Raw genomic sequence first — 104,467 nt, 5'->3', positions numbered from 1 at the left:
AATCCACACAGAGGGAAAAAGGGAGACAACCACGGATCAATCTAAGATTATCTTATACATTTTTAGGATTTTGATGGAGAGATTATGTAGTTAGGTGGTTAGATAGAAAGTTCAGATGAAGAATGTAACTTGATAAAGTATCTGGTTGAAAATAGAATATTAAGCATTATCTCCACAACTAAATCAGTATCAACTTTTATTCAAGGGAAATCTGGGACACAAAGAAAATTGTTCAGAAGGCTGATTTGTTGATAAACGAATGCTGTATTCTGTCGAAAAATGAATGCTGTATTGTCGATAAACGAATGCTATATAATTGTAAGCAATGGTTATATATACCTTTCATTTTCATGAGTATGTGGGTGTTGCTTTAAGAAAAGACAAAAAGGAATGTAAGCAAAAAAAGAAAAGGACAAAGAAAAACAAAAAGAGAAAGAAAGGCAGTGGCTTAATATACTAGTAATTTATTTTATCAGTGAAAAGTCTACTTGATGACTTCCGTCTCTGAAATCGGAAATTGACAAGCAGTGTTTATCAAAAAGCAGTTACCCATTATATTTTAGCTGGGATGTTTTTTTGTTTTTTTTTTTAGAGGAGAGGGCAATTAATAATTTGCTTTCATCATTTTTTTTTTAATTATAAGAAAGTGTTTTTTATAATTGGAAATTTTAATTTATTTAACAACATATAATCAAATAAAACTTTTTGTTAAGAGAGTTGTTTTACTTTTTTAGGTCGTTATGAGTGGTTTTACGATGCTGTAAATCAAACTTGGTAAAAATGTGGCTAATTCTCTTAGAATTTAAGGAGTATAAAATTACTAGGGACTGCTTTTTGATAAACCCTGTTTGTTAATTTCCAATTTCAAAATCAAGAGCCATCATCAAGTAAACTTTTCCACTTTAACTCATTTCTTTTACTCTACAGAAGGAAACCAGGTAATGACTGTGGCTATCAGTAAAGAATTTGTAGCATGCTAACATAACCAGCTACTGTCTGACGATCCTGCACCACCTGGAGCTCCATCATCCTTCTGCAAGAAAAGACACTCCATACCATTAGGAACTCTCCACCACTATGATGTGTGGAGAAAATTTTAGGAGGCATGTTTTCATTATGCCAATAGTGTTAGAAGCCATCAGGACCATCTAGATCAATTTTTTTCTCATCAGAAAACAGAACTTTCTTCCACTTCTCAATGTCTTATGTTTGGTATTCACAACCAAACCATATGCAGTCCACCTTGTGACATGGAAGCAGGTGAGGAATTTATTTATGCTTTTTATTTACCTTGCCTTTTTGTTGTAAGTGTCATCTGAGGATTACTGGTCTGCAATTAACATCTGTAACTGCCTTAATTTGACTAGAAGAAAGTCCCCTGTCTTTCACAACAATCCCTCTTATTCTCCTACTCAATGCCAGAGAAATTTTTGGGAACCTACCAGTGGAGTTTGCTTTTTCATAATTCTCACTGTTCTTTAGAAAGTTTCAAATCACAGTTTTACTGATATTTACCTAAGCTGCAATCGCCCACTGATGGAAATATAGAATTCGAGCACGCCCAACTTCAGTAAGTTTGTTGCTTCAGGCATGGTGACACTTTTACACAGTGATTGCTAATCTGTAGTTGAACTAAAAAATAATTTATACCTCTGGTCTTATAATTTTGATCATTTTATGCTTCATTTTATAAAAATGTAAACTTCTGAATTAAATGTTTTGAATGTGGCTTTTTTTCATAACCTTTTAGGTTGTAGTTGGTAACCTAAAGTGGGAGGAGTTTAAAATCTATCCTAAAAAAAGAGTTTCTTTTTAAAGATTTTAAAGTGGTCTTAAATTTTTGATCAGAAGTGTAAGTGTGGACTGAATGTTTTTGAACTGTTAAAAATGATTACTGTTTTAAATGATATGGATATGCAAACTCATATTTTTCAATCTGTGAAAACAGTTCCTGTTTATTTTAAATCCCAAAAGTAACAAGTTTATGCCAAATTAACAAACCTTATAAAAACTGACCTGGTCAATGAAATCAGAGTTCTTCTTGGTAACAATAATAGTGTGTGTCAATTTTATTTTTTCAGATCATCTAGAGTAACCCTTCCAAGGTCATCATGAGTCGTTACACTACCGAGGAGTGGATATTTATCGTAGAGTTCGGTTGAATGAGTCTATATTATAAACTCAAAAATTTTGACGAAACTTCAACACAAGAAATTCCCCTACTCCCAATACAATAAAAGCTATGGTGGCTCGATTTTATGAGCAAAGGTCTGTATGTGACCTCCCTAAATCTGGTAGACGGTAAGAAGTGATGAGAATTGTCATATATTAGCAGAGAGTGTGGCCGAGGATCCATCCACATCAGTAAGAAGGAGATCAAGTCAAATTGGGGTCTCTCGATCAATGTGGTTCCAGCAGGACAGTGCAACGGCGCATATGGCATGAAAAACATTAAAACTGCCCCAGGACATATTCGGCAACTGAATAATTTCTCGTGGCTGTGAGATAAATTGGCCACCTTGCTCGCCAGATCTCACATGATCAGATTTCTTCCTTTGGAGTTACCTCAAAGAGCGTGGTATATGCAAACAAACCAGCCACAACAAATGCCCTTAAAAACAATATAGAGAAGGAAATTAGAGCCATAAGGCTTGGAACATTAAGTGATGTGCTGGACAATGCCCTGCAGAGAGCACAAGAGTGTGAAAATGAAAATGGTGGACATTTGAGTAACATCATTTTTCATAACTAAAATTAGACCGCGTGAAAAACATACTCTAGATTAATTGTGTAAATAAAAGTAGAAATAAGTAGACTATGATATCTTGCTATATCTCAAAAAAAAAAAATCACGGAGAGGTTCATCTACCTACATATGAGAATTGGTAAGCATAACTTTAATATTGTGGCAGTTAATCAAATTTAAAATCCGTCAGCTTCTTTTGGGATACCCTGTACGCTGGGCATTTTTCTCCACGTGCATTTCAACCAAGGTCATAATTAGCTTTACACTAATTTTGCACAAAATTGGTATAAATAAATGTTACCAAAGACAAGTTACTCTTCTACCAAACTTGGTGGGTTTTTAGTGCTTTTATGAAAATGTAAAATGCTTATTTGGCTCGAAAAACAAGCAAAGTCAAAGGTTACACGCCCACAAGAAAAAATGGCCACAATGTATTTGTTATGTGGCCATTTTTTCCTTGTGGTCACATACCATTTGAACTTGTTTGTTTTTCTAGCTGAATAAACATTTTACATTAAGTAAAATCACTTAAAACCCGTTAGTTAAAAGAGTAACTTATCTTGCTTTTGGTAACATTTATTTATTGATTTTTAAACCACTTTTTCCAAGGATTGTGAACAGTAAAACATACCTGAATTTTGCCATTTCAAATTGCTGTATTAAAATGGCATGTTTGGTCGTATTTTTATTTATTTCTTGTTTGTGTAAAAAAGGATTAAGAGCGATCCGAAGGCTCTCTTTTCATTAGTTACAACATGGAGGTGTAAGGGAAGGTGCAACTCCTTTTCCAAGATTACTCCACTTACTCTTGATCCTCATATTATAATGCTGAGTGTTTAGCAAGGGGAATATAAGCTTCCATTTTTTGAGTCATTTGTATGAATCGACTGAGAATTGAACCTCAATCTCCTGACCCATTAACAAACACCCTAACGAACTGATATTTGTGTAATCTACATAATTTATGGAAATTAGGACCCTGTGCAATATTGGATAATGGTCTTGATTTTACTACCTCAACTGTTTTATATTTACTAACCCAAGAACTCTCAACCATTTTTTTCAATGTGGCCATACCATTAAAGTCTCCTGTTCTGCACGTGTTGACTTATGCTGTCCAGATTAATCCTGTTTTGAGTTCATCAGAACTAAGTCTGTCTTTAAGATTCAAGACTAAAATATTGACAGTTAGTGAAAGAAAATTATACCAACTCTAAAAAGTGTGCATTTTTTGCATTATCTCCTGAAGAAAAAAAAAGGAAAGAAAATTAATAACTAAAAATCCAAATAATTCCAGACAAGACATGAAGCCACTTGATATAAGGAGTTAACAAGAACAAAAGATAATTAACATAAAAACAGGAGATTCCTATTGGCCTTAGTCGTGAAAGAATATAGAGTTCCACAAGCTTACAGTTCTTAGAAGGAAGCTACTGGAATATAAAGATGTATTACAATGAGGTAATTGAACAGTGAGTTGATGAAGACCACTATATCAACAATTAGAAAATTCACTTTGTGAATAAGAAAACATTGCTTCATATGACGGAGGTTAGGGTTAGAGTTAATTTTAATGTCTTTTTTTTTTTTTAGCTTGGTAAGCAGAAACGTGTTTTCTCTTTTAAAAGTAGAATATTGAATTTTTTATTCAATTTTTAGTATTAATCTAACTGTTGGACTCTTTATTATGATTGCTTTTTGGGACTTATGACTGAAATTATTGTTGGCATACATATTTTTACTTGTAGTAATATGGTGTAAGATGTGTTAGTTTAAGAAGAAAGGAAATTTCCATTAGAAGTTAAGATGACATGAAGTTTTCCATTTAAAATTTAGGAATTTAATTAACATCACAAACAGGAAGTTAGGAGTAGTATATGGCAAATAAACTAGTCAAATCTTTTGCTTGGCTTATGCCATTTTCTTTTAGTAATGATCATTATTTATTAAGTCCTGGAGGCTACTTGAGGATGAGTTAAAGAGATCGACATTGGACGATGATTGCCACTAATGAGAGGATCGGAAACAATGAGTGGAAAGAACATAAGATTACTTATAAGGAATTAATTATCCAAGAGGACTGTGCATTAAGTATTTATTTACATTAGACTTGAAGATGAACATGCTGTAGTCAGTTGGAAGCAGACTCGTGATATCATATTTGCCACATGGAATGCTTTAGGAAAGAAACTTTGTGCATGGAAATTCCATTTGATTTTTGCTAAAGAGAGACAGACAGACAGTGTTTTGCTGTGGTTGTAGCTAGACGAATTTTTTCTATTATTACTATTATTACAAGAGAGGGGGAACTAGGGATTGGAACTCAGTCAAGCATTTACCACAAACATAGCAGCACAGTAGAGAGTGGCTAGCAACATTTCGTATGTGTAAAAGAAGCTGAAGAACAGAAGAGATCATTTCCCCCTGGATTGTAAAGTCAATTTTGTAATCTGTCAAGACAAGGAAGAGTGTTCCAAGTGCCACCTCCCCAGAGATTCTAGCAGTACTTCATCAAGTAACTGATATATTTCAGAAATGCAATGTAATATTACTGTAAGTTAGGAGCTATTAAAAACAAAAGAAAATTTTAAAAAAAGAGAAAAATATTAAAATATTGATTATCAGTTGTTTTATCAACCTGTAACAACTACAGAGTGGAACGATAAAATTGTCGCCCTAAAGAAAACAACGCTGCAGCTTTATTTTAAAACTTTTATTGAAAAAAATAAACTCAGGTAACTTGATTATGTAGTAGAGTTGACATCTATTCAATGTAGCTGCCTTCAGCCTCAATCACCGCTTCGATACAGGTCCGGAATTAAGAGTATGCCTATTCCACAAGCATCTGCAAGAGATCGGTGAATACTTGGTGGATAGCGGCGATCAGGCTGGTTTTGGTGTTGTGGGAGGTCATGTTGGTGATGTTCTCGATGTATGACCAAATGAAGTAGTCCAGTGGGTTGAGGTCGGGTGAGGTCGGGTGAGGAGAGGGACCAGTAAGAGAAGGGTACAAAGTTGTAGTACTCCGTCTGAAGCCAAGCCTAGGTCTCTTTTAACGTGGGTTAGCACAGAGTCCTGCTGCCACACCCAGCGTCTGCCAGCGGCCACCTAAATGAACACTCTTCAACACAAAATGAGGTTGGAGGCTTTTCATTGGTTGATTGTCCTAACTGTAGCTATAAATAAGATCGTCCAAATGTTGGCAGTCATACCCTCCATTATAATCAAAAGCATTTTAACACCCCACTCTTTTTTGATATAATGAAAAAGTCCTTTTGGACTCAATTTGGTTTCATAGTATAAAAATAAAAAATATTTATTTATTTAAAAAAAAATTTTTTTCGTTTTATTTTGTTTTGAAATTTATCTTTATTCTCATTGGTCAAAAAATATGAATATATTGGTATAATGTGTATAAAAAGAAGCCACTTTTAATCCAATTGTTTAAGATATTTTATATATATATATATATATATATATATATATATATATATATATATATATATATATATATATATATACATATATATATATATATATAAATACACACAGATATATATACTTTTCAAATATACATACAAATACATGCAGATATATATAAACATTTTTCAAATATACATACAATTTTGTTTTAAAAGAAAATGTTTTCTGAAAAAGGAAGAAAAAAATCATTTTTTTTTTAACAAAAACTGGAAACATTCTGCTAGATATTTTTATTTGTTAATTTGGTTAGGAAGACAAAAAATAATCATAGTTTAGCATCGGACCCAGGACAATTTACAATTTTTTTTTTAGTCTCGACTTCTCATTTTAGGTTTCTGAAAATAGATTTATTCAAGATTAAATTCCAAAAAGTTCAGCGATCAAATATTTTAATCCTATCTTTATTACAGGTTTAGTAAAAATGTCGGCTATATTATTTTCAGATTCTACATAATTAAGAGTAATAGATTTTTTTACTGATTTTATTTCTTATGAAATGATATTTGATATCGATAGGCTTCGACCTTTGATGAATCATAGAGTTATTTGCTAACAAGATACTACTCTGGTTGTCACAATATGTTACTACTGGTTTTTTTATTTTTATTTTATTTAGATCTGGTTTTAAAATAGACTTTAGAAGGATGTTTAGAAAAATTGCTTCTTGCTCTAAGTGTGAAAGTACAATAAACTCTGCTTCACAGGTAGAATCCGTTGTTTTTGTAGTTTTTTAGGCGATCATAGGTCCAGTCTTTGACAGTCTAAAACAGTATTCCGTTATACATTTTTGATTCTCAGAGTTACCCCAATCTGAATCTGAATCTAAATTTAGGGGATATGTGGACTTTTTAAATAGTAAAGATTGTTCGTTGGTTCCTAAAAGGAAGGACTTTTTTACATGATTAATTGTCGGTTTTGATAAGTTTTGTGATAGCTTTGTTACAGTGTAACATATATCAGGCCTGGTGGTGGTCATCAAATAGATTAGGCTTCCAATAATTTCTATGTATAATTGAACAGTTAGAGATTGATTTTCAATTTAAACATACTAAGTGTTTGAACCGGTCAATTATCTGTGTCGCCCAACATTCAATACCATATTCCTACGTATCAAATGTCAGCCCATTCAACTTTCTCTTATTGTTTCCTCAATCCTATTTTTAGCTATGGGTTTCTGTTTAAAACTTTGACCTTTTTTTGTTTATCTCTTACTTTCAAAAAAATGTAATTCAAAGCTCTCTTATTTATTTTATGGATTAAGCATCAGTAATTCTAAAACCCACTAGCCAGATTCAATTTCTCGTTCCGCATTTTGCTGATATTCCATCTCAGATGCTTCACAGTATTACACCAGCAAGAAGAAATTATATTCTTATCCTCTAGTTTCGGTACCATTTTATATGTATTATTTTTAGATAGTTTCCAATTTGGATTTTATATGCCTCAATATAAAACATTTTAAATGAGGAATAAGGCGCTGATTTCTCGCTTAATACAATGGTTAATTAATAGAAGTTCAAAGTCTTTACTAGTAAATTCAGTTCCATTGACTAAACAAATACATTTTTTGAACCGTACAGGACAATGTCAGCTAAATATTTCTTAGTGGCGAGGATAGTGTCGGATTTGAATTTAAAAAAATAAACCATAATTAAACCTGAATAATCATCAACAAAATTTAATGCATACCTGAAATTATCTCTTCCCATCAGGCTTATCGAGCCTGTCAAGTAACAGTGCACATGTATGAGAATTTTATGGGCTTTTTTGTCTGGTGTTTTGCTTATATATTTCATCATTTTCCCTCTGCACAAACATTACGATTTGATCATTTTTTTAATATCAGCAGTATTGCAGTGTTTGAGAATTTTATGCCAGGCTTCCAAGTGGTAACAGGTGGTTTTTGAGGGAACCATACTTTTTAAATAATATAGTTGCCCATTTTCTCTAATGTCAAATAGTTCCATTTGGGTATATCAGTTTTGACTTGTTATAGCCAAACTTTATATTCGTGCCTTGTTTGATGGCTGCCTATACGAAAAATATGTCTTGCTTAACTGTAGGTTTGAAATGAACATTTTTAAGAATACAGTTACAAAGTTCGCCTTTATCACTTTTTAGTGATATTTTAGCATCGCCTCTTTTCAAGACTATATTTGACTATTGTTGATCAGTTTAACAAAATGACTGTGGATTAAAATTCGAATCAAAATTAATAAAATCAGATTCCTTGGTGATAACGTGTGCTGTAGTGCCACAGTCTACAAGAACATTCTTACCATTTGTCGTATTGCCAAAGTTACATGTGAATAGAAATGTATGTTTTCCATGAAAGTTCTCAACATTTTTGATGGAGTCCATTTTTGAACTTTTATATCGACATTGGAAACTTTTGTGGTTGGGTTGTCCACAATTATAACAGATAATATTATTCTTTTTCTTGAGAAAATTATTTTGGGGGAAAACATTGCGGTGAGATATGTAATTTAGTTGTGTCAGCTTTCGAGAAGCATTTTTGAACTTCATGATATTGTTAGTTATTATTGTCCACAAGCATCTGATTCATCTCTTCACAACTACGCAATGCCACTTTAAATTGACTGAAATTTATGGGTTTGTCTTTTTGCATTATAACAGTTGTAAATGGTTTAAAATCCCTTGAGTGTCATTAAGATTAACAAGCTATCACTTATGATTAACAAGCTATGCATTAAAACTCTCAGGTGAAATATCACCTGAGAGTTTTAATGCATTTGCTGTTGTTTCTGCCCTTATAACATAGTCAGTAATAGTCTCGTCTTCGTTACGTTTTAGAGACATTAGTTCTGTATATAGAGATATAATTTTCAGTTTCCCTTTTGATTAATAATGTTCTCTTAATGCGTTAAGTCCATCATTCAAGGCATCTCTTATAATCAGAGACAGACTTCTGTCGTCTAAACATTGAATCAGTTCTGCAAAAACAGCCGTGTTCTTTTCGATAAATTCGGGGTCATTAGGATTCTCTGGTGGAAATTGAATAACTTTGTTTAGTTTTTATATCCTTAAATACCCCAGAAATTCCACCTGCTAACATTCGAATTTAGATTCCAATGTTGTATAGTAGAGGTATATATTTAAGAGATGGCGAGGGAGTTCATATTGTACCGATACATATAACGGATATAGTGATGATGATGAGACGGGGACATTTATACATATTACGATAGTGATGATAGGGAGAGAAACATTTATATATCAGTTCTTATATTTCTTGTAACACATATAGAGAGGAGGAGAGATACATATTCTTGGAAGGGGGTTATGAAATGTTCATTACAGATAACGATAATAATAATTACCTTTTCTGTGTTGAAAGATGACACATAACAACAGTTACAAAAACATAATGATGATAATAATTACCTTTTCTGTGTTGAAAGATGACACATAACAACAGTTACAAAAACATAATGATGATAATAATTACCTTTTCTGTGTTGAAAGATGACACATAACAACAGTTACAAAAACATAATGATGATAATAATTACCTTTTCTGTGTTGAAAGATGACACATAACAACAGTTACAAAAACATAATGATGATAATAATTACCTTTTCTGTGTTGAAAGATGACACATAACAACAGTTACAAAAACATAATGATAATTCTTTATTCATTGGACCGGTCGAATGCTGATGATGTCAGGAATTCACATTTGTTCTACATGGTGAATCTTCTACTCCTTCGCCTCTAAGGGGACCCTCCTCTGACCATCTCAACTCTTGGCCGATCAACTCTCTCCGACCGACTCTGCTGACTGTTCTAATTCTTAGCTCCTATATTGAGAATCCCCCTTTTGCTATGACGTCAGAAATGTGTTTCCCAAACGTGACCAATTCACGTGGCTATGCATGTTTGTCCAAAACACACTTCTGCAAACAAAGAATCCTCTCCTAACCTATTTTTTAACCTAAGCTATTTTTTTTAACAATATATTTTTAATTTGTATTGTTCATTCTTTTTAGCTAACATTTTTAATATTCAGCTTTATAAAAGAATAAACAATCAATTCTTTTTACAATATAAACAATATCTAACTATTTGTAATAGAATTTAACAATAGACCTTTTTAACATTCCGATTTCTAACATTCTATTTCTTGACTTTGCTTACAAGGTTCGAATCTCGGCTTATCCTAATCTCATTTTCACTTATCTAATGTTCTTCTTATTTATATCGAAAGGACAGCCCTTTTTCCTGTAACAATATATTATTAAGTTGAGTATTTTTTTTTAATTTAGTGCAGTATATTATTAATTCACGTGGCTATACACGTTTTTCCAAACACGCTTCTGAGAAAAAAAGAAAAAAAAAAGAAAAAAAAAAAAGAATCCTCTAACTTATTTTTTAACCCAACCTATTTTTTAATATTTTTAAATTTTCATTATTCATTCTTTTACTAACATTTAATATTCAGTTTTAGAAAAGGATGGACAGTCAATTCTTTTTATGATATAAACAATAACTATTTATAATAGAATTTAACAACAGACTTTTTAACATTCTGATTTCTAACATTCTATTTCTTGACCTTGCTTACAAGGTTTGAATCTCGGCTTATCCTAATCTCATTTTCACTTATCTAATGTTTTTCTTATTTACATGGAAAGGGGACAGTCTTTTTTCCTGTACCACCAATCCATCAAAGCAAAGTCGATGTCTGGGCCCATAGCCTGTTAAGTGCTGAGACATTATGTTGAACAAAGATGGCAGTAGTAAATCAAATCGGTGAATCAATGCAGTCTTGATCTCGAATGTTGAGTAATTCTTAAGAACAAAGATGGCGGTGAAGAATCAATGTAGTTTGGTTCAGTCTTTTTAAGATGGAGACTGGCAGCGAACTGACTTGCATCCGAAATTCAATATTTTTATAATGAGGTCGGAGGCTTCTCATTGGTTAATTGTTTTAACCGTAGTTATAAATAAGATTGTCCAAATGTTGATAGTCATACCCTCCATTATAATCAAAAACATTTTAACAGTTCAGCTCATCAGGTTGTTAATCTATTCCAAAACAAGTGTATTTGAATCCATACAATATTCGAATATCTTATGAAATGCTTTGCAATGATGCTAGCTAAAAGTAGGATAGACAGAGGATGACCAGTGACTCAAATTTCCTCACATATTTAGTGGCCTTGTGCCTAAATTCTTACATTGCATAGATTATATATATATATATATATATATATATATATATATATATATATATATATATATATATATATATATAAATTCATAAATAAATAATTCAAAGTGTAGTATCTGTTCTGATAAACTTTATTTGTTCTGTCCTCGATTTATGTAGAAATTTTTTAAGACAATTTTTTTATAATGTTGTCTGAATCCAGAGTGCCCCCTTTTGGATACTGGACTCCCCCCCCCCCACCGCCCTTAAAAAAAAAAAAAACGTACTTCTATCTCTGCCCTCGAGAGGAGCGAAACAACTAGGGGCTTTAAAGCATTATTTATTTTCGTTCGAATCCACCGCTACCCCTACTCCCCTTCAGCCTAAAGAAAGTGGAACAAGTCGCGAAAAAAAAAAATTCCGAGTATAATTGTGATATTCGAAAAGCACTAACAAGAACTCTCAGAGGAACTGGACCGGATTTATGTAATCGCACACCCCTTTAAAAATTGGGTACAGTTTGGAAAAAATATTTAAAACTTTACTTTCAGATTATTATTTTTTTAATCTTTAATCCATATTTACTTGTTTATTCTTATAGAAATCTTAATTAAAATATATTTTCTCTTCTTTTGAGTCTGTAGGGGACTAGGTCATATATAAATACCCCAATCCCGTTACAAGAGAATAATGAAACGAATGAGGAATTGAAGGAAACAAAGGCTCAGTTAATGGATAAGATAAACGTTGTTTATTTGCTATTGAAAGAAATGAACGTTTTAGTTACAATATGTCCGCGCGTATGTGGCCAATGTTCGTTGCAGGACTGGTGTTGTTGCAAGAAAGGAAATGTATTTTCATCTCAAGTTCGGGTCACTATTGTTTGTTCGCGCGTGGGAAGAGAAATAATTGTTGTAGGAAAATTGAGAATAGTAGTCCAGCGTGTGTATGCATTGATAAGGAATTCTTCTGTGGGGGTAGTATAATTAAACAAAGCGTACTTATCTTTTCAGACGACGGGGGTGGTAAGTGGCGGCCAGTCGTGCTACTTCGGTGATATGTGTCAGGCTTTTAACTGGAGAGCGACGACTACATTTATCAACCTAGCGGCGCGGCGTTTTTTTGCCTCCTGTGTTTTTCTTCTTTTTCTTCTTTGGTTTGTGTAAGATAGGCATTGTTAGAATTGAAGGCGTCTCGGCTCATAACGTGAGAGCGGAGTTGGCTTCAGTTCACTGGTGCCTTATTTCTTCTTCTTCTTCATCTCTTTAGGTCGGGTGGAAGAATGTCTGCGCGTTCACTGACGCAGCTGGGCGAATCTCTTTTTCTTTTCTTTTTCTTCTTCATTTCTTTAGGTCGGGTGGAAGACTGTCCGTGCGTTCACTGACGCAGCTAGGCGAATCTCTCCTCTCTTTCTTTCTGGTCCCCTCCTTTTATAGTCGTAAACCGGCTTCCAGCGGCTGTGATAATTTAGGCCTTTATTTTCGGCGGGGAGCTCTGCCATTGGTTCATAATTCTTTTTATGGTTTCTTATTTTTCTTTTTCCAAACGGAAGCGATGCGTGGAGCCATGTGCAAACGACGATTTTTTATTTTGTCTCTTATGCTGGAGACGTTAGCATCCGGTTGGCATGTTCCCACACACATCGCCACCCGAAATAGCGGAGCTATTCCGAGAGTGCCCGTGAGGATTTTAGTGGATTGGTTGGTTGGTTGGTTGGTTGGTTGGTTGGTTGGTTCGTTGGTGGGTTGGTTCGTTGGTGGGTTGGTTCGTTGGTTGGTTCGTTGGTGGGTTGGTTCGTTGGTTGGTTGGGTTGGTTTGTTGGTTGGTTCGTTGGTGGGTTGGTTCGTTGGTGGGTTGGTTCGTTGGTTGGTTGGGTTGGTTTGTTGGTTGGTTCGTTGGTGGGTTGGTTCGTTGGTTGGTTCGTTGGTGGGTTGGTTCATTGGTTGGTTGGGTTGGTTTGTTGGTTGGTTCGTTGGTTTGTTGGTTGGTTCGTTGGTTGGTTCGCCATTTATGGCTCAGAGGTTTTTTTTTTTTTTTTTGGAGGTTGAGGAGTTTTTTTTTTTTTTTTTTTTTTGGATAGTTTCATTTAGAAGAGGTAAAGTGTTCCTAGAATGTTTGTAGGTGTGTATGCATGCTTCGTTCAACCGCATCCATTTCATTTAAATAAAGGGGCGGGGTCACCATTTTTGTAGGGGACTAGGATATATAAATACCCCAATCCCGTTACAAGAGAATAATGAAACGAATGAGGAATTGAAGGAAACAAAGGCTCAGTTAATGGATAAGATAAACGTTGTTTATTTGCTATTGAAAGAAATGAACGTTTTAGTTACAATATGTCCGCGCGTATGTGGCCAATGTTCGTTGCAGGACTGGTGTTGTTGCAAGAAAGGAAATGTATTTTCATCTCAAGTTCGGGTCACTATTGTTTGTTCGCGCGTGGGAAGAGAAATAATTGTTGTAGGAAAATTGAGAATAGTAGTCCAGCGTGTGTATGCATTGATAAGGAATTCTTCTGTGGGGGTAGTATAATTAAACAAAGCGTACTTATCTTTTCAGACGACGGGGGTGGTAAGTGGCGGCCAGTCGTGCTACTTCGGTGATATGTGTCAGGCTTTTAACTGGAGAGCGACGACTACATTTATCAACCTAGCGGCGCGGCGTTTTTTTGCCTCCTGTGTTTTTCTTCTTTTTCTTCTTTGGTTTGTGTAAGATAGGCATTGTTAGAATTGAAGGCGTCTCGGCTCATAACGTGAGAGCGGAGTTGGCTTCAGTTCACTGGTGCCTTATTTCTTCTTCTTCTTCATCTCTTTAGGTCGGGTGGAAGAATGTCTGCGCGTTCACTGACGCAGCTGGGCGAATCTCTTTTTCTTTTCTTTTTCTTCTTCATTTCTTTAGGTCGGGTGGAAGACTGTCCGTGCGTTCACTGACGCAGCTAGGCGAATCTCTCCTCTCTTTCTTTCTGGTCCCCTCCTTTTATAGTCGTAAACCGGCTTCCAGCGGCTGTGATAATTTAGGCCTTTATTTTCGGCGGGGAGCTCTGCCATTGGTTCATAATTCTTTTTATGGTTTCTTATTTTTCTTTTTCCAAACGGAAGCGATGCGTGGAGCCATGTGCAAACGACGATTTTTTATTTTGTCTCTTATGCTGGAGACGTTAGCATCCGGTTGGCATGTTCCCACAAGTCGAAGTTGATTGAAAAGCAAAACTTTTTGCAACTTCTTTATGTCAATTATTTTCTGTGTTAAGGACACTTCCGACACTACTGTCAAACAAAATTTCCCGCGCATGTTTTTCACGTAACTTTGATAAATGCACATTGAATTATAATGTTTTTATTCACTAATAACTGAATATTTATTGAAATCGAAAATAAGAAAAAAGTATAACGAGTTTTTAAAAATCTATTTAAAAAATGTAAATATGACTAATTCCTTGGCTTTTTATCTCCGAGCAACGTGTAGTATCTGTGTTACTGTTACTGTTCTGATACTACACGTCCCCTTTTCTATCCTCGGTCAGTGAAAGAGAAATCCTTCTAGACTAAGGCAAGCGTTTTGTTTGTTTGTTCGTTTATTTGTTTGTTTGTTTGTTTTACCCCAGGGTGTCTTTTTATAAGGAAATGGATTTTCACCACGTTAAAACTGACTTTGTGTTTAACTCTGTCCTTGTGGGGAGGAAAGTAGGGACCAGTTTCTTATTACGTAAAACTGAACGCCTCGCTTTTTTTCATTTCGGTTTCACTGTTAAACGCGATTTCATAATCTCTGTGTTAAATTAATGCTTCTCTCTCTCTCTCTCTCTCTCTCTCTCTCTCTCTCTCGCACGCGCGTGTGTGTCTGTGTTTCTCGCATATGTGTGACGGAATCATTTTACAATTTCGTAATTTTTAGATATAATCATCTTTTTGGTCAAGATCAAAGTGTAGTATCTGTTCTTCAGATGCTGCACTTTCATTTCTTGTTCTCTTTCGGTGGAGGAGAAATCCTTCACGACTGAGACAATTTTTATTTTTGTACCTTTTCTCCACGTTAAAAAACGGCCCTGGTGTCTAACTCTGTCCCGTGGGGAGGCATAGTAAATAGGTATAATCATCTTAAAAATACGAGGAATACGTAGATACCATTGTTTTCGTGTGAAATTCAGTTTTACGATTTCCGAAATTTCATCCTAGTGTAGAAACGCTAAAAATACTATTAAAATAAAAATAAATTTGCGTATGGCTTCACTAAACCCTCCTTTCAAACAACGCTGATCAAATACAAGTATTTATTAATGATGTTAAAATGTTCCATTTTATAATCAATATTCTATTAAAAATTGTGTGATTCATTTTCTTTTTTAACGAATAGTCCTAGTTTTGTCATGATTTCCTTTCCCTTTCTTCCTTCTTTCACTTCTCGAGTTTTTATTTTTATTTTTCCTGTTTACACACACACACACACACACACACACACACATATATATAGCAAAAAGTTACAAACTTCAAACTATTGTGGACGAATTTAGGAAAACTCGTCCCGGGAAAACTCGTCTCGGGAAAACTCGTCTCGGGAAAACTCGTCCCCTTTCGCTAGGTAGGAAAACTGGTCCCTTATTGAATAAATATCGATTGAAAACACATTTTATGATCGTTCTTGAAGGAGATATTGTTTTTTAAAATAAACTATAGCCCCCCCCATAATATATTTTTAAAAATATTTTTACTTGTTTAATGTTTTTTTTGTTTGTTTTTTTTTTTTTTTAAATAAAATCGATTTTCTAAGTGTCCGTTTTCTACCTAACTGGCTAAGTTCTTAGTGATTTAACTTATTTTAAAGCGTTTATTATGTTCCTACAAAGTTAATTATAAATTTTTTTTTTGTTCTTATTTTAACGATGTTTTTTGGAGTCATAAAAACAATAAAAAAAACAAAACCCAAAAATTAAAAACAGGGAGCGATTCGATTCTTCGTTACGCTTTTGGTTTTGTTTTTTAATTATGATAGTTTTTTGTTGTTATGTTTTTGTTTTCTGTCATACCAAATGCACTCATGCGTTATTTAAAATTATGTTTTTATCAATTATCAACAGTTATTGTCGTCCTGTCAAATTTTGCAAAAATTAACTAATAAATTAAAAGCGAAATATTTTTTTGGCGCGAGAGATGCCATATGTGCTAACAATCTCTCGTTAACTCATTTTTAATTTTTTTAATTTTTACTTCAAAATTCTAAAATCAATCATTAAGAGAGAAAGTAATCACTAAATAAATTTATTAATCAATTTTATTGAAAACTCCGCTATCGTTTATCAAGAATCTTTTTAATTTCATTTTTTGTTGGTTGCTTTTCGAAGGGAGATATAGGTTTTATCCCCCCCCCTCTCTCTCTAAATTATATTTTAAAAAATATTAAAATTTATTATTTTCTTTTTAAAACCAAATCTCCCTCAGTAATTTCTTTAATTTTCTATTTTTTAGCGATTATCAAGACCCCCTAAGATACCGGGCATTATTTCTCGTTCTCCCGTAACACTCGACCGACATGTTTTTTGTTTGTTTTCTGGGTTTTTTTTTCTTTACCAAATAAACGATTCCAAATAAATTAAATAAACAACATAGTCGGCGAGGTAGAAAAATCGATTTTACCCTTTTATAAACAACAGTATATAAGTAAATTCTTTTAATATTAATATAAAAAAATGCGGTCTCGTTTATGAACATAATAAACGCTTTTATTAAAAACACAAAAAAAACATTAAACAAGTAAAAATATTTTTTTAATTTTTTATAGTTTATTTTAAAAAACAATATCTCCTTCAAGAACGATCATAAAATGTGTTTTCAATCGATATTTATTCAATAAGGGACCAGTTTTCCTACCTAGTGAAAGGGGACGAGTTTTCCCGAGACGAGTTTTCCCGAGACGAGTTTTCCCGAGACGAGTTTTCCCGGGACGAGTTTTCCCGGCACCATTGTGGACTGTAACCGAATTTTTACACCATTAAAATGAGAATGACATTATTGTAGACAGATTAAATCACCCCACAAAACAAACACACGTATAAAATGAGATTCTACTTTTTTTCAGCGATTACGTGTAAACACCCTAAAAACTTGGCAAAAGAAAAAAACAAAACAATTATTTTAGAATTGAAAATGGGGGATCAGTTTTGCATATAAATTGAACGTAAAATAATGGCCCCATTTTTTTTTTTTTTTAGCTATTCTAGTATTTTAGGGCAGTTAATTGTTTTTACTATAGACTCTAAATTCTTGCATTTTGGAATGGGTGGGTGGGGCTTTTTACGACCTTGCCATTTAGACTTAGGGTTAGTGTTAAAACATTTGGTTAATTGCTAATTAATGATTTCTAACTGAAACCACTGTCAATAATTTTCCCCACTCTTTATCTGTGCCTAAACCAAAACGTAGATTCCATGAACAAAGCTTCTTTCTTAGAACTGCACGCATGTGGAACTCTCTTCTGTTTTTCAGCTGACTACAATTTGGTAGTCTTCAAGTCCAACGTAAACAAATTCTTGATGCGCCGTCCCCTTAAGTAATACAATTTACCAAATTTCCACTACTAACGATTACTACGATATTATCCCATTGATTATGGTACACTCAATAACCCTTATCCTCGTGTGGCCTCCGGGCCTTGATAAGTGGCGACTTCTATGTAAAAAAAAAAAAAAGAAATTGCTTTAAAAAGTTAGAATGACCCAGAAATGGGATATTACTTTATGTTAAACATTATGCAAAACTGATCGTCCACTTTAAATTCTAAAATAACAGTGTTTCTTAAAATTTTCTTCTTTTCATCAAGTTTGTCACACACACACACACACACACACACACACACACACACACACACACACACACACACACACACACAGATAATTACAAAGATAAATATTATCTTTATATAGTTTGGTTTGGTTGTTGTTTTATGGCATATCAACCCTTTTCGGGTTATTTAATGCAAAATCCAGTGATTTTGAAGAAACATTTTTTAATAGAATATATTCGTTTTTTTTTTTTTTTTCAAGTCTGTTTCTATTTAACCCATATTGAGACCCTAACAGGTACTACCACTCTGGGTCAGAGTGCACCTTAGAGCAATGGCAATTAAGGGATTGCACCACACTCCCAAAGTCCGCAAGCTGGGGCCTCACCATTGGATATAGTTTAAGGTCATATCCAGAACCATCTTTATATAAAAACGTATTGAGATAATAGAAAAATCAAGATAGAACAATTAAAGAATGATAAAAATAAAAAACTGAATAAATTATAATATTTATTAATCCGTCAAATATTCAAATAAAGAATTCAAATAAAGAGGAAAAATTCTTAATCGTTAACCAATGGATTTTCAAACATATGCTATTTTATCCAGAAGATAAAAATTAGCATAAAATGTATTACTGGTTAGCATTAATTCGGAAATATATTTTTTGTGACGTCATGCTCTCAAAAGTCCAGAAAAAGAATCTGCAATTCGAGGTGTGAATAGATAAGAGTGAAGTTCCAAAAGACTCCTTAAGTTTCCAAAATAAAAATGATTTTGAAAATGCTTTGTCTGATGTAAAATAATTAGATTCAAGAAATAAGATAACTTCTCTAGCTCAATTGTAAAGAAAATTAACAACTTTGCTAAAAACGTAAATGTTCTGCTTGAAATTATTGTCCCAGATGACAAAACTAAAAAATTCTGGAAATTAGATTATCATACTTATAGAAATTTATTATACAAAAAACTTAATAAATCTTATAAATTTAACAGTATACACAATGAAGCAAAATATTTACTAAGATCTATAGATATTCTTAATTATACAAAAATAGTTATTGCAGCAACTCCAAAGTTTTCTCTGAAAAGCCACAAAATAATTTCCACAATAAACTTGCAATTAGATTAATTTACCATCTAAATCTGATTTAGGAATCATTAGTAAGAAAATTTTAGATAGAACTATTTCTAAGATAAAAGAAAAAATATTCTTCTCTCTCCGACAATTCCCTGATAATTTAATAAATTCATTCTTAAACTTTAAAGAAAAATTTCGTTTAAAATTCATTTACCTTTGATACAAATAATTATTACCAATCGATAACCAATCGATACAATATTTCCAATCCTCCTTAATAAAGCACTAATAATAACTCGAATCTAATTGACTTGGATTATTAAATTAATTTTATTAGCTTGAAGATCCATCTTAGAATTTGACAATAAACCTTTGACGAAAAAAGACATCCCTAATAATTACGGCATTATTATGGGCGAATTGAACAATTTAATAAAAAATGATATTGTGAAAATAGCATGGTAATATAAGTGTATAAGCACCTTTTTTTTTAATTAAGAAAAATAATATACGCATATAATCTCGTTGTTGACGACCGAGTGTTGTCTGTTTTTGTGTTTTGTTTTAAATAAACATGGTTTGGAGTTTTTAATTTTTATATCAATTTAACTGTTTTTAAGGAAAAAAAATCATGTTTTTGCAAAACTCTTTTTGATTAATTATTTTATAATTAATTTTTTAAGGAGTGAAAATTAAAAAATATTTTAAAGTTTGAAATTCTGAAAATACAATCTCATTTTTCACGAGTGTGTTTTGTTTGTTTATGTGTTGTGTTTTACACAAACATTTAAGTCCTTTTTTTTTTAAATGAAATTAAATTTTTTCTTTTAATAATTTTTATTTCAATTTTATTCAAAGAAATAGTCTTTGTGTACTGAATTAATTTTAAAAATATAAAAAAAAAACTTTGACTATAACGATAAAGTGCTAATTTTATTAGAATTGTATCTACACCGAATTGACTATGCCAGATCGACCAAGCCTAAATGGTGACACCGAAACGTACCAAACCCACTGATTGCCCATTATTTACTGCACTGTTATAAAATTTCCAGAAATCGCAAGTTCCTAATTTCTTTGGCTCAATGAATTTGCTGGTGATTTCAGCAATCCTTCTCTTGGCTGCAGCTATTTCACTCTTACAATTATTTCTACCTTCTTTGTGTCTTTGTCTATTTATATTGAATTTATGTTGGATAAATCTGCAGAATGCATGCTGCCTTTGAGTGTGAATCACTGTGGAGAGTGCAGTTTACTATTAAACTTCTGCGTGGGAACATGTGCTTCAGTTGCTGCTTTGAACGATTCAGTAGCCTCATTTGCACACTGTTCAGCACAAAGAGAAAAGACACTACTCTATTGGCCATCCCTGATGTGATTCCTGATGGCTTCCCAGTCAGTACCTTGTCGTTTTAAGCAATGGCTCCTCATCTTGGAGTCGAGAGTTTGGGGTGATGTCTATTAATATCACAATGTGATCAGCATTCCCGAGTGGGTTCTAGGTATTTGTTACAGGAACTGTAGTCAGACATAGGTTTAGAAGTGAGGCTTGCTGATCCTAACGATCTGGGAGGTGGGTCAGGGAATGGGATATAGAAAAACTGTGATACTCTCAGTTGTGCCTATGTAACTAAAGAAACAAAGCAAATTACTGTGGTGAATGACGTAAACTGAAAACCTGGGTGTGCCAAGTTCAAATCCAGTTTGTTCCACAGGAATACTTTCACTTACGGACGTTAGCAACATTCCATTGTGTAAGTATCAGATATCCTTCTAGAAAAAATTCTTAATAGGAAGATATTGGGGGGGGGGGAACGAATACCAACAAATCATCATGAACAACAACAACAACAACAACAACATAATAATAATAATAATAATAATAATAGAAATGAAAGAGAGAATTGGAAAAGAATACCTCAGGAGAAGAAGAAAACTTCTGGAAACTAAATTATTTAGCAGAAACCTAATAAAAAGTATAAATACATGGGCAGTATCATTAGTAAGATAGTCTGGGCCGTTCACAGGGTGGACTAAAGAAGAACTGAGACAGCTTGATTAGAAGACCAAGAAACTCATGACTATGCACAACGCACTACACCCGAAGGACGATGTTGACTGACTTTACATGAAAAGGAAAGACATCGGGAGGGGACTGGTATGTATAGAAGATTGCGTGAATAACACTAAAAAAGAACTAAATGCAAAACACTGACAGAATAATTATGGCAGTGAGAGACACTGAAAAAACAACAAAACAGAAAACAGAGAGACAAAGGATAAGACAAGACAAGAAAAATGGGAAGAGAAACAACTACATGGAAGATTCGTAAGAATGAAAAAAGATGAGAATAATGAAAACACTTGGACATGGATGAGAAAAGGGCATGTAAACAGAGAAACTAAATCCCAAATCACAGCAGCACAAGATAACTCGATAAGAACCAACCACATCAAAGCAAAGATCGACAAAACACAAGAAAACAGCAAATGCAGACACTGTGGACAAAGAAACGGAATGATAAACCATATAGTAAGTGAATGTAGCAAACTAGCACAAAAGGAATACAAGAACAGGCATGACCAAGTGGGAATTGTGCAAACAACTGCATCTCAAACATGCAGACAAATGGTACAAACATAAGCCGGCAACAATAACTGAAAACGAGAATCACAAAATCCTATGGGACATGGACATACAAATGGATAAACCCATCCAAGCAAGAAGACTGGATGTCATAATAATTAACAAGAAAGAAGAGTCCTGCCAAATCATAGACTTTACTGTTCCAGCTGACCACAGGACAAATATCAAAGAAAAGGAGAAATGGAACAAATACACACAGCTAGCCAGAGAACTGAAAAAAAAAATCAAGATAGTACCTATAATAGTAGGAGCACTAGGAACAATTCTGAAAAATTTGGAAAAAAGAATGGGAGAAAGTGGAATCAGACGAATGACTGGAAAGATACAATGAATAACAATAATAAAAATAGCTGAAATATTAAGGAAAACCCTTGAATGCAGGGACTAATACACATGAGCCAGACAAAACATGAAGAAGTGTTACATGGAACCAAGAACATTAAGTGAATGTTTACTGTTATGATGATTTAAATATATAAAAATCAGACATAAAAAAATTCATCTGTACAGAGGAGGGGAAGGTCACACTTCTTCAAGGATCCAATTAACAAATATGAGATGTTAGGTACCCAAAGAGCGATGAAAGAAATGGTTAGATCATTTTACCATTCTAGAAAGCACCTGACTCCTGATACAATGCTATATCTGTATATGACTCAGATACATCCTAAGATGGAATACTGCTTCCACATGTGGGGAGGTTCTGCTTAGGGCACGCTTTCCTGCCTTAATACAAACCAACTTCACAATCTAGTGAAGGATGATCTCTTCTCTTTCCCACTGCTCCTTTCTCTCAGTAAAAACGTTGCTAGTTTTTCTCTACTTTATCATTATTTCCATGGTAGGTGGTCGACTGAGCTCTAATCTCTGCTCTCCCCACTACCTCTGTAGAACATTTACAGCAAGAACTCGTCTAGTTACCACCCACTGTAAAGAACTTTCCTTCCTTACTCTGTGTGCCTAAAACCAACCGGAATTCCATCAATTCTTTACAAGAACTTCTCATCCGTGGAAGCCAATACCATGGGACTATTTCCTGGTGATTACTACATGGCCATTAATATCATGAAATACTTGTCATAAATCGAACTCATAATTAATCAACTGTTAGTCACATAATTTACCATTTGTCTGTGTCTCTATCCTATGTTGCAATTTCACTTATAGGATCCAAAACCATTTGACAAAATTTAACTAAATTTGAGATAAAGCTTTCTTAGGATATCAGGTGTGTCATAGAGGGAGTAAATATGTTACTACTACTACTACTACTACTACTACTACTACTACTACTACTACTACTACTACTGTCAATTATAAAAATAATCAATACAAAATTGTATTAAATTTAATTTGGCATGTCAAATGTACCATGGAGAAATGTAAAAGTTATACTACTACTACTACTACTACTACTACTACTACTACTACTACTACTACTTATAATACTACAACTAATTAAAACTTAAAGCCTAAAAATTATTGGACAGAATTTCATTAAATTTAACATAAAGATCACTTAAGATGCCAGTTATATCATATGGGTGTCAAAATTAAACTACTACTACCATTACCACCATCACCACCACTATTACTACTCATAATAATACTACTAATAATAATAATAAACACTTATGGACTGCAAAACTAGTTAGTAAATTTGCATCAGATTTGGCATAAAGAGCCCTAGGATGCTCGATGTAATAAGATTAAGAATACTTATGATTTTTAAAAAATGCTTCTCTGCTGATGTTCGACTTAGAAATGTTTTCATCTTTATGTCTTAATTTGATTTTTAGTTGTTGGTGAAGATATGCACTCTAATGAGTGAAAGTTTAGTTTTCTTTTCTTTTTGCATCGATCTTAATTTATATCATTTCATTTCACATTTAAAAAAATTTTTTGTTTTATTTTGATAAATAGAAAATGAAACTTTCCCTGAAATTGTTGATGTTAATCTTAAATGTTGCTGCCTTTTCACATGGTAAGTAAAAAAGACAAGTCTACATCTTACTTTATGTAATTCGATTTTTACTCTTTGTTTATCCCGAGCCTAAACTATCTGATATTTGTTTCCAAAAGTTCTTGTCATACTAGATTATTACATCAGCGATATCACATTAAAGATGCGCCAATCAAAACTGGAAGTTTTACTGCATCGTCCATATTTCAACTGAGATATACAGGCTCAAAAACTACTCCATAGAATTGCACCAAATTTGACAATAATACATATGTTGGAAAATAAAAGAGTTAAAAAAGCTGTCGGCACGAATAAAAATATTTGATTTTGTAATCTAAATCAAAATTGGCAGCATTCCTTTTCACAATCTGTACAACCTATTGACTTTGATATGTTTTTTAAACTGTCAAACATTCAACTATATCGTTTCCTTCTGGTTCGTAAGCACACCGTAATCAGAGCCATATACCCCAGTCTTGCAGGAACCACAGAAAGTGTTAGCTGGTAAATATGATGCCATTGTTTCTCAGTCTCAATTAGTAGGCCTCATGATATGACCTCAAGCTTGTGGCAACACACACATATATATATATATACTAGTCGAAAAGATAAGACTATTAAAAAGTTATTAGTGGCAAAGACAATTCATTTATTAATATTTTGTCTATGACAAATTATAAAGACCGTAACATTTTATTTTTTTAATGATTCACATTATAATTGAATACTTTTTGTCTGTCTACCTGTTTTCTCAAAATACTGGACATAATTTTACTCAATTTGAAATAATGCATGTTAGAAAATAAAAGACAGCTAAAAATTCTTGCAGAAAACTTCTTATTTATTTAATAATAGTTTGTCTATGACAAACTATAGACAGTAATATTTAATTTTTAACTTAATCTATAGTATAATTGAGCATTTTTATCTATCTGTCTACTGGTCAATCTTAAACTTCAAAATTTATTAATAATTTTCCATTTATTATCTTTTATTAATAGTTTTTTTTTCTATGATAAATTAAAAAACAAAACAAAAAAAAAACAGTGATATTTCATGTTTTTACTTAAGCTATTTATAATTGAGTATTTTTATTTGTCTGTTCACCTGTAACTTACAAGTTCAAAAACTATTTGATAGAACGGCACCAAATTTAATAATACATCTGCGGTGAGATTTTGTCACTGTTCTATAGTTTTCTTAATGGTCCATCCAGTCCTGTATAATCATCATGAAAGAGCTTTTGCACATTTAAACTAATTCATGAAAGTGTCTTGCATTTTCTTAAATGGACTTGTCTTGTAGTAATGTTTGATACACTATATTCTTTATGGAACGAGTTTTTATCAAGATCTAGTTGTATTCATAGGTATTGTTCCCACCGTGTTCTGCAAAATAATGGTGACTGATGATCTAATAAAGAATACATGTGAAAAGTGCAATTATAGGTAATTATTTATATATATATATATATATATATATATATATATATATATATATATATATTTTACATAGGCATCACCACTTATCAAGGCCAAGAGGCCACTCAAGGATAAGGGTTAAAGAGAGTACAGTAGACATTGGACGATATAGTAATCATTAGTAATGAAAATTTGTTAAATTTGATAACTTATATAGAACGGCTCATCAAGAACTTATTTACATTAGACTTGAACACAACCATATTGTAGTCAGCCGGAAAGCAGGAAAACGGAACACAATTCCACAGGCGTGCAGTTCTAAGAAAGAAGCTTTGTTCATGGAATCTACGTTTAGGTTTAGGCACAGATAAAGAGTGGGGGGAATTATTGATAGATGAGTGTTTCTATATATATATATATATATGAAATTTTACTGAATAAAAGCTAGGGTGTAATACGCCAATATTATACAAACTTACAAAATTTTACTTAACAACTTAAAAAAAAATAAAGATTAACATGAACAAATGAAATAAGCTACTGGACAAAAGTTAAGGAACGATGTTAATAATTTGCAAAAATCTTTAATTTACATTGTTAAAAAAACTCAATGGAGTTTGTCAACTAGTAAAAGCGCATTTATCATTAGGAATTTATTTTTAAATAATATGGCAAATTCTGCATGCAAAATGCTTCTGTTTGGAGAAAAAACTCATTATCGCTAACTATCAAGAAAAAAGTCAATTTCAGAAATTTATAATATTGTTTATAGGTCTAAAAGTGTCCTTAATTGTGTAATTAGTAGGTATAAAACCCATAAAATGTTAGATACAAAAAAACAAAACAAAACAAAAAACGACAGACCTCAAAAATCATTGCAAAAAGAAAATCGAAAAATTGTTAGAATATATATAAAAACATTTTGAAACTTCTACATCAATTTCCCGTAGATTTAATGAAGAGACAGATAATAAGATTTTGAGAAAAATATTGGGTGAGTAGCCCCATTAGTATATAATTTGATTAGTTCAAAATAACAGGGAATAGAGTTCAATTAGTCGACCTGGTGACATTAAGGTTTGCATCGACTCAGCTGTGGGAATTGATAGGAACAGATGTGACATCACATAGCTCAAGAAGAGAGTCAGTGAGAAAAGACGTCACCTTGATTGGAAGCCTAAGAGTGTGGACATCTTATCTTAAAATAGTTTTGCTTTGACTTGTCCCTTTTCTAGAATTATAAAAGAAACCCAATTGCAGGCAATGATTCTTCGGTCTGGCAAGATCAGTTAAGTACGGAAGCAAGCAGCACATGATGAGATTATGACACAACGTTGAAGTGTAATGCTGACAGCTGCACAAAAAAAGGTTGTTCACTAGGAATTGTGCAAACTACTCTATTTCACATAAAATAACACATACAGTACAGGAGCAAGCAACACAAGGTAAGATTGTGAACTTCAATGTATGACACAAGGTTGAAGTACAACACACACACACACACACACACACACAAATATATATAATTTTGTCTTAAACTGAATTACATTTTTTCTCTGTCAGTATCCACAGGTACATTGGAGCTTAAACCATTAAACGGAACTGCTTTTTCTGAGATTGGTAAAGGTTTCGCATTTCAGTGCATCTTTGACAAAGATACACCAATTATTTGGTATAATAACAGTATCCCCATAGCAAGGTGCACATCTTGTAAGTTACCTTGCAAAATACTCACGGACAGGAACCCATGGGGAAAGACTCATGTGATGTGTGACATAAAGAATCTGAGATCAATACTGACCCTTACCGACTTGACAAGACTTGATCACACAGATTTTGTTGGGTGCCAATCACTCTTTGAATTTGTCCAGAGAAATCTTTTGGTTGGAAGTAAGTTTGTCCTTAAATTTTCAAGTTTTCATGATTTCTTTATCATCTCCCTCCTCCCTTCTCTTTGTTGCATGTTTTTCTCTTTCTGTTTGGGTTGGCCAAAAAGTTTGTTTATTTTTTATCTTTAGTCAATTTATGAGGAACCCAAACATCAAATTTAGAAATATAACCGAGTTTATGCAATTCATTTTCGATTTAGAAATCTTGGGAATGTCTGTAATTTGTTTGGTTGTTAAAAACGGCAATCTTATTCAACTATGGCTTTCGCTTAGTTGCTGTCAGAATTGAGCAAACCATTTCTAGAACAAAGTTTATTTATAATTTATGCAGGTGTTTGTAGCTTTATTCCTTTTCTGTAATAAAAACACCAGATGTCAGTAGTGCTCCATTTGATCTTTCATTTCACGACCTAAAATACATGCAAAAATGTAAGAACTCTGCTAAGCGGCTTATTGCACACTAAAATCAACATACTACACCAAATACAGGATTCGAAGAATAAGAATAAAAAACGATCTTTAGTAGATGGCATTAAAATAAAACGGATGAACTTTTTGGCCACCCAATGCTATATTTTTATTATTTGTCTGTGATGGTCATCCCTCTTTTCAACTCTCATTTAAATTCATTTCATAAAATACGAGGGCCATGCAATAAGTAATTCCCCTGACCCACTTCCCATAGCAGTAGAGCAACAAAACTTGGCACAGTTATTAGTCTTTCTCTACGTAGGAACCACCCAGAGTTATGCATTTCTCCCATCGTTTGATGCAGCTCTGGAGATCGTTTTTGTAGAACACCCCAGGTTAGACCTCTTCAAAATTGACCTTTTTCTTCAAACATATGGAAACTGATATTATTCCCATTCTCCAAACATTGCACAAACAGCTGGGACACTACAAAAAATTCTTTCATTTTATTAGCTTTCATTTGCTACCACTTTCAATGCTATAGCATCAACCTCTGGAAAGCTACAATGAAAATAAGGACATAATATCCCAAATTTTGCAGCGTTTTTGAAAAATGTCAACAATAAAATTACATGGCTCTTGAGGCAGGCATAGCCAAGGTCCAAGATCACAATAACTGGTATATTTAGCTAATTTAGACCTTGGAGAATGGGAATAATATCAGTTTCTATATGTTTGAAGAAAAAGGTCAATTTTGAAGAGGTCTAACCCCAGTTTGGTCCTCCAACCACGACGTGACTTCAGAAATCAAGGCTGCATCATCTGGGAAATGCTTTCCTTTCAAAAACAACTTCATGGCTAGGAAGAGGTGAAAGTCAGAGGGTGCAAGGTCAGGAGAGTAGGGAGGATGGGAAAGATTTCATAACCACACGCCCGTGCTTCTGATCTGGTGACATGCGAGTTGTGGACCGAAGCGTTGTCCTGCAGGAGGAGGGTACCTTTGCTGATCTTGCCCCGCCTCTTGATTTTGATAGCTTCCCTTAATTTCCTCAAAAGTGAAGCATAATAGGCTCCTGTAATTGTGGTACCCTTTGCCAGGAAATCTGTCATCACTACTCTGTCCTGGTCCCAGAAGACTGTGAGCATGACCTTGCCAGCAGAGGGTTGCATCCTTGTCTTCTTTGGAGGTGGTGAGTCCAAGTGCTTCCACTGAATTGACTGGGCTTTGGTCTCTGGATCATAGTGATGGACCCAGGTTTCATCCTGTGTAATCAGTCTTTTAAAAAACTTTGACTCATCTTCTTGGCACATCTCCAAATTCATCCTCGAGCACTCAACACGTTCTCGCTTCTGGAATGGTGTGAGCAACCTGGGAATCCATCTGGCAGACACCTTATGCATATATAAATGGTCATGAATGATAGTTTCCACAGACCCTGTACTAATTTTGTCATCTTGGGCTATTTGGCAAACAGTAATGCACATCTTCCAAAATGGCAGTCTCAACTTGACGGACAGATGCCTCATCAATGGCAGAAGGGAGGGGCGACCAGGTCTGGGAGCTGTTTCCACAGACTTCCGGCAATGTTTGAATTCACGATGCCAGCGTTTTACAAGGTCATATGATGGGGCATTATCACCATAAGTTTGTTTCATTTCATAAAAAGTCTTCTGTGGTGTGCGTCCTTTCAAATACAAAAACCGGATCACTGCTCGACATTCAACAGGCTCCATTTCACACCTGACTCAGTTCAAACACCTGTAAAACAGAAACCACAATTAGTTCAGAGCTGTAATTTGCCACATAACCCGTAGAGATATAAATCATTGCACATGCAAAATTTCAGCTAGATCAGACAACTGGAAGTGGGTTATAGGCATTACTTATTGCACGCCCCTCATATTTTTTCCTAAGAAAGATTATATAGAAATATGTACAGATACAAAAAAGGATAATCAAATCCCTCACTAATTGACCCTAATGCACAATCGCACATTCCAACTCCTCCTAACATGAATATTCAAAGTTTAGGTCTAAGCAATGATCCTCCTATATAACCACCTAATAATACTCATATTAGCACTTGCCATTCACACACAACTTCTCCCAGATACTCATTTACACACCACACTCTTGCAGTCCACACTTAAAGCAACAATAACCCCTGAAACCTATTAAGCTGTTCTCAACCTTACCCCAATATAAAATACTAAACAAATAACTTAATACAGACACCCTTAGAAGCCCACACCTACATTGGGGCCACCCCCATCTTAATAAAATTACATATATCAACCCACATCCATTCCTTTAACAATGACAACTATGATAAAACAAACAAACAAAAAAAAAGCAGAAACATTTCAAATTTAAAATCTTAGCTTTAAAAGACACACCTTTTTTATAAAATGGACTCTACTCAAAAAGTCAAGATTATATACACTGGGCTTTAAATCATCTCAGCCTTTCAGAAGCAGTTAAGATAATTACTTCCACTCAGAATAAGAATATAATCAATACTAAGAATGAGCTGATCTCATATTATAAGCACATAAAACGATTTAAATATAACTAACATGAAAGCACCTAGCGATCTAAATACCCCAACTCACAATATATTTACTACCGATAATATCTTAACAAATAATCTTTTAGAAAACTAATTATCATCCATGAAAATAACCACCATGCAATGATATAAGTTTATTGAATAGCTCATACCGTTATAACAACTTTTAAGAAAACCATATATTTAATTACATGATGCTTTGTTTGATTTTATTCCCCTCAACCTCCCTTTGACATTGGACAATATAATCCAATTATCAGATCTGCACCTAACCCACTACTCTTTAATCCATTGACTCAATATAATATCACCCTTAAGCCTCTTCAAGATATATTTTCATACCATTACTACGCTTCTAACTTATTTTTAGCCTCATTATAATAACTTTCCTGAAGAATATAATTTTACATGGTTTAAAATAGATCTTGTCCTAGTCGCAACAATAACTGATTTTAAATTGCTAGGCACCCCTTATAATGACTGCAACAATAAACCTCCACTAGAATCAAAATCGACCCTAAAATATTATTGAAAATAAACTCTGACTAGTCAGATATTTACACAAATTAATTTATTTTTGATTTATTTGCTCAATAAAAACAACTCTTAAATTTAAAATAAAATTTTGTTAACTACCCTAATTCAATACTTAGGACATTTTCTGAAATGAACTAATTCTAGACTCCTCTCCTAATTACAAATCTTAACATATTTGAAAACATAAGCTACAATTCTTGAGCTTGATAATATGTATGTGTCTTCAAGTATATATCCATGCATATGCATATATCTGTCTTGATGTATGTTATACCACTTTCTGTATATGTACGTATGTACAGTGCCACGCAAAAGTATTGGATACATTACATTTTTCTTCATAACTTTAATTAGGGTTCAAGATTTTACCTAAAATTTGGTCATTATATTCCTATTACTATTCTAATTAATATTTGGGGTAGTAATTACAAAATTAAAGTTTAGAAAGTTTATATTAAAGGAAAAATATAAATCAACTAACGCAAAAGTATTGGATACATTGATTTAATATTTGGTTGCATAGCCTTTATTGCGTCCAACAGCTTCCACTCGCTTTCTATAGTTGCACACATGTTTTTTGCAAAGATATGCAGGTATTTTGTTCCATTCTTCTTTACAGAACTGGTCTAGTTGTTGAATATTTTGTGGATTCCTTTTGTGAACATTAATCTTTAATATTTTCCACAAATTTTCAATTGGGTTGAGGTCTGGAAACTGACTGGGTCAAATAAGAACGTCAATTCTGTTATTTCTAAGCCATTCTTTGGTTAGTTTGGCAGTATGCTTGGGATCATTGTCCTGCTGAAACACAAAATTTCTATTATGTCACAACAAATCAGCAGATTTCTGGAGGTTTTTCTCCCAAATCTCCCTGTACGTACATCCATTCATTCTACCATTGATGATTTCTAGTTCACCAGTACCTTTGGATGAAAAACACCCCCATACTATAATCGAACCACCGCCAAACTTTACCGTAGGAATGGTATTCTTTTGTTATAGGCGGTGCTATTTTTATGCCATACATGTGTTGCTGTGTTTCTTCCAAAGATTTCGATTTGTATTTTGTCTGACCAGATTACCTTGTTCCAAAATTCTTGGGGTTGTTCCCCATATGTTTTAACATAATTCAAACGTGATCTAACATGTTTAAGCTTCAATAATGGAAATTTTCTTGGAGACCTTGATACAAAACCTGCACGATTTAGAACTCTACTGATTGTATCCTTGCTCACATTAATCCCAGCTTCCCTGAGGTCTGTTTGAATTTCCCCACGAGTAAGAAAAGTTTTTTTTGTACCTTTCTGCTTACCCACCTTGATTTTTTTCGTTTAATTTCCTTGGCCGATCACATCTTGGAAGATTTGCAACAGCTTCACCAGGATTTTTAAACTTTCCAATAATGTTTCCAACTGTACTATGTTGTGGACCTGGATATAAATACCCTAACTCGCTACAAAAGAAAATAATGAAACGAATGGAATGAAGGAAACAAAACTCAATTACTGAACATGTCGTTTATTTTCTGTCAAAATTAAATGGTTTAGGTGAAACACGTGTTCATTCAGGCATGTGTGTACGTTAGCGTGTGTGTGTGTGTGTATGCACGTGAATGTGAGTGTATATACGTGAACGTGAATATATGTACATGTCTGTCCATATGTGCGTGCGTACATGTGGGTGTTTGTATGAGGTGTGTATATGCGTGTGTGTGTGTGTGTGTGCGTATGTGCGTGCATACATGTGGGTGTGTTTATGTGAGGAAAAACATATTCGAACAAGACTCCCCCTCCTGGGGAGAAAAAAATATATTTATATATGCAAGAGAAACGTATTTCGTTTTTTTTTTATGTATACTTTTTTTCTTTTCTTTTCTTTTTTTTTTTCAATAAGTTATGTATTGTTTGAAATGTTTTGGCCAATGAACTTTTCGACCAGTTTTTGTTGTTGTTTGTGGTGTGTTGTTTTTTGTAATTTCTTTGTCCGTTTCTGAGTGTGTATCTTCTTGTATTGGAGTAGGAGAAATGTGTAATTGTTCGTCTATGAATGCCGGTTTCAGTCTGTCTATTGCAATAGTGTCTTTTTTTTTCACTTTTTAATATGTTAAAATACTTTTTACCTCTGTTTAGAACTAAATTAGGTCCGGAATAATTTGGACATAGTCTTTTGTTTACTGCATCGTATTATAGGTGTGAATATCGCTTGGAATGAAAATGTTGTTGTCTGGCTTTTTCGTTGGAGTAAATTTTAATCGTGACATTTTATGTTTTAAGTCCGTCACAAAAGTTGTCGTTGGGGAAATGTCTGTATTGTTTTCGCAGAATTGTCCTGGTAAAATCAGTGCTGATCCGAAAACTAATTCTGCAGGTGTGCTCTGCAAATCTTCCTTCACAGTGTTGCGAATTGCTAGGAGAATGAGTGGCAAGTTGTCTGACCAGTCCGATTTGTTTTCGTTCATAGCCAAAGATGCTTTTAATTGTCTATGAAATCGTTCCCCCATACCGTTTGTGCAAGGATGGTAGGTAGTAGTCTTAATGTGCTTTGTTCCCAACAAATGGTTGAATTCAGCGAAAAGAGTTGATTGGAACTGTGAGCCCCTGTCCGTTATGATTACGGAGGGCACTCCGAAAATCGCTATCCAATCTTGTAAAATCGCTCTGTTATGTCTTTCACTGGTATTGCTGTCGGCCATCTGCTGAATTTATCGACTATAGTAAGGATGTGGGTATGTCCTTTTGAAGTGGGCAAGGGTCCAACCAAGTTGATATGAACATGAGTAAACCTAGTGTCTGGTACACTGAAAGTTCCTGAAGGTGATTTTGTGTGCCTGTGAACTTTGTTTTTTTTTTGGCAAGGAATGCAAGTTTTGATCTAACTACGGATGTCCGTATTCATATTTGGCCAAACAAAATGTTCCACTATTAATTTCATGGTGGCACGTTTTGCTGGGTGGGACAAATTGTGGAACTGCTGGAAATCTTGTCTGAGGCTGGGTAAAATATAAGGGCGAGGGTGTTTTTGTGAAACATTGCAATAGAAATTTGTTGTTCCGAATGGGATCGGCATTTCTTTCAGCTTCAGTGAAGTTTTGTCCATTATAGCTGGGAGCATGGTGTCGGTTAATTGCTTTTGTGCTATTAATTCCATACTTAGTGGAGTGAAATTTAAAGAAGCAATTGTTGCGCGAGATAAAGCGTCAGCTACAACGTTTTCTTGTCCTTTTACGTACCATATATCGGTAGAATATTGGGCTATAAAGTCTAGATGTTGAATTTCTCGTGGACCATATTTGTCGACATGTCTGTGTAGAGCAAATGTTAGAGGTTTATGATCCGTATAAATGGAAAATTTTCTGCCTTCGAGGAGATGTTTAAAGTGCTTAATTGCAAGGTAAATTGCAAGTAACTCTCTCGAGAAAGTGCTATATTTAGTCTGCGCTTTGTTTAACTTGGCAGAAAAGAATGAAATACGGGTCATTTTGTTGTAAGAAATTTGGTGAATGACAGCTCCTACTGCTATTTCCGATGTGTCTGTCGTAAGTGTAAGTTCCGTTGTATCGCTATCTTGGATATATGTAAGTTTGGTGAAGTTTGCCAAAGCAGTTTTCGATTGTTCGAAGGCCTGTAATGCAGGTCCTTCCAAAACTAACTGTTGGTTTTTCGTTTGTTTTTTTAACAAGTCCGTTAAAGGTGCGAGTAACGTGGAACAGTTGGGCAAAAAGCGTTGGTAATAGTTAATTATGCCTACAAAATAGCATACTTGCCTGACAGATGTCGGTAGAGGGAAATTCAAAATAGCACTTACTTTTTCAGGCAAAGGGGAGATTCCATCCTTGTCAATTAAATGACCGAGAAATTGAACTTCCTGGTGGCCAAAAACACATTTATCGATGTTTAGTTGAAGACCGAAATGTGACAGTCTTTCGAAAGTTTGTTCCAGGTGTAGCCAATGTTCTTCGAGGTTTCTGCTGGCGATTAAAACGTCGTCCACATATGCGAATATGAACGGCAGACCTCTGAAAACTTTGTCAATCAAATGCTGGGAAGTTTGACAGGGATTTCTCAGCCCGAAAGACATCCTTAAAAACTCGTAAAGGCCAAATGGTGTGGTCAGTGCGGTTTTATGAATGTCTTCTTCCGCGACTGGAATTTGAAAATATGCCTTAACGAGGTCCAGTTTGGAGAAAATTGTGGTGCCTTGGAGTCCATTGGCGAAGTCATGGATATGGGGAATAGGATATCTATCTGGAACTGTTTTTGCGTTTAAGTGTCTAAAATCTCCGCACGGGCGCCATGTAGTGTTGTCAGCTTTCTGTACCATGTGGAGTGGTGATGACCAAGCATTTTTTGAGGGCCGTATTATTCCCATGTGGAGTAGGTTTTGAGACTCGGATTTTGCCAATTTGTATTTATCCGGTTTCAAGCGTCTGGGGGTTGAATAGACGGGCGGTCCTGTTGTCTTAATATAGTGCTTAGCGCTATGTTTGATGGGGTCCATGTTTTTAAACGGCTGAGAAAGTTGAGGAAATTTTTGGAGTAACCGGTGGACGTGTAAATCTTCAGGTAGGGCAGTGCTGATTCCGGTGGTTAAAAATTTCGAGGTAGTTCCTCTCACCGAAATCTTCGTTTCGTTGTCTGTCAATGTATGATGAGTCATGTCGACAGACAGGTTGAAATGGGCTAAAAAATCCACCCCCAAAATTGGAGTGGTCACGCTGGCTATGGTGAAATTCCATAAAAAATTCCTTTGCATTCCAAGGTTCAAATTTAAAGTTTTTTCACCAAAAGTGGGTATTTTTGTACCGTTGGCAGCTTGTAGGTTGAAAAATTGGGTCCATGCAGTGTCGGTATTCCGCTCCGGTGTCTATTAAAAAGTTATATCCGTAAATTTTGTCACGGATATAAAGCAGACAACCTTTTTTTTGTGCTCCAGCTACAGTCGTCATTACTGGCTGGAAGGTTCGTTTCCCTGTGCTGGTTTTTTGAACGCGCAGGGTGTAGTGCATTTCCTTGCGTCGACGCCAAATCTCTTGTGGTAGAAACAAACATCTTGTCTATGTCGTGATGTGGATCAGTTCCTGCTTGAATTTCTTCGCCTGTAACTTCGCCGCGTGTCATTGTAGTTTCTGGGATAATGTTGACGAGTTTGAAGTGTGTCGGCTAGCTGCTTCGAAAGCTTTTCAACGCCATACTTTAATTCTGCTAATTCCTCATCTTGGTTTTGGTCAGGTTGCCATTGGTGGGCGTATACTTGTCGGCTCCGGGAACTTTCCTGAATTCTGTCGGCTATGTCGGCGAGCTTTTCTGTTGCCGTCTCCTCCGACATCGGAGCGAGGATTTGCTTGGTATTTGGGGTAATTTACCAAACCATAGACTCTTCATGATGCTGTCTGACATTTTGTTGTCTCCCAGCAAGGCTTTCATGTGGCGAAATAGTTGAAAAGGCGTACGGTCTCCTAACTCAACTTGTGTGAACAAGTTACGAAGCATGGCTTTGTTGGAAACACTGGTTCGTTGCAGGATTGCTTGCTTCAGCGTGTCATATGGTCTTTCCTCAGGTACATTTTCGAGAAAATCAGTGACTTCCTCTACCACCTCCAACGGCAGTTTTTCCACTAGGTAACAATAACGCGCTCGTTGTGATGTTACCCATTTAGCATCAAATATGGCCTGTAATTGGACGAACCATATTTTTGTATTTGTCGGGTTGAAGGGTGGAATGTTTAATGCCATGATTTCGTTGTAGGAGTCCGTCTGTTGAAGTTCGATTTTGTTTTTTGTTGAAATTTTTATATTTCAATTTCTTGTGCGTGGTTTTAAAATGTTCCTCCTCGTGGTCGACAAGTTTGGGTTTTTTTTAGAGAAAAATTATTTTTTGTGCGTGCCATAGATTTGTGTGGGAGAGTTTAGTTTACCGCGTGTTTCATTCGAACTCATTCATTTCATTTTGAAATAACGGGGTCACCATCGTTTGTTGCGGACCAGGATATAAATACCCTAACTCGCTACAAAAGAAAATAATGAAACGAATGGAATGAAGGAAACAAAACTCAATTGCTGAATAAAATAAACATGTCGTTTATTTTCTGTCAAAATTAAATGATTTAGGTGAAACACGTGTTCATACAGGCGTTGACGACTACATGCGTGGAAAAGAAAGGAATGAAGTCGAGGATGAGAAATAGTCGTCCCGCACGTAGAAAGGGAAATAGAAAGGGAGTGTTTGCCTCAGCAAAACCGTGCATTCATGATAGCAGTCGTTCACGTGGAAAAGTCTTCAAGCTAAGAGCTATGGACGCCGAACTTGCCTGGTTGATGAACCCAGGCAAAAAGGGAAGAAAAGAGGAAGTTGAATGGTGTTGTGGACTTTTATATCGGGGTAAATGTTCTGACTGCACATGTCTAGTAATTCCTTTCAGGGGAAGTGACGTTTCACATGTGTGCGTACATGTGTGTACGTTAGCGTGTGCATGTGTATGCACGTGAATGTGAGTGTATATACATGAATGTGAATATATGTATGTGTCTGGGCGTATGTGCACGCGTACATGTGGGTGTGTGTATGAGGATGTGTATATGCATGCATGTGTGTGCGTATGTGCATGCGTACATGTGGGTGTGTATATGTGAGGAAAAACATGTTCGAACAACTAAGTGGTATGTTAAGTTCCCTTGATATTATTCGATACCCTTTTCTTTCTTTGTGCTTATCAATGATTTTTTGACGGATGTCTATTGGCAACTCTTTAGTTTTAGGCATTTTTATAAATGAACTGATTGACTTTGAAGGAGTGAGCCCAAACTGGAAGAATTTTATAAAATTATTTTAATATAAAGCTCTCTGATTGGTCAGTGATAACTCGTTTACATTATTGCAACACGCTAAGCAAAAGTCATTTAAATTTATTTCAGAAAAATAATTTTTTTAAGAAGTGTATCCAATACTTTCGCGCTTGTTGATTCATATTTTTCCTTAAAGATAAACTTTCTAAACTTTGATTTTGTAATTACTACTCCAAATATAATTTAGAATAGTAATAGGAATATAGTGACCAAATTTTAGGTAAAATCTTGAACCCTAATTAAAGTTATGAAGAAAAATGTAATGTATCCAATACTTTTGCGTGGCACTGTATATGCAATTTAATACTACTTGGCCCAGAAAACAGTAAATTGATAGACCGACCATTCACCTGAGTACAAAACCCTTCTTTTTTCTTGCTCATTCTGACTTTGGCCAATTCATAACCATTCTAAATAACATTTCTTTCCCCCACAACTTACCCCAGATTCAGTTGTCTTTACTTTTATCTTGGCTTTTTCCATTCCAAATACATTTAACTACTTTGATTCTTTTTTTACCCCCCCCCCCCTACTTCACTGTTGCACTCCTTACAATTAGATTAGTACCCATTTTTTTTTCTCACTTCATCCTTGGAAATGATATGATTACATGTAAAACTGATATAAACCAAACCAAGATCTTTCACCATAAAATTTATAAAAATTAAGAAAATCTGCATTTATCTCCCAAAATTCAGCACATTATAAAAAATTCTCTTTAACTTATAATATTTACACTCACAGTTTTTCCTGCAGAACTTTCATTCAAATCCTCCAAAGATCTATAGATCTATATGGCCAAATATTTTTATTCCAAGTCTGCAGATGTACGTAGTAACAATGGTTTTACGGATTTTACCAATTTTCAGCCAGCTTCATTGATTGAACTCTGTTATTGTCCAACGGCATCTTCACATTTGAATATCCTTTTTTGTATCCGTATATGTTTCGAGATAATATTTCGAACATTACTTTCTTACTCATAATATTCTTCATCACTCAACTGAATCATTCTATCTCATAAGCCCTTATTGTCGAGTTGCATAAGTGGTGACTCATTAGTAAAAAAAAAAAGCATTGAAAATGGTTTCTTACGTGGAAAGCAACCATTTATTGTTGCCTGATGAGGATATCTGCTTTTAATTGATTAATTGTCTGAAACATTAGCATGTCCAATGTCGTGACCATGTAAATTTGTTTGTATTAATAAAAATATATCTTGCTCTTCTTTTATTGAGCACTCTTAATAACCTCATTAAATTCATTAGTTATCATGCTTGAACACCTGTAACGTGGTATATATATATATATATATATATATATATATATATATATATATATATATATATATATATATATAAAAGATCCAACCTAAACAATTTTGAGAAAAACGCAAAAAAAATTATTTGGAGATTGGAGAAAGTAAAAAAAAATAGTGAAACAGAAAAATTCCATGCTTTTTAATAACACTTGTCTCAATGAAAATATGCTGCCTAAATATATCCAATATATATATAATTATGACAGCCCCTTTAAGAAATTTGTTTCTTATCGTTGAGCACTTTCAGTTGAATTAAAGTCGGTCAGTTTAGCTCTTATGCATAGATCATTGTATAACGATTAGATCACTGTCTTACTGACGTCAATGAACATTTAAAATTAAGATGTTTAAATTCAACGTTATTTCACGCGGTTAATGGTAGCCAAATGGATTAGGTCTTCGCTAATCGAGCCAGAGATGTCTTGTGTTGTGGGGTTCAAATCGTTCGACTGGTATTAATCGTGACACCCTGCACTGAAGATTCTCGAAAGGATGAAACACTAGTGTCCGTAGGTATTTAATTATTATAGTAATAAAATAATTATATATATTTTTTAGGGGCAATTGGGCTGGTTTAATCAAGAAAGAAAATGTCTCTTACAGTGTATCACAAAAGTGAGTGTACCCCTAACATTTCTTCGAATAATTAAGTATATCTTTTCATGGGACAATTAATTATTTATAAATATATAAAAATGGCCTGGAAATGTCTCTTATGATTAATTATAAGATACCTTGCAAATATCTCTTCTGATTAATTATAAAATGCCCTGGAAATGCCCTTTCTGATTAATTATAAACTGCCTTGGAAATGTCCCTTTCTGATTAATTATAAAATGCCCTTCAAATCTCCGCATTTCAGGTGAAAACATTATAACCTACTGATGTGTTATGTTTAAATTAGTACAAATTCTAACACACCTTCATCGTCATCACCATGCCATTATCACCACCAGCATCATCAAGCATCCACCACCACCACCATCACTGCCATTTCGCTCTCCACAACAATGACCGCCACAACAACTGCCACCGCCGCAACTACCACTGCAGGCACCACCGCCAGCACTGCTATCACCTCCACCACCACCACCACCACCACCACCACCACCACCACAACCTGCCATCACCACCGTCGCCACCGCCACTGCCACCAACGCCACCACTGCCACCACTGCCGCCGCCACCACCACCACCACCACCAATACCACTGCCACCGCCACTACCATCACTACTGCCACTACCATCACCACCGATACCACCACCGCCACTACTTCTATTGCCACCACCACCACATTAATTAATTGTTAGTGTTCTGTGCGGGTCAAGTAGGCCAATTTGTGTTGAGCGGTGCTCATTTTTACCTGGCTTTTCGATGTTATGTAAATTTTAATAAAACAGTCTATTTCTGAACACATTTGGAAAAACTGCAGAGTCTTTTTCAAGAAATGACGTCATGATGGTGGTTGTAAAGGTGGTGTGTGAAGCACGATTATGTTGCTTTTAACATCCTACACTTTTATTTTTCATTATTCAAATCCCACCAATTACTGGTCCATTCCATTTTCTTACCACTATGAAGAAATTGCAAAAGTTGATATGTAACATGTTTCTAACAAATCTTATTACTTACATGCTAAATTATCAGATTATCAAGAAAAGATTGTGACATAGTTATTACTGATTTACAAGTCACTTTGATTAAATTATATCTCTAATAAAAAAATTGATGCCTTACTATAGTTCTATTTCTTGTAATAATATATCTCAGGCAGTTATTCATATTTGTCTACAAAAATATTTATTTTTTAATTCATGGTCTAATCGGAACTAATATTACACTTATTCTCTTGTGTGATAATGTTTTCAACTACCATGGAATTTCCACGAGTTCTGCTAATAATAATAATAATAAATAAATAAATAAATACATGGGGAAAAAACAAAATATCCACAATAATCACATTGGCAGTAGCTATATTTCGATATGGGTAGGTATTATTCAATGCATAGGAATGAATGTTATTTGGCAGGACAACCAATTTGCAATCAGGATCCATCGATTTTTAAAACAGATGTTGCAGTTGCAGAAATCTCTAGAAGTCGAAAATAGTAGAGTATCCACGGGACTGTTAAAGGTAAATTTAATGATTTGCAAAAGGCTTTCCCTGAATCACATCTTCACTCATATAAAATAAAAAGATGTGAATAACTTTAGAAAAATAACGACACTTGACAATAAACTCAGGATCGTTGTATTGAGATGAAATAACAACATTTATTTACGTGTTTAAGAAACATTAATTCATATTGTTCCAACGTTAAGGTTTTTGCAACGAGTGTACATTAGGCAGGCTTAACTAATAAGTTTCTAGTGGAAAAGGCATGAAGTTTAAGATTGCTGATTTTCATGAACAGAGTGACAGACATGGTTATTTTCTTAGGTGAAAAGAAAGTCAGTAAGTCTCGTAAGCATCATGCGTGTGTTCATCACATATGAAAACAGCAGTTCGAAATAGCATTGTTGAAAAGAAGGAATAATTCTCGTTCGATATGGTAATTTTACATGTTGAGAATTTAAGGTGCATGACGTGTGCAAGGTCATGTTGGGTGATTTAACATCCCACAAGAATGGAGTCTCTTAGATACGAGTTGGGCTGGTGAAATCTGAAGAGAAAACTTATTTAGTTTTCAAAGCATTCTCGGCAAAACTGTTTTACATCTAAATAGATGGAGTCCGCACTGAGGACGGGCAGTGGTGATGTTTACTTGTAAAACTGCATCCTGGACTGTTTTGATTTTTATGAGCAAAACCTTATACACGTGTGTTCTAGAAGATTCTAACCTGTTTGTTGTATCACTGCATGTGGAGCGCGACATAATTCCTTTATTGCATGAGCAAATTATGATGTTGTAATCCTACGCATACTTCATACGTGTATGTGTTTCAAATAGTGATTGCTATGAGAATGTATCTACTGAAGATTTGGCCGTGTGTGGCAGTCACTATAAATGGAAAGAAAATGAGCTGAGAGATATGGACAGGAAGACAAGAGAAACGATGCGATGAATGGAGTTCATCATCTAAAGAATGATTTCGATAGATTATATGTGAAAAGAAAGATGAAAACTAATAGGTGTAAAACAATGCATAAAAGAAGAAGAAAATAGTCTGAAAGTTTACATTTCCAACTGTATATCTTTTCATGGGACAATTAATTATTTATAAATATATAAAAATGGCCTGGAAATGTCTCTTATGATTAATTATAAGATACCTTGCAAATATCTCTTCTGATTAATTATAAAATGCCCTGGAAATGCCCTTTCTGATTAATTATAAACTGCCTTGGAAATGTCCCTTTCTGATTAATTATAAAATGCCCTTCAAATCTCCGCATTTCAGGTGAAAACATTATTACCTACTGATGTGTTATGTTTAAATTAGTACAAATTCTAACACACCTTCATCGTCATCACCATGCCACTATCACCACCAGCATCATCAAGCTTATAAAGATTGTGTCAAAATTTGAAAAATTGCAAGAGAGTTGACTAGTAAGGAGCAATGAATTTAGGGCAATAAATGAACAAAAAGCAAAAGACAAGTGAGAAGAAAATGCAATTCAGTAGAGATCTAGCAGAGGTTGTTAAAATGTGATTTGAAAGTGTTGCACAGGAGCAAATGTTCAGGACAAATTATGTAAAGTATCACATTGATAAAACGGCTGAAAGTCCCCTATGTCGACTGTGTGGACAGGAAGGTGAGATTGTACAATACCTTGTCAGTAGTTGTGACAAGTAAGCTCAAAAGGAGTACAAGAGATGTCATGACAACATTGCGAGAAAGGTACATTGGGATATATGCAAGAAAAGAGGGTTGGAATGCAGTGAAAAATGGTACGAGCATGTTCCAGAAAGGGTGGGAGAGAGTGATAATGTGAAATTATTGTGGAATATGAATATCCAATGTAATAATGTGATTGAAGCAAAGAGACCAGATTTAGTCAAGTTAGTAAAAAGGAACACAAGGCAATAATTATTGTTATATAAGTGCCAGCTGATGTGAAAAGAAAGGAAAGGAGAAGGTCAAAAAGTACCAAGACATAAAGGAGATAAAAAGATCGTGGAAGTTGATGAAAGTAGAAGTTGTATCTGCTGTGATGGGAGCCCTCGATACAAAAGGTTTTGACAAGTGCATTGAGAAAATTGATATTCATTGCAATGTTGGAGTGCTTTAGAAGACGGCCTTGTTGGGAACCACCGGAATCTTGCAGACAGTGCTGGAAGATTGAGAAAAGAAAATGCTGATAGCCTATGCTCATTTGTTATGATCTGCCTATCAGTATAAAATTGGCAGTATCAAGAGCTAGACACAAAATGTAACAACAGAGATGATGATGATGATGATGATGATGATGATGATGATGACGATGATGATGATGATGATGACGACGGTGGTGGTGATGATGATGATGACGATGATGATGATGATGATGATGATGATGATGATGATGATGATGACGGTGGTGGTGGGGATGATGATGATGATGATGATGATGACAATGATAGTATATATATTAATACGATATGTGTGTGTTCTTTTGTGTGTCACGCTTTCTGGCAATTTTCATTGGTTGAGATTTAAGAACACATGCACTATCGTATTAATATATGGATTATACTAAATGTTAGTTAATAGATTTGATGTGTTTAATGAGATCCCAGGCATAATCTCCTCCTTTTTTTCGAGTAGAGAGGGGATGGTAGTCTGACGTGTTTACTTCCAGTGATGACGTCATTATCTTCTGTTAAAAAAGATGCATATAATATATTTATGATGTACTACATTGACATAAGATGTCATATTCCAAAAATCACATGGATGTACTGCTGATTCCAAAAATCAGCTAAATGGATCAATGCACGCTAAGGGATATTTGTAACATTCCAAAAATCACGTAAATATATCAAGTAATCCTGAGTTCATATTTTCGTCCTTAATGTCCTTATGGCAGTAATTGCAAAATCTTTTCTTAAGGAGGGAGGGATTAAAGTCACTGGAATGCTGAGACTGATACTACACTCAGAAGTAATGGTTGCCTAATCACTAACCATGTTAATGTTTTTATGTATTAACTAGCAAGGCCACCTGGCGTTGCTCGGGGCCATGTAAGACAATGAGAAAAATTTTGAAAATGCCTGTTATTCTTAGGATAGAGGAATTTTTTATGTCTATATATCATTTGCCATCTTGAGCAAAGGAATATTTTAGCTATCATAGGGCGGGTATTATTTGTATGAAATAATTGTACCTTTCCTAGGACAGGAAATTTACAGCATGTATAAGGAAAAGAATTTCCTTACCTAGGGCGGGTAATGTACAACACATATTTTAAATAATTTACATAATTTTCTGTTGTGCTAACTTTTCTGTATGTCACAGGTAAGAGTTTGTTTGTTTTTACATCAGAGTGCTATAGTGAAGAAGCACCTTATTTCTCATTTAAAAGTCATACTACCCGAATATATTACATGATTTTCGGTTTTAATAACTTTTATGCAAGTCACAGGTATGATTTTTTTCATATGAGTACTATACTGCACAAGTACCTTATTTCTTGGGTAGGATAATATACAAGTATGTTATTTCTAAGATATAGATGAAACTACTCAAAAATTTTACATAATTTTCTCTTGTGCTAACTTTTCCGTGTGTCACAAGTGAGAGTTTGTTTGTACATTAGAGTGCGATAATAAAGAAGCACCTTATTTCTTATATAAATATCATACAACTCGAATATATTACATGATTTTCGGTTTTGACTACATTTATGTATGTCGCAAGTAAGATTTCCTTTGTTTTTCTATGGGTACTGTACTATACAAGTACCTTTTTTCTTGGGTAGGATACTGCACAAGTACCTTTTTTCTAATTTAAAAACGAACGAACTCAATATATTTATGAAATTTCCTGTTGTGCTAAATTTTCTGTACGTCAGGGGGTAAGAATTTGTTTTTTAATCTGGGTGCTATAGGGAATAAGCACATTATTTTTCATATGTAAGTCATACTACTCGAATATTTAACAGGATTTATGGTTTTAATAACTTATGTATGTCACAGGTAAGATATTCTTTGTTTTTTCATGTGAGTACTATACTACACAAGTACATTATTTCTGGGGTAGAATACTGTGAAAGTACCTTATTTCTAATATAAAGATGAAACTACTCGATAATTTTACAGAAGTTTTTCATATGAGTACTATACTGTACAAGTGTCTTCTTACTTGGATAGAATTCCTTGTATACATAAATGCATTAACAAAGTAAGTGACCATTGTATGTGATTTTTGAAATGTGACATCTATAGACATATACAAACATATACATTACATATAATTCATAATGATCAGTTAATTATTTTTGGAATGGATCCAAGACACAATAATATATAATTATATACACATAATTAAAATTCATAATAATCGGTTAATTGGTTTAGGAGTGAATCCGATAAGTACAAATATATAAACATATACTAAACAGTCATAATGATGCTTAAATTAGTTTTTGAGTGAATCCAACAATAGAAACATATAATCATATACACATAATTAAAATTCATAATGATCAGTTAATTAGTTTAGGATTGAATCCAATAATAGAAATATATAATCATATACACATCCTTAAAATTAATAATGATCGGTTAATTAGCTTAGGAGTGTATCCAATACATACAAATATATAGACATGTACACATAATTAAACTTCATAATGATCGGTTAATTAGTTTAGGAGTGAATTCAATACATACATTTATATATATATATATATATATATATATATATATAAACATATACACATCCTTAAAATTAATAATGATCAGTTAATTAGTTTAGGAGTGAATCTAATACGTAGAAATATATAAGCATATACACATAATTAAAATTAATAATGATCGGTTAATTAGCTTAGGAGTGTATCCAGTACATACAAATATACAGGCATATACACATAATTAAAATTAATAATGATTGGTTAATTAGTTCAGGAGTGAATCCAATAATAGAAATATATAACCATACACACATAATTAAAATTAATAATGATCGGTTAATTAGTTTAGGAGTGAATTCAATACAAAATTCCATTACTGGATCTATTTACGTGATTATTGGAATGTAACAAATAAACCGATATATGATATATCCTATATATTTGGAATGTGACATTTTCGTTATGTACAACAAAATATTTTTCTGTGTTTTCTTTTTATATAAAAGTGTTCTTGTATAATTATTAGGTAACATTTAAAAGTAAAAAATATCAGAATGTAACACAAAAAAAAAAAATTTATAATGGTGGAGCTCGAAACCGCATCACTGTGGTTAGTAATCGGTGATGCTACCCACTACACAAAAGAGACAACTGCTTTCAAACACTTGTAAATGTACTTGATAAATAAATCTGTTACAGATCATGTGCATGCACACAACGATGCCATGGGCGCTATGCTCGTCAAGTTGTCATTTCTTTCAAGTTTGAACTCCTTTTTTGAATCCCTTAGCAATTGTTTTAACCAATTAAACACCTCTAATAAAATTCTGCACCTTATATGCAATCTTTTGAGCTACTGCACGCCATCAAACAACCATCTGTCTAGGAGGAGATACAATTTAAAAAACAGACACACACACACACACAGACATAGTGAGATTTATATATTAGATTTCGAAAAGCTGTTGAAACAGTTTATGATTTAAACGTTACTTTATTTCAAGTATATTTTTAACAGTGAGGTTCGGGATATGAAGTCAATCCCAGAAATGGTTGAAACCATTTACAATTTAAACATTACTTTATTTCATGTATATTTTTAACAGTGGGGTGGGGAATATGAAATCAGTCTCGGAAATGGCTGAAACTGTTTACGCATTAAACATTACTTGATTTCATGTATATTTTTAACAGTGGGGTGAGGGATATGAAGTCAGTCCCGGAAATGGCTGCAACCATTTATGTTTTAGACATTATTTAGTGTATATTTTAAACAGTAGGGTGTGGGATCCAGTCAATCCTGGAAATGGCTGAAATAGTTTAAAATTTAGACATTACATTATTTCATGTATGTTTTTAACAGTGGGGAGGTGGGCATGAAGTCAGTCCCGAGATTGAATGAGATAAGTGCAAATATATATTAGCAGAACACCCAGCGTCGCCCAGGACTCAATGAGATAGGTGGAAAACATATAGTAGCAGAATACCCAGTGTCGCTCAGGATCGAATGAGATAGATGGAAGATATATACTAATAGAATATGCGGCATTACCCGGGATTGGATAAGATAGGTGGAACATATATACTATGAGAATATGCAAAATTGATTGATGTGTTTGTAATGAAATAATCAGTAGAAACAATATATCAAAGTTATTATTTTAATAAGGGGGGTATAATGTGGGTTTAAATCATGAAAAATGATTGCCAAAATTAATAACATATCCAAGAATTATGAAAAATGATGAAATATGCGTTAATGGATTAGTGTGTTTGTAATGAAATAATCAGCACAGACAATATATTGAAATTATTATTTTAGTGAGGAGAGGGCGATAATGTTGGTTTAAATTATGAAAAATGATTGTCAAAATTAGTACCATATCCAAGAATTATGAAAAATGATGAATGTGAGTTAATTGATTGATGTGTTTTTAATGAAATAATCAGCCAAGACAATATATCGAAATTATTATTTTAGTAAAGGAGGGGGGGGGACGATAATGTGGGTCAAAATTATGAAAAATGATTGCTGGCATTAGTACCATATCCAAGAATTATGAAAAATGGTGAAATATGAGTTAATTTATTAGTTTGTTTTAATGAAATAATCAGCCCAGACAATATATCAAAGTTGTTATTTTAGTAAGGGGAGAGGGGTGATACAGTTTTATCAAAAGGGCTAGAATAATATGATGGTGTCTTCATTCATGTTGACCACCCACAGAAGGCCCAGCATCAATATATTTCATATGAAAGATACCGCTGTGAAATTTCCACAGATCTAGTAGTAGTAGTAGTAGTAGTAGTAATAATAATAATAATAATAATAATAATAATAATAATAATAAAGCAGCAGCAGCAGCAGCAGCACTTATATATGAACTAGCGGAACTCCATGGTAATTCCAGGCTGGTTTCTACATCAAATTATATAATTTAATAATAATATTGTTTGTGAAATAATAAATGTCCGTCAAGGTCAAAACTGTTAAGTAAAATTGATTCTTTTTTTTTTCCATAAAAGCAATTGTCAGCTAAATATTCTTTTAAATAAATAAAGAAAACATGTCACATCTTTCTTTTTTATATCATTATAGCAGTTTAATTCTTTGTCATTTTATGGTGAAAATAATTGTCAGCTAAATATTCTTCAATGAAATGAATTTTACTTTTTGAAATATATTTAAAATTGTTACTGTTTTAGTTAATGATATAATTTGATTTTGAAAGAATTGATTTTTTAAACTGGGTGAAGTTGGAATTATTTACTTTTGTGACAATAATAATCACCAATCACTATATTTGCTTTTTTGGATTATCCTCATATTTTGTTAAATGCACGTGAAAGGGTGATAATGTTCATCTATATAATTATAAAACTCTGTGAACCGTTCATATGTTTTGGTTTCGATTCTAGCTGATGGAGCCCAAGTAATATGGATATTTTTTTTTAGTTTTGATCTCACTACTATATATTAAGTGAATATAATAAATGATAGCGAATTGTCAGTAATAATAAATACATAGTTTCTATGAATTAAAATATAATTTTTAAGTGTATCTTATGATCAGGCAACGCCGGGCAGCCTGCTAGTAAGAATATGAAATGTGTTAGTATCATTATTATACAGACTTATAAATAAAATATTATCATCTAAAATTCCATTGAATTTTCTTGCAGGCTATAATAGTGCATTGATCCACCCTCAAAATACATCTGAAGTGCCTGTGCTTAACCAAAGTTTTGCTTTGGTGTGTCAGCTTGGATCCTATGGCATTCTACATGTGAAATGGTTTGATGAACAAGGGAAGATAATTGCATATTTCATCCGTTGTTATGCCATGCATAATAAAATCACAAACAGTAAATATGCTTCCCCAGTCGAAGGTAGAAATATAACATGTGACAATGAAATGCGGATTTCGACTCTAACAATAAGTACAGTTCAGATGAGTCTTGATGGCACCTCGGTTGGATGTTTTAACCAAGCTTATGGCGAAATGTATCTCTACAAATTCACGGTCCATGGTAAGAATTGCTATATTTCATAAGTATTAATCTTCTCTGAGTTAACACATGAAAATAGGTAAAAGTACAAAAATATAAATGTGGTGCTTCTATATGTAATTCTTTTGTAGAATAAAATGCAAGAAAATTCCTCTTGCAATGATATATTTACAGCTAAAAATCATATTTTGTGTATGGTATCAGAAAGAGAACATTCAATATATGGCAAGAAATATTAATACAGCCATTCAATATCTAGCAATAAATATTAACCAATCACTGGATATATGGCTAAAAATATTTGACAAACATTGGATATATGCTGGGAAATATTAATTTGCTCCAGACAAGGCATAGAGCCACTTGATGCTAAAAAAACTACGTCCAAGTCAAAAACTTGCCAATGATATATATTAGATGGAATACATTTTGACCCAGAAAACAGCAATTCTTCCCTCCTTGTCAGAAACATCAGTCATGTAATGTGAAGATAAAAAGAACAAATATGGGAAGTGTAAGTTATGGAGGCTGCCAAAAGTTAACCCAAGATCTATTTTTCTGGTTTAGAATCTATTCCATCTAACACTTATCTTTGGCAAGTTTTTGATCTTGAAGTAGTATTTTTTTAAAATAAGTATTGAATATATGGATAGAAATATTAGCTAAACATTGGCTATCTGGTTAGAAATTGTTGTTTAAATTTTCAAAAAATATTTGTGAGTTAATAGAAGTGCATTTGACTAAAGGGCCAGTAGATCAAGATTCAATTCACAAACAATTAAAAATAGGTATTTGATGCCTCCTTGCTGAATACTCAGCATTATAAGCTGAAGATCAAGGATGACACCTATATTTTGGTATATTCTGCTGATAGAAAATAGAAGATAAATGTCCATGATCAGGTATTCTTACCCACCCCCCCACACAAAAAAAAAAGAATAAAGAGAATGGCGATAAAGTCGCTATTTTCTTGACTGACTCAAAAGTGAAAAAATATGCATAAAATTAACAGTTGAAAATTAATATTGTTTTCGAAGGTCATTGTAGTTTTATTAAAGCATTGTTTATTATGTATAAAAATGAAATGTATAGAAATGCAGAGGTGTAATGAATAAGCACAAACTAAAGCAAATTAAGACTTAAATTAATTTCCAACTTTTCCTATCTGTTGCCATTTCATGTGTGCTGCTCACTAGGATCTGATAGGCATTAACTGATTCTCTCCATGTCTTAAGTGGTCTGGCACGTGACACTTGGCTATAGACATCAATGTACAGCATACTTTGAAGCATTTTCAAACAAATATCATCTGCATCCTGTATATAATATTTTCACTTTCAAAGTTCAACTGAGATAGTCTAGGGATAGTAACATTATGACACCCTTTTGCCAGATACTTTTGTTCAGTTTGTGAATTAACAAGAAAAACAAGAGACATTTTTCCACCTGACTTTTGGTGTTTCATTGAATATCACTCAGTCTGTCTCAATAAACCCTATGTTCAAATGCCATAATAAGTAGGTCATAAGTAGGTGATTCAGCAAAAAATAACCAAGAAAAAGTACTTGTATGTATGTTTTGACTATCTGACTTCGTAATTTAATCCTTATTTACTACTTGAAATCATTGGAATGAAACTAATCGATGCAAAAATTAAGACAAAACTAATTGATAAAGAAAAGAAAATCTAATTGATAAGAAAAACAACAAAACTAATTAATACGAAAAAGAAGACAAAACTTATCAATAAGAAAACAAAACTAATCCATAAGAAAGAGAAGATAAAATTAATGCTATTGCTGCCTGAAACTTAAGCACCACTCTCTCTCTCTCTCTCTCTCTCTCTCTCTCTCTCTCTCTCTCTCTTAATACTACAGCCTGCATCTTTGCTTAGTGGAGGAGCCTTTGTTCCCAAAATTGGAAACTCCAAAATTCACATTTTTCTAAATATGTCAAGTGTCCCAATGTGTCCGATCTTCCCCTACTCATTTTGCACGTCACCATTAAAGGATTCTCCATCACCTGTTATCGTCAGATCACCGAAGTTAAGCAATGTTGAGCCTGGTTAGTACCAGATGGCTGACCATTTGGGAATTCTAAGCGCTGTATGTGCTCTCTGCTTATCTTGGCATTTGTTTCCAATTGTCCTGTACGTACACTTCACTTGACACTGGTATTTAACAATGTCGACTCAGGAGATGTGTGGTTGGAGATTGCACACCTCCTGCCACAAAAGTTTTGTGTGCAGGCACTCCTACGTGGGTACCTGTCAAAGACTTTAGGAGCCTGTATTAAAGGATTTAAGAAGCAATTATGGGATGTCGAGATTTTAGGCACATGAAGGAAGAAAAAAAAGTTCTTCGCAGTTGTGGTAATAAGATGAGTTCTTGCTGTGAATGTTTTACAAGGAAGAACCATCAGTCGAGAATATTCTATAGAAATAACGATAGAGATATCTTGACGTTTTTTTAGTAACATCTGTGGTGGTGGTGGTGGTGGAAATGTTTTTTCTTTCATTTCTTTCTCTGATTGACTCATGAAATATACTGCGTATGTTTGCAAGAAAGCAAAGAATGACGACATATTGCTAATGAGACAAAGGAAAAGAGACACGAATCAATTAAAATATTGAATTTTATTGAAATAGGTACAACTCACAGTGTCTCTGTCAACTGAAGAGAGGACTGTCAATCTGGTAAGGGGGGGGGGCGATTGTGGAAGCGAGAAGTTGAAAATCGTTCTCTGGCGTGTGGATTAAATAAGGTTGGTGGATGGGTATGTTTCGATTAATAATGGGACAATTTCAATATTTTTTCGATTCTGATACAATTACCGATTCCCTTCAAAATTCACAATTGTGATACAAAAAATCCAAAAGAACACAACCACATCATAAAATGTAATCACTTGCACAATTATAGATTACCCATTGAAAAAGATAATTAAATGGTGTTGATTTAAACTTGTTTATAAAGAATTTTTCCACTATGTGAAGCTTTTCTTGACGCAAACTTTTCTTTAAAAATACACCAATTCATGAGGTTAAAATGCAAATATACCAAAAAGAAAAAACAAACAACAAAAAAAAACAACCGATAATTTGTTTAAATTACTTGTTTTTTAGTATAATTTTTCACTGGAATAAAATCTAAAAAACAAATCAGTTCATTCTTTTCTACCTCACTGATAAGTTACATAAAGAAACAACTTGGTAACTTGTAGATAAACCAATTTCCTTTCATGCGATCGGATTCTATGGATGTAAAGTGATCTTATAAGGTCTTTCCCATGAATCTGCTCCCAAAGATAATTCTACCCCCCTCCCCCACCCAAATTTGACCCAACTGATTTTTTTTTCTTAACTTGATTTTTTTTTTTTTTAGCCGAGCACAAATATTTTTTATGAACTTTTAGGATATTTGACACTGAATAAGTTTATTATCGAAAAACAATTTATTGGTAGTATTCGGCCATCTTATAGAAAATATTTTTTCTTAAATGTAAAGATATTTATTTGAGAAGAAATTAAAAAAAAAAAACTTGTTTGTTTTTTATAGTTTTGTTTTACAAACTTTACTATATTGTACATAAAGAATGATAACTCAATTATAGAGAAAAAATTACGAAGAAATTTAGAAAAAATAAAACGGCCAATTTCAAGATTGTTTCCAACTCCAAAAAATCTTTACAATGACAACTTTTGTTAGGTTTCGAGGGTGCTGAAAACGAATATAACATTTAAAATGGCGCAAAGAAATAGTTTTCATGATATGAAGAAATTACTTTTTCAAAATGTGGAGATCACTTTTTTATATAAATTTTATGCAAAATGAGGACCCACTTTCTGATCACCTAGTGATAATTTTTTGTTTTATTTTTTATACCGCCTGAAAGTTTTTTTTGGTAATTTTTTTACTTACTAACGATCACCTTTAAAATGAAATGACTTCTTTTTTTTTTTAAAAATGTTTTCGGGTATGCTGAAAACGAATATTGCATTTCAATTTGCCGCAAACAAGTAGTTTTCCACATATTAAGCAATGTAATTCTGGTAAAATTTTACTAACTGAACAATCACCTTTAAAATGACAACTTTAATAGGTTTTCAGGTATGCTGAAAACTAATATCGATTTAAATTTGCCGCAGACAAGTAATTTTCTGGATATTAAGTATTATAATTCCTTACGTTATCAGTAGTGACCATTTCTGTACATGCAAGTGTGCACATAATTTTGACGCATATGTGTCAAACTTATGCGCACATCATTTTAAAGGTGATTGTTAAGGTGGAAAGTAAGTAAAAAAAATTATCACTACATGGCCAGAAAGTGGGGGCTCATTTTACGTTAAATTTATATAGAAAAGTGAGCCCCTCTTTTTGTAAAAGTAATTTCTTCATATCATGAAAAATATTTATCTGCGCCACTTTTAAATGTTATATTCTGAAAAATTTTAACAAAAACAAATTTGTCAAAATATTTGTTACAGTTTTAGCAAATAAATAATTCAAAGTGTTGTATCTGTTCTGATATTACACTTCACCTTGGTCAGTGAAAGGGAAATCCTTCAAGACATTTTATTTTCTGTCTACACCTCATTCAGCTTAATCACGAGGAGACATATTGGCTAATATATCTACTAGCAAGTGTACCCACTTTAATATTTAACTCATGAAAGTTTGGTTAGTTATGCAATGGAAATATCCACTTTTTCTCTTGTTGAGTTCTGATTTAATTCACTATGTGCATTAAAAGAAATAATCATTATTTCATGTTTCACAGCTTTCACAGTAAAATTAATAAATTTGTGTGGCTTTCTTTGGTAAGATAATGTTGGTTTTATGTTATAATGACTACAACTGATTCCTCTGTTAATAGTTCTGCATCGACTTTGTGTTGACAAGATCCATAGAACTTTGGAATTGATGCAGTTTTGTTGGAGACTTGAGTAATTAGTCAGTCTGGTTGGTAACCCCTAAAACAAGAAAAACTTGAGCGTGTATTCATTGGAACACAATTATGTAACAATAATATATAAAAAATAGAAGTTATGTTTGAAGAGAGAAAAAAAAAAAATAAATAAAATAGCGTTTATTTCCCTTACACCAAAGAAAGGAAAGTCATCTGCTCTTGCAGTGACTATCATCAACCATTACAATTTGGGAGATAGACAAAAGTATCTCGCATCACATACTTTAATCATAACACATTGAGTGGATTTTACATTACCATTTAATCTGTAAGTTAAATAATTCTGTTTAAGGTTATACCTCATCCTTTTATCATTTTTACATTACTCGTAACAAAAATACAACAAAATCTTTTATTAAATTGTCCTTTTTTGGTGAAATTATGATTTCCTACACTTTTTAAGCTCCAATTTAGTGAAAGTATTTTTTATGATAAATGTATATACATAGAAACTTGCATGTATAACACCATAAAAAAACTCCCTACCTACTTGTTTGGCTCAAATTGTTTACTTTCTACATTTTTTTAGTTCCTGTTGAGTCGGTTGAAATCCAATCATCCAATGACACAGAGTCAATAGAAGGCACAGCAGCAACTTTTGTATGCTTGATCGGGAAATCCAAACCACAACCACGGGTTGAATGGCTAATTAATATGGAAAGTACATCTTACAGAAATGTAACGTCCGGTTCCAGTATGTATAGCAATGCATCAGAGAAGTTTTTTGAATCAAGGTCAACTCTAATACTAACTCTGCACCGATCGTACAAGACTATCCAGTGTAGGGCTACAGTTGCCAATCTGCCATGGGTGGAATCAGAGAAGCTGCTATTAGATGTTAAACGTAAGTTTAATAATAAATTATATATTTTGGAATTATTTAGATTATTCAGACTACCATTCTCATCATTTTGGTTGTTATTTTTACAATGTTTTCACTGATATAATCTCTGACTTTCTTCAGATATATTTTAAGACATGGGAATCTTTATGTTGAATGCAGAAACCTATAAACTTGGACTGAACTCTGTCAAACTGATTGTTAATCAACATCTGTAACTGTTTAAAAAGTATTTAACAAAATTAACACTTCTAACTGGGCCTGGTTGATGGAAAGAGAATAATCTACCCACAAAATTCTGTATGGGTTCTCCAGTTTGATATAAGGATTCACGAGTTTATAAAAATGCACTTGAATAGAGACGGAGATTATATCAACTTAAACGTAAAAATAACAACCCAGACAAGAATAGTAGTTTGAATTTAGTTGCATTCCCTTTTATTTAAATTGTTATTAGTTGAATTTACTATTATTTCAAAATTAAAATTTTATTGTGTTTACACTGACAAAGATGAGCTATTAGAATGCAAAACAAGTGCCAACAAGTCTCCATAACACTAACACACAATTTTAGTAGCACGTGCTTGCATATATGTGGGATAATGTGATTTATTTTGCCTTCACTTATCATTGCATTTGTATCGTTTAATCATAGTAAAGCACAGATAACATCTGTTAAATTAAAATCTTTCAATATTAACATTTTGACATAATCATTTTTGTATGAAAAATAATTAAGCACAGGAAAAAATCATCAAAATAAGAGATGTACCGGATTCATTTTAATCAATGAATGTCTTCAGCAAAAGAGGTTTGTTGATCTGAACAAAACAAGCAAATCTCCCATTTTGTTTAATTGTTTTTCCTTTTGTCTTTTTCATACATCCTGTCTCCACAACATTTCTTTTTATGATATATCATGCATTTCATTTTATCATATATTGTGTATTTTACCATCGGAATCATTTTTGTTCATCAGTATTTTATCAAATTAAAGCCATACCTTTAGAATGAGTGTATCATTCATCCCCTGTGATACTGATTAACTGTGAATAGTTTTCACTGTCTGTGTTTGTTGTTGTCTTTCTTCTGAATGAAAATAGTCTTTTGTTGTGGACATCTCTTAAGATGAAAATAATTAAATGTGTTAAAATTCTTTATTTCTAATATATTGTTGTGGGGGAACCACCCTCCAAATGGACTAACCCACCGTCCATATAAACTATAACTCATGGCGATCCCAGGGAGGGATCTAAGTCCAGAGCGACCCTCGCATGTGCGGTGAATTACCTACACTTTTCGTTTGTAACCTTTCCGTTGTTTTCATGTAATACATGTTTTAAACTGTTATCCATTGTTCTGTTCTTCTTTGTGGCTATTTGCGAACTATAACACTGACGACATTGGAATTGAGAAACATATTCACGTCTAAAATAGTGTTCCCCAAAACACTGACCGCATTGGATTCGAGAAACATACTCACGTCTAAAATAGTGTTCTGAAAACATTAACAAATGTTGGACTCAAATATTTATCACGCCTAAGAAAGTTTCCAGCATAACACTTGCGACTGAAGGATTCGCGGAAATTTAAAAAAAAAATCAAATTAATAATTGTGTTACTGTGTATTGATCTTTGAAAAAAACCCAGATAAGTTCGGAACGAAAAGGTAAATCTTTACTTTACAAAAAAAAAAGTTTGTCGCTGTTTTTCTCTACTTTATTCTACTCGTTGCTTTATTTTTTTTCCAAAGGGAAATATAAACTTGATTTTTTTTTGTTGGACGATGAACTGTTTCCCTAGATTAATATTTTTTTTGGCTTGTTTTGTTGAATCAAAACGCTTTGTTAAATCCAACCAGACAACAAACGTTTTAAAATTGCTAGATCCAACCAGACAAAATGGACGAATTAAAATTAGCACTGGCACATCTGACTAAACTGCAAATGGAGGTGGCTGAAGCTCAAAAACAGTTGGCCAAGTTACAAAAACAGTTGGCAGATGGCCAACAACGTACAGAGGACCAACAGATGGAATTATAAAAACAGTTGGAAGAACTCCATGTACAGAGGACCAACAGACAGAATTACAAAAACAGTTGGCCAAAGTACAAAAACAGTTGGCCGAACGTCAATTATGAACAGAGGAACTACTTGCAGAAATTGTCAAGAATAACACGCACACAGAAACAATTCAGCTTTTTCTCAAAATACAATATGGCCCACAATAGATAATTTAAACTACGAAGAAGATGAAAAATCATTCGCAGGTTATTTCAGAAGCTATGAAGACTTTTTCAATATTGACTGCATTAACTGGTCTGACCAAAAGAAGACCAGACTGCTGCTACGAAAACTTGAAACAGCTGAACATGACAAATTCGTAGATTACATCTTGCCATGGAAAACTGCGGATTTATCATTCAATAAGACCGTAAATGTGCTAACAGAACTGTTCTCCCCGAAAATTGCGCTTTTTCATAAGCGATGGAGATGTTTGAATGTGACCAAAGACGATAGTGATGTCTTTGCCACATACGCAGCACTAGTGAACAAACATTGTGATGATTTTAAGTTGTCTGAATTAACAGTAGATAATTTTAAATGCCTTGTTTTTGCAATATTAGCCCAGCCTTGACAGTCAATTCAAATTCTTTTTCTACGCACATCTTTTCCTTGCTTCCATTTGTGAATTATTCCACGGATTTCTGCTTTTTGGATTACTTTGGACCATCTTCCAATTACGCGATTCCCATAGTTGTGGAAATGGAAACTTAACAAACTTTTTTGGATTTTGATTTTTGGATTTTACCATTATTGGATATTTTACCCTTCACCAGACTATCCATACACATGAAATAACCTTTTTCTTCACCATATTCCCTCTCCTCCACTATTTGTTACCAAGTAAGATCTATGACTTACTTGTAGTTTCATCAAATACTTTTGCAAGCAAAATCCGATCCCGCATTTTGCTAAATCCTACCCTCTGATGAGAAGGAAAGTATTTCTTTGAAACTCTGCAGATTAAGGACTATCCACTTATTTTGTGCTTCCTTTTTAAAATTAAATATGTTTTTAACTCTTTTTCAAAGTGCTTTTTAACATGGTTTATTAACTACTTGTTCTTATTATAAGCTCTATCTCCTATTTGGTTTTATCGAGCTTTTACATCTTGTTGAGATTACTTTATAAATATTAACTCTTCAATATGTATAATATACTTTAGTTTTGCCATCTTGGATTATTTTGGTAAACTTAACTGCAATGCTTATTTCATATATATATATATATATATATATATATATATATATATATATATATTTACCCCTTGGAAAAACTTCAAACTAACTACGAAAATCGCCATTTTTACACATTTGAAAATAATTTCTGACAAAGACGCATCACAGAACGTCTGAAACGCGCGTAAACGATTTCAATGACTTAAAAACATTATTACAATGATCCAAACATAATTCTCAATTAAAAACCAAGACACGGAATAATAAAATAATGTTAAAAAATACACATTGTTGGTGACTACTCCCTTATTTAAATATATATATTTATATATATATATATATATATAAAGTTTATCAAATGACTGTGTTATGATATCCATTTTAGAGGGGGTACATATTATTTACGTGACGGCCTGTACATATATTATTTAAATGTTTCTCGTAGTTGACCACACACATATTTTAAATGTTCATTTAGAGAGGAGACAGAGTGACAGTAGGTACATGTTGAAGACATTTATATGGAGAGAGTTGATATTCACAAGACATATACTTTGATGAGAGGATGAAGGGGTATACATTGATACATACTGGAATGATTAAACACATTACCTTTTCTCGTTGGAATGATGAACACAGAAAGACGATAGTTATAAAAACATGATGATAGTTTATTCTTCAACCGATCGGAAATGATTCTGTACTTCAGGAATTCAAAGTTGTTACATGGTTCCTTCTAAGTCTCCTGCTTTCAAGAGGGTCCCCTGACTCTAACTAAGAATAGGTCTGATCCTCTTTGATTCTCTGATTCTCTGATCTCAATCTGATTCTCTTGTTAACTCTTTGAACCCTTTCCTATATTGAGAAATCATTTCTGCCGTGACGTCACACGTATGTCTGGCAACGTAACCACAACTCACATGTTTCAAACATGCGCGATTTGCACATTTTGAAACCATTTCTGACGACCAGGAAATTTCCCATTCTCTTTGTTTTACAAAGGAATTTAACCTACTTGTTAATTCTCTAACCAATATTTTTATTATGCATTCTTTCTAAGAATGTGAATAGATTTTCCAGACAAATTTTATTTATAAAATATTTTAAAAGAATTAACAATTTAACTGGATATTCCATTTAAAACCTATTGTTCTTTAAAACTTATCTACAGGGTTCGATTCTCGTTTTATCCGATATCATTTTCATTTAACTAATTCTCTTTATTTTACTTACATGAAAAGGGGACAGCCCTTTTCATGTAACAACTGGAGCAAAGTCAAATCATAAATATTTGGGGTGCTAATTTAAGGTGTTTTTAAGGTGAAATATTTTCAGTGAAAGGGTTAATAGGTTCATAATCAAATGTGAGAGAAACGAGAGGCATGTTATAAGGTAAGCAAAACAAAATAATGACTTCATAAGGCATATATTTACAAGAGACATTTCATATATGTTTAAAATGGAAGTTTACAGCAATAGCAATAGGAAAAACATAGAATATTTTTAGAGTTTTTGTAAAAAAACAAAAAAAAAACAAGGGAGAGTCATTAGCTAAAACATTACAGAAGTCTGAGTCGATTAATTAAGAGTTGTGCATTACAGGGGTCAGAAAATCGTAATCAAAACTTTGCTCATTTATACAAATTATATTTCATTAAAAGTTATTGATAAGAGTCAATGTTCATTTGATTTTGTATTAGAAAGAGAGTTCAGTGAGGAATTTCGTTGAATAGGTTTGGATTTGGTTGAGCAGACGAGAATGGAAGGATTCAAACAGTTAGTGTGTGTGTGTGTGCGTGTGTGTGTGTGTGTGTGTGTGTGTGTGTGTGCGTGCGCGTATGCGTGTGTGTGTGTATGTGTGCGTGCGTGTGTGTGTGTGTGTGTGTGTGTGTGTGTGTGTGTGTGTGAATTGACATGCTTACTTACTTACTGGTGGGGCATAGGCCATCCACAACTGCCCGCCAACGTCCACGATCCTGGGCGATTTGCTCCAACTTCCTCCAGGAGTAGCCAGTCAGCTTAGCGTCTGCCTCCAGGTTTCTTCTCCAGGTGTTTTTTGGCCGGCCACTTTTCCTTTTTCCCTGAGGGTTCCAGGCCAGGGCCTGATGTGTGATATTCGTTTGTTGTTTCCTCAAGATGTGTCCGATCCATTGCCATCTCCTTCTTCTGATCTCTTCTTCTGCTGGTACTTGGTTAGTTCTCTCCCAGAGATCTGCATTACTGATGGTAGTTGGCCAGTGGATCTTTAGCATTCTTCGAAGGCATGAGTTTATGAAAGCCTGCACTCTTCCAATGGTGGTCTTTGTTGTTCTCCACGTTTCTGCTCCATACAGTAGTACTGATTTGATGTTGGAATTGAACAGTCTGATTTTTGTGTGATAAGTGATGAGGTTGGATGGCCAGAGGTTCTTGAGGGCTATGAAAGATGCTCTTGCTTTTCTGATATGGGTCATCTGTATCTGTTCCTCCCTGCTGGTTTATCATACTCCCAAGGTATGTGAAGGTCTCAACCTCTTCCAAGTTTTTGTTGCCCAACTCCACTGCCTTTTTTCTGAATGCATTGATTTTCAGGATCTTGGTCTTGTTAGGGTATATGTGGAAGCCAACTTAAGAACGTGGATGGCCAGTCTAGAGGTCTTGCTCTGCATTTGTTGTTGATTGTATGAGAGCAGAGCGAGATCATCAGCGAAGTAAAGGTCATCCAGCTGAGTCCAGAGGGTCCACTGAATGTCATCCCTCCGTCCATCCATTGTCTGCCTCATCACCCAGTCAATAGATAGTAGAAACAAGAATGGCAATAGAAGGCATCCCTGTCGTACATCAGTCATTATGTTGAAACGTTGTGTCAACTGTCCCCCATGTACAACCTGACAAGCCATTCCCTCATATGACTCTCTGATAATTCTCGTCAGCTTTTCTGGGATCCCATAGTGTTAGAGGAGTTGCCACAAGGTGTTGCGGTGTATGCCGTCAAAAGCCTTGAGGAAGTCCACGAAGTTGATGTACAATGAGGAATTCCACTCCAGGGACTGTTCAACTATGATGCGCAGCGTGGAGATCTGGTCTGTACAGGATCTGTCTCGCCTGAAGCCTGCCTGGTGATCCTTGAGCCTAACATCCACTGCATCTCTCATCCTCTCCAACAGAATCCGGTTGAACACCTTCCCTGGTACTGACAAAAGAGTGATGCCTCTATAGTTCTCACAATTCCTAAGATCTCCTTTCTTGGGCAGCTTTATTATGTGTCCGTTCTTCCAATCTGTCGGTACCTCTTCCTTTCCCAGATCTTCTCAAAGAGCAGCAGTAGTATGCCAGCTGTTGTTTCTGTCTTGAGGGCTTCTGCTGGAATTCCATCTGGGCCAGCTGCCTTGCCATTTTTCATCTTCTTGATGGCGCAGGTGATCTCTTCTTTTGTTGGTAGATCACAGTATCAATATCAGTGTCTGCTTCAGTAATGTCTGGACGGTTCTTGGGAGCTGGTCTGTTGAGAAGTTCCTCGAAATGTTCTGCCCATGTCTCAAGTTATTTTTTAGAGTTTGTGATGGTTTGTCATTGCTTGTCTTTAATCGCTCTGGTTTGTTATACTTACCTGCTAGTTTTTTAGTTATGTACAGGTCTTTCATGTTGCCGTGGTAGGCTGCTTCTTCTGCTTCTTCTGCCAGGCTGTCTATATGGTTTCTCTTGTCTTTCTTTACATTTTCCCTCACTTCCTTGTGGGCTCTTGTATATTCTGCTTGGACTGTCATTTTGCTGCCCCTTGTACGACTCTCATTAACTGCCTTTTTCTTGAGTCTTCTGGCTTGAACCTTCTGTAAGGTGTTCATAGAGATCCAGTCTTTGTGTTGGTTCTTCTTTGGCCCAAGCACTTCCTGGCATGTTTCCCTAAGGATGTCTTTTATTCCCTTCCAAAGGTCGTGGACATTGGTGTCTTTGGTAGTAAGCTCCTGCCGTACTTGGAATCTGTTACTCAGGTTCACAGTGAAGGCTTCCCGAGTCATCTGGTCTTTCAGTAGGTTGATGTTGTACTTTGTCCTACCTTCTGCCTGCCGAACGGTTCTCCTAAGTCTTAGTTTGAGTCGCATTCAGAAGATAGTGGTCTGATGCTGCGTCTGCTCCCTCCTCACTCGTACATCTTGAAGAGACCACCTAAACTTCTTGCTGATACAGAGGTGGTCTATCTGGTTCTCTGTTACATGGTCATGGCCTTGTGTTTCCTCTTGTGGGCAAAGATGCTGCCTCTGATGACAAGATCATTCACTCCTCAGAGGTCAGCAAATTTCTCTCCATTTTCATTCATTTCTCCAAGAGCATGTTGTCCCATCACTTTCTCGTAGCCTCTATTGTCTAATCCCACCTTTGCATTGAAATCCCCCATCAGGATGTTGACGTCTTTGTTTTTAAACTTGTCTAAGACTGTCTGTAGTCTGTTGTAGAAATAGTCTTTGTCTTTCTCGGCATGATCATTGGTGGGTGCGTAGCATTGGAGAATTGACATGCCAGTGGGTACAAAAGCCTGACGGAGCAGCGTCGGGGCGCCTGGGGGGCTGGTCTATGGATTTTTGCTCAACTGATTTATTGAAGAAAAATCTGTCTTTTTTAAGGGATCGAAGTGGCTCCCAGATGGACCATTTCAAATAAATTCAAAAAGTTCCTTGATTGGTTCAAAATATAATTATTTATTTTTAATTTAGGATAGTGCATACAAACAAGTTTATGCATTTTGATTTTGAATGCCGATGTGTAAACATTGACCACTACAGATATAAAATATCATTTCAGAAATTTAATTTTCAAAATGATATTTTATATCTATACAAAAACACATATTTTATACCTGACAAAAACACAGATGTAGAATAATACAATTGACTGTTATATAAACTTGAGAAAAATAGGGAGACTCCAGGGTTCTCTGGATAGAGATGTGCAGACAATTTGTGCAAAGTTTATGAAAAAAGATAGGAAATTATTCAGACAACAAACGAAAATCTGTTAGCTGTTGCATTACAACGACATTCAATATGCACAAAACAAATTATCGGCAGATATGGAGGCATTGTTCCTATTTACTTGCCTTCCCATGAAGGCAAAATTAGACATTAAGTCGGTTTTTAATTGTGGAGAAAATCCAGCTCCCCAGTTCTTCTTCTTCTTCTTCTTCTTCTTCTTCTTCTTCTTCTTCTTCTTATTTTTCTTCTTCTTCTTCTTCTTCTTCTTCCACCACCACCAAGGACATAATACACTGTGTAACATAAACACACTACATTTTTTCCTAGTCAAAAGGATTATTCAGTTGTATTGAATGCAAAATAAACCTAAGAGCTTGTCTCATTTGCTTTTTATTTTCAAGGGAAACAATTTTGCCACTAACAAACGAAAGTATACATTGACTTGTCTCCCTTACATCCTAATTGATTTTATAATTCAGGACAATAAAAACGTCGTCCTGTAGTGCTACATATAAACAATAAAATTTTTAAATGATTCCTATTAAAAAGAGGATTTTTTTTTCAAATTCTAGCCAATGTGAAAGTGTACATTATAATTGGTTGTCTGCTGCTCTTTCTGGTAGTAGCAATAATTGCGGGCTTTCTCTTATGTCAAATAAAGTGGAAAACACAAGGTAGGTAAAAATTGATTTATCATTTCAATCAAGTGGAAATCCATAAAATAGAAAGTCGTCTTGAAATCAGTTAAAATAAGTCAGGAGGTGAGAGGCAGCGCTAGCAGTAGGGTTGTTTAACATTAAAAAGTAAACAGCAATTGAAACGTCCTAAGAATTTATGATGCAATTAAAATGGTCCAATAAGCAAACCTGAAGCACTGAAGTTTTACCTGTTGTGAGGGCCCAGACATATTTCATGAGATTCCTTTTATAAACAACATTGACTTTTTACAAACCCTGCTTATTTTGTTAATAGGGTTGCGGCAAGTATATTTTGAAATAAATCTAACTATTCCGTCTTATATTTTGATAACATTTGCAGTTCGTATATATCAAAATAATTTATAAGAATTGATGCTGGTCACAGCACCAAATTAAGGTATTCATACCATCCCACCTTACTTTACTTTACCTGATATTCATCTTTCCCAGCCCTTTGTAACTTTTTTAATTAAAATTATTTTCTACTTATCATACTTCCCAATCTTATGAATTATTCAAACTCTGTCTATCCAACTCAGTTCACAGAATAACCTTAAACTACATCCAATAAGAATGGAAAAAAATTATTGTAGATGAAGGGGAGTTAGATTAGAAGGGAGGAAGGTGGAGGGGGAGGCCGTTGGAATATAAAGTAGTAGGAGTGTATATAATGAGAGGGGGGTTTATTAAATATTAATTATGTGTTTATGTTTATAGACGCTGTTGTAATTTATAATGGTTATAAAAAAAGATTAAAACTTTGAAGGATATTCTATTGTGTATCTTTAAGGTTTAAATTTTAAAGTGTAGAAAACAAATCTATCGAAGAATAAGAAATAGAGCCGTTCTCTCTCTTCCCACCACACCACACCGACCAATGCTGACTTTGCGACCAGTTGCCATGGTGATCTGTATAAATTACTACTAACCGCTACTTACAACTTTAACACTCTACCTAATTTCTCTCCCCCACCCCCATCGCCTACTTTTATTTTAACCAAACTTTTTGTTTTTGTCATGGTCTCGCCTCTATTTCTTATTCTTTGATAGATTTGTTTTCTACACCTTAAAATTTAAACCTTAAAGATACACAATAGAATATCGTTTAAAGTTTTAATCTTAAACCGTTATAAATTACAACAGCATCTATAAACATAAATACATAATTAATATTTAATAAACCTCCCTCTCATTATATACACTCCTACTACTTTAAATTTCAATGTTCTCCCCCTCCCACTTCCCCCCTTCTAATCTAACTCCCCTTCATCTACAACGATTTTTTTCCATTCTTATTGGTATTAAAATTTAGTCCATCTATGAATTCTGACGAAGCTGGTCTGATCCCTCCTCATCTTCAGAGGATATCTTCCTAGTAGAAACAATATGTAAATTCATTCTGGACTCACAGCAATAAATTTCCTATGCATATATATATGTGTGTGTACATTTATTTATTTATGTATATGTATATGTGTATGTATATATAATATTTTTTTTAATAATTTATTTACCAATAGTTTTTCAATATTTAATTTTGTTTATGTCTATGTATGTATGTATGTGTTTGTACGTGCAGGGTGTCACGATTACAACCAGTCGAACGATTCGAACCCCGCGACACGAGACATCTCTGGCTCGATTAGCGGAGACCGTATCCATTCGGCTACTATTAACCGTGTGAAATAGTGTAGAATTTTAAACATTTTTAATTTAAATGTTCATTACGTCAGACAGACAGTGATCAAATCGTTATACGATGATCTACGCATAAGAGCTAAATTGACCGACTTTTAATTCAACGGAAAGTGCTCAACGATAAGAAACGAATTTCTTAAAGGGGCTGTCATAATTATTTTTTTACTATAATAATTAAATACCTACAGACACTAGTGTTTCATCCTTTCGGGATTCTTCAGTGCAGGGTGTCACGATTACATATATATATATATATATATATATATATATATATATATATATATATATATATATCCTTACCGCTTTTAATCATTAGCGGTTTGCTATTAACATCATCATTCATATCACTATCATTATGATTATTTCTAATTTTTTAAAAATAACTATTATTAATATCTTAGCCATTTTTACTACCGCTTTTTTATCATTATTATTATTACTAAATTTTTCCTATCATTACTAAGATTGTTATGATTATTAGTGGTTTTACTGTTGTTGTTGTTATTATTATTATCATTATTATTATTATTATTATTATTATTATTATTATTACACATGATCATTGACATTTTCATTATTATTATTATGTTTATCGCTATTATTAGGGATAACATTAATAATAATAATAATAATAATAATTATTGTTATTATTATTATTATTATTATTATATTATTGTTATTATTATTTCTGTTATTTTTATGGTTAATAATGATTATCATTATTACTATTATTAGCATTACATTGCATTTATTGTTATTTTTATTATTTTTATTTTGTCATCATTATCATCCTCATTAACATCATGACTTTTTATAATTACTAATAAGCTAAGATTCTGCCACACTTGAAACTTTCCTCACTTCCCATCCTTTTCATATTGACATCGAATTGCAACAGTGTGCAAAAAGAATTGTTTCTTACTGTCTAGATAATATCTGGTTAGAATTGTACAAACTTTCATGTGCTCACCCCTTTTTTTAATTTTATTTTTATTTTTCAAGCCTGATCTTAATTTTTAAAAATTAGTCTGAAATTACCTTTTCTAATTAAACCAGCATTGAAAAATGACATGTTGTTTTTCTGTCCTTTTTATTTTTCGATCCCACTTGACTGGAGATCAACTTTTGTTTGGGATTACTGCACTGTCCGAGAAATCATTTTCCATTATTTCAGCTGCCTTGAAAACTTTCCAACAAGACTATTAACATCACACTGGATTTCATTTTGGACTTCATTCTCTCTAAAGAATTATTTTCGCCTTTCGGATTACCTTGAAAGAATCTTCATGCAAGCTGAAATATTGTGCGCGGTTTGTTTTTATATTTTTTACATATCCAACATTTTTTCACTTGTTTTATTGGCAATTTATGACTATAATAAATTACGGTTTCACTTCATGCCATATCCAGTAAATTCTAGCATTACTACAAATATAATTTGCTGATCTCTTTCTGTCTTCTGGTGAGAAGAATAGCAAGAATAGCATTTTTTTGAAACTCCGCGGAATAAGGACTTTATAAATTGTTTTTATGGAGTATTCAGTCGAACAATAAATTTTGATTGTAAATTTCAGCTTACAGTTTTAATTTTCTTTCTCTTATAATAAGCTCTACTCTCTATTGCGTATTGAACTTTTTTATTCGGTTGGGATTAAAATATCTATATATAAATACTGGTATTTATATTATATTGAAGTTTACCATTGCATATATCAGGTAAACATTACAATCTTTTGATTTCATTCCTATCTATATATATAAAAATGAAACGTCTCGTTTGTTCAACTTAATTAAACTAGAAAACTACAAGTCTGTTTTTCTTAACATTTTATGACAGCATTTTTAGCTAATGCAAGCATGTTTTTATATACTTAAAACAGAAAAATATTAAGATATTTAAAAAACATTGTTTTCGAAATCGTGTGAAATCGTTTGTCATCGGCAAAAGACGTACTCATTGTAAAGCAGCAAACACTGGCGTAAGAAGAGCTCCGATTGGCTGAATTCCAAATGCCGAAGACGCAAAATTTATTGCTTCGTGATTGTTTATTTTTTGTTTTTTCAAAAGGAGATTAATGGCCTGATATACACGAGTCGAACCCCAAATGCCACATACAATGTTGAACGTGGATTTTACCATACTGTTATTTTTTTTATTTAAAAACTTTTGATAACATGCATTGCGTTATAGTTTCTTTTTGGATTTTTTTGTTACAATTTTGCGCTTTTCTTTTCCAGTCGATTTTTTTTGTACTTAAGCACCTATGTTACCGTACTGTAAAATATAGTTGTTTGTTATATCAGGCAAAAAAAAAAAAAAAAAAAAAAAAAAATTGCTCGCCAGGAGGTGCATTTTGAGTTGAAACAGTTGTTTCTATATAAGAAAATATTAACTGTTTTTTTTTTAACTGTTAGGTGAAAGTACATGTTGAATGAACAGCAACAGGTGTTACACCGTTTGGAGTAACGCCCCTTGGAGGTGACCGGTGTAAGAAGGGTACTAAATAAAGATGGTTGCCGAGTAAACACAACGACTGGTTTTTATGTTATATTTTATCCGTGGGCATCCTCACACATGAAACAGTACATTTTTTTTTTTTTTTTTCGAAGTAAATTTACGGTACATATACATTTTGGTAATGTGCTGAAATAATACCGTTTTTTTTTTTTTTTATTAGCCATTCTTACCATGGAGAGGGTAGGGTGTTTTGTAACTATTCTGTGCTTTCAACTAACAATTTATTATATAAAAAAAGATATTGTGAAATTATAAAAACAAAGATATCGTGAAAATTGAATTTAATTTGAAAAAAAAAAAAAAAAAACCATGGACGGGGTGTTCAACATTGTAGCCGGATCCTATTTGCCGATAAGGTCCGATTCGTATACGTCAGTCGATTAATGTTTTGCTTTAAATTGTTAGGTTAAAGTTTTTTTTTTTTTTTTTTTTCAAAAAAACTTTTTTTAACAAAATTGAAAGTACACTTTTTTTTAAGGAATTATTTTTATATAAGAAAATATGAATGCTTTTTCTTTATTAAAACCGTGGTACTCATTAGCATTGAGTTCCATGGGGGCCAGCATATTTATTTAATAGTCACTCACTTAAAAAAGCTAATGCATGCGCACGTAACATTTTATTTATTTATTTATTTATTTATCTACTTAGGTTGGCTCCACTTTTTTATGAATATTAAAAAGAAAAATAACTAACCCATTTATTGATACTTTCTCACTTTTGCAAACATTTTTAATTTACATGCGCGGATAACTTTTTGGTATATATTTACTTCTTAGCAACCAACATTGGTCGCTCCCGCCCCATAAGCCAATGCAAGTAAATAAATTAATAAATGTTACATGCGCATGCGTGAATCTTTTCTAAGGGAGCGACTATTAATGGAACTCAACTCCCAAGGAGTACCAAAACCGTAACTTGTAAGGTGAAACAGTAAACACAGAAAAGTTTCTACCAAGAAAACCGTTATTTTTTCAGCTTTTCTTACAATGGGGAGGGGATGGTGTTTTGTAACTATTCTGTGCTTTCAACTAACAATTTATTTAAAACAAAAGAAGGTAAATTTTTACATAAGGTCCACCTCCACAATTTTTAACATGGGTAGGTTGGGGTTGTTTATTCTGAAAGCCGTTCGGGGTATTTATTCCAAAAGGTTGGGGTTGTTTATTCTGAAAGCCGTTTTTTACATGGAGAGGTTAGGGGTGTTTATTCTGAAAGCCATTGTTAACATGGGAAGATTGAGGATGTTTATTCCTAAAGCCGTTCTTAACATGGGGAGGTTGTGAGTTTTTATTCCAAAAGCCATTCTTAATATGGGGAGGTTGGGAGTGTTTATTCATGGCCGCCATTGAATTATAGTGCATAGCATAGGTCTTTATATCTCGAAAACTACTTACCTCTGCAAATTGTAAATAAGATTTTTTTTATTCAGCATCGTTGAAAACCTTTGAAAGTAGTAATTTAAAAAAAAATTGTGGAGGTGGACCTAATGTAAAAAAATACCTCCCCCCTCCATAAAACCCCCCCCCCCAGATATCGTGAAGTTTAAATTTAACTTGGAAAAACTATTTTAAAATAGCACGGTACCAAAAATAAAAATAGACAGAAAAATACCCCCTTTGGGTTTGTATCACTATGCACAAAGATTCGAAAAAGTTGTCAACAAAAAACAAATATATAACAAGTAAATTTTTTTAAAGGCAAGATAAGTTACTTTTCTACCTAACTGGATAATTTTTAGTGTTTTTATTTGGTTTGTATTACTGTACACATAGATTCGAAAAAGTTGTCAAAAAACAAATGTATAACAAATATTATCAAAGGCAAGATAAGTTACTTTTCTACCAACCTGGATAATTTTTTAGTGTTTTTATTTAATGTAAAACGTTTATTTGGCTCGAAAAACACAGCATTTACCGCTATATATGAAAATTACAAATGGCGGCAGACTCTGTATTAAACACGTTAAGTTTGGGAAAATGAGTTAAAACTAAAAAATTATAGAAAATACTGTTAAATAACCACCGACTATATGTCAGCCTATGTCACGGTAACATATATTGTGTGAGTTCCTAACAGTATTTTGTATAGGTTTTTAGTTTTAACTCATTTTCCCAAACTTAATGTGTTCAACACAGTCTGTCGCCATTTGCATTTTTCAAATATCCTGATAAACGCTGCATATTTTCGAACTGATTAAACATTTTACATTAAATATAAACACTAAAAATCTTATCCAGTTAGGTAGAAAAGTAACTTATCTTGCCTTTGATAACATTTGTTATATATTTATTTTTCGACAACTTTTTCATATTTGTTTAGTAATACAAACCCGTTTTATTTAATGTAACGTCTAGTCAGCTTTTTTCAATTATACAATTCAGTAATGAAACATATTATTACAAATACAAACAGAAGATACAATCCAAGTGTCAAAAAAAGGCAGTGAATGTATTCAGCTAGCATATTTATCCTCTTACATACGTCCACAAGTAAAATCAACGCAATTCAAACATACGTCTACCATTAATTAGGCCCTTTATGCTAAATGATATAAGTTTAAAGTTTTCGCGTTTTTATTAGATAAATATATGAATAAAAGAAGAAAATAATGATAAAACAATATTAAAATTATTATTAATAACAATAAACATAATAGTAATGATAATAATAATAATAATAATAATAATAATAATAATAATAATAAAAACAGAATAAAATTAATATTTATTATCTTTTTAATATAACATATTTAGCCATAAGAGGGGATTAAATAAATTAAATAGGTCCAATAATTATAAATAAAAAACTACTAATATTTATGTATATAAAAAGAATACAATACAAATATATATATATATATATATATATATATACACACACATAAATATATCCAAATATACATACATATACACACACATATATATATACATATATATATATATATATATACATATACATGCACATAAGTAAAGGTGTAACTATACTATTAAGCTGGAAGTTTAAGCTATTTAAGTATAGATATAAAGTCATATTAAATCACAAAATAATACATTCAAGACCAGATTACTAATAATACAGATACAAGTACACTTACCTATAAATATATAAATATATTCAGGCAAAAGAAGTAATTAAATCAACGAAATACTCAAAAATAGCGACGCACAGGTAGATAGTACCCAAATTAAAAATAATAAGATACATATGTATATACTCACAGAGAACCAACCGACATACAAATAAGCATATATATATATATATATATATATATATATATATATATATATATATAATCTTATGTATACACATACATACAAAATATACACAAATATATGCACACAATCATATACTAATAAACAACAACGCACACACACATATATATACTCACACATAAATATGTATAATTTACATAAATTATAAATATAGAAATACATAAGAATACAAATAATTTGGCAAGAGTACAGATAGATGCATACACACATAGAAACATACAAAAGGATTGAATAAACATGGGAGGGTATACCAAATAATATAGAAATATATAGATCTAAGTACACACGGTCATAAAATAAATACATAGACACATACATATACACATAGACACACAGGTATATAAGATAGGAGAAGTAAAGAATGAAATTCGGAGAGGAGAAAGTATATTAATAGTATTTTAATAAATTATAGAAATCAGTGACAATTTTTAATTTATTTAAATTTTATATCTAAACTAAATTACTTAAAAGATGGGTTTTATAATGTTTGCAATTAATTGAATTTTCGTGCTTCTTATTTAATAATTTATCTCTTTCTCTAAAAGTAAGTATAAATAATTTCTCATAAAGACATAGGTAGCAAGGCGAGTTTAAAGATGAACAGGTTTTCGCTTTCTTTAAAATTTTCCAATTTACTATTGGGGAGTAACCTTGCTCTACTAGTTCATTGTAATATTTAGACAAGGAAGTTCTATTTTTGTACTCATTATTTTCAAAAGAGCACTTGTGACCGGTAAATCTTTCTTTAAAATTGTTATTTGTCATTCCTATGTAATATTTTTTTTCATTCGGATTTTCCTTAGTAGAAATAGTTGCTTGGTACACTACAGAAGTAATTTGACAATTTCCTTTAAGAGGGCATTTTGATTTAATTCTACAGTTACAACTTTCGGTAGCAATGGGTGTGCTATTTTTGTTTAATATTTTATTATTATGTTTTTTAATTATTTTTTCAAGGTTTTCATTACAGCTATAACAAAGTTTTATTGTATTTTTATTGAAAATTTTATGTAGTATGTTATTAATAGGGAAGTGCTTTTTAATTAAGTTTAAGAATTTCATTCCTAGATTTGTTTTAAGTTTCAGATTAAAAGGGGGATTGTACCACAGGATTTTTCTCTTACGGTTTCTATTTGTATTTGGGTTTGGGTGTGTTGGTTCTATGAACTCAATTTGGGTGTTTTTGTATCCACTATCCTTAAGGGCCCTGTTATAGAAATATTTATGTTTATTAAATGTTTCAAGATTGGAAGAATTGTCACTGATTCTTTTACTAATGGATTTGGGGATATGCCTAATGATAGATTTTGGGTGATTTGATAGGGGGTGTACATAAAATGGGTTTGAGTTTTCCTTCCTATATGGTTGGTAGATGCCTTTCCTTAAATCAAAGTTCACATCCAAAAAATTTACAGTTTTAACATCTGATATAATCTACCTGTGCGTCGCTATTTTTGAGTATTTCGTTGATTTAATTACTTCTTTTGCCTGAATATATTTATATATTTATAGGTAAGTGTACTTGTATCTGTATTATTAGTAATCTGGTCTTGAATGTATTATTTTGTGATTTAATATGACTTTATATCTATACTTAAATAGCTTAAACTTCCAGCTTAATAGTATAGTTACACCTTTACTTATGTGCATGTATATGTATATATATATATATATATATATATATATATATATATATATATATATATATATATATATATGTATATATATATATGTGTGTGTATATGTATGTATATTTGGATATATTTATGTGTGTGTATATATATATATTTGTATTGTATTCTTTTTATATACATAAATATTAGTAGTTTTTTATTTATAATTATTGGACCTATTTAATTTATTTAATCCCCTCTTATGGCTAAATATGTTATATTAAAAAGATAATAAATATTAATTTTATTCTGTTATTATTATTATTATTATTATTATTATTATAATTATCATTACTATTATGTTTATTGTTATTAATAATAATTTTAATATTGTTTTATCATTATTTTCTTCTTTTATTCATATATTTATCTAATAAAAACACGAAAACTTTAAACTTATATCATTTAGCATAAAGGGCCTAATTAATGGTAGACGTATGTTTGAATTGCGTTGATTTTACTCGTGGACGTATGTAAGAGGATAAATATGCTAGCTGAATACATTCACTGCCTTTTTTGACACGTTCATTTCTGACGCTTGGATTGTATCTTCTGTTTGTATTTGTAATAATATGTTTCATTACTGAATTGTATAATTGTTCATAAATTGGTTGACACGCAGATCTTTTTCTTTTTCTTTTTCTTTTTCTATATACTGTCAAATTCTTACTTTCTCTCTTTCTCTATTTAACTAGATCTCATTATTCTTTCCTTTTCCTTCTAGTTCTTATTCTCTTTATTATAACCATTTATATCTTTTTTCTTTTCTTCTCCATATCATATATATATATATATATATATATATATATATATATATATATATATATATATATTCTCTCTTCTTTTTCTCTCTATTTTGTTTTCTCTCTATTTTCTTTCTCTATTTCTGTTTCTATTCCTTTTTTTTCTCTTCTCAATCACTCTCTCCCCATTGTAATCTTTTAACTTTATTTAAATTGCCTCTCCCTTTTTACTTTTTTATTTAATTAAAGTCCTGTGTTTTAAGTTTTTTAACTCCAACTTCTAAAGAGTTCCTACCTAAAATAAAAATCCATTATTCATTGAACTTTTGAATAGTCAAGTCGCTGCCTGATGATATCTGTTGTTTGATTGAAACAAGTGGCTATTTGTAGCAGCGGGATGTGAGCATGTTTATATAACAATAAACAAGTATTATCAGCTCTTTTTATTGAGCACTATCTAACAACCTCGTTGAATTCATTAGTCCATTACTTTTGAATATAAAAAAAACCGAGTATATATGTATATATATATATAGTGCCATGCAAAAGTATTGGATACATTACATTTTTCTTCATAACTTTAATTAGGGTTCAAGATTTTACCTAAAATTTGGTCACTATATTCCTATTACTATTCTAAATTATATTTGGAGTAATAATTACAAAATCAAAGTTTAGAAAGTTTATATTTAAGGAAAAATATGAATTAACAAACGCTAAAGTATTGGATACACTTTTAAAAAAGTTCTTTTTCTGAAATAAATTTAAATGACTTTTGCTTAGCGTGTTACAATAATGCAAACGAGTTATCACTGACCAATCAGATAGCTTTATATTAAAATAATTTTATAAAATTCTTCCAGTTTGGGCTCACTCCTTCAAAGTCAACCAGTTCATTTATAAAAATGCCTAAAACTTAAGAGTTGTCAATAGACATTCGTCAAAAAATCATTGATAAACACAAAGAAGGAAAAGGGTATCAAGGGAACTTAATCTACCACTTAGTACAGTTTGAAACGTTATTAGAAAGTTTAAAAACCCTGGTGAAGCTGTTGCAAATCTTCCAAGATGTGGTCGGCCAAAGAAATTAAACGAAAAAAAATCAAGGTGGATAAGCAGAAAGGTACAAAAGAAAACTTTTCTTACTCGTGGTGAAATTCAAACCGACCTCAGAGAAGCTGGGATTAATGTGAGCAAGGATACAATCAGTAGAGTTCTAAATCGTGCAGGTTTTGTACCAAGGTCCCCAAGAAAAGTTCCATTATTGAAGCTTAAACATGTCAGATCATGTTTGAATTATGTTAAAACATATGGGGAACAACCCCAAGAAATCTGGTCAGACGAAATGAAAATCGAAATCTTTGGAAGAAACACAGCAACACATGTATGGCATAAAAATGGCACCACCTATAACAAAAGAATACCATTCCTACGGTAAAGTTTGGCGGTGGTTCGATTATAGTATGGGGGTGTTTTTCATCTAAAGGTACTAGTGAACTAGAAATCATCAATGGTAGAATGAATGGACGTATGTATAAGGAGATTTTGGAGAAAAACCTCTAGAAATCTGCTGATTTGTTGGGACATAATAGAAATTTTGTGTTTCAGTAGGACAATGATCCCAAGCATACTGCCAAACTAACCAAAGAATGGCTTAGAAATAACGGAACTGACGTTCTTATTTGGCCTAGTCAGTTTCCAGACCTCAACCCAATTGAAAATTTGTGGAAAATATTGAAGATTAATGTTCACAAAAGGAATCCACAAAATATTCAACAACTAGACCAGTTCTGTAAAGAAGAATGGCACAAAATACCTGCATATCTTTGCAAAAAAACGTGTGCAACTATAGAAAGCGATTGGAAGCTGTTGGACGCAATAAAGGCTATGCAACCAAATATTAAATCAATGTATCCAATACTTTTGCGTTAGTTGATTTATATTTGTTGTTTAATATAAACTTTCTAAACTTTAATTTTGTAATTACTACCCCAAATATTACTTAGAATAGTAATAGGAATATAGTGACCAAATTTTAGGTAAAATCTTGAACCCTAATTAAAGTTATGAATAAAAATTTAATGTATCCAATACTTTTGTGTGGCACTGTAGTCTTGAAAGATTCTTTAAAACCTTTAAAACTATATAAAAAATTCTCCATCGTTGGAACATTATTTTTGTCAGTAAGTCAATTAATATCCCATATCATTGAATAGTTTTACTTACAGGAACAAACAATAGTACCAATGTTCTTCTCTCCTTTCATCATAATTGCTCTGACGTCCATCAGGTCCTAATTGAAATGAATGGTTCTCGTCTTGAAGTACCATGTATTGACAAGCTTCTGGGATTGACCTTCACTCCTGATCTGAAATGGAACACATACATCAAATCTGTTGCTAAGATCGCTGGAAAAATCTTTGGATCATTCTACCACTCCAGTAGGTATCTTCCTACCTCTATCTGTATGAGCCAAATACATCCTAAAATGGAGTACTATGCTCCCTATCTTGCCTTGATAGAATTCAAAATCGGCTTCAAAACCTAGTAGGTGATGCCCTTTTCTCTTCCCTGCAGCCTCTTTCCCACAGAAGAGACATTGTGAGCCTGTTTATGCTTTTCATGGCAAGTGCTTCACTGAGCTCTAGTTTATGTCCCCCTTCTTGCTAAACTTTCACAAATAATACTTGACTACCTACAACCATTATCAACAGTTTCTCCCACTCTCTAGCTATGCCTAAATCTAAACACAGATTCTATGAACAAAGTTTCTTTCCTAGAACACTCTTCCACTGGCCTGCTTCTTAGCCAATTACAATATGGTAGCCTTCAAGTCCAATGTAAACAAGTTCTTGTTGAGCCGTCCCCTTAAATAATTCAAATTCTACCCAATCTGCACCATATGATAGCTTGTATAATACTGTAAAATCAAAGCCCATTAGTATCACTATTTATAAGAGAATCCCAAGCAAAAAAGAAATCTCAATATATAAGATAGAGCAATAATATAATTGAAAATTTGGAATTAAATTCAATAAATTAAAAAAATTATGACAAATTTATTATTTGACAAGAACTACAAAAATCTATATATTTTTTTTTATCTTAATGCATTGATTTTCAATAAATGGTTCATATCAGAGGAAATGTTTTTATAGGCAGTAATAAATTTTGTTATTTAATTGAAAAGCTAAAAGCTTGCATGATAAGCCTAAAAGAAGCCAAGATTAAAAAAGGATATTCTATGGTGTAGTTAGGTTGAATGAAGAAATATAGATGCACAATCGTAAGATCCAAGGCAATGAAGAAAGGGATGATCCAAATGTTGAGTTTTTAATGTTTAAATGTATGCATATGAGCCAATCCATGGATTTAATAAGAGGTTAATGTAGTTTTCTTGAAGCATTTTTTAGTGTGCATATAAAGATAATTTATAGAAATCAATAAAATTGAGAGGTGTAATGGATAGACACAAACTTAAGTAAATTACGATATATATAGCAGTGGAATGAGTTATGCAGATTCCACCTCTTTATTAATACAATATATATATATATATATATATATATATATATATATATATATATATTGAGTAAGAAGATTAATAATTGTGAATTATAAATTCGTTTCAAAAGAAAAAACAAAAAACAAAATCAACTTGAATGTACGATCGTTTCGGAAGCAATGTTCATTTTATTAAAATTGATACTATTTATTGACAATAATTGACAAAATTTTTGTCTCTGAACATAATCTCCTCATCAGCAAAAATAGGGGGGGGGGAGTGTGTGTTTGTGTTTACTCCTATTAAATTATTCATGATGGAAGTTCTGTATGATATGATATTTCGGAAACAAATTACTTTGTTAGACGTGTGTTCAAACGTACATATAGAGTCATTTGTTAGTGAGAGTATTTAGCAGAAATTGAAATAGATTCATAATTAAATTAATTTTCGTTTAATTGCACTTCAAATCCATTATTCTTCTTTAAGCTTATCATTGTAGTGTCAGTATTAATCTTTTTATATTTTTATTATGTATATTTATAATTAAATTTTTTTTTTTTATTTAATCCTCTGTGTTCTGTCCAATTGAATCAGTTAGTTTAATCTATTTAATCAAAGGAAGACGAGTCAATTACCTTTATATAAAGTTTCTGTCATGTATTTTCTCACAAATAAAGCTATTTCATCATTTCCTTATAATAATTCTTCTTCTTTCAGATTACTTATATGGAAACTTGGAATACAAAATGATAAAAAAAGCTGTTAAAAACATAATTTCGTTTTTCATATTTCTCTAAATAAAAGTGAATACAAAATTGAGAATCAAAATATTCTGGACCTATCACTAAGTGTTTTGAATTTATAAGAACAAAAACGAAATCTTTTTTGACAAAGATGTAACATTATTTTTATATTTTCATTCTGAATAAAATATTTTATATCAAATAAGAGTCTTTTTGTTTTATTATAATGTTGTTTTAAAAGATTCATTCATTGTAGCAAAATGTAGTAGGCAAAAATCAGGAGCAAAGATAGTAAATAGTCAGTTTCGCTCTGCACCGCCCACCTCTAGAAGAGAGGGATTTCTTGACCGTAAAGAAAGAAGGAGAAGAAAAAAACTTGCTTCTCGCAGATTCGTGGTTTGTCACAAAGAACAATCCAACCGTCAGAACCACCTACACACAATCTGCAGGACACTGCCTGACTGCTTTCCCACGTCCTGCCTTTATAGCGGCCGGGAATTATATATTTGCATAATCGCGTGAGAGCACACGTGATTCTGCGAGAACTGCATGGGGTCAACGCCAATAAAAACCCATGGACGCCATCTTGGAACTCTCTTCCACTTGGCCCGCAACACAACAACAGGCGTATCCGAGGTAAACTCTTTATTTCCCCCATTTCGGTTATTGCCAATTCCGCTACAATAATAATAAATCACTGTTGACTCAGCATATTCAAAAGTTATCTCCCTTGAACACTATCCACGTTATCGCCATCAATTATGCTAACCTATGAGAGAATTCACTCTCTACTTTCAGAAATGCTTTTAAACGTATTAGTTATTGACTATGTCAAAAGAGGTGTTGCACTTCTTTGCTTTGATCTTCATAAGTGCAATATGTTAGACATTGGAAGACAAATTTAGGCTATACCACAATTATGCTGGTGAAAAAATTTTATATTTTACTATCTCTTAGAAAAAAATGAGGAGAAAAAAATGGTATAGTTTGTCGATTGTATGAATTGTGTAAGCTGTTCAAAATAATGTTTTTTTTAAGGTGAACATCTGATTAATAAGTGACTTAAAATGCAGCAAAGACATAACTGTGCCGACGACTTGCTAGTTGTGAATGAAACAATATTGTAACGGTTACCTTTTGAAAAGCAATAAATTATCAATTGAGAAAAGTTGATCTTTTGTAGTTTGAGAACTATATATATATATATATATATATATATATATATATATATATATATATATATATATATATATATATACCAGCAGTTCGGCCAGCTTTGCTCGGGCCCTATGTACTGTTCATAATTTTATCTGCATATATTAAAAAGTTTGACTCATGTCTAGGTAACCTACATCTAAAATTTTAAGTGTTTAGACCCAAAATTGGCAGAGAAGTTCAGTAGAGTCTGCAAAGGTCAACTCTTTCAACTTTGACCTCTTGCCAGCCAAATTTTCTCCCCAAAACTGATTAAAAAGCTTGCTGCGTGTCTGAACTCCCTTTATGTAAAATTTCAAATTCAAAAGTGGTTGTATAGTTTGCTAGAGACCGCAAAAGTCAAATCTTTTGAATTTTGACCAAAAGCAATTAAAAAGCTTGCCCTATACACTGTATGTAAAATTTGAAATCTTTAGACCAAAAATTGGCTGAGTAATTTGGTAGAGACTGCAGACGTCAATTCTTTTTTAACTTTGACCCCAATTTTGACCCCTTTACATTTATTTTTTGGGCTCAAATCAAATTAAAACGTTTGATCCATGCCCAAGTAATCTACGTTTAAAATTTCAAGTGTTTAGACCCAAAATTGGCGGAGGAGTTTGGTAAAGTTTTCAAGTGTCAAATCGTTGAACTTTGACCCCTTGACAGACAAATTTCATGCCGAAAACCAATTAAAATGATTTTCTAAAATGCCAATACTCCTTATCACAAATCTCGAGTTTCTAGAACGAAAATTGACAGAGTTATTTGGTGAAGAAATGTACACACACACACACACACACACACACACACACATTTTCACTTTTATAGATATATATATACTAGCAGTTCAGCCCAGCTTTGCTCGGGCTCTATGTACAGTTACTAACTTGTACTAACTGTGAATACCCTTTATGTATAATTTCAAATGTTTAGACCAAAATTTTTCTGAGTAATTTCGTAGAAACCACAGAGGTCAATTTTTTTAAACTTTGACCCCAATTTTGACCCCTTAACATTTATTATTTTGGTCTCAAATCAAAATAAAAAAATTTTACCCGCGTCCAAGTTACCTACATCTAAAATTTCCAGTCTTTAGACCCAAAATTGACAAAGGAATTTGATAGAATCTGCAAAGGTCAACTCTTTCAACTTTGACTTTAGCCAGCCGAATTTTCGCTCCAAAACTGATTAAAATGCTTGCCGCATGTCTGAATACTTGTTATGTATAAATTTCAAATGTCTAGACTCAAAATTGGCTGAGTAGTTTGCTAGACACCGCAAAGGTAAAATCTTTTGGACTTTGACCCCTTTTACAACTCAAATTTGCGACCCAAATCGATTTAAAAGCTTGCCCTATCTCTGAATACACTTTATGTAAAATTTCAAATGTTTAGATCAGAAATTGGCTTGATAATTTGGTAAAGACCGCAGAGGTTAAATTTTTTTTAACTTGGACCTCAATTTTTACTCCTTTACATTTCTTTTTTGAGGCTCAAATCAAATTAAAAAGTTTGATCCATGTCCAGGTCACCTATATCTAAAATTTCAAGTGTTTAGACCCAAAATTGGTGGAGGAGTTTGGTAGAGTTTTCAAGGGTTAAATCGTTTAACTTTGAACCTTTGACAGCCAAATTTCTGGGCGGAAACCAATTAAAACGATTTTCCTAAATGTCAATACTCCTTATCTCAAATCTTGAGTCTCTAGACCGAATTGACAGAGTTATTTGGTAAGGAAATGTACACAGACACACACACACACACACACACACACGGACATTTTAACTTTTATATATATACTAGCAGTTCAGCTCGGCTTTGCTCAGGCCGTACGTACTGTTTATAGCTTTATGTGCATATGTATATATTAAAAAGTCTGCAACTGTACTGTAATGCCTTTCAATATAATAGGCTTCCTTACCTACCATAGAGAAAAGTTGGTAGAGACAGCAGAGATCTAATTTTTTAAAACTTTAACCCCAATTTTGACCACAATACCCTTTATTGTTATGTTCTCAAATCAAATTAAAAAGTGACCGATGTCCAAGTAACCTACATATAAACTTTCAAGTGTTTAGGCCCAAAATTGGTGAAGGAATTTGGTAGAGCCTGCAAAGGTCAACTCTTTCAACTCTAAGCCCTTGGCAGTGAAATTTTCGGCCAAAAACTGATTAGAAAGCCTTTATGTAAAATTGCAAATGTTTAGACCCAAAATTGGCTTAATAGTTTACTAGAGATCACAATGGTAAAATCTTTTGAACTTTGACCCCTTGGCAGCCAACTTTTCAATTAAACCGATTAAAAAGCTTTCCCTATGTCTGAATGCACTTTATGTAAAATTTCAAATGTTTAGACTAAAAATTGACTGAGGTCAATTTTTTTTAAAACTTTGACCCCAATTATGATCCCTTCACATTTATTGTCTTAGACTTAAATCAAATTATAAAATTAGATCCATGTCCAAGTAACTTATATCTAAAATTTCAATTGTTAGATCCAAAATTGGCGGAGGAGTTTGGTAGAGTTTTCAAAGGTCAAATCGTTGAACTTTGACCCTTTCACTGCAAAATTTCTGGCCGGAACCCAATTAAAAATATTTTCCCAACTCTCAGTACCCCATATATCAAATTTCGAGTTTGTAGACTGAAAATTGACAGAGTTATATGGTAGGGAATGTACACAAACACACAATATTACTTTAATAGATATAATTGATAGATAAATTCACTATTAATTTCAAACCCAAAATTATTTGCTACCAATTTACTATTATTCTTAAATTCAAACTTATTTACTATTAATTCACTACTGATCTCAAACCCAAAATTATTTGCTATTAACTTACTATTGTACTCAGCTGCACACTTATTTACTATTAATTCACTATTAATCTAAAACCCCAAATTATTTGCTATTAATTTACTATTACTCTAAACTCAAAACTTATTTACTAATAATTTACTATTAATCTCAAACCCAAAATTATTTGCTATTAATTTACTATTACTCTAAACTCAAAACTTATTTACTAATAATTCACTATTAATCTCAAACCCAAAATTGTTTCCTATTAATTTACTATTACTCTAAACTCAAAACTTATTTACTAATAATTCACTATTAATCTCAAACCCAAAATTATTTGCTATTAATTTACTATTACTCTAAACTCAAAACTTATTTACTAATAATTCACTATTAATCTCAAACCCAAAATTATTTGCTATTAATTTACTATTACTCTAAACTCAAAACTTATTTACTAATAATTCACTATTAATCTCAAACCCAAAATTATTTGCTATTAATTTACTATTACTCTAAACTCAAAACTTATTTACTAATAATTCACTATTAATCTCAAACCCAAAATTATTTGCTATTAATTTACTATTACTCTAAACTCAAAACTTATTTACTAATAATTCACTATTAATCTCAAACCCAAAATTATTTCCTATTAATTTACTATTACTCTAAACTCAAAACTTATTTACTAATAATTCACTATTAATCTCAAACCCAAAATTATTTGCTATTAATTTACTATTACTCTAAACTCAAAACTTATTTACTAATAATTCACTATTAATCTCAAACCCAAAATTATTTGCTATTAATTTACTATTACTCTAAACTCAAAACTTATTTACTAATAATTCACTATTAATCTCAAACCCAAAATTATTTCCTATTAATTTACTATTACTCTAAACTCAAAACTTATTTACTAATAATTCACTATTAATCTCAAACCCAAAATTATTTGCTATTAATTTACTATTACTCTAAACTCAAAACTTATTTACTAATAATTCACTATTAATCTCAAACCCAAAATTATTTGCTATTAATTTACTATTACTCTAAACTCAAAACTTATTTACTAATAATTCACTATTAATCTCAAACCCAAAATTATTTCCTATTAATTTACTATTACTCTAAACTCAAAACTTATTTAATAATAATTCACTATTAATCTCAAACCCAAAATTATTTCCTATTAATTTACTATTACTCTAAACTCAAAACTTATTTACTAATAATTCACTATTAATCTCAAACCCAAAATTATTTGCTATTAATTTACTATTACTCTAAACTCAAAACTTATTTACTAATAATTCACTATTAATCTCAAACCCAAAATTATTTGCTATTAATTTACTATTACTCTGAACTCAAAACTTATTTACTAATAATTCACTATTAATCTCAAACCCAAAATTATTTCCTATTAATTTACTATTACTCTAAACTTAAAACTTATTTACTAATAATTCACTATTAATCTCAAACCCAAAATTATTTCCTATTAATTTACTATTACTCTAAACTTAAAACTTATTTACTAATAATTCACTATTAATCTCAAACCCAAAATTATTTGCTATTAATTTACTATTACTCTAAACTCAAAACTTATTTACTAATAATTCACTATTTATCACAAACCCAAAATTATTTCCTATTAATTTACTATTACTCTAAACTCAAAACTTATTTACTAATAATTCACTATTAATCTCAAACCCAAAATTATTTGCTATTAATTTACTATTACTCTAAACTTAAAACTTATTTACTAATAATTCACTATTAATCTCAAACCCAAAATTATTTCCTATTAATTTACTATTACTCTAAACTCAAAACTTATTTAATAATAATTCACTATTAATCACAAACCCAAAATTATTTGCTATTAATTTACTATTACTCTAAACTCAAAACTTATTTACTAATAATTCACTATTAATCTCAAACCCAAAATTATTTCCTATTAATTTACTATTACTCTAAACTCAAAACTTATTTACTAATAATTCACTATTAATCTCAAACCCAAAATTATTTCCTATTAATTTACTATTACTCTAAACTTAAAACTTATTTACTAATAATTCACTATTAATCTCAAACCCAAAATTATTTCCTATTAATTTACTATTACTCTAAACTTAAAACTTATTTACTAATAATTCACTATTAATCTCAAACCCAAAATTATTTGCTATTAATTTACTATTACTCTAAACTCAAAACTTATTTACTAATAATTCACTATTAATCTCAAACCCAAAATTATTTCCTATTAATTTACTATTACTCTAAACTCAAAACTTATTTACTAATAATTCACTATTAATCTCAAACCCAAAATTATTTCCTATTAATTTACTATTACTCTAAACTCAAAACTTATTTACTAATAATTCACTATTAATCACAAACCCAAAATTATTTCCTATTAATTTACTATTACTCTAAACTCAAAACTTATTTACTAATAATTCACTATTAATCTCAAACCCAAAATTATTTCCTATTAATTTACTGTTAATCTAAACTAAAAACTTATTTACTAATAATTCACTATTAATCTCAAACCCAAAGTTATTTCCTATTAATTTACTATTACTCTAAACTCAAAACTTATTTACTAATAATTCACTATTAATCTCAAACCCAAAATTATTTCCTATTAATTTACTATTACTCTAAACTCAAAACTTATTTACTAATAATTCACTATTAATCACAAACCCAAAATTATTTGCTATTAATTTACTATTACTCAAAACTCAACACTTATTTACTAATAATTCACTATTAATCTCAAACCCAAAATTATTTCCTATTAATTTACTATTACTCTAAACTCAAAACTTATTTAATAATAATTCACTATTAATCACAAACCCAAAATTATTTCCTATTAATTTACTATTACTCTAAACTCAAAACTTATTTACTAATAATTCACTATTAATCTCAAACCCAAAATTATTTGCTATTAATTTACTATTACTCTAAACTCAAAACTTATTTAATAATAATTCACTATTAATCTCAAACCCAAAATTATTTGCTATTAATTTACTATTACTCTAAACTCAAAACTTATTTAATAATAATTCACTATTAATCACAAACCCAAAATTATTTGCTATTAATTTACTATTACTCTAAACTCAACACTTATTTACTAATAATTCACTATTAATCTCAAACCCAAAATTATTTCCTATTAATTTACTATTACTCTAAACTCAAAACTTATTTACTAATAATTCACTATTAATCTCAAACCCAAAATTATTTGCTATTAATTTACTATTACTCTAAACTCAAAACTTATTTAATAATAATTCACTATTAATCTCAAACCCAAAATTGTTTGCTATTAATTTACTGTTAATCTAAACTAAAAACTTATTTACTAATAATTCACTATTAATCTCAAACCCAAAATTATTTCCTATTAATTTACTATTACTCTAAACTCAAAACTTATTTACTAATAATTCACTATTAATCTCAAACCCAAAATTATTTCCTATTAATTTACTATTACTCTAAACTTAAAACTTATTTACTAATAATTCACTATTAATCTCAAACCCAAAATTATTTCCTATTAATTTACTATTACTCTAAACTTAAAACTTATTTACTAATAATTCACTATTAATCTCAAACCCAAAATTATTTGCTATTAATTTACTATTACTCTAAACTCAAAACTTATTTACTAATAATTCACTATTTATCACAAACCCAAAATTATTTCCTATTAATTTACTATTACTCTAAACTCAAAACTTATTTACTAATAATTCACTATTTATCACAAACCCAAAATTATTTGCTATTAATTTACTATTACTCTAAACTCAAAACTTATTTACTAATAATTCACTATTAATCTCAAACCCAAAATTATTTGCTATTAATTTACTATTACTCTAAACTTAAAACTTATTTACTAATAATTCACTATTAATCTCAAACCCAAAATTATTTCCTATTAATTTACTATTACTCTAAACTCAAAACTTATTTAATAATAATTCACTATTAATCACAAACCCAAAATTATTTGCTATTAATTTACTATTACTCTAAACTCAAAACTTATTTACTAATAATTCACTATTAATCTCAAACCCAAAATTATTTCCTATTAATTTACTATTACTCTAAACTCAAAACTTATTTACTAATAATTCACTATTAATCTCAAACCCAAAATTATTTCCTATTAATTTACTATTACTCTAAACTTAAAACTTATTTACTAATAATTCACTATTAATCTCAAACCCAAAATTATTTCCTATTAATTTACTATTACTCTAAACTTAAAACTTATTTACTAATAATTCACTATTAATCTCAAACCCAAAATTATTTGCTATTAATTTACTATTACTCTAAACTCAAAACTTATTTACTAATAATTCACTATTAATCTCAAACCCAAAATTATTTCCTATTAATTTACTATTACTCTAAACTCAAAACTTATTTACTAATAATTCACTATTAATCTCAAACCCAAAATTATTTCCTATTAATTTACTATTACTCTAAACTCAAAACTTATTTACTAATAATTCACTATTAATCACAAACCCAAAATTATTTCCTATTAATTTACTATTACTCTAAACTCAAAACTTATTTACTAATAATTCACTATTAATCTCAAACCCAAAATTATTTCCTATTAATTTACTGTTAATCTAAACTAAAAACTTATTTACTAATAATTCACTATTAATCTCAAACCCAAAGTTATTTCCTATTAATTTACTATTACTCTAAACTCAAAACTTATTTACTAATAATTCACTATTAATCTCAAACCCAAAATTATTTCCTATTAATTTACTATTACTCTAAACTCAAAACTTATTTACTAATAATTCACTATTAATCACAAACCCAAAATTATTTGCTATTAATTTACTATTACTCAAAACTCAACACTTATTTACTAATAATTCACTATTAATCTCAAACCCAAAATTATTTCCTATTAATTTACTATTACTCTAAACTCAAAACTTATTTAATAATAATTCACTATTAATCACAAACCCAAAATTATTTCCTATTAATTTACTATTACTCTAAACTCAAAACTTATTTACTAATAATTCACTATTAATCTCAAACCCAAAATTATTTGCTATTAATTTACTATTACTCTAAACTCAAAACTTATTTAATAATAATTCACTATTAATCTCAAACCCAAAATTATTTGCTATTAATTTACTATTACTCTAAACTCAAAACTTATTTAATAATAATTCACTATTAATCACAAACCCAAAATTATTTGCTATTAATTTACTATTACTCTAAACTCAACACTTATTTACTAATAATTCACTATTAATCTCAAACCCAAAATTATTTCCTATTAATTTACTATTACTCTAAACTCAAAACTTATTTACTAATAATTCACTATTAATCTCAAACCCAAAATTATTTGCTATTAATTTACTATTACTCTAAACTCAAAACTTATTTAATAATAATTCACTATTAATCTCAAACCCAAAATTGTTTGCTATTAATTTACTGTTAATCTAAACTAAAAACTTATTTACTAATAATTCACTATTAATCTCAAACCCAAAATTATTTCCTATTAATTTACTATTACTCTAAACTCAAAACTTATTTACTAATAATTCACTATTAATCTCAAACCCAAAATTATTTCCTATTAATTTACTATTACTCTAAACTTAAAACTTATTTACTAATAATTCACTATTAATCTCAAACCCAAAATTATTTCCTATTAATTTACTATTACTCTAAACTTAAAACTTATTTACTAATAATTCACTATTAATCTCAAACCCAAAATTATTTGCTATTAATTTACTATTACTCTAAACTCAAAACTTATTTACTAATAATTCACTATTTATCACAAACCCAAAATTATTTCCTATTAATTTACTATTACTCTAAACTCAAAACTTATTTACTAATAATTCACTATTAATCTCAAACCCAAAATTATTTGCTATTAATTTACTATTACTCTAAACTTAAAACTTATTTACTAATAATTCACTATTAATCTCAAACCCAAAATTATTTCCTATTAATTTACTATTACTCTAAACTCAAAACTTATTTAATAATAATTCACTATTAATCACAAACCCAAAATTATTTGCTATTAATTTACTATTACTCTAAACTCAAAACTTATTTACTAATAATTCACTATTAATCTCAAACCCAAAATTATTTCCTATTAATTTACTATTACTCTAAACTCAAAACTTATTTACTAATAATTCACTATTAATCTCAAACCCAAAATTATTTCCTATTAATTTACTATTACTCTAAACTTAAAACTTATTTACTAATAATTCACTATTAATCTCAAACCCAAAATTATTTCCTATTAATTTACTATTACTCTAAACTTAAAACTTATTTACTAATAATTCACTATTAATCTCAAACCCAAAATTATTTGCTATTAATTTACTATTACTCTAAACTCAAAACTTATTTACTAATAATTCACTATTAATCTCAAACCCAAAATTATTTCCTATTAATTTACTATTACTCTAAACTCAAAACTTATTTACTAATAATTCACTATTAATCTCAAACCCAAAATTATTTCCTATTAATTTACTATTACTCTAAACTCAAAACTTATTTACTAATAATTCACTATTAATCACAAACCCAAAATTATTTCCTATTAATTTACTATTACTCTAAACTCAAAACTTATTTACTAATAATTCACTATTAATCTCAAACCCAAAATTATTTCCTATTAATTTACTGTTAATCTAAACTAAAAACTTATTTACTAATAATTCACTATTAATCTCAAACCCAAAGTTATTTCCTATTAATTTACTATTACTCTAAACTCAAAACTTATTTACTAATAATTCACTATTAATCTCAAACCCAAAATTATTTCCTATTAATTTACTATTACTCTAAACTCAAAACTTATTTACTAATAATTCACTATTAATCACAAACCCAAAATTATTTGCTATTAATTTACTATTACTCTAAACTCAACACTTATTTACTAATAATTCACTATTAATCTCAAACCCAAAATTATTTCCTATTAATTTACTATTACTCTAAACTCAAAACTTATTTAATAATAATTCACTATTAATCACAAACCCAAAATTATTTCCTATTAATTTACTATTACTCTAAACTCAAAACTTATTTACTAATAATTCACTATTAATCTCAAACCCAAAATTATTTGCTATTAATTTACTATTACTCTAAACTCAAAACTTATTTAATAATAATTCACTATTAATCTCAAACCCAAAATTATTTGCTATTAATTTACTATTACTCTAAACTCAAAACTTATTTAATAATAATTCACTATTAATCACAAACCCAAAATTATTTGCTATTAATTTACTATTACTCTAAACTCAACACTTATTTACTAATAATTCACTATTAATCTCAAACCCAAAATTATTTCCTATTAATTTACTATTACTCTAAACTCAAAACTTATTTACTAATAATTCACTATTAATCTCAAACCCAAAATTATTTGCTATTAATTTACTATTACTCTAAACTCAAAACTTATTTAATAATAATTCACTATTAATCTCAAACCCAAAATTGTTTGCTATTAATTTACTGTTAATCTAAACTAAAAACTTATTTACTAATAATTCACTATTAATCTCAAACCCAAAATTATTTCCTATTAATTTACTATTACTCTAAACTCAAAACTTATTTACTAATAATTCACTATTAATCTCAAACCCAAAATTATTTCCTATTAATTTACTATTACTCTAAACTCAAAACTTATTTACTAATAATTCACTATTAATCTCAAACCCAAAATTATTTGCTATTAATTTACTATTACTCTAAACTCAAAACTTATTTAATAATAATTCACTATTAATCTCGAACCCAAAATTATTTGCTATTAATTTACTATTACTCTAAACTCAAAACTTATTTAATAATAATTCACTATTAATCACAAACCCAAAATTATTTGCTATTAATTTACTATTACTCTAAACTCAACACTTATTTACTAATAATTCACTATTAATCTCAAACCCAAAATTATTTGCTATTAATTTACTATTACTCTAAACTCAAAACTTATTTAATAATAATTCACTATTAATCTCAAACCCAAAATTATTTGCTATTAATTTACTATTACTCTAAACTCAAAACTTATTTAATAATAATTCACTATTAATCTCAAACCCAAAATTATTTCCTATTAATTTACTATTACTCTAAACTCAAAACTTATTTAATAATAATTCACTATTAATCTCAAACCCAAAATTGTTTGCTATTAATTTACTGTTAATCTAAACTAAAAACTTATTTACTAATAATTCACTATTAATCTCAAACCCAAAATTATTTCCTATTAATTTACTATTACTCTAAACTCAAAACTTATTTACTAATAATTCACTATTAATCTCAAACCCAAAATTATTTCCTATTAATTTACTATTACTCTAAACTCAAAACTTATTTACTAATAATTCACTATTAATCTCAAACCCAAAATTATTTGCTATTAATTTACTATTACTCTAAACTCAAAACTTATTTAATAATAATTCACTATTAATCTCAAACCCAAAATTATTTGCTATTAATTTACTATTACTCTAAACTCAAAACTTATTTAATAATAATTCACTATTAATCACAAACCCAAAATTATTTGCTATTAATTTACTATTACTCTAAACTCAAAACTTATTTAATAATAATTCACTATTAATCACAAACCCAAAATTATTTGCTATTAATTTACTATTACTCTAAACTCAACACTTATTTACTAATAATTCACTATTAATCTCAAACCCAAAATTATTTGCTATTAATTTACTATTACTCTAAACTCAAAACTTATTTAATAATAATTCACTATTAATCTCAAACCCAAAATTATTTCCTATTAATTTACTATTACTCTAAACTAAAAACTTATTTAATAATAATTCACTATTAATCACAAACCCAAAATTATTTGCTACTAATTTACTATTACTCTAAACTCAAAACTTATTTACTAATAATTCACTATTAATCTCAAACCCAAAATTGTTTGCTATTAATTTACTGTTAATCTAAACTCAAAACTTATTTACTAATAATTCACTATTAATCACAAACCCAAAATTATTTCCTATTAATTTACTATTACTCTAAACTCAACACTTATTTACTAATAATTCACTATTAATCTCAAACCCAAAATTATTTCCTATTAATTTACTATTACTCTAAACTCAAAACTTATTTACTAATAATTCACTATTAATCTCAAACCCAAAATTATTTGCTATTAATTTACTATTACTCTAAACTCAAAACTTATTTAATAATAATTCACTATTAATCTCAAACCCAAAATTGTTTGCTATTAATTTACTGTTAATCTAAACTAAAAACTTATTTACTAATAATTCACTATTAATCTCAAACCCAAAATTATTTCCTATTAATTTACTATTACTCTAAACTCAAAACTTATTTACTAATAATTCACTATTAATCTCAAACCCAAAATTATTTCCTATTAATTTACTATTACTCTAAACTCAAAACTTATTTACTAATAATTCACTATTAATCTCAAACCCAAAATTATTTGCTATTAATTTACTATTACTCTAAACTCAAAACTTATTTAATAATAATTCACTATTAATCTCGAACCCAAAATTATTTGCTATTAATTTACTATTACTCTAAACTCAAAACTTATTTAATAATAATTCACTATTAATCACAAACCCAAAATTATTTGCTATTAATTTACTATTACTCTAAACTCAACACTTATTTACTAATAATTCACTATTAATCTCAAACCCAAAATTATTTGCTATTAATTTACTATTACTCTAAACTCAAAACTTATTTAATAATAATTCACTATTAATCTCAAACCCAAAATTATTTCCTATTAATTTACTATTACTCTAAACTCAAAACTTATTTAATAATAATTCACTATTAATCACAAACCCAAAATTATTTGCTACTAATTTACTATTACTCTAAACTCAAAACTTATTTACTAATAATTCACTATTAATCTCAAACCCAAAATTGTTTTCTATTAATTTACTGTTAATCTAAACTCAAAACTTATTTACTAATAATTCACTATTAATCACAAACCCAAAATTATTTGCTATTAATTTACTATTACTCTAAACTCAACACTTATTTACTAATAATTCACTATTAATCTCAAACCCAAAATTATTTCCTATTAATTTACTATTACTCTAAACTCAAAACTTATTTACTAATAATTCACTATTAATCTCAAACCCAAAATTATTTGCTATTAATTTACTATTACTCTAAACTCAAAACTTATTTAATAATAATTCACTATTAATCTCAAACCCAAAATTATTTGCTATTAATTTACTATTACTCTAAACTCAAAACTTATTTAATAATAATTCACTATTAATCACAAACCCAAAATTATTTGCTATTAATTTACTATTACTCTAAACTCAACACTTATTTACTAATAATTCACTATTAATCTCAAACCCAAAATTATTTGCTATTAATTTACTATTACTCTAAACTCAAAACTTATTTAATAATAATTCACTATTAATCTCAAACCCAAAATTATTTCCTATTAATTTACTATTACTCTAAACTCAAAACTTATTTAATAATAATTCACTATTAATCTCAAACCCAAAATTGTTTGCTATTAATTTACTGTTAATCTAAACTAAAAACTTATTTACTAATAATTCACTATTAATCTCAAACCCAAAATTATTTCCTATTAATTTACTATTACTCTAAACTCAAAACTTATTTACTAATAATTCACTATTAATCTCAAACCCAAAATTATTTCCTATTAATTTACTATTACTCTAAACTCAAAACTTATTTACTAATAATTCACTATTAATCTCAAACCCAAAATTATTTGCTATTAATTTACTATTACTCTAAACTCAAAACTTATTTAATAATAATTCACTATTAATCTCAAACCCAAAATTATTTGCTATTAATTTACTATTACTCTAAACTCAAAACTTATTTAATAATAATTCACTATTAATCACAAACCCAAAATTATTTGCTATTAATTTACTATTACTCTAAACTCAAAACTTATTTAATAATAATTCACTATTAATCACAAACCCAAAATTATTAGCTATTAATTTACTATTACTCTAAACTCAACACTTATTTACTAATAATTCACTATTAATCTCAAACCCAAAATTATTTGCTATTAATTTACTATTACTCTAAACTCAAAACTTATTTAATAATAATTCACTATTAATCTCAAACCCAAAATTATTTCCTATTAATTTACTATTACTCTAAACTAAAAACTTATTTAATAATAATTCACTATTAATCACAAACCCAAAATTATTTGCTACTAATTTACTATTACTCTAAACTCAAAACTTATTTACTAATAATTCACTATTAATCTCAAACCCAAAATTGTTTGCTATTAATTTACTGTTAATCTAAACTCAAAACTTATTTACTAATAATTCACTATTAATCACAAACCCAAAATTATTTCCTATTAATTTACTATTACTCTAAACTCAACACTTATTTACTAATAATTCACTATTAATCTCAAACCCAAAATTATTTCCTATGAATTTACTATTACTCTAAACTCAAAACTTATTTACTAATAATTCACTATTAATCTCAAACCCAAAATTATTTCCTATTAATTTACTATTACTCTAAACTCAAAACTTATTTACTAATAATTCACTATTAATCTCAAACCCAAAATTATTTGCTATTAATTTACTATTACTCTAAACTCAAAACTTATTTACTAATAATTCACTATTAATCTCAAACCCAAAATTATTTGCTATTAATTTACTATTACTCTAAACTCAAAACTTATTTACTAATAATTCACTATTAATCACAAACCCAAAATTATTTGCTATTAATTTACTATTACTCTAAACTCAACACTTATTTACTAATAATTCACTATTAATCTCAAACCCAAAATTGTTTGCTATTAATTTACTGTTAATCTAAACTCAAAACTTATTTACTAATAATTCACTATTAATCACAAACCCAAAATTATTTCCTATTAATTTACTATTACTCTAAACTCAACACTTATTTACTAATAATTCACTATTAATCTCAAACCCAAAATTATTTCCTATGAATTTACTATTACTCTAAACTCAAAACTTATTTACTAATAATTCACTATTAATCTCAAACCCAAAATTATTTCCTATGAATTTACTATTACTCTAAACTCAAAACTTATTTACTAATAATTCACTATTAATCTCAAACCCAAAATTATTTGCTATTAATTTACTATTACTCTAAACTCAAAACTTATTTACTAATAATTCACTATTAATCACAAACCCAAAATTATTTGCTATTAATTTACTATTACTCTAAACTCAACACTTATTTACTAATAATTCACTATTAATCTCAAACCCAAAATTATTTCCTATGAATTTACTATTACTCTAAACTCAAAACTTATTTACTAATAATTCACTATTAATCTCAAACCCAAAATTATTTCCTATGAATTTACTATTACTCTAAACTCAAAACTTATTTACTAATAATTCACTATTAATCTCAAACCCAAAATTATTTGCTATTAATTTACTATTACTCTAAACTCAAAACTTATTTACTAATAATTCACTATTAATCTCAAACCCAAAATTATTTGCTATTAATTTACTATTACTCTAAACTCAAAACTTATTTACTAATAATTCACTATTAATCTCAAACCCAAAATTATTTGCTATTAATTTACTATTACTCTAAACTCAAAACTTATTTACTAATAATTCACTATTAATCTCAAACCCAAAATTATTTCCTATTAATTTACTATTACTCTAAACTCAAAACTTATTTACTAATAATTCACTATTAATCTCAAACCCAAAATTATGTGCTATTAATTTACTATTACTCTAAACTCCAAACTTATTTACTAATAATTCACTATTAATCTCAAACCCAAAATTATTTGCTATTAATTTACTATTACTCTAACCTCAAAACTTATTTACTAATAATTCACTATTAATCACAAACCCAAAATTATTTCCTATTAATTTACTATTACTCTAAACTCAAAACTTATTTACTAATAATTCACTATTAATCACAAACCCAAAATTATTTGCTATTAATTTACTATTACTCTCAACACTAAGCTTATTTACTACTTGCATTTCTACCCGGCTTTGCTCGGGCCCTATTGTTCTGTTCATAAGTTGCCCTATGTGTAAATATACTTTATGTAAGATTTCAAATGTTTAGACCTACATTTTTCTGAGTAATTTTGTAGTGACCACAAAGGTCAATTTTTTTTAAATCTTTGACCCCAATTTTGACCCCATAAGATTTATTATTTTGGTCTCAAATCAATATACAAAGTTTTATCCATATCTAAATTGTCTACATCTAAATTTTCAAGTCTTTAGACCCCAAATTGGCAGAGGAATTTGGTAGAATCTGCAAAGGTCAACTTTTTCAACTTTCACTTTTGGAAGCCAAATTTTCGCCCCAAAACTGATTAAAATGCTTGCCGCATGTCTGAATACTCATTATGTATAAATTTCAAATTTTTAGACACAAAATTGGCTTAGTAGTTTGCTAGACACTGCAGCGGTCAAATATTTTGAACTTTGACCCCTTGGCAGCTTAAATTTTCGCCCCAAACCAATTAAAAAACTTGCCTTATCTCTGAATATCATGTATGTAAAATTTCAAATGCTAAGACCAGAAATTGGCTGGGTAATTTGGTAGAGACTGCAGAGGTCAAATTTTTTCTTGACTTTGACCCCATTTATGGCCCCTTAACATTTATTTTGCAGTGCTCAAATCAAATCATAAAGTTTGATCCATGTCCAAGTAACCTACATTGAAAATTCCAAATATTTATACCCAAAATCGGCGGAGGAGTTTGGTAGAGTTCTCAAAGGTCAAACTGTTGAACTTTGACCCCTTGACAGCCAACTTTTTGGCCGAAAACCGTTTAAAAAGATTTCCCAAATATTAATACTCCTTATGTCAAATCTTGCGTCTGTAGTCCGAAAATTGACAGTTATTTGAAAGGGAAATGCACACACACACACACACACACACACACACACACACACACACACACACACACACACACACACATATTTTCACTTTTGTAGATATAATAGATAGATAAATAGATAGATAGATAGATTTATTCACTATTAATCTCAAACCCCAAATTATTTGCTACTAATTTACTATTTTCTGAACTCCAAACTTATTTATTGTTAATTCACTATTAATCTAAAACCCAAAAATATTTGCTATTAATTTACTATTGTTCTCAAATCCAAACTTATTTACTTATAATTCACTATTAATCTCAAACTTAAAATTATTTGCTACTTATCGACTATTACTCTAAACTCTAAACTTATTTACTCTTTATTCACTATTACTCTCAAACCCAAAATTATTTCCTATTAATTTACTATCATTCTCCAAACCAAACTTATTTACTACTTGCATTTCTGCCCGGCTTTGTACTGTTCATAACTTGCCCTATGTGTAAATATACTTTTATGTAAAATTTCAAATGTTTAGACCAAAAATTGCCTGCGTAATTTCATAGAGGCCGAAGAGGTAACCAATTAAAAAGCTTGCCCTATCTCTGAATACACTTTATGTAAAATTTCAAATGTTTAGACCAAAAATTGGCTGAGTAATTTGGTAGAGACCGCAGAGGTTAATTTTTTTTAACTTTGACCCCAATTTTGAACTTTTTATATTTATATATTAAACCCCCAATACTAATGATTACTACAATACTATCTCATTGATTACTGTACACGCAATAACCCTTATCCCTGAGTGGCCTTCGGGCCTTGATAAATGGTGACCCCATGTAAAAAAAAAAAAAAACCTTTTGGCCTCAAACTCAAATCAAATTATAAAGTTAGATCCATGTCCAAGTAACCTATATTCAAAATTTCAAGTGTTTAGACCCAAAATTGGCGGAAGAGTTTGGTAGAGTTTTCAAAGGTCAAATCGTTGAACTTTAACCCATTGACAGCCAAATTTCTGGCCGAAAACCGATTAAAACGATTTTCACAAATCTCAATACCCCTTATTTCAAACGTCGAGTCTGTAGACTGAAAATTGACAGAGTTATTGTGTAGGGAAATGTACAAAGACAGACACCCCCCACAAACACATTTTCACTTATATATATAAAGTTTCTATTTTTATTTGTCTATATTTTATGAACTGATCATTATAAATTTTGGAATATATATTCATAGCAACTTGGTGAGTAGCATGTTTCTTTTTGTAAACTTTACAATTTAGAGGTGGGGGTTGCTTACAAAAACTTGCACTCGTCCTAAAAAAACTTTTAAAATAAGTTAGATACAAAAAATTGCATAGAAAAAAAGAATTACTCCACATCAAATTTTAAGTTATATTAACTACGTATTTTTCTTTAAAATCAATGAATATACGTTGACTTCAATAATATGTATGTGCTTGGTTTGATAAAATCATAAACTATTGCACTTATCATTATGAATTATGAAATATATTATAAGTAACTGGATATGTAATGTGGTGTATTATTTTTTCCAATATTTAGGAATATGACACTAGAACTGCAGCATAATGATGGTAAACTCGATTTCAAAAATACAACGGAAATAAAATAAAATGGAAACAGAAGTAAAAAAAAAAAAAAGGGTTGTGTCTTTGTGACATTTGCTGCTATGGTTTCAAATGATCTGAAATAACAGCAAGGTGAAACTTGATTCCAAATATTTCTCAAACGTTATATCTCCCTTCTTGGTTTTCATATATAAAGTAAATTTCAAAGTGTACAAGGATTATTTGATACTGGAGATATTCATAATCGTACCCTATTTCCAAAAGAGGGGAGATATAACATATGAGAAATGTTTGGAATCAAGTATCTCCTTGCTGTTATTTAAGATCATTTGAAACAATAGGAGCAAGTTTTAGTCTCCCTCCATCAAGGCCAGAGGTTTTGGGGATATATATATATATATATATATATATATATATATATATATATATATATATATATATATATATATATAAAATAGAAATAAAATAAAAATTACAATTAAATTTACCAAAATGATCCAAGATGGTAAAACTAAAGTATATTATAAATATTAAAGAATTAATATTTATAAAGTAATCTCAACCAGATGTAAAAGCTCGAAAAAATCATATAGGAGATAGAGCTTATAATAAGAGCAAACAGTTAATAAAACATGTTAAAAAACACTTTGAAAAAGAGTTAAAAACATATTTAATCTGAAAAGGAAACACTTGATAAGTGGATAGTCCTTAATCCACAGAGTTTCGAAATCTCATAGGATTAGTGAATCTCTTGACAAAGGCTTCCTTTCCAGGGCAATTGCTCTTGACATATCAAAGGCCTTCGATAAGATGGCATAAAGGCCTACTTCACAAGATCTCCAGCTACGGTATAATTGGAAATATTATCTCTATCATTAAATCATTTCTCTCTGATAGGCTCATTAGAGTAGTGGTTGATGGACAAAAATCAAAGGCCTGCAGTATTAATGCTGGAGTCCCTCAAGGGTCCATCCTGGGCCCAACTCTCTTCCTGATCTACATCAATGATCTCCCTAAACACATACTTAAATCATTAGTTGACATCTATGCTGATGACACGACCATCTACGGCAACACATCAAAGGCTGTAAATGACGAAGCTCTCTCTGATTCTCTCTCCTCTGATCTCGAACGAGTGATTCAGTGGGGGAAGACGTGGCTGGTTACCTTTAATGCATCTAAAACCAAACTCCTATCTTTAGATCATCAACGCTCTGATCCCCATCTGGCATCAATTGAAATGGATGGCTCTTGTCTAGGAGAAGCCCCATGTTTTGACAAGCTTCTGGGCTTGACCTTCACTCCTGATCTGAAATGGAACACGTACATCAAATCTGTTGCCAAGGTCGCTGGAAAGATGGTGGAATCCTTCTACCGATTCAGAAGATATCTCACTACTGATGCAATTCTCTATCTATATAAAAGCCAAGTACGTCCAAGGATGGAATACTGCTGCCATATCTGGGCAGAAGCTGCTAAAAACAGCCTATCCTGCCTTGACAGAGTACAAAATAGACTTCGTGGCTTAGTGGGGGATGCCCTTTTCTCTTCCCTGCAACCTCTCTCCCACAGAAGAGACGTTGCAAGCCTATCTTTGTTTTATCATTATTTCCATGGCAGGTGCTCGTCTGAACTCCAATCTCTGGTCCCCCCTCGCCAATCTTTTATGAAAAACACCCATCTAGCTGAATCCACTGTCAAAAACTTTCCCCACTCTTTATCTATGCCTAAATCAAAAAGTAGATTCCATGAACAAAGCTTCTTTCTTAGAACTGCACGCCTGTGGAACTCTGTTCCGTCTGCCTGCTTCCCTTCTGACTACAACTTGGATGTCTTCAAGTCCAACGTAAACAAATTCCTGATAACCGGCCCCTTAAGTAGACACTTTATTAAATCTCCACACTAGCGTACTGTACTTACAATAACCCTTATCCCTGAGTGGCTTCCGGGCCTTGTAAAAAAAAAAAAAAAAAATTTTCCTTCTCATCAGAGGTTAGGAATTAGCAAAATGCGGGATCGGATTTTGCATACAAAAGTATTTGATGAAACTACAAGTAAGACAAAGATCTTACTTGATAACAAAAAGTGAAGCAGAGGGAATATGGTGAGGAAAAGGGTGATTACACGTGAATGGATAGTCTGGTGAAAAGTAAATAATCCAATGACGGTAAAATCCAAAAATATAACTTCAAGAAAGTTAATTGAATTTCCATTTGCACAAGTAAAATCCAAGGAAATCACGTAATTGGAAGATGGTCCAAAATAATCCAAAAGGCCGAAATCCATGGAATGATTCATAAATATGTACAAAGAAAAGAAAAGGGGAAAATTCCAATAATATTAATAAAAGAAAAATAAGATATGCTTTTCACACGACTGCCGAGACATAATAGGCATAATAATCCTTGGATTTTACTTGTGCAAATGGAAACTCAATTAACTTTCTTGAAGTTATATTTTTGGATTTTACGTCATTGGATTATTTATCTTTCACCAGACTATCCATTCACGTGCAATCACCTTTTTCTTCACCATATTCCCTCTGCTTCACTTTTTGTTATCAAGTAAGATCTTTGACTTACTTGTAGTTTCATCAAATACTTTTGTATACAAAATCCGATCCCGCATTTTGCTAATTTCTACCCTCTGATGAGAAGGAAAGTATTTCTTCGAAACTCCGCGGATTAAGGACTATCCCCTTATCAAGTGTTTCCTTTTCAGATTAAATATGTTTTTAACTCTTTTTCAAAGTGTTTTTTTAACATGTTTTATTAACTGTTTGCTCTTATATATATATATATATATATATATATATATATATATATATATATATAATAGTACAGAAGTTCAGAAAAACATTGGTACCGTCGGTTTCAAGCCCAACATAAAGGGGACCAGTTAATGGTAAAACGTAAATGATGTTAGGCTCTCGTCAGCTATGTTATATATATATATATATATATATATATATATATATATATATATATATATATATATATATATATTGAAGGGGTCCTGCTACCTTAGATGGGAGCACATACAGATTCGGTAACACTTCCATTATATTTCTCAGTAAACATAATATATATGATTTTAATTTCATCAAAATATGATATATTTGAAGATTTAAGGAAGATTCTGCCTTTACAGCTCCCTTATGATGAATCTTAGAAATTTGGGATCATTCCCATTGTCCCCAGAAGATTTTATATATAAATATACTTTTAGTTTTTCTGTAGCTTTTCTGGCCCTTTTTCTATAGAGAACACACACACACACATTGATATTTATATATAAAAAGAGATCATCATCATCATAATCATATCGTATGCATCCAAAGACTCTATTGTTGTCATTGGTTTCCTCGATATTTTTCTAGTCAGAATTATTTCTAGAAAAACATTGGGTACTTACGAGAGAGACCATATGAAGACTGCCAACATCCTAAGTGAAAGTGATTTTTGTGGAATAAACTTGATTCGAACTTGGAACAGCTTGAAACGTGCGTGTCGTTGACCACTTAACCACCGTCACTTCCAGTAGTAAGAGATGACATAATAGATTTGAAAGAATGTGGAGTTATGTCAGTGGCAGCATTTTATTTAAATCTCAAACAATGATAAAAAGAACATCAAATAACCATAAATTATAACTATTAGCCATTTGCCTTAAATAATCAATTGTATAACATTTATCACCAATTATTTCCTTTAATTGTCTTTATAGTTCTGAACACAATCACTTGCTGACATGGATGGTTCTTCATTCTACTTCTCTGTTAAATTATTGATGTGGGTAGGTTGACTGGTGTGTGTGTATATATATATATATATATATATATATATATATATATATATATATATATATATATAGGGTGACCCCCCCCCAAAAAAAACAAAAAAAACAGAGGACATTCAATTGTTTTTCTGAGCATTTTACAGTCAACGGAGAAAAAAGGCCAAAGACTCTGTAGTGTTTTGATGTAATGTTTTGAATATAATAATCTAGTCATGACAATGGGGCCTAATTAGAGTTGGGGCCCGTATTTTGAGGGTCACCCTGTATGTGTGTGTGTGTGTGTGTGTGTGTGTGTGTGCTGGTACATTAGTGATTAGCCAAAATATGTTCAAGAGAGAAAAGTCAGCAGAGTTCAAATGGTTGACAACACCTGTAATAAGCTGGAATCATTGGAAGAGAAAATTGTTTTTGTCAGAGATTACAGATAAAATAGACGTTTCTGAATTTTTTAGATGAAGATCGATTATCTATATATTAATTTACTTGTTCGTTTTTGTAACGTTATAGTTTCTTTTTAAAATTAAAAAAAATGTGCAAGTGAATTGACATCTGTTCCTTTATAATTTATATAAAATATTATTCAGAAAAAACAAAACAAAACAATGTGTTATGTGTTGAATTTCCATTGAAAAATATCTAAATTTTTTTTAATCAATTTTTTCTAAAAAGTTAAAAAAAGAATTTGCTAAAAATTGTTATAAATTCGTCGTTATTTGTTTCATTTTATTTTTTATTCATTTTATTTATATTATGTTTGAAAAATTACTTAAAAAAAGAAATTAGTCCTTCCATAAAACTTACAACAGGGGCGAATTTCTTCATAAAAAAACAAAACAATAAAATAGCTGCTATTTTAACTTCTTAATCATAGTACTTGTGAAAATACTATTACTAATAATATGTAATATCGGCAAAAAATGACGAAATTTCTGAGGATCTGCACTTAATATTGCAGAGTCTGTGTTCATGATGAATCATTCAAGATTACACATAAAATTTTTTTAGTTAATCTACTTTGCTGGGCAATGCCAGGACACAGGTGAGATAGTTTATTAATAAATACTGAAAATTTCATTAAGATTGGATAATTTTCTGATTTTTTGTGGATGCATTACTTTTATTTATATTTTAATTAAAAAAATAATTACTTTCACTTTAATTGTCCATCCCTAACTACAACTGAACACTTATTTGAATTCTTTAAATTTAAATATGGAATCAATTATCTATGGCACTTTCATTATGTACCTGGAAATATATGCATTTCTTTAAAACAATATAAATATGGTGAAGAATGTATATCTGGATGGTGAAGCTATTTCGATTGTCAAGAAGTTTTGTTACAACTGAAGCAGAGGATGAAGCAGATTGCTAGTGTGATTATGAGAATTAAAAGTGGATGGAGTAAGTTCAGAGTACTTTTGTTATTACTAATATGTTTAAATCTGGACATTATAGGGAGAGAAGTGCAAAAGAGTAGACTTTCATGGTAAAGCCATCCAACGCATGCCAGCATATAAAATGTTAAACCAATTGTTGTTGCTGTTGTCATTATTTTTTTTTTACTCACTAGGAGCAGTCACACAAGTCATCATCAAACATTGAGAACAACTTGTGGTGTTTTCTGGAGTCTAACAACAAGGCTCCCCAGATTTCCTATACTCTCCACCTCTTTTTATAACCTTTGCAAAAGAATTTGTGTTATTGCAACAGGCGCTTACTATTGATTTCTCGTTGGCAGCAACCATTGGTCTTCACTGAAATTTGGGTGGCAATAAACCTCCCCAAGATCACAGTCCTCTTTGCACTCATTCAGCGGAGGTCTAGCTCCTCAGTCTTTCCACCCTCCTTAAGCCTCCTCACTTATCTGGTGTGTTGCCAGTTTATGGTAACATATGCAAAAAAGGGGGGGGGCGGAACGCAGGGGCACATTGGGGTACTTTCAGTTTTCATGATTTCATGTGATGTTCCTTTGTGTTTTACATCTGTAGTCGTTTCTGCATGTCCAGTTTGTGTCTGTAGTTCATATGTGGTATTAGTCTCCACGTTCAAGAGTTTTCCTTAATATTTCTGCAGTTTTTATTATCGTTATCCATTATATTTTTTAAGCCATCCCTCTGATTCCAATCTTTCCCATTCTTTTTTCCAAGTTTTTTGGTATTGTTCTTAGCACTCATACTATCAGTGGTGTTATCTTGACTTTCTTCATTTTCCAGATCCCTTTGAGCTCTCTGGCCAGTTCTGTGTATCTGCTCTGCTTCTCAGTCTCCTCGATCTTCACTCTACAATCTGTCAGGACTTTTCCTTCGTATAAACTATTATGACATCCAGTTTTCTTGCTTGGATGGGTTTATCCGTTTGTATATCCATGTCCTAACTTGATCTTGTGACTTTCATTTTCTAGTTTGTGCTTGTACCATTTGCTGGTGGTGGTGGTGGTGGTGGTGGTGGTGGTGGTGGTGATGATGGTGATGATGATGATGATCATCATCATCATCATCATCATCATCGCTTACCAGCAACAATCTGTTGTGTTTTCCAGAGTCCGAGTGATAATGAGGCTCCCCAGATTTCCAGCAATCAGCATAGGTTATTTCACACTATTTCAATATTCGCTTTATCACTGATTTCTTAATGGCATCGGTCATTGGTATTCCTTTGGGTTTGAGTGGTAAAAAGCCTCTTAAAGGCGCCAGTTTTCTCAGCATTCTTCCAGTGGATGACTGGTTAGTGCTCTCCCTCACTGACCCTTTATATCTCTTTCATGTTGCGCCATCTGATATAGACGTCATATCTTTTAGAGAGAGAGAGAGAGAGAGAGAGAGAGAGAGAGAGAGAGAGAGAGAGAGAGAGAGAGGGGGTATAG

General features: G+C 31.5%; 1 protein-coding gene across 8 annotated transcripts; it reads left to right on the top strand.

Moving 5' to 3' along the window:
- Nucleotides 1–11,754: 11,754 nt before the first annotated feature.
- Nucleotides 11,755–78,217, top strand: LOC145242489 (uncharacterized). 8 transcript variants are annotated; one of them, XM_080105549.1, is made up of 9 exons: nucleotides 11,755–11,916; nucleotides 23,832–23,892; nucleotides 26,856–27,182; nucleotides 48,831–49,178; nucleotides 54,658–54,972; nucleotides 63,732–63,833; nucleotides 66,730–66,858; nucleotides 76,055–76,205; nucleotides 77,990–78,217. In XM_080105549.1, the coding sequence occupies exons 2-7, from the start codon at nucleotides 23,835–23,837 to the stop codon at nucleotides 66,759–66,761; spliced, it is 1,182 nt and encodes a 393-aa protein (XP_079961675.1). In that variant the 5' UTR covers nucleotides 11,755–11,916; nucleotides 23,832–23,834; the 3' UTR covers nucleotides 66,762–66,858; nucleotides 76,055–76,205; nucleotides 77,990–78,217. The 8 variants fall into 8 exon arrangements, with proteins under 8 accessions (XP_079961675.1, XP_079961672.1, XP_079961674.1 ...); XM_080105546.1 differs by having other exon boundaries at nucleotides 66,730–66,860; nucleotides 75,981–76,205; XM_080105548.1 differs by having other exon boundaries at nucleotides 66,730–66,865.
- The last annotated feature ends 26,250 nt before the right edge of the window (nucleotides 78,218–104,467 follow it).

The sequence above is a fragment of the Euprymna scolopes genome, chromosome 21 (genome assembly GCF_053919585.1).
Source record: "Euprymna scolopes isolate OS-2025 chromosome 21, ASM5391958v1, whole genome shotgun sequence".
In the NCBI taxonomy this organism is placed as follows: domain Eukaryota; kingdom Metazoa; phylum Mollusca; class Cephalopoda; order Sepiida; family Sepiolidae; genus Euprymna; species Euprymna scolopes.
This window is presented reverse-complemented; position numbering and strand designations above follow the sequence as displayed.

Coding starts and splice junctions, on each gene's coding strand:
- LOC145242489 (XM_080105551.1), top strand. CDS start 23,835: ATGAAACTTTCCCTGAAATTGTTGATGTTAATCTTAAATGTTGCTGCC. Junction 49,179..54,657: donor CTACAAATTCACGGTCCATG/GTAAGAATTGCT, acceptor ACATTTTTTTAG/TTCCTGTTGAGTCGGTTGAA. Junction 54,973..63,731: donor GCTGCTATTAGATGTTAAAC/GTAAGTTTAATA, acceptor TTCAAATTCTAG/CCAATGTGAAAGTGTACATT.